We start from the raw sequence: 144,179 nt of genomic DNA on the forward strand, positions 1-144,179 counted from the left end.
TCGTTGCATACGACGGGACTATGTAGAGGCTAGTAGCCAATAGCTTTGGTCTCGTAATTGAATCTGAGCATGCGTGGCACTTTGTCCGTCGGAATTCTCTACAAACGATCGGAAAAAGTGCGATAGGATTTTGTTGTAGGAAAATTTTAGATCCTGCTCTTGAACTTTTTCTGTCTGAATTTCTGACGGAAAAAGTCCAAGAGCCCACACACGAGCGGATTTTCCAACAACTTAATCCGATCTGACTTTTTCCGTCGGAAAATCCGACAGTGTGTACAAGGCATTACTCTTCAATCTTAGTCAAGCACCTGGCTACACATTTATACCATTTTGATCACTTTTGCAAAGAAACTGATTAACATATAACATACTCCTCCTTAAAACCAGCCAAAACCACTTAAATAACCTCTAGACATTCTAAACTGTGAATTTCTGGAAGTCAGGCTTATTATTTAGCCATAACAAGCTCACTTAGAGAAAAATAACCCCTAGTTCCTCTTGATTGTTTCCACATAACAAACTACACTTTTCACATGTCTACACGCTCATGTTTATTAACTCTCCTACTGTGTTGGAGGAGCTCAAGGCATATTTGCCAACATTTAAAAAAATGCCCTGGGACACCTTTTTCTCAAGGGTGGCCCATCCATTAAGGACGCATGGGCACTGCGCCCCCCCGTCCCTCGCCACTGCCCCCCGTCCATCGCCGCATCCCCTATCCATGCATTCAGCCCCTTTCAGGACACCGGCGCATGAATTCCAAAGGGGAGGGGCTGTTTTTTTGAACCCCCGATTAGAGGCTCTAATAGGCTTCAATATAGGGTGGGCTGGGGTGGCAGAGAGTGAGTTCTCAGCCCACCCAGGTGTATTACAACAGCGAAATGAATATTCGCTGTTGTAACAGTGATCGTCCTCCAATCAGGAGGCAGGTTTTGACACTGGTCACCCCATTGGCTGAAAAGAAAGGCGATCCTATTGGACACCTAGGAGGAGGCAGGGAGGAGCTGGAAGCTGCCAGGAGAGGACTCTGCCCCCCCCCCCCCCCCCAAAAAAAAAAAGAAACACCAGCAGCCACTGCTTTTTCTGCTGTGCCATTGTAGACTGAGAATGTACTTTAATTAGGGGCAGTGTATTGAGTGTGTTGAGAGAGGCATATTAATGCAGTGCATTAATCAGGGCTATGTATGATACAGCACTGAGTATAGAGTGTAGTGGTCATTAATATTGTGCCCCTTAAGTAAAGTATTTAAAGGGTTGTAAACCCTCAAGGTTTTTCACCTTAATGCATTGTATGCATTAAGGTGACAAACCTTCTCTAGTGCAGCAGCCCCTTCAGAGCCCCCCTTTTACTTACCTAAATCTGGTCTTTCCAGCGATGAGAACGAGCCCAGCAGCTCCAGCAACTGTCTCGGGTCCTCAATGTATAGATTGATAGCAGCAGCAGCCATTGGCTCCCGCTGCTGTCAATCAAATCCAGTGACATGGGAGCCGGGGGCGGGGCCGCGTCCCACTGTCTGTGTCAATGGATGCAGCAGCAGGATTCGGGAGCATGCCTGCACAGGTGTCCATGGAATACGGGTCTCCGAGGAGGCACTCGATGCAGGGAGGAGCCAGACCACTTTTGCGATTCGGCATTGTGTCGCTTTAACTGACAGTTGCGCGGTCATGTGACGTGGCTCCCAAACAAAATTGACTTCCTTTTTTTCCCACAAATAGAGCTTGCTTTTGGTGGTATTTGATCCCCTCTGCGGTTTTTATTTTTTGCGCTATAAACAAAAAAAGAGCGACAATTTTGAAAAAGACACATTATTTTTTAAATTTTGCTATAATAAATATCCCCCAAAAAATATATAAAAAAAACATTTTTTCCCCCAGTTTAGGTTGATACATATTCTTCTACATATTTTTGGTAAAAAAAAACGCAATAAGCGATTATTGATTGGTTTTCGCAAAAATTATAGCGTTTACAAAATAGGGGATAGTTTTATGGCATTTTTATAATTTTTTTTTACTAGTAATGGCGGCGATCAGCGATTTTTATCATGACTGCGACATTATGGCAGACACATCAGACATTTTTGACATAGTTGGAACCATTGTCATTTATACATCAATCAGTGCTATACAAATGCACTGATTCCTGTGTAAATGACACTGGCAGTGAAGGGGTTAACCACTAGGTGGCAGTGTAGGGGTTAATTGTGTCCTAGGAGAGTGTTTCTAACTGTGGGGGACATGGCTGTCTATGACACGTTACTGATCTCTGCTCCGATCACACGGAGCAGAGATCAGTGACACTGTCACTAGGCAGAACGGGGAGATGCTTGTTTACCTTAGCATCTGCCCGTTCTTCCTCCCCGCGAGACAATCGCAGGTATCCCCGCGGCGATCGAGTCGGCGGGACCCACGATTGGACTCTCAGAGGTTCTGACCGGCACGTGCACGCACCGGCGTGCACGCAATGGCACGGCGGTAAATTTAAAGGGACGTACCTGTATGCCCATTTGCCTATCCGTGCCATTCTGCCGACGTACTTCGGCGTCTGCCGGTCAGCATGTGGTTAAAGTAGCTCCATCCTTAAGGGTCCTTTCACACGGGGCGGATCAGTTCTGATCCGCCCCGTGGATATCCGTTTTGCTCAGCTGGGATCACTCGGTCGATCCCCGCTGAGCAGGGAGATGACAGGTCTGTCTCTGCACACTGCACAGGGACAGACCTGTCACAGCGCCGCTCTCCCCTATGGGAGATCGGATGACGATGGACCACAGTGTCCGTCGTCACCCGATCCGATGACGGATGGAAAAATAGCTTTTTCCTCCGTCACACTTTTTTGGATCGGAGCGGGTCGGATGTCAGCGGACATGTTCCATAGAGCTCTATGGAGCACCCGTTCAGGTCCGCCTGAAAAACTGACAGGCGGGCCTGAACGGATCATCAGTGTGAAAGGGGCCTAAGGTGTTACTAAACCCACAACAGTAAATCAGTCTGTATTATGATGAACGCCGTTACATGATTGTATGATTTGGTTTTATTTTACCTTTTTTGAAAAATAAAAAACGTTTGTAAACAAAATAAAATCAGTATGAGAGGCCTGGCCCCAACCTATCTCTGCTCTCGTTTTCATAAACGAGCTCTTGTCGGATCACTCAGATCTACCGGTAGAAATCTCCTCTACATCTCAGTGCCCAAGAAGATCCGGCGTTGGGCCTTCTCCCACCAGGGTGCCGTACTATGGAATAGCCTCCCTGTCTAGTTCAAGGAGGCCCCCACTATTCCGGTCTTCCGCGGGCTACTGAAGACTTGGCTTTTCACGCAGGCTTTTCCTGTGTAGTCTCTCTCTTCTACCTTTCTGCCATTCTGTGCTGATTCTGGTCCCTGGGCCCTCTCTTCCCTGGAACTCTGCTATGCGCATTGGGACCCTTTTCGGTAAGACAGAGGACCACCAGTGCCTAGGTGTCTGTGTGGGTACACAGTGTGGATAGTGTGGATCAGGGGAAATTAGGAGGGCAGAACACACAGGGTGCAGAGGTCAGGAATGGGTAACATGCATAGTGTAGAAGGTCAGCAATATGTAATACACAGAGTGCAGGGGTCAGGAGTATGTAACGCACAGAGCTCAGGGGTAAAGCAAAAGTAATACACGGTGCAAGGTTGAGACAAATTCCCTCCCCAAGCAAAAAATGTCCCAAAACTAAAGTGCCAGTGTTTTTTTCCAACATCTGGGCCAGGGATTTAAATACAAAACTGCTGCCCTTTTTGTGATATATGAAAATGGAAAAACAGAAAATGGTAATTGCTTTCCATATATTATATTAACATTTATGGACTGTACTTAGGTTTAATCTCTGATGTTAATGTAGCGCCGACTCCTGAAGAGCACACGCTATGTGTTTTTGTCATTTAATATTCTTGGGACCGCAGTTTGGTTTTGGGTTCAATTACACTAAATTTTGGTCTCAGTACCAGTCTGGCTGGATTGCATTGTGCTCTGCTTGACCATAGGTGGCGCTGTCATCTCTGGCAAGTGCCAGAACGCAGTCCAGTTCTCTCTCTGAACCAGCCCAGTGGGAGTGTCACTCTTGCTGTGCATTCTGGGAGGGGGTACTTAAGGTGCTGACATCAGGTGCTTCGGGGGTTCCGGTCCAGAATTCCTTTCTGTCTGTTTGGTCCTGGTCCCCCTGACCAGCCCCCAGGGCTCTCGTGGCCTGGGGTGCAGAGACTTCAATTTACTTGAGCACTCTATGGGCTGTTAGGCCTATTGAGAGAAGGACTAACCCATAAGGGTGAGGATCCAGCTGTGAATGGCTATTCTCTGGATTTTCCTCATGTGAGAGACTCTTTTCTACTTGACTTAGTTCCAAGAGTACCTGGACTTTTTCTACCTAAACCCTCTAACCCTACTTTTAGAGACTGTGTTTCTCAAATAACAATTTTTATTTTTTCATGGTCGTAAAACAGAGATATCAGTGCAGGCATACAGCAAAAACAGCAAGGCTCCCAAAATCTGGAGGGCCCATTACAGGGATACAGCATATAGTAACTTGGTATAGGGCGGTATAGCAAAAACAGGCGGTTCGACCAGGGGGTGCAGAGCGGGACGAGAGACACAGAAAGTCAAGCGGCCGCACAATAAACCACGAAGCCGCCCAGGGTCTACTGCTCAGCTCGTATGCCACACGGGAAACAGGACAAAGACCATCAACAACATACACACAAAAGAAGAAAAAAAGAGACGGAGAAAAGAAGAAGAGAGTGAGACAAGGAAGAAGAAACGGAAAAAGAAAAGGAGCTAGAGCGCCAGCGGTCTACATCACCACATCCAAACCGGTTCGCCATCAATCCTCCAGCAGCCGCCATCTCCCCCAGACCAGGTCATGCTCCTCCAGCTTATCCCTCAGTCTGGCTGTCATCTTCTCCATTAGCTCAACATCTTTGATCCTGGTGTATAAAGCCTCCCTTGACGGGGGCACCGGGCATTTCCAGTTTAAGGCTATCAAGCAACGGGCCGCTGTTAGGACGTGCCCGAGGAGCTTCCGGCTAGGCCTGGCCAGTGTGGGCTGGGACAGGCCTAATAAAAACAATTTAGGGGAGTGGGGTACTGGGACGTCAAACAAGCGCTGGAGCAGCCTGCGGACCATTAGCCAGTACGGGGCGATCAAGGAACAGGCCCAGTAAATGTGGAACAGGGAGCCCCGCTCCTTCAGGCATCTCCAGCAGCGGTCCGAGGTGGAGGGGTATATTTTGTGGAGGATATCCGGGGTCTGATACCAGAAATAAATAATTTTGTAGGAGTTCTCCTTGTACAATGTGCACATAGAGGACTTGGCTGCCTGGCCCCACACCCCCTGCCAAGTCTCGAGGGAGAGCTCCTCACCCAACTCCCTCTCCCAGCGTCTCATATAGGAATGTTTACCCTTCGTTAGGAAATGATATGTGTTAACAATGCGATATATGTCCGAGATCAGGCCTCTGCGATGTCTGCCTTCCAGAATTATCTGTTCGAAAGGGGAGGGCGGGGAGAGACGCAGGCGAGGGGCTTTAGACTGCACAAAATGTCGAATTTGTAAATAGCTGTAGAACAATTCTTTGGGTAGGTCGTACTTGTCCTGGAGCTCCGAGAAGGACAAAAGCTGTCTTGTTCTGGGATCTACCAGGTGTCCTAAGTGGAACAGATCGCGCGAAGCCCAGGGCCAGGACATCTGATGGGTCAGGCCAGCCGGCAGGAGCGGATTATACAGGAAGGACGTCAGTGGGGAGAACTCCGAATGGAGACTGTGCTCGCGGGAGAGCTTCCGCCAGAGCAGACGGAGGTGAGCCATCGGCCCTAGAAGCCGACCCGAGACCATCTCAACACTCGCACCCCAGAGGAAACTGTTCGGATGTACCGGGGCCAACCAGATTCTTTCGATCTCTGACCACCTATTAAACGATCTCTGTGGGAACCAGGATGCTATGGCCCGCAGCTGAGTGGCCTGGTAATAACGAACCAAATCAGGAAACGCCAGGCCGCCGTCTGAACGTGCGGCCGTCATAACAGAACTCGGGACCCGATGTCTCCTGTAGTTCCAAACAAATTTCAGCAAGTCCCTCTGGAGTGCGCGTAACTGAGCATATGGAACCGGGATTGGCAGTGTCTGAAACAAGTAAAGAAGTTTGGGGAGGACCACCATCTTAATGGACGTAATCCGTCCCAGGAGAGAGATGTGGTGGGTCTTCCATTTACGGATCAGATCCCTAATCGTCCGAAAGAGGGGAGGGAAATTGGCTTGGTACAGGGTACGGAATGACGGTGTAAGGAGGACCCCCAAATATTTAAGGGAGGAGCTTTCCCATTTGTATGGGAACGCGGAGCGCAAATGGGTCGTCTCAGCCGTGACCATGTTTAGAGGGAGGGCCACCGATTTGGAAGAGTTAATTTTGTAGCCCGAGAGCCCTCCATAGCGGTCCAGCTCTGAGTGGAGATTGGGTAGTGAGATCCTAGGCTGAGTCAGGGTGAGGATAATATCATCCGCGAAAAGCGAAATCTTGAATTCTCTACCCCTGACCGGGATCCCACGGATATCAGGATTACTTCTAATGGCAGCCGCCAGAGGCTCCACGCACAAGGCAAAAAGAAGAGGAGAAAGCGGACATCCCTGGCGAGTGCCATTAGCAATGGAGAAGGTGGAGGATGTGGCGAAGGTGGTCCTAACTTGTGAGGAAGGTGTAGTGTAGAGGTGTTGTACCGCGCGCAGAAACGGGCCCCGAAAGCCCATACGGTGCAGCGTGGCCTCCATGAAGGGCCAACTGAGGCGGTCGAACGCCTTCTCGGCATCCAGGCTTAAGACCAAAGACGCCATGTCACCCCTGTTCGCCACGTCAATGAGGTCAATGACCTTCCTCGTGTTGTCCCCCGCCTGTCGCAGGGGGACAAAGCCCACCTGGTCCTTATGTATTAGGGAAGGGAGGATCGTATTTAAGCGGTTGGCAAGGAGCTTCGTGAAAATTTTAAGGTCAGCATTCAGCAGAGCTATAGGCCGGTAGCTAGCGCAAGAAGTCGGGTCTTTGTCAGGCTTAGGAATGAGGGAAATAAATGAGCCCAGCATGTCGGACGGGACCGGGGTTTGGCGGAGAAAGAAGTTGAACAGTTTGGTTAGATGCGGGCTCAGGAGGGGTAAGAACGTCTTGTAATACTCGTAGGGGAACCCGTCCGGTCCCGGGGACTTATGGGCTGGGAGAGCCTTCACAGTCTCGAGGAGCTCTTCCTCAGTAATAGAGGCGTTCAACTCCTGGAGGTCCGCGTCCCGCAGTCGGGGTAGCACAATGTCTTCCAAATACTGGGCAATACGGGCAGACAGGCCCGGGGTCGGGGGGTTGTGGGGGATGTCAGGCCTATTGTACAAGTCCGTGTAGAAGTCCGCGAACGCGTCCACTATCGCTTGGGGGTGGGTCAAAAGGTCTCCCCCCCTATTTTTAACTTGGGCCGGAGTGGAGGCCACTGTGCGGTCTGCCAACTTCCGAGCCAACAGTGACTGTGCTTTGTTTCCCTTGTCGTAGTAGAGTTGACGTAGGCGGACCAGTGCTTTCTCTACCGACCCCAACGCCAGGTCCCGAAGCGTCTGCCTGGCCTGGACAATTTGCTTAAGAGTGGATAGGGAGGGGGATGCCGCAAGACGGGCCTCTAAGGTCGCGAGTCGTTTCTCGGCCAGTAACCCAGCGGCCCGTGCGTCTCGCTTCAAGGCCGAGGACAGGGCAATACAACGCCCCCGGATGACCGCCTTGTGGGCAGCCCAGAGGGTAGTGAGGGAGATGTCTGGCGTAGCGTTCTCTACAAAGTAGTGCCGGAGCGAAACCTCCAGCTCCGCCTTTGCTGGGACATGCTGCAGGAGATAATTGTTCAGCCTCCAGGTACTGGGCTTACGGAGGGGGAGGTCCAAGTCTAGGGTCAGAGTTATGGGGGCGTGGTCAGACCAGGTGATGGGAAGTATATGTGCAGAGCGAGCCGCCCTAAGCGTCGCGTTGTTGACAAAAAAATAATCGATACGCGAGTGTGTGCTGTGGGGGGCCGAGTAAAAAGTGTATTGGCGGTCCTGTGGGTGCAAAGCACGCCAGGCGTCAAACAGTCCCCGCCTTCTGGTGATCTGGCGGAACAGCCTAGAGTCTCTGGAGGTCCTGGCCTGGGGTGCCCGAAGGTCTACAGCCAGGCGGTCACGGAGTGCGGATTGAGCAAGGTTGAAGTCCCCCCCTATCACCAGAAGTCCGGGGGGTGTCTTGAACAGGCGGGAAAGCACCCTGGACAGAAATTGGTGTTGACGGACATTAGGGGCATAGATGACGCAGAGGGTCAGGGCCTGTGTGCGCCATAGACCGCGGAGAATGATGTAGTGGCCTCGTGGGTCCAGGTATACGGAAGTGCAAGTAAAGGGGGTACCCTGTCGAAAAAGAATTGCGACTCCTGCCCTCTTCCGTGGGTTAAAAGCCTGATAGACCTGAGGGAAATATCTGGAGGCAAATGTAAAGGAGTCACCCCGGTCAAAATGTGTTTCTTGGACCAGCACTATATCCGCCCCTGCCTGCCGGAACTCCCTAAGCGCTAGGTGGCGTTTTTTGTTGGAGTTCAGGCCGTGTACATTAAGGGACAAAATCTTAGCCATGATCAAGTAAGGGTGGGGTACAGGGCATACTTAGCTTACTGAGATGGAGGCCTGGATGCCTCGGAAGGAGCGGCGACCACTGGAGGAGAGGCGGCGACCGGGAGAACCGCTGGCAGAGCGTCATAGGTAAGACCAGGGGGGGAGAAAGCCTAGAAAGAAGAGAAAGAAGAAAAACAGTAACAGAATACAAAAAAAAAGAGAACATTATCAAACAACAGGTCCGGGGGTCCTATAGGGACACCGGATCTGTACAGTTCCTTATCGACTCCCTGACCAAAAAATCCAGGAAAAAAGAACCCGGGTCAGGGAGGCACCAACAGTCCACACCACAGAAGGAACCAACTAGAGCAAAAACCACGGGGGGGGGGGGGCAGAAACCGTCCTGGAACTCAACCGGAATCAGCCCAGGGATAGAAAAATCAGGTGTAGCTTCGGCAATCGGGGGGAGGAGAGAGAAAAAAAAAAACAAAAAAAAAAAAAAGGGAACCCCCCTAATACGGGGGGGAAGCTAAAGCTGCCAAGGGGAGACGACCACTGGACTGGGCCCGTCCAAGTCACTGATGTAAAGGTGAGTTGCGAGCCGGCTCCGGTCCTCTGTGCCGCTTGGTGGAGGGAACTTTCTGCCAGATCACCGGCGGAGGTGGCGGGGAGGCAATTAGGTCCCAGTCGGGTAACGTGGGGACTGGCAGGCCCAGGGTGTCACAAAAGGGGGCCAGGTCCTCCGGGAATCGGAGGGATGCAGATTTCCCCTGGTTTCTGGCCGTAAGACAGAAGGGGAATCCCCAACGGTAAGGTATGTCCTGGTCCTGCAAGGCTCGAAGAAGGGGCATCAGCAACCGCCGTTTTTGAAGGGTTATCCAGGAGACATCCGGGTAGATCTGGATCGGAGCATTGTCGAACATAAGGTTGCGGATGGAGCGGGATTTACGCATGATGTCTTCCTTGAGGGGGAAAGAATGGATCCGGCAAATGACATCCCTCGGCTTGGAGGCAGGACCTTTGGGTCGGAGTGCGCGGTGGGCCCTGTCCATTTCTATGGGTTTGGCTGGGTCTTCCCCCAACATCCCGTTAAAGAGAGCTTGCAAGGAGGCCTGCAGATCCTCAGGGCCCTCGGCTTCGGGGAGGCCGCGGACGCGGATGTTGTTCCGCCGACCCCGGTTGTCGAGATCTTCCACATGGCGCTGCATATCACGTAGTAGGAGCCGGTGATCTGAGTTCTCCACCTGGGTGCGATGGACAGCCAGCTTTGTCTCCTGGATCTCCTCCTCAGCCATCTCGACCCGTTCCGCTAGGTGTTTGAGGCCGGCGTGCAGTGACTGGATTTCAGAGCGACAGGTAGCCTTCACATCTGCTACAAGTTGTTTAAAGTCTTCTTTTGTGGGGATGGCTGTCAAATAGGCATGCCAGGGGGGATAGTCACCGTCGTGATGCCTCGGCGGGGAAAGGGGTGGTGACGGGCGACGAGGGGAACCTCCCTGTCGCGGCCTTGCTGCCAAAGATGGGGGCCAGGACGGTGGGGGATCCAGATGGTCCGACCAGGACGTGGCATGGGGAGATCCGGATAAGGGGTCCTGACGGACTTCTAGCGGAAGTGGGGAGTGAGGACGGACCACCTGAGCATAGGTAGGGTGACTGGCTACTCGGGGTCGGGGCAGGCTGGCGTCCCTGGATCGAGGCAGTCTTTGGGCCTTGGGGGAAACGGGTGGCTGCTGCATAGGTGGGGCCCCCCCTTCAGCCAGGGGGGGTGCTGCGGCTCCAGCGGGACAGGAGGGGTCCTCCGTGGCCCCCAGCAGATAGGAAGAGATAGACCCCACTATGGCCGGGTCCGAGGCCGTCCGCAGCAAGCGGGGGAAGGCCTCAGAGCACTGAGTAGAGGAAGGGGGGGTCAGTGGGGCTGCAGCTCGCAGTCCCAGCACAGCAGAAGATGGGGTGGGAGAGGGGGAACCATCACTCACCCCTGGCTTTCCTCCAGCGTGCGGCGGCTCCTGTGGGGACCAGCGGCCATCCTGGGGGTCCGATCGGCTGCTCGCAGGCAGTGGAGGAGAGCGCCCATGCTGCGTCCCCGACGCCATCTTGAGGTCGCGGCCTACGCCGGATCGCGGCCTGTCCCCCTGCTCGGCCTGGGTGCTCCGGGATCCGCGGGGGGGGTCAGCGGTGTAGTGCGGGCTGGTCACGTCCCGGAGTGGGGCCGTATGGTGCTCCACGAAGAGGTCCCTCGGGTGCAGCGGGGGAGGAGGCGAGGCCGGACCCCTCCGCAGCGTGGCTGGGTCGGCCGGCGCCATCTTGCGGCCCCCGCTCGGCGATCCTCCCGGCTGAATAAAGAAGGCCTTCAGAGAGGCCGAGGAGCCCGGGGGCGGTTGGGACGACCCCCGGGCGGAAGAGGACCTGGTGGCCCGTGATCTCCCCATGGACAGCGGCGGAGAACCCCCGATATACGCCGATGTAGTGCTGGGCTGGAGGAGAGCTCTCACTCACAGCGTCCTTCCAGCTCGGCTTCCGGACACGCCCCCTAGAGACTGTGTTTCGTTTATTCTTCTTGCAAATAAAAATCCCTTAAGCGGATCTGGTGTCAGTCTCTGCAGTTCTTGGGCCATCTATCTCAGGAAACCCCTAGACATACACAAGGTCAAGAAGGTAACGGTGAGCCCAATTAAATCAGCCGCTCCTTCGGGGGTCAGTGCTACATTAATGTAGAGGTACCCCTGTAAGGGCTGTTGAGTGTTGTAATCTGTCACCCTGCCTAGCCAGGCACACAGTTCTCATTCACCTTCAAGCAAAAAAACAGTCCTTGAACTTTATATGTATTTTTATTGAGGTGAATAAACTTGGATGAGTATGGGATATTCATGAGATGCCCAATGCATTGCAGAAAATATATGGGACCAACTATATACACCTCCGGTATATACAACTCCAATCTTCAGCTCCAGCACATCACTTGCTTGCACTTCCCGGACCATCTAGCACTGATTTGTAGGCCTGACCATGTACTTGTATGAAAATGTATCCTGTTCTCCTTTGTATTACTTCCTTTGTGAAATCCCTGGGGTTTCTGTCAGTCCCTCTGCTTTCATATTAAAAACTTACCACACTAAGCAGGAGAGCACACCATGGTCAGTTCTCTAGCTGTTCTGAGAACTCAGTGTACTCTCTTCTAATGATCAGACTTGTCCTAACACACCCTTCCTGTACAGCCATTCACAGGGAAGATCAGTGTGCTGCTGCCCCCCCCCCCCCCCCCAGCTCTTATGCAGCTACGAATAGGGAGTATTTGACCGCTTATAAAAAAAAAAAAGGGGACAAAAAAGTATTTCAAATTTTTTTTTCGTATCTATTCACAGATGTTTTGCCTTTTATTTATATTTTAAACTGAATGGGTTGTTTTACAAGGTGATCGTTTACAATCACTTTAAAAAGTATGGGACATGTGCAGAGGCTTGCTGGGACCAGTGGTCCACTTTGGAGTGCCGTTTTGTCATGACACCCCAAGAACATGGACTTCTCCATTCAAGTCTTCCCATGTATGGACTTTTCCCAAAGATGCTTCACCTGTGCAGGTTACCTGGGGCAGCCACAGTTAGTTGTAGCTAGGAGAAATATGTTATTGCAAGTCATACATGTCATGCCAAGTTTCCCGTAAAAGTTGTTTCAACTGTTCAGAGCCTGGTCTGTAGATATTCAAGGGATGCATGTTGGGTTTTGGCGAATTCCAAAAAAAACTGGGTCTGTAAAACACTATGGGGTAAGTGTAACACCCTTACAAAAGGTTAACCTGCAAGGCTACGAAGAGAAGGAAGTTGTCATTGGTAACAGAAAGGAAGAACAGCTATCGAAAACCAGTCATTGGCGTGGTACCTGGTTAAGTGACAGGTCCTCCGGTAGCGAGGGGGTCGGTGCTCTGACTCCCTCCCTAGCTGTCCATCTCCACGTTCAACAGAAGCAGACTAGCGTTGAGGAGCACAAGCTATGGGAAGATGGAGTTAACGTAGGACATGGATTAAACCAACGCTATGTGTCCGGCAGGGTTTCATTCAGTTACTGGGAGTGAAGTAGCGGAGGTACGCTGGACTGGTGGAGTGGGCAATGGTTCTGCGTGTCTCTCCTAATGTAACACATAAATCAGTACAATTAGGGCTTTTTTTCAGCAGGAACTAGGGGGAACTCAGTTCCACCACTTCTGGCTCAGGTCTTCTGCTCCCTGCTCACCACTATCACTTGGTAACACTGAAGTCCAGCTTCTGGATTTACAAGCGATAGCTTATTTGCCAGTAGCTCCCACAGGTCAGATCTCCTGCGCAGATCCCATTGAGTGCTGGACATGGACAAGGGAGATAAAGAACAGGTGCTCAGGTTTCAATGCAGTCATGGGCAGGAGAGGGTGCATGGTAGGCTACACCCTCTGTGGTCTCCATTTTTTGTGACCAGTTGTTGATGCTCCTACTGCATGATCTCTCATGCAAGTGACTATAGTATAGTATGCTGGGAGGTACTACAGCCGGATAGGTGTTTCAGCTTAATATTGCAACAAAGGTAATACATGTGATAGATGGTGGAGCTTTTAAGGAGGGGGGAGAAGATGAGGGCAGTGGAGGGAGGGGGTTGTATGCAAAGGAAAGAGCTACTATTTGATGTGGCAGGTATGCGTGTGGCAGACATGGTTGAGTTCCTGCACCTATTCTCTGAGAAAAAAAGCCCTGAGTACAAGTGTGTAGTTACATGGGACAACATCTTATGAAGGAACTCCGTACACTACTACTGCACACAAGTGGCTCATCTTTGAGTTCGGGGACTGCCTAAATTTTGATTCTTCACATGACCACAGCCTCTGCCTGGTCCTACCCATTGGTGAGCACACTTTCAGGTGAGGTGTTATGTCACATGCAAGGGCTAGTGACTCTGTTCATTGCCTAGCGTAACCAAAAGAAACCACCCCGGGAGTAGTCCTCTTATGTGGCCCAGAACTTGGCATCCTCAAATTAATGGGAACTTGGGAAGCATGGAGGAAGTGTCACCTTCCTGCTACCCCTACAAGCTCACTAAATATTTTGTGCGGCCATTGGTAATGTCAGTGGCTACACTTGATCCCCCCTATAAAAATAAGTCGACCAACACTGGCCCCTGGATCTCACATTTCCTACCCACAGACTTTGACTGGCTCCTGGTAGAGTTATAAGGTTTTCCATTCATCTAATGGTTGGACCTGGAATTCCCCATCATGGTTCTGAGATACTCATCCTTCGCTTCTCCTCAAAATCCCTTCCCAATCTTCCTCTAGTTTAAAAGCTGGTTCCTTCAAACTGTCTTTGTCTGATTTTACATTCTATTCAACACTTTCATTCAGACACTGGGTTTGTTGGTGGTTAAGATTGTTGTGTAGCTAAACGCTAAATCAGTATTATGTATGCTATTGTAGTATCTTTGTATAAGATGACACTTGAACTTTTGACAAACACTTGTCTTTTGAATAAAATATTCTGAAACAAATATGTTGACCAACACTGACTTGGGCATAATTATTGGTGGTTGCTCTAGTTCAGTGATTCTCAACCAGGGTTCCATGGAACTCTATGGTTCCTCCAGAGGTTGCTAGGGGTTCCTTCAGCATTGGGAAATTTCTGCCTCTCAGATAAGTTCCCACTGACACCATTGATCTTCTTAGCTATCTGTAAAAAGGTAACTCTTCCCAATGACCACAAGTGTAAGGACCATTCTTCCCACTGACCATCACACTATTGTATCATGAGTTGTAGATTTCTAATTTTTAGCAGGGGTTCCCTGAGACCGACAAACTATTTCAAGGGTTCCTCTGTGTTGAAAAGGTTGAGAAAGACTGCTCTAGTTATATATATTGTGGGATTTTGTGTTTTGCAATGGTCTGATGGACATGGTGTTATATACTGTATGTGTAAACTTGTATAGTTCTCTTAAATGGTTATGGTATTAAATTACCTCTCGCTGATCATGAAGCAGTGCGGCTGTATTATTAAACTCTTTTTGTATTACTAAATGCTGTGCAAAATATTGTATGCTGAGAAACCAATACAAACTATTTATAAAAAAAAATCTTTTATTTTTTTTGGAGAAATACCAATTATTCTGACAGATTACCATTGATAAATAAAAGAAAATATGTAAATCTTGGGTGAGGGCAAGCATACTGGGATTTGTGGTTTTGTCTATAGCCAGCACACCATTGGCTACAAGCAGACTGAACCTATCCTTGAGAAAACAGTGATTTGTAATGGCCTGAGCATTTAAGTATCAAAGGTCATATTTACTCCGTATTTCCATCTCTGTCTCACACCCTGCACATGTCACAGCTTACATACTTCTTACACTAATCATACATTCACAAATGAAAAACTCATTTCTTAACCACTTGCTTACTGGGCACTTAAACCCCCCCTCCTATCCAGACCAATTTTCATCTTTCAGCGCTGATGCACTTTGAATGACAATTGCGCGGTCATACAATACTGTACCCAAATGAAATTTTTATAATTTTTTTCTCTCCCAAATAGAGCTTTCTTTACGGTGGTATTTGATCACCTGGGCGATTTTTATTTTTTGTTAAAAAAATGTAAAAATACTTCATTTTTATTTTGTTATAAAATTTTAAAACGGGTAATTTTTGTCCGTCATTGATGTACCCTGATGAGGCTGCACTGATGGGCACGATAGGTGGCAGTGATGGGCACTGATGGGTGGCAGTGATGGGCACTGATCGGTTACACTGATAGGCAGCACTTCTATGTGGCACTGATTGGCACCACTGGTGGGCATTGATAGGTGGCACTTGAGGGCACTTTCAGGGTGCAATTATGAGGCATAATTGCCTCTTCCGTTTTGGGACCGATGTCCCAAGGTAAGCCGGTGATCTGCTTCTTTTTTTTTTCTCCTCAGCTGTCAGCGTGATGAGGAAAAAAAAAGCAATCACCGAGCTTTTGTTTTGTTCATGTGATCAGCTATCGTTGGCTGACAGCTAATCACACGGTAAGGGGCTGGGACCGGCCCCTTACTCAGATCGGTGATCACCCGAGTCTCAGTGACTCAGTGATCACAGCGCGCGCAGGAAGTGGGCACAGGGGAGGCCGTCATATGGCTCACTGTGCCATCAATTGCCGCCACTGTGCCCATCAAATGCAGCCACAGTGCCCATCAATTGCTCCCACTGTGCGCATCAATTCTGAAAAAAAAAACATCAATTGCAGCCTCAGTGTGCCATCAATTGCTGCCACTATGCCCATCAATTGCTCCCACTGTGCCCCATCAAACGCAGCCACAGTGCCATATCAAATGCTGCCAGTGTGCCCCCCACCGGCCTGCCATCTGCACTTACCTGTCTCGGTGGGACAGCTCCTCGATATCTTCTCCCGTCCTCTCTTCCCACCCTCTGCTATGATTGGACACCTGGCGTCCAATCACAGCGCCTGTCATTTCAGCCAATCAGGTGACGGGAAACAGATCTGAGCACCTGATTGGCGGAGAGGCAATTTCGTTTTATGAAAGCGAATATTCATTTGCTTTTCTAACACAGCTGAGTGACCTATGAGCACCGAGCTTGACGCTCGCAGGTCCCCTTTTTTGATGCCTATTAGAGCCTATGACTCTAATAAGGTACTAAGGTGCTTCAAAACCACCCCCAGCCGATGTAATTCAGGCGCCCTGCACTCGAAAAGGGGCAGGGTACCTGAATAGGGGGTGGCAGCGGCGGCGATAGATTCATGCAATGCATGAATCTATTGGTGACCCTTATGGACACACTGCCACTGGTAGATTCCCTCATAATAACAGCAGCAAGTGGGTGAAGCTCATATAGAAATTCCACTGTCTGAGACCCTCAGATTTCTGTATCTGTGTTCCCAGCTCCGCCCACCTGCTGGTATGATTAGTGGGGAACCCCTTCTCCCTCCATAGTGTTGCAGAAGAAAGACCCATATAGCTTGGTGTAGAGACCTCACCACTGGGGCTTCCAAGAGGCATGAGAACAGCCATGACAATCAAACCTGACAACACATAGTCAAAAATTAAGCATTGGTTTTGGGTTAACAAACATAACTGATTGTTTAAAACATAATATTTAACTCAACATATGTAAAAAATTTTAACTAAAAAAAAAACGAATGTTAATGGGACCTAAATAAGTGCTTGCAGCTGCGACACCATTGAGAAAAAAGGAAGTCACTTTTTAGCCGTATGATCATGCAAAATTAACATTTTAAAGCACTCTCAAAGATTAATGCTCAAATATTTGCTTGTAAAAGGAACATGTAAATGGTTATTTTGAGACACAATTGCATTAATAAATGTTTACCTGTTTTCTTTCTGTGCACCTAGAAAGAATAACTTTTCAATAGCTTTGCAGTGAGTAAATGTGCAGTTTATCATGTGTTCATGTGTGTTAAGGGCAGCCCATGCACCAAAATGTACCAGAAAAAGTGCGTGCATTCTTTTTAGCAACGCAGTGGGTCACAAGTGCGCATTGTGGTTTGCTGCAATGGAAGTGGATTGGAAGTTGTGCTTTTGGGTGCCATTCAGAAAGCAGCACACCAGTATACATAGCGTGCACCCTAAGGTACTATTTAAAGTAATTTTGGCTTCACTAACAACTTCAATAAATTTTTTTGAATGGTGAAATTTCCTGAAATTTTCCCAATTTTGCTAAAATTTTGTGTAGCCAAGTCACTTTAGGCCTAATGGTGACCTCCAGAGTCAGGGACAGCTGACATCCTCCTGTGTAGAGTGGGTTACAAGGCATGGTGGGTGTAATGCAAGATGAAATGGTGGGCGCCAGACACTTTTTGGATGCAAAGAGATTTATTGTCTTATAAACAGAACTGTGGCAGAAAGGGTTAGGGCCAGGACACCCTTAGGTAGATGCAAGGTTAATTGGCAGATTCCGTGACTTCTATAGGCAGGCAGCCATACAGGGGAAGGCCTCCAGCCAGACACCACTTCTGTATAGGTAGGACGCTGTCTCCTATGGCAACAACCTTGTAAAAGTTACTAACTGTAATTGTATCCAACTATTTGCAACACAAACAGTTCTCAGCTTTTCCCACAATCACTGACTGTGGGTCTTCACTCAATGAGCTCAGAGTCTCTCTCACTAGGCATCAGACCCAATCGCCACTGGATCCCCTTGAGCTCTTCCACTTTTAGCACTCAGTATCTACCTCAAGCGTCACCCCCACTTCCCTGCTGGGTCCTTGGCTTGGCACTCACAGATACTCTTCAAGCGCCATCCCCGCTGACACGCGAGGTCCCTGGCTTGGCACTCACTGATGCTCCGTAAGCGTCACCTCGTGCTGTCCCACTGGGTCCCTGACTTGGCACTTGCTGACGTCTTCTCACTTCTTCACCGTCCCCGGCTGGTGAGAAGTCTGCTTTGGTACTGGCCTCAGTTTACTCACAGTGGTCTCTGGTAGCAAGGTGGATGGTCCCTTAGTGGCAACAGCTTCTCCTCTACCTCCAACCACAGCTCGATCCCCGGCCGGCAGAATCGTTACTTCTGGTTGGACTACAAAACTGCAGTCCCAACCCTATGCTGATCTCCTGCTTCTGGATAGGCCCTCAGACAGCCTAGCAGCCAGATGTCCCCGTGATAGACCTCAGGCTTATGACCTAGCAGCTAGCAGCCCAGGGCAGCATTATACACATCCACCCAGATACCCATCCAGGTAGCTCAGAACCCTGATCACCCAACTCCACCCAAATAAATAGGCTCTCCCAGCAGGCCAAGGGACCCAAGAAGATCCCTGTACATTGGCTTAGACATCCCATTCATTCCTAATTTGTCCTTGCTATGCCCTCGTCTTACATAATGTCACCAGATAACTGCCATCTAGGGACAGAAGAGAGAAGTGCAACAATTCCAGAATTAGGGGGAAATCAATTGATCTAATAATTGGCCAAGGCAACTATCACCTGGCAGCTAAATTTAATAGCAACCCTGCCTAAACTTCAGGGTGCTACATCTGCCAAACGGTGTCAAATGCCAAGTAAACATCTAATGCAAGGGTTTTCAAGACCTTTTGATTGTAAATTGTGCTATGTTTAGTAATAATAAACAGTCCCATAATAGACCGTAAAAACCAAAAAATGTAGCGCTTAAAATAAAAAACACCTCGTGGAGAGAAGTGTTATTATAACACACCAAAAATATAAATGTAATAGATAGCGTAGCCAAGCTACACTAAATGTGGAGTGAAATAATATTAAAACCAAGAATACCAATTTTGTTTTACACTTATCTGTGTTTTCAGACACTTTTTAACATTGGACTAAAGACAGTAAAGGGCAGCCACCACACTTGCACCCAATTAAGGGCAAAATGTAGGTGGCGCATAACAACCCTCTATTCCTGCATGGTTGCACCCCCTTTTTTAGGGCACTTATGCCGCATACACACGGTCGGAATTTCATTGGAAATGCGACTGTGTGTATGCTCCATCGGAATTTTGCTGGCCGAATTTCCACCAGCAAAGGTTTGAGAGCAGGTTCTCAATTTTACTGATGGAAAAAGTTTCTACCGGAAATTCCGATTGTGTGTATGCAATTCCGACATGCAAAACCTCACGCATGCTCAGATTCAACTACAAGACAGAATCTATTGGCTACTGGCTATTGAACTTTCTTTTTCTAGTCCAGTCATACGTGTTGTACGTCACCACGTTCTTGATGGTCAGAATTTGGTGTAACCGTGTTTTTTTCAAGACCGCTTGAGCGAAATTGCTACGAAATTCTGTCTGGAAAACCATCAGAGATTTTTCCGACCAAAATTTCCGATCGCGTGTACACGGCGTAAGAGTATAAAACCACAGATCCAGTCCTCTGACAGCCATTGGATTTACCAGCTGGAGGAAAATTTACATTTTATAGCAGCGAATGTTCAATCAATGGCTATACAATAGTCAATGGCTAATGTGTTGATTATTTATTTATTTTTAAAAGAATATATTTTCATTGCGTTATTATAGAAATAACTGATGGCCATCAAATCCAAAAGAGGCGCAACTAATAACAAATCATTATTGGGTTACGTAAATGTTAAAAAAAAAAAAAATGCTATGTGAGTAGAAAAAAATGTGGAAGAGGAAAAAGAAGGGCAAAAATTGTGCTGGAAAGAGAGTAGAGAAGGAAGATGGAGAGGAAGAAGATCTTGGTGTGGAGAGCTAGTACTAGGTGCCCAAAGGAACAGAAGACTCATATAAATTAAGGGTTGGATTACTTCCTACACATTAGAGTCATTTTTAACTATGATGATCCCATATAAACATTCTAGGTACTCCATGCAGTTATGTATATAGTGTAAAGCCGCATACACACGGTCGGAGAATCCGTCGGAATTCGTCTTATCGGACCGTGTCGTCAGATAATCCGACTGTGTGTGATATGCATCGGACTGATTCCGTCCGAATCTCCGTCGGACCCAATTTTCCAACATGTTGGAAATATTTCCCAACCAACTGGGCCAGTCGGACGTAATCCGATCATGTGTAGAGAATTTTGATCGGACCAAGTGCCACGCATGCTCAGATCAAATTCCTACATCAAAGCTATTGGCTACTAGCCTGAATGTAGTCCCATCGTAACGAAATTACGTCATCACGTTCTGAAAGATCGGATTTTTCGACAACTTAGTCCGACCGTGTGTATGCAACAGTTTCGGACACAATCCGTCGGACTAAATCTGACGGACAAAATCCGACGGATTTGGTTGGCAGAATCTCCGACCGTGTGTACAGGGGCTAACATTCATGGAATTGAACAGTCAACTCCTTCATAATTTGGGGATGGGTTATTTTAGAGACTCATGGTTTTGGTTTCAAATGATTTCCAATTTCTTGAAATCACTGGCCTGGCAGATAGTAAGAAAAAGTGAAGGAGAACGCTTTTGGCTGTAGAGATAAAATCTGGTAGTATAAAGAGGAGGAAATATCTGGGGACAATTAAATGTCTGAGCCTATCTCCAATTTATATGTGGCCAAGTCGCAAGACCAAAAAAGGTTGACTTAATGGGTAAGGGCAACATATACAAGACATAGCCCTGGTTTTCCACTCACGTTGCCAGTAACAGTCAAATGCTGATGGGGAGATATCCTGAATGTCATAGGCATACCCATATGGTTTACCAGATTATGTCTGGCCTGTTGCAGATATTAATTATACTAACACTATAAAAGTCAGAAGGGGACATCAAATCACCCATCAGCTGTGAGCCTGCACATATAGTAGCGCAGTATCAGAATCCACCCCCTCCCAGTAACTGTCACCAGACTGAAGGAGTGTATAGGGAGCCCAGACCTACTTGTGTGATATTCAAAGTTGCAATCCCACCCCCCTGGATAACTACAGCTTGGGTACTTCAGAAAGTTCCCAGGTATGGTTACTGAGGCACCTGTGTCAGGATTGTATAGCTTCTTTCTTGTCCTAAGGTTATAATACATGCCTTGTGTGCAGAAGTAAATTAATATAGAATGTCTATTTCCTGCAACTGCCAACACAATTTTTTTCCCCAACTTTTCACATAAAGAGGGTCGGGACTAGTATGGTGAAGTAGAGCCGCATTGAACTGGAGAATTTTATAATCCCTTTGAAACCATATAAAAGTTGGGACAAGTAATCCCTGCCTTGGACTGATGTTCATGCATAGTTCAATGAGTAGAATGGAAGTAGGAAGGGGAGACAGAATGTTGAGCGCTATAGGCCTGGAATAGTTGTGTCACCATATATAGTGTGGAATTCTGTAGATACATGAGCATATTATTTTCCTGGTATGCCCGCTTGTGAGCAGGGTGCAGCATAGTGTGGCAGGCAATAAACACACAGAGTCCAAGTTGTATAATAACTATATACCGTAGAAAGGTTCAACACAATCCAGCTAGGTCCAGCAAGTAGGCACGGCTGTCCAGAACCACCCACGAACTGCATTAGCAGTCTGAAGACTTGAAAGATGCCCACAGCATCTGCAAGAAGGAACAGAATGCAGCCTGGCCAGTCCACACCCAAAGGGGAGGCCTCCCGAAGCAAGGTAGATGCAGTCCCTGCACTGTCCCCACTCTTCCGGAAACCCCTCCCCCCCAACACCGAGCACTGTCCCTGTCAGAGGGGGACCCTGTCCTTACCATGACCACTCTCATAAACTCTGCCTGCCCCAAGATGGCCGCTGAAGTCTCATGGGATACAAGCACCCAATCAGACAGCTGCCTCCTTGTGACAGCAGGAAGTCATAGAGGAACAAAGTTCTTCCTGACTTCCTTCTTCTTCTGCATTGCCACTTTGGTTGAGCGCCACCTGCAGTAGGGAGTAGAGACTACAGCTGCCTACACGCTTATACATTAAAACCCTGTCAGTCATTCACAAAACACCTTTTGTGGTTTGGTGCTCAGGCCTGGGCAATAGCCTCACTGCAAGAAATGGAATGAGGTGGTACTGGTGAGCCAACAGACGGGTCCACTTATATTTCCCAGGAAAGGTGTCACAAAGTTGTTCGGTAATGACAGTAGAAACAGGGAGTAGCCCTGCATACAATAGACAGGCTCAAAGCTACACTGCTTGTGTCATTCTTTGCTTTGCCAGTCAGTATCAGCTCCTGAGCTATCACACAGGGTGGAGGCTCCATCCGATGTGTGCAATATACACAACACCTCCACCTGCTCTATATATACCTGCCGTGTGTATATATACACCCCTGCCATCTTACTATATCCTATGCAAACACTGCTGTTTCCTCAGAGACCTCTCCCTGAGCACACAGTGGGTGACCTGCCTGGATCTGATCTCTCCAGAAACGACAATGATCCTGGCATGGAGCAGGCCATGATTAGAGAAGGTTTAGGTGTCAGCACTGGGAGATCCTTGTATAATACACTTTCACCAGCTTTGTCTGAGAGGTCTAAATCTCTGGGAGGAGAGCTGCCATGTTCGATTTGAGATTAGGGACTGATTACCCAGCACTTATGATGAGCTGACAACAAGAAAGGAGGCCGAAACTGGTTCATGTGACCCTTCCACTGACGTCCGTTACTGCTAATCCTATAATAGCCTTGGATCTGTAAAGGATCTATTATTACATGACCCCTTATCCCATAACTATCACCTACTGTATACCACTGATCTGTTATTACATGACTGCTCATTGTAAAACTGTCATATATACTGTATGTATGTATATATATATATATATATATATATATATATATATATATATATATATATACACACACACACACACATATATATATATATATATATATATATACATACACACACACACACAAGACTGACTGTATAAATATTAAATGCACTGCAGCTAACTGAATAACCTGCCTGCCTGAAGTATATTAGAAAAAGTACGCCAGGAATGGCCTGCAGTTAATTATAGGCTTGGCTACACTGGATGCAGTGTATGTGTATATATATATATATATATATATATATATATATATACACACACACACATACCACTAAAATATTATTAAATGGCTTCTCATCCTATAATTGTCATGTATGTATATAACGGATTGGCTATCACATGACCCCTAATCATATAACCACTATAACTAGCACGTATGTTTAAATTATCTATCATCACATGACCCTCATCTTCAACTGTCCTGTATATATATCAATGATCTATTATAACCATAGGCGTGCACACAGGGTGTGCTGGCTGTGCTTGGGCACTTCCTAATCACCCCGTGTGCATTATCATTAGTGTATAATAAGGGGACAGAGGTTCCCTACCTGCGCAATATTATATACAAATTGTGATTAAGTAGCTGCCCGTTCAGAGGTTAATGAACCAATGGGATCAAAATTACTATGTATGCGGCAAACCGCGCAGTTCAGCACATACATTAGCGTCTGAGCCCCCTCCCAACACTTTCGGCTTCCTTCCTCTCCCTCCGGCTGCTGCAGACATATAGGGGGATCTACAGGATGGAGAGTGACAAAGGGCACCTTAACAATGCCATTTACTGGCCCCTTCCTTTTCTAAATTAGTGCAGTGAGTAATCAGTACAGATCACGCACTATGTTTATACATAACTGAAGCGTAGTAAGAGGTGTTTACTATGCTTCGGTTTATGAATGAACAGGAAGGCTGGGCGGAGCTCTCCTCAAAGCCCCCCCCCCACCCCAAAAGCATTGTGGGCAAAAAAAATTTTTTTGAAAGAACCTTTTTTAATTGAAACAAATAAAAAAAAGTAAAAATAATTAAAAATGTAAAGAATAAAAAAAAAAAAAAATTAAGGACTCATTCACACTGGTTCTCAGTGTGTGTGTATATATATATATATATATATATATATATATATATATATATATATATATATATACACACACACATACACATACACATACAGGCATACCCCACTTTTAAAGTGGTTGTAAACCCTTACAACACACTTTGACCTACAGGTAAGCCTAGATTAAGGCTTACCTGTAGGTCCAAGAAATATCTCCTAAACCTAAACGGTTTAGGAGATATTTGCCGAAAGACAGGCACCGCTGTCTACGGCGCATGCGCCGTAGACAGTGGCGCGCAGGCGCACTGAGCGCGGCACCGTCAACGCCGAATATGCCACGCGTGGCGGCTCCCATGCGCATGCGCGGGAGTGATGTCATTGCGACTTCGCCGAATGACAGCTGTGGGGCAGTGAGACCCACCGAGAAGATGGATGTGCCGGACTACAGGGGACAGCGGTGACTTCGCTGGCTCCTGTGTCAGGTAAGTGACACATAATGGACTACTATGTGATGCATAGTAGTCCATTATGCTTTACCTTTGCAGGGAATGAAAGAGGAAGTAAACTCATCTGGGTTTACTTCCTCTTTAAGTACACAATGGGGTTTATTTACTAAAGCTGGAAAGTGCAAAATCCAATTTTTTGCTATCACACCTGATGTACTGGTGGCCTATCTCATTTCTTGCGACCCGAACAAGCCAGGAAAGTACAAATACCCCCAAATTACCCCTTTTTTGGAAGTAGACATTCCAAGGTATTTAGTAAGATGCATAGTGAGGTTTTTGACGTTGTCATTTTTCCCCACAATTCTTTGCAAAATTAAGATTTTTTTTTTCCCACAAAATTATCATTGTAATAGGTTATTTCTCTTACATGGCATGTGTATACCACAAATAATGCTCCAAAATACATTCTGCTACTCCTCTTGAGTATTACGATACCACATGCGTCTGGCTAGCCACATAGAGAGGCCCAATATGCAGGGAGCACCATCAAAGTGTTTTAAGAGCATAAATTACACATCTAACTTGTTGACTACCTATTACACTTTTGAAGGCCCTGGAGCACCAGGACAATGACACGTGATACTGATGTGGCACTGATGACATGTGACATCAATGTGGCACTGATGACAGATGGCACTAATACGTGGCACTGACAGATGGCACTGATAAGTGGTACTGATGACACGTGACACTGATAACAGATGGTACGTGGCACTGATAGGTGGCACTGGGGACAGGTGGCACGTGTGTTTGTGTGTGTGGGCACTGTGTTTGTGTTCACTCTCATGCTGCAGCTGGAGGTCACCCTCCCTCCTCACTCGCAGTCTCTGTGTCAGGAGGGAGAGCTGGCAATGAGAGATGATCTCATATGTTTACATATGAGATCATCTTGCATTAGACATTCAGATCGAGTGCTAAATGACTGCTGTGATTGTCCAAGGGACACAGATTTCCCCCAATGTGCGCCCACAATGGCGTGCAGGGAGGATGTAAACAGGAGGACGTCCAGGTACGCCTCCCAGCAATTGAGCGCCGCGCTGTAGATGTCTTGTCTATAGTGCAGGCGCAAGGTGGTTAATAAGAAGTGGAAAATTTGGGGATCTCTTGATACCAAGCCAAGGTCAGGTAGATCAAGAAAGATTTCAGCCACAACTGCCACAGGAACTGTTCAGGATTCAAAGAAAAACCCACAGGTTACCTTAGGAGAAATACAGGCCGCTCTGAAAAAAGATGGTGTGGCTGTTTTTAAGGAGCACAATACTATGATACTTGAACAAAAAAGAGCTGCATGGTCAAGTTGCCAGAAAGAAGCCTTTACTGCACAAGTTCCACATAAAAGCCTGGTTACAATATGCCCAACAACAGCTTGACATGCCTCATTGGCTTTTTTGTGGCATTGGCACAGTAAAGGCTTCCTTCTGGCAGCTCAACCATGCAGCTCTTTTTTGTTCAAGTATCGTTGAATTGTGCTCCTTAAAACAATCTCACTGTCTTTTTTGGAGAGCAGCCTGTATTTTTCATGAGGTTACCTGTGGGTTTTTCTTTGTATCCTGAGCAATTCTTCCACCCAGGTGTGACTGGAATCTTTCTTGGTCTATCCGACATTGGCTTGGTATCAAAAGCCCCTAATTTTCCACTTCTTAAGTGATTAAACAGTACTGACTGACATATTCAATGCTTTGGATATCTTTTTATATCCTTTTCCATCTTTGTAAAGTTTCATTACAATGTTACGCAGGTCTTTTGACTGTTCTTTTCTACCTCCTCGTGGCTCATTGTCTAGCCTGATTAGTACATCCATGTGAGAGAAACTCATTGGATTATTTATACACAGACACCAATTGTGATTTAAAAAGCCACAAATGAAGGCAAACTTTTAAGCACAACTGTATATATAACCAATCTATTATTACCTGATCGCCAAACTAGAACTCATGTATCTATAAATTATCTATTATCACATGACCCCTCATCCTATAACTGTCATGTATATATCACCAATCTGTTATCACCTGATTGCCATACTAGAACTCATGTATCTATAAATGATCTATTATCACAAGACCTATTATCCTATAACTGTCATGTACGGTATATATCACTGATCTATTATAATATGCCTCCTTCACCTACAGATATCACTGATTTATTATACAGTGGTGTGAAAAAGTGTTTGCCCCCTTCATCATTTCCTGTTCCTTTGCATGTTTGTCACACTTAAGTGTTTCGGAACATCAAACCAATTTAAACAATAGTCAAGGACAACACAAGTAAACACAAAATGCAATTTGTAAATGAAGGTGTTTATTATTAAAGGTGAAAAAAAATCCAAACCATCATGCCCTGTGTGAAAAAGTGATTGCCCCCCTTGTTAAAACATACTATAACTGTGGTTGTCCACACCTGAGTTCAGTTTCTCTAGCCACACCCAGGCCTGATTATTGCCACACCTGTTCACAATCAAGGCATCACTTAAATAGGAGCTGCTTGACACAGTAAGGTCCACCAGAAGATCCTTAAAAGCTACACATCATGCCGAGACCCAAAGAAATTCAGGAACAATTGAGAAAGAAAGTAATTGAGATCTATCAGTCTGGAAAGGGTTATAAAGCCATTTCCAAAGCTTTGGGAATCCAGCGAACCACAGTGAGAGCCATTATCCACAAATGGCGAAGACATGGAACAGTGGTGAACCTTCCCAGGAGTGGCCGGCCGCCCAAAATTACCCCAAGAGCGCAGCGACGACTCATCCAAGAGGTCACAAAAGACCCCACAACAACGTCCAAGGAACTGCAGGCCTCACTTGCCTCAGTTAAGGTCAGCGTTCATGCCTCCACCATCAGGAAAAGACTGGGCAAAAATGGCCTGCATGGCAGAGTTCCAAGGAGAAAACCACTGCTGAGCAAAAAGAACATCAAAGCTCGTCTCAATTTCTCCACAACACATCTTGATGATCCCCAAGACTTTTGGGACAACATTCTGTGGACCGATGAGACAAAAGTGGAACTCTTTGGAAGGTGTGTGTCCAAGTATATCTGGCGTAGAAGGAACACTGCATTTCATAAAAAGAACATTATACCAACAGTAAAATATGGTGGTGGTAGTGTGATGGTCTGGGGCTGTTTTGCTGCTTCAGGACCTGGAAGACTTGCCGTGATAAAAGGAACTATGAATTCTGCTGTCTACCAAGAGATCCTGAAGGAGAATGTCCGACCATCTGTTCGTGTACTCAAGCTGAAACGAACTTGGGTTCTGCAGCAGGACAATGATCCTAAACACACCAGCAAGTCCACCACCGAATGGCTGAAGAAAAACAAAATGAAGACTTTGGAGTGGCCTAGCCAAAGTCCTGACCTGAATCCTATTGAGATGTTGTGGTATGACCTTAAAAAGGCCGTTCATGCTCGAAAACCCTCTAATGTAACTGAATTAGGACAATTCTGCAAAGATGAGTGGGCCAGAATTCCTCCAGGACGCTGTAAAAGCCTCATTGCACGTTATCGCAAACGCTTGGTTGCAGTTGTTGCTGCTAAGGGTGGCCCAACCAGTTATTAGGTTTAGGGGGCAATCACTTTTTCACACAGGGCCATGATGGTTTGGATTTTTTTTCACCTTTAATAATAAACACCTTCATTTACAAATTGCATTTTGTGTTTACTTGTGTTGTCCTTGACTATTGTTTAAATTGGTTTGATGTTCTGAAACACTTAAGTGTGACAAACATGCAAAGGAACAGGAAATGAGGAAGGGGGCAAACACTTTTTCACACCACTGTAATAGGCCTCCTCATCCTATAATTGTCTTGGGTGTGAATATATATATATATATATATATATATATATATATATATATATATATATAAAACATATACATACATACATACACACACACACACACACACACACACACACACAGTGGGGCAAAAAAGTATTTAGTCAGCCACCAATTGTGTAAGTTCTCTCACTTAAAAAGAAGAGAGAGGCCTGTAATTGTCGTCATAGGTATACCTCAACTATGAGGCCGCGTACACACGCGGGGACTGTTCGCCCAACTTTGTCCGTCAAACAGTTTCGGCAAACACTCCGCTCAAAATTAGCATGGACGGACATGGCCACACACGACGAACGAACAGTTTGCTGAAACCGTGCGCAATGACGTGAACGGCACGTACGACGGGACGAAAAATACGACGTCCTATACACTGCATTATAACTTTCGGCGTGTAAATCCTTTCTGAGCATGCGCGGAACTTAGTTTGTCGAACAAGCCTACACACGAGGGAACTGTTCGCTGAAACAAAGTTTCAGCGGACAGTTTTTCGGAAATTCCGAAAAACCTTGTTCAGCGGACTGTTCGCTGAAACTGTCCGCTGAAAGCCCACACACGGGCGGACTGTCCGCCGAAACACTGTTCAGCGGACAAAGTTGGCCGAACAGTCCCCGAGTGTGTACGCGGCCTTAGAGACAAAATGTGGAAACAAATCCAGACAATCACATTGTCTGATTTTTGAAAGAATTTATTTGCAAATTATGGTGGAAAAGAAGTATTTGGTCACCTACAAACAAGCAAGATTTCTGGCTCTTACAGACCTGTGTCTTCTTTAATGCCACATACACACAACCAGACTTTGACAGCAAAGGTCAGACAGAGCGAATCCGTCTGACAATTCGATTGTGTGTGGGCTCTATCGGACCTTTGCTGGCCAAAAATCTGACAGACTTTAGAAATAAAACATGTTTAAAAAAATTTTGCCGGAACTCCGGCGGACACAGTTCCTATCGAGAAATCCGCTCGTGTGTATGTTAGTCCGACGGATGAAAACCGACGCTAGAGCAGCCATTGGCTACTGGCTATGAACTTCCTTATTCTAGTCCGGTCATACGTCATCAGGTTTGAATCCATCGGACTTTGGTGTGATTGTCGGTGGCCAAGTCCGTTCATTCGGAACCCCGCCGAAAGTCAGTCGGGAAGACCGTCGGACCTAGTCCGTCGAAAAGTCTGGTCGCGTGTACACGGCATCAGAGGCTCCTCTGTCCTCCACTCATTACCTGTATTATTGGCACCTGTTAGAACTTGTTATCAGTATAAAAGACACCTGTCCACAACCTCAAACAGTCACAATCCAAACTCCACTATGGTGAAGACCAAAGAGCTGTCGAAGGACACCAGAAGAAAAATTGTAGACCTGCATTAGGCTGGGAAGACTGAATCTGCAATAGGCAAGCAGCTTGGTGTGAAGAAATCAACTGTGGGAGCAATAATTAGAAAAGACATACAAGACCACTGATAATCTCCCTCGATCTGGGGCTCCACGCCAGATCTCACCCCGTGGGGTCAAAATGATCACAATAACGGTGAGCAAAAAATCCCAGAACCACACAGGGGGACCTAGTGAATGACCTGCAGAGAGCTGGTCAAACGTAACAAAGGCTACCATCAGTAACAAACTACACCGCCAGGGACTCAGATCCTGCAGTGCCAGATGTGTCCCCCTGCTTAAGCCAGTACATGTCTGGGTCTGTCTGAGGTTTGCTAGAGAACATTTGGATGATCCAGAAGAGGACTGGGAGAAGGTGATATGGTCAGATGAAACCAAAGTAGAACTGATTGGTAGAAACACAACTCGTCGTGTTTGGAGGAGAGAGAATGCTGAGTTGCAACCAAAGAACACCATACCTACTGTGAAGCATGGGGGTGGCAATATCATGCTTTGGGGCTGTTTCTCTGCAAAGGGAACTGATCCGTGTACATGAAAGAATGAATGGGACCATGTATCATGAGATTTTGAGTGCAAACCTCCTCCCATCAGCAAGGGCATTGAAGATGAAACGTGGCTGGGTCTTTCTGCATGACAATGATCCCAAACATACCGCCCGGGCAACGAAGGAATGGCTTTGTAAGAAGCATTTCAAGATTCTGGAGTGGCCTAGCCAGTCTCCAGATCTCAACCCCATAGTAAACCTTTGGAGGGAGTTGAAAGTCTGTGTTGCCCAGCGACAGCCCCAAAACATCACTGCTCTAGAGGAGATCTGCATGGAGGAATGGGCCAACATACCAGCAACAGTGTGTGACAACCTTGTGAAGACTTACAGAAAACGTTTGACCTCTGTCATTGCCAACAAAGGATATGTAACAAAGTATTGAGATGAACTTTTAATATTGACCAAATACTTATTTTCCACCATAATTTGCAAATACATTTTCAAAAATCAGACAATGTGATTGTCTGGATTTGTTTCCACATTTTGTCTCTCATAGTTAAGATATACCTATGATGACAATTACAGGCGCCTCTCATCTTTTTAGGTAGGAGAACTTACACAATTGCTGGCTGACTAAATACTTTTTTGCCCCACTGTGTGTGTGTGTGTATATATATATATATATATATATATATATATATATATAATCACTGATTATTACATGACTGTTATTCCTGTAACTGTAATTTCCTAAACCTTTACTGATATTGGGACGGTTCACACCAGAATGCAGTGCTAAAAAGGCACCTTCTGTGCGCGTTTCCTACTCCGCACTTAAAACAGGTGCCACTAATATTAACTGCACCTCAAACACAGATCACAAAAGCAGAGCATTTTTTTAAAAGTAGTGCATTCATTATTTTCTCCATATTTCAGCGAGATTTCAGCTCATTTAAATGAATAGGATGCATAACTGCACCTCGCGGGAAAGCACAAGAATCACAAAGGGACGCGCACTGTGTTCCTGCATGATCCCGGTGTGAACCTACCTGATCTGTTACATGACTGTCCTGTATATATCACTTATCTATTATTTCATAACCCCTTATCCTAGAATTATTCTACTACTATACTGTTCTCTATACATTACTAATCTATTATGACATTACTCCCATAATATAATGGTTATGTATTTACAACTGAGCTATTATCATATGACCCCCTCATCCTATAACTGTCCTGTATACAGTATTTCACTGACCTATTATTACATGAACCCTCATCCTATAACTAACCTATTATTACATATCCCCTCATCCTACAACTGATCTATATATAATCACTGAACTATTATATATGATCTCCATACTATACCTGTCATGTATGAATCAATGATCTATTATCACATGACCCCCTCATCCTATAACAGTCTTGTGTATATTACATGACTATTATTCCTGTAACTATCCTCTATTTATAACATGTCATCCTGTAATTGTCATGTACTGTATATACTACTGATCTTTTATTACATGCCTCTCCCCCATCCTATACGTGTCATGTAAAAATACCTGACCTATTACACATCCCCTCATCCTATAACCTGTCTGTATTGATCGCATAAACCCCGCCCAATCCTATAACTGTCCTGCATATACAGTATCAGTGATCTATCATTACATAACCTCTAATCCTAGAACGGTCATTATAATATATATTTCACTAATTTATTATTACAGAACCGATTAGTCCTATAATTGCCCTGTATCTACTCAAATACAAAATGGATATGTTTGTAACTTTTCCTTTGCATGACAGTGTATAATAATATAACACACATTGGTTGTATAGATTTTCCAAAACGACACAATTAATTTTCCATAATTTATTACAAAGACAATTAATTGGTTACAAAAGCTTGATTGGCAGATTAGATACTGATCAGGTGACGTACGAGTTGAGGGCCAGTGTCCAAGCGCTGTCAGGTTGATGTCAGAGCATTTGTAGGGTGGAAGATATAGCAGGGTGGCAGTTCTTGTAGTGAATGTGAGGGGAGAGGGAGGGAAAGGTCCAAATATCATAAGTTCTGTACCAGCAGTCCTCATCTTGACCTCTCCCCTAGTTGTCATCTGCAGGATTGGGGTTACCAGACTCCCAGCTCTGGATAAGAGAGCTGCGCTGTCTCCGTGTACGTGGACTGTCCAAAGCCTGACGGGAGAAATACAAATCCGACATAAAAAGTGCATTAAAACAATGCTGACACCTCCACATCACACATGTAAGATCATTTGAAGGGCTGGTCCATCTCATAGAAATGTTCAGCATTTGGTAATTAACTGTTTACATCACTCTGGCAGGGTCTTTGTGTTAGTGGCCCCAGCTATGCGCCATCAATCTCTACCTTTATTTTACTACTATAATACTTATAATTTTACTACTGACCTATGCACTGTCCATTACATAACATTGACTTCTGCACTCTGCATTATATTCTACTGACAGTCCACTCTTGCTTTACATACTGCTGAGCCCTGCACTCTGCACTCTGTTACATACTGTACAGACCTCTGCACTGTACGTTACATACTGTACAGACCTCTGCACTCTGTTACATACTGTACAGACCTCTGCACTCTCCGTTACATACTACTGACATAATGGTCTCTACCCTCTGCATTTCTTACTCCTGAAGTCTCAACTCTGCATTACATACCCCTAACCTCTGCACTCACGTTGTTACATACTACTGACAATGAACTTTTGCGTTACATAATACGAAGTCCTGCGTTACATACTACTGGTATACAAGAAAGGTGTGCTGTCTCTTTAAATGCAATCAAAATGTACATACACACACACACTAATTATATATATATATATATATATATATATATATATATATATATATATGTACACACACACACACACATATACATACACATACATACATACACACACACACACTGGGACAAATTCATCCGGAGCCCAGGGCAAACATGCCAAACTGCGCCCCCCCGCCCCCAAGGTGTATGAGCATTATGTGTCATCAAACCCCCCCCCCCCCCAAAACTGAGCACTCCTCCCAGTGCAAATCTGTTCCCCTGCTGAAATCCCCCCTCCCAGCACAAATCTTACCCCCAATCCCCCAATTCAAGTGCCCCCCCCCCAAAAAAAATTACTCCTCCTAGCACAAATTATCTACCCTTAAATTTGCCCCTCCCAATAACCCCTCTGCACATCCCCCTTCCAGCACAAAGCACCTCAATCATCCCTCCTAGCACAAATTTTCTTCCCCCCCATCCCTTCTCCCCCTAAATTTTAGCATACTCCCCAAATTTCCCCTCCTAGAACAATACTTACTCCCTGCTACCCCCAAATCCCCCTTTCCAACACAACTTCCCTCCCCCAATTTCCTTGTGGTGCCCCCCCCCACCTCACATGATACCACAGTGCCCTATATATATATATATATACACACACACACACACACACACACACAAGTGCTACATTGTTTATTTGTGTAATCCTTTTAAAGTTTATAAAGTATATTGCACATGTTATGAGCGCTGTCTTCCCCTATTGAAAGTCATTTGTTTTGATGATAATCTTTACAATGTATTTGCTCGAAACATTTTTAAATAGAAGCTATCTGGGTTAGTTTTTCCACATTTTATAAGTGCGGAAATTGAAAGGTTTTTATGAGTTCCTAGATGGGTTTCACCTGCAATAAAATACTCCAACCAAACCACTTTCTTACTGCAGTGAGATCAGTTACATATGAACTCTGGATTCTACGGGTTATTGAACTTTGCTGTTGTAGTGACCTGGCAACCCTTTCTGCATTACCTGATCTTGCTGGCCGTTTATGGTCATGCTTTTGTTCGGAGGCCAGTTCACCTCCAGCTTTCCCCAGTTTGGACGCTCTAAATATGACATAAAAAAAAAAAAAGCAGTCAGCATTTTATTTTTACTGAGATTAAATATGAAACCATTTAAAGCAACCCATTTCATAATTCTACTGAGCACTGGTTCTCCAATCATCTGAAAGGAGGACGGTCTATGTCAGACAGTCAGATTCTCCTTTTTATTGAGTTATATACACTAACGGTTGGTGGTTTTGGAGGGCGAGTTTAGACCATGTAGACAACTTTACTGCACATCCCTCATATTCTTTTGGTAAAACTTTGAATCATGAGACAGCAGATGTTGGTGCTGGTATCCTGGCACTGGTATTCTTTCGTGCCGGAAGATTTAGCCTGCAAATAATGGGTTACATTCACAAGGAGGGTTGGTATTAGGGTTGTTTGAAGGGTTGGTGTAAGCCCCGGTTCACATATATGCATTGCGGGAAACTCAGTAAACCCTGAGCATTTCCTGCACTGCATTGAAATCGCATTCCATTCATGTGATCTGCCACTGGTGTCAATGTTGAATTAATCAGAGAGAGTAACGTCACCAGCACACCAAGAGCTCTAAAATGGGTCCAAAGCTTTAATAAATGATCACAGTTACAGCAGATAGCAATGTTTCAGAGCAACACAGGACCCCTTCCTCAGGCATGTGACCTCCTTGGTGTTTGGGTTTTTATAGAGGGTTGGCGTTTGGGGGTTTTTTTTGGAGGGTTGGCATTTTTTTATGGAGGGTTGGCGTTTGGGTTTTTTTATGGAGGGTGCAGGACCCCTTCATCAGGCATGTGACCTCCTTGTTGTTTTTTTTTTTTTTATGGAGGGTTGGTGTTTGTTTTTGTTTTTTATGGAGGATGCAGGACCCCTTCATCAGGCATGTGACCTCCTTGGTGTTTGGGTTCTTTATGGAGGGTTAGTGGTTAGGTTACAGTAAGCGTTGTAGTTACAAGGAGGGTTAGAGTGAGGGTTACAAAAAGGGTTAGTGTTAGGACTTTATAGAGGGTTGGTGTTAGGGATACAGTAAAGCTGGCCATACACTGATAGAATTTCACACTAACGTTTATACGAAAAATCTCATCAGAACATTCAAGGCATTGACGAATGTCATTCAAAAGAACTTCAAAATTGTGTCTGCTTTTAGCATTTAGTGTCAGAATTAATAGCATTTCCCAAACAAAAACCACGTCGTTCTTTGTTAAAATTTCATGCATTAATGAACAATTTTCCATCAAGACTGAACAAGTGTTGATTTGACACCGCTAACTATTAAAAAATGCAACAAACATTCTGAAGTTCTGAAACTCTGGGAGCTTAAAGTGCGTCACCTTGTAGGAATGGTGTGATCATATGACCAAGACCTGGTTGTTAGCCACACTTTACACTGGAATGCATTAAAGCTTTACATACATACATATACATACACACACACATACATACACTATATATCACTAATTTATAATTACAGAACCGATTAGTCCTATAATTGTGTATGTTTGTGTGTGTGTATGTATTATATGTATTTTATATATATATATATATATATATATATATATATATATATATAGATATATACACATATACATACACAGGGACTTGCAGATAGCAAGGACATGTACACCCCCACATTATATAATCTGATCTAAAGCAAGAAATCATGCAAGATAAACTTTAAAAGATGGGAATTCGAGTTCACAGTTTTCTACAGAATTTGGAAAATCTCCCTGTGCCATAACGGCCATCACAAACTGCCTAGACCAGTCTTTCTCAAATCTTTTACCCCAGAGGAACCATTGAAATCATTTTCAGATGACAGGGAACCCCTGGTAGGATTAATCCATCAGGGGTCAATAAGAAAATGCCCCTTACATTAGTATTGGTTGTAAATGCCCCCCTTACAGTGATGGTCAGACCACCCGAACGGTGTCATACTACTGGCTCTGCCAAGTGGAGATGGACCTGGAAATATGAAGGCACCATCAGATGGGAGGTCAATTAGCCACAGCTCAAGGCACCCCTAGCAATCTGTGGACAAAACCCTTGAGTTCCATAGAACCTTGGTTGAGATTGGCTGGTCTAGGCACTTGTTATGGCAAGGTACTGAGTCTGACCCAAAGTGTATCAATCATTGCAAACAATGCTCGTAATAGAGGCATCTATGGGCAACTTTAGAGTCCGTGTATGATTCTGTATCTACAGTTTGATCTACTTCTAAAATTTTGAGAGGGGGGTTTGAAAATAAAAAACTCAGGGCTCTGTCCTGAGGCTTCAATGAGCTGCATGATACATAACTGTCCTTTAAAAATCAGGTTGGGGCAATTCCAGTGGCCATATACTGGTCCGTGCCAGGTGTGCCAAGAAAATCTAGGCAGAATGGAGGGCTAAAAAGCAACGTGCCAATCAATGAAAACTTGGAAAGGAAGCTGCTGTATCTAGCTGGTAAACCAAAGAATGTACAACAGGTATGGAACACTAAAGAAGGTGAACAGAGACTTTGGGCAGCAGTCATGTTTACAGATTACTCCCTTATTTATTGTACAAATAGCAGGGAGGGATACTGTTTTGATATGTACAGCTTGCCCCAAGCAATTTACTAGTTATCAAACAGCAATCATCATATGCAAAACAGAAATGGAAGGCGCGCACACCTAGTGCATTACCAAAGATAATTTAATAATAAGGCATTTTTATATAAAAGTGGGTACTCACAAAATGCAACTGACAAAAGGCCATAAACACCGTGCATGGACATGCACAGAACACGGGGTACAGCTAACGTGTTTCGGGGGAGCACCCCCTTCCTCAGAACTAGGCTAGCCATTAGCGCTGGAAGTGACTGTTTTTAGCAATCATCATATATTACATTACGGATGTGGGGACTGGGAGTGGCAAACAGAAACCGAAAATCTCTGACACGATCTTCATACTAAAAGCATAATATGCTCCATATTATGGGGGGCATTCCAGATTTTAAGGCTCAATTGCAGAGGTCTTCAAACTTTCTAAAGGGCCAGTTTACTGTCCTTCAGATTGTAGGGGGACCGGTCTGTGGTTAGTGGGAGTAAACAATGCCCTTTCCTTGGTATTGGGGGGGGGGGGCAGTTTGTGTCAGTGGGAGGGATAATGCCCCATTTTTGTTGTCAGTGGAAGGAATTATCCCCCACTGTTGGCGTCAGTGGAAGGAACAGTGCCCCATTGTTGGTGTCAGTGGTAGTATAGAGGAATATTGCCTCCAGGGTCGAATAAAGGCAAACAAAGGGCAACATCCAGCCCCAAGGCCACAGTTTGGAGACCACTGCTCTATTGGATGGAAATTCACAAGTGGGTAGAATTTCATGCAAATGTTGGGCAGAGGTTAATTGACATCTATTTGTCTGAACTTGAATGCTTAGCTTAGGTTGGGTAAATTTTATGAACACATAGAAGCCCTGTGTCTTGCAGGATGGGCTCCCTTGGACATGGAAGTTGATAGTTTTAGATCAATTCAGGGGCCACAAGGGAAACACACTTTGGCATCACAAATTATGTAATTGAATCCTCAACAGCTAGAGCCTTATTGGCCAAGAGAGGTTCCCACACTAGGCTGTCGAATGGCAGGTCAGGCTTAGCTCTGAGGTGGTACGGGTTTCGCTCAGAGTCGGAACAAAGTCAAGATTCCCTCTATAGCAAAGAGGTGCATGGGAATTCTTTTGAGGATTGACAAACACCACACTTGCTCATAAGCACCATACGTTGCCTGTGCAGTTAAAGTCGGCACTCAAAGAAAAACTTTAAAAATATTCAAATGTCATTAAAAAGCATTAAATGCATTTTTAATTGCAACTGACATACTGTATACACAGATCAGCCATGACATTATGACCAACCACCATAACCCATCAAGACATGACCTCTGAAGGTACGCTGTGGTATCTGGCACCAAGCCGCCAGTAGCAGATCCTTTAAGCCCTGTAAATCGTGAGGTGGGGCCTCTATTGATCGGACATGTTTTCCTAGTAAATCCCACACATGCTAGATTGGTTTGAGATCTGGAGAATTTAGAGGGCAAGTCAACACCTTGATCTCTTTGCTGCGTTCCTCAAACCATTCTTGAATTCATCACACCAGGCCACCTTCTTGTATACCCACACATACCCTATATATATACCCACATGACCTTCTATGAAGAAGGGTTAAGGATTCGAAAGAATGAAATTGTCAGCCTTGGACAAGGATCAAGATGGGTTCCAGCACCAAGCAGATGGTCGGTGAATCGATGAGATTTCTCCGTTTTTTTTAAAGCGAGAAATATAATCTTTTCATGATGACAGACAATAAGAAACCATCTTTCTGGCAGCTCACAGAAGTTAGCACACCAATATCCAATTGGCAATTATGGATTAGTATACCGCCTTACACATTGCACAGTAGGGAAGGTTCACTAACATTCCTGTGAACAGTAGCACAGGCTTCCTTTGATCCCTTGCTGGATAAATATTATTATATCGCCATTCATTATTACAAAAGATACCATGAAATAACATGCAACAAGCCATGAGTCATAGCAATCACACAACAGTAGATAAGGCTCCACTGCCTCCACTAAGCAGTATCTGTATCTTCAGCTGTACATTTCCCCAATTCTTATGATGAACATTGTGGTCCCTTTATAATATTCTTCATTAGGGCAATAAATGTCTTTTTTTTTCACTCTCCTGCGGACTGAATGGCTGAAATTCAAGCTGTCTATGCTTGCCTTCACATCAGCAGGCTCCCCTTCCTACTGCTGATCTCCTAATCTTACTGATAAGGTCTGTCTGACTGAACACAATAGACTCTGGACAGTCTTTGCAAATGTCATGCACAGGGCCATCTTTAATATTGATTGGACCCTGGGCAAAAAATTTCTTGCCCCCCCCCATGCAATTTCACTCTCCACCTGCTCTGAGACATACAATAAATAGCAGCTAGACTTAAAATCAGTTTACTGTATCAGATCAGGCAGCAATTGCAATTAGTTGCCAGAGGTTACAGCATATCATTACTGCTTAATGACTGGTTGCTAGAGGTTGCAGCACACATTACAGCTCACTGATTAGTTACTAGAGGTTACAGCAAATGATTTCTGCTTGTTAATTGGTTGCTAGAGATTACTGTACAGTAATACTGCTCACTGAATGGTTGCTGGAGGTTACAGCACATCATCTCCTTACTGCAGGGGAGCATGATCTACATATGAATGCCACCTTTATTTACATATCAATGCTGCCGGACACAGCTATTTACTTAGTAATGCCGCCGTTTACATATGATTGCCAGTTATTTACACGTAAACACAGGGTCTGCAGGTGAGTCATCTGTACACAACAATAGGGCAGAGCTGGGCAGCATTAGTAGCAGCACTTCACACGGAAATCGGGACACAGCACAGGACTAAAACTTCAAAAGGGCAAGAGAAATTAAACTGGGAGAGTTGGCAAGCATGGGGCAGCTGCCCTGGGCCCTGTCATTGTTGTAAGGCCCAAAGCAGCTGCCCCATGCTTGCCAACTCTCCCAAACTATGGTCCATGGGCCAGATCCATTCCGCTGCAAGATTTTATCTGGCCCTCTTATTTAAAGCTGGCCAAAGATTGATTGTTTTTGTTCAATAAGCCAGGAGGCTGATTAAAAAAACAAATGGATTCCCCAATCCACACAATTGAGGTGAATAGGAGGGATCCTCCCCACTGTGCTATTGCATGCGGACAGCGGAGACTCCCCCTCTTTCATAATACACTGACCAGTGCTGCAGCCAGGGCCAGCCCTACCATGGGTACTAGTTGGTCCACTGGACCCAGGCAGCACTTTGAGAGGGGCAGTAAACTGAACCACGGCTGCCTCTTCTCTTCTATTTACCCAGCAAATTGACGACCAAGATTTCTTTTCCAGCAGTCATGACAACAACTGCCCCTCGGGCCACTCCGCCTGCCCCTATACTACCCTAGCCTGGCCCTATACTGTCCTCATCTGTCTATCTACTACCCTAGCCTGTCTGTCTATCTACTACCCTAGCCTGTCTGTCTATCTACTACCCTGGCCTGTCTGTCTATCTACTACCCTGGCCTGTCTGTCTAGCCTGTCTGTCCATCTACTACCTTAGCCTGTCTGTCTATCTACTACCTTAGCCTGTCTGTCTATCTACTACCTTAGCCTGTCTGTCTATCTACTACCTTAGCCTGTCTATCTACTACCTTAGCCTGTCTATATACTACCTTAGCCTGTCTATATACTACTGTAGCCCGCCCCTATACTGCCCTAGCCCGCCCTTGGAATTGAACATAATGGTATGTCATAAAAGTTTGCATAAAAACAAGGTGCTGTTGCATGCAAATCTGACTTCCTGATACATTTAATTTTCGTTTTAATTATCATGATATAAAATAATGTATGTGGGGGCATTTTGGTGATTTTTTTTTTGTTGGGGGGGGGGGGGGGCAGCATTTCATTCTTGGACCCATTCAGCACAATGTCTTGGGCCAGCCCTGGCTGCAGCTGATGATCAAATTAAAACTTTCCAACATGCCATTCATCGGAATGTCTCTCCATCCTGAAACGATCCCCCGCAGCAGCCAGGGACTAGGGGTGCACACAGGAAGGCCTTGGCAGCAGAATGAAGGGGAACTTAAACAGGAGGGGCAGCTACTGGAACTGATCCCTTGTAGTTCCCCCTGCAGCAGCTAAAAGCGGCAGGAGGTAGAGGAGAAGAAGCCGTCTTTCAGCTGCTGCAGAAAGGAATTACAGAGGATCAGTTCCAGTAAAGGCCGCCTCTGCAGCCTTCTCCTTTCTTGTGCTTCTCAGCTGCCTGAGCCCCCCTGTTAAACTGATGGGACCAAGGTTCTGTACAGGGGGACTGGTGGTTCCACCTTATCAGTGACCCTGGCCAGCTTAAGAAAGGATCTAGTCGGATGGAGACCCTGATATGGAGGGGGGGGGGGGGGGACCCTGATGAGGACTCTCATAACAGGGAATATGATGTAAGCAGAAAATTCTGATGTGAGGAGGACTTGATGGGGAGTCTGATTAAAGATGGCTCCGATAGAACTTCAGTAAAACAAAGCCTCTCTATTGTTCTAAATCATATCATGCTGATCAAAAAAAAAAAACATTCTAAGTACAGCGCCTTGAAAAAGTATTCATACTCATACTTGACATTTTCCACATTTTGTCGTGTTAAAATACAATTCGGTTTCTGGTTGTATTTGTATTTTATGTGATAGACCAACACAAAGCGGTACATAATTGGGAAGTAAAAGGAAAATGATAAATGGTTTTAACATTTTTTACAAATAAATATGTGAAAAGTGTGGTGTACATTTGTATTCAGCCCCCTTTACTCCGATACCCCTAATTAAAATCTAGTGGAGCCAATTGCCTTCAGAAGTCACCTAATTAGTAAATAGAGTCCACCTGTGTGTAATTTAATCCAAACCAGCTGTTCCAGGGTTGCCAACCTCCCGCAGCATTTTTTTACTGACAAAACATGGAGAATTTACTTGCAGAGCACATTTTTTACTGACAACCTGAGAAATTACAGAACTATTGAAAACTAACACAGTGAAGATTTGAACAGTATAAACATGATATGGAAACACTGACAATACCTATAACAAAGACATTTGCTTGATTTACACGTGAAAAGTCAACGCTGCATTAAAATTGTCAGCCCCTGATATTTACTGGCAGTTGTAAAAAAAAATCATTGATTTTTACAAACCGTCAGTAAATTTACTGGCGGTTGGCAACACTGAGCTGTTCTGTCAAGCCCTCATCCGAAAATGTAAATCCATCATCCGAAAATGGAAACAGTATGGCACAACGGCAAACCTACCATCCACCTAAACTGACAGGCCGGGCAAGGAGAGCATTAATCAGAGAAGCAGCCAAGAGGCCCATGGTAACTCTGGAAGAGCTGCAGAGATTAACAGCTCAGGTGGGAGAATCTGTCCACAGAACAACTATAAGGCCCCTTTCACACTGACGTTCCGTTCAGGCCCGCCTGTCAGTTTTTCAGGCGGACCTGAACGGATGCTCCATAGAGCTCTATGGAGCGTCGGATGTCAGCGGTGACATGTCCATTGACATCCGACCCGCTCCGATCCGAAAAAGTGTAACGGAGGAAAAACCTATTATTCCATCCGTCTGCGGATCGGATCGGGTGACGACGGGCACTGCGGTCCGTCGTCATCCGATCTCCCATAGGGGAGAGCGGCGCTGTGACAGGTCTGTCCCTGCGCAGTGTGCAGAGACGGACCTGTCATTTCCCTGCTCAGCGGGGATCGACGGAGTGATCCCCGCTGAGCAAACGGATATCCACGGGGCGGATCAGAACTGATCCACCCCGTGTGAAAGGACCCTTAGTCGTGCACTCCACAAATCTGGCCTTTATGGAAGAGCAGCAAGAAAGAAAGCCATAAGAAGTCCAGTTTGCAGTTTGTCAGAAGCCATGTGGGGGACACAGCAAACATGTGGAAGAAGGTGCTCTGGTCAGATAGGACCAAAATTTAACTTTTTGGCCTAATAGCAAAACACTATGTGTGGCAGGAAACTACCCTGTTTCCCTGAAAATAAGACTTGGGTGATTTTCGGTGATGGCTGCAACATAAGCCCTATCCCCCAAATAAGCCCTACGCTATTTCCCCGAAAATAAGACCTACCCTGAAAATAATACCTACAAGGACTTTAACTACAGCTTATTTGTGGGGTAGGGCTTGTATTGCAGCCATTACTGACAGTCACAAACAGGGTAACACTGCACATCACCCTGAACACACCATCCTCACTGTGAAACACAGTGGTGGCAGCATCATATTGTGGGGATACTTTTCTTCAGCAAGGACAGGGAAGCTGGTCAGAGTTGATGGGAAGGTGGATGGAGCCAAATACAGGGCAATCTTAGAAGAAAACCTGTTAGAGTCTGCAAAAGACTTGGGGCAGAAGTTCATTTTCCAGCAGGACACCGACCCTAAACATACAGTCAGAGCTACAATGGAATGGTTTACTTTAGAGCAAAGCATATTTATGTGTTAGAATGGCCCAAGTCCAGACCTAAATCCAATTGAGAATCTGTGGCAAGACTTGAAAATTGCTGTTCACAGACGCTCTCCATCCAATCTGACAGAGCTTCGGCTATTTTGCAAAGAAGAATCGGCAAAATGTTCATTCTCTAGATGTGCAAAGCTGGTAGAAACATATTCAAAAAAGACTTGAGGTTGTATTTACTGCTAAAGGTGGTTCTACAAAGTATTGGCTGAATACAAATGTACCCCACACTTTTCACATATTTATTTGTAAAGAATGTTGAAAACCATTTATCATTTTCCTTCAACTTCACAATTATGTGCCACTTTGTGTTGGTCTATCACATAAAATCCCAATAAAATACATTTATGTTTTTTGTTGTAACATGACAAAATGTGGAAAATTTCAAAAGGGTATAAATACTTTTTTCAAGGCACCGTAAAACATATTCATTTAAATTCTTCATTTTAACAGTTTTTTTCTTCGGCTTACGAATATTTGTAAAATATACAATGCGGCCCTCGTATGGAAAAGTTTGCCGACCCTGCAGGTAACACAGCTCTGACACACACGCCAAAACACAAGGCAACGCACTACCATGCATTGTGGTGCACTGCATGAAAAAATAAATAAATAAATAAATAAATACTGGGTGTTCATTTTTTTAGTCCTTTTGGCGTTTGTTGGCAATGCGTATTATGGCACGACTTCACCCGCTAAAGCACATGCGGTAATGCAATGCACAGGAATAGACGAGGGTGATTGCCCCCTTGAAGCTAGACTCAAAATTTTTCTTTTACATTTGGATAGCATTGATAAAATCTATCAGATTATTCCTATATGTATCTCCACTGGGGAAAATCCCCCTTACTTCCTGATTAACGCATGTCAGACAGAACGAGAAGTGGCAAAAAAAAATTGCCCACTTCCTGTCTGGTTCAGACAGAACAGGAGGTGAAGTGAACTTCCTCCCCCCCCAGTTAGGTCAGAGGCAGCCATAAAAATAAATTTGGGATAGGAAATGTTCACAGTTTCTACCAGGATTTAATCACCGTCTGTGTTCTCATAGGGATATCTTCCTTCACTTCCTTTCCAGCTGAAGGAGGTCAAACAGAACAGGAAGAAGAGAAATCTCCTCTATGTCTTTTCCCGTTATGGAGATTTCCCTTTCTTTCTTACTTTTAAAAGTAAAGGAAATTCTCTGATAGACAGTTGTCACCCGAACGAGTGTCCTCATTGGAAGGAGAGAAATAGAGAGTGTCAATCTCCTCAGTGGGGACACAGACCGCAGTAAAAACCTGAAAGGTCCCTCTGGTCCTCAGCTTCTATTCCAGAACATCTCCTCAACCAAAGACAAGGTTGGGGTTCTGCAGTAGCATGGAAGTTCTGCCAGGATTTGAGTTCTGCCAGTATGCAATTAAAGGGACCTGACTTATGTTTTTTATTACTGCTTTTTTCATATCTCTACTTTTTGCATTCAAAATGTCTAACTCCGGGCAAAATATTTTTTTTTTAGCTTTGCACAAAGCCGAGAAAAGTTAAAACTTTGCCAGACTTTTATTGTTGTCTTTTTCCCTAATGGAGAAATGTTCCCTCACTTCCAGGGGCGGACTGACAACTCATGGGGCCCCCGGGCAATAGGAGATTATGGGGCCCCCCGGTCAATAGGAGAAGATTATGGGGCCCCCGGTCAATAGGAGAAGATTATGGGGCCCCCCGGTCAATAGGAGAAGATTATGGGGCCCCCCGGTCAATAGGAGAAGATTATGGGGCCCCCCGGTCAATAGGAGAAGATTATGGGGCCCCCGGGCAATAGGAGAAGATTATGGGGCCCCCGAGAAATAGGAGAAGATTATGGGGCCCCCGGTCAATAGGAGAAAATTATCAGGCCCCTGGGAAATAGGAGAAGATTATGGGGCCCCCAGGCAATAGGAGATTATGGGGCCACAGAGTACACACACACACACACACTGAAAAAGGTACTGGAGAGGCGGGGCAGCTATATGGGATTTTTTTTTAAAAAACACATATTTTTACATACTGCCCCTGGTTTTATTGAGGCTGGCAACCCTAATTGGGCCCCTTAGTGGCATGGGGCCCTCAGGCCCCCCGGTCAATAGGAGAAGATTATGGGGCCCCCCGGTCAATAGGAGAAGATTATGGGGCCCCCCGGTCAATAGGAGAAGATTATGGGGCCCCCGGGCAATAGGAGAAGATTATGGGGCCCCCGAGAAATAGGAGAAGATTATGGGGCCCCCGGTCAATAGGAGAAAATTATCGGGCCCCTGGGAAATAGGAGAAGATTATGGGGCCCCCCAGGCAATAGGAGATTATGGGGCCACAGAGTACACACACACACACACACACTCACACTGAAAAGGTACTGGAGAGGCGGGGCAGCTATATGGGATTTTTTTTAAAAAAACACATATTTTTACATACTGCCCCTGGTTTTATTGAGGCTGGCAACCCTAATGGGGCCCCTTAGTGGCATGGGGCCCTCAGGCCTGTCCTGGAGTTACCAATAAAGGAAAAAGAAAAACACGAAAAGCAATAACATTGTCAGAAGTGCTAACCCTTTCCTGAATTACAAATAAGGTGTCTGTTTTTATCTGCATTCCGATAAATGAGATTTCCTAGGACGTGAGGGGAAATCTCCCAAGTAAGGACAAAGACCTGAAAAAAAAAAAAAAAAAAAAGGAAACCAGAACAAAGGCTCTTACCCTTTCCTATTGTATCCAAAAAAAATTAAAATTTTTGGCTTTGGCACCATTTTTTATTTACGTCAAAATGATAAATGTCATGCTCTCACCTGGCTGGTACACTCCACTTTGGATGTCACTTCTGTCATCAGATGTTATCTGCAGATTCTCCTCTGTGCCGTTATCTTTCCCATAGATACTTGTTCTCTGTCTCCGTAATTCCTTCTCTCGCTCCCGAACTTCTTCTATTTCTTTCTCCAGTAAAGAGCGTGGGCTGGGTGAACGGAGCAACTGAAAGGGGCTGCCAGGAGCAACAACAGGGGACTCAGAGTTAGGGACAGGAGAGTTTCCTGAGCTTGGACGAGTAAAACGAAGATCTGCAGGGGTGGAGCGTCGAGACTCTGCAGGGGAGGTTCTTCGTAGATCTGCAGGGGCGGCATTATAGCCATTGCTAGGAGTAGGCCTCTGGAGTATAGAGGCATGCTCTATGATTATGATGTTGCTTCCATTAGCCTCAGCATATGATGGGCCTTTCTTAACTTCTGCAGCAGGAGCCGCTGAAAACACATGATTGGATGGTGCAGGAACTTCCACTAGAACTTCAATGGAATCAGACTTCTGAATTTCACTTTGCCATCTTCTTAAAGGAACATCTGAAGACTCTGAAAAACAAAATGAAGTAACTTCTTAGAGGACAAATAAATCAAGATATGCCTTAAAAGGAAAGTGCTTTATCCATAGAGGTCAAAGCAGCAGGTTCACTAAAACGCAAACCTCCCTAGCATCACATGCTCACCCTCACTTTACTCCCTGTTGCCAAAATAATGGAAAGAGTGTACAGTAATATCTTGAGTTCCTGTAGTTGAAGTTTACACAGGACTGAGGACTTTCATCTACCCCATGTTACAATGCTAAACTAATCAACAGGCATCAGTGCTGTCACATGGCCCGTCCATACTTGGTAGTGCTGGGTATTATCTTTTCTCCTGGTGGCTGAAAGGAGCAATGGGGGAGTAAAGGAAAGGTAAATGCTTCTGGGGGGGAAGCAAGTGCTGCTGGGGGGGGGGGGGGGGGGAGTAAGTGCTGCTGGGGAGAAGAAAATGTAAGTTTCCTTAAAGGAAACATGGGAAAAGCAACATGCCCACTTAAATGCCAGCCACCCCAGCAGCACCTATTCACCCTTACATTGCCTCCCTGCCCTCCACTGCTCTGTTCAGCCACAAGTATGGAAAGGAGTGCCTGTGTAACCTCTTGAGTTGCTGTATTTGCAGTTTAAATAGGGCTGAGGACTCTCACCTTCCCCATATGACAAGGCTGGACCAATCAACAGGCATCCATGCTGTCACAAGCTCCTCCATACTTAGCAGTACTGGGTATTAGCTTTCCTCCTGGTGGCCAAGAGGAGCAATAGGGGAGCGAAAGAAAAGGTAAGTGCTGCTGGGGGAGAAGTTAACGAGAACCTGTTGTTTTACCCAGTATATTGGGCATAGGCAGTTTGGGTTTAAAGTAAATGTGCCAACCATTTTAAACTTTTTTTTTAATTATTTATTTCTCCAACAAACTTACAGTCCAAGAAAGACAGGATAGAATAGCACTCAGAAGTTTGCATATCTTGGCATTTTTCAAAAAGGTGAAACTACATACATAGTAAATAGCTACAAAAAAAGCCACCAAGTACATGGAAATGCGAGTCCGATAATGACAAAAAAAAAAACTCCTAAACTTCTAGATCTCCTCTGACCAAAGTATAGAGGCTCCCTGGCTGTATTGCTCAATTTTCTATGCAAGTCTGAGGAGATGGAAAGGGGGGGGGGGGGGGGGGCTGAAAGAAGGAGTAGCTAGGATTCAACTGGGTAATAGAACTGGAAAAGTGCCAGTCAAAACAGTAGGGTTACCGTGAATTCTGAACTGTAAGGACAGGGAACAGGGGGCTAAGTGGGTAATGACTTTGGGAAATCGTACACCTCCCCAAAAAGGAGGGAGAAAGAGCGCAAAGTGGACAATTCAACCCGTGAACAAGCAGGCTTATGGATGTAAAAGTCCCACTAACAATAGGTACCAAAAGTTGACTATTTGCCAGAAAACCCTCTGATGATGATCATTTACTTGGAGGCCTTCAAGGAAATTTGATGCAATGGCAATTTTTGTACATATTCAAAACCTGAAGGCTTCATAGCCATGAACAATGCCTCTAACTCGGTGGTCAGCGGGAAGAAATAAACAATTACCTAGTGCCTGTGGTCAGTAGAAGGAGGAATAGTGCCCCATACATGTTAGTGGGAGAAATGGTGTCCCATTATTGGTGTCAATGGAAAAAATGGTGCCCCATTGTTGGCGTTAGTGGGAGAAATAGGGCCCTATTGTTGGTGGAGTGAAAGAAACAGCACCCCATTGTTGGTGTTAGTAGGACAAATAGGGCCCTATTGTTGGTGGCAGTGGAAGGAACAGCATCCCATTGTTGGTGTTAGTGGGAGAAATAGGGCACTATTGTTGGTGGCAGTGGAAGGAACAGCACCTCATTGTTGGTGTTAGTAGGAGAAATAGGGCCCTATTGTTGGTGGCAGTGGAAGGAACAGCATCCCATTGTTGGTGTTAGTGGGAGAAATAGGGCCCTATTGTTGGTGGCAGTGGAAGGAACAGCACCCCATTGTTGGTGTTAGTAGGAGAAATAGGGCCCTATTGTTGGTGGCAGTGGAAGGAACAGCATCCCATTGTTGGTGTTAGTAGGAGAAATAGGGCCCTATTGTTGGTGGCAGTGGAAGGAACAGCACCCTATTGTTGGTGTTAGTAGGAGAAATAGGGCCCTATTGTTGGTGGCAGTGGAAGTAACAGCATCCCATTGTTGGTGTTAGTGGGAGAAATAGGGCCCTATTGTTGGTGGCAGTGGAAGGAACAGCACCCCATTGTTGGTGTTAGTAGGAGAAATAGGGCCCTATTGTTGGTGGCAGTGGAAGGAACAGCATCCCATTGTTGGTGTTAGTGGGAGAAATAGGGCCCTATTGTTGGTGGCAGTGGAAGGAACAGCATCCCATTGTTGGTGTTAGTGGGAGAAATAGGGCCCTATTGTTGGTGGCAGTGGAAGGAACAGCACCCCATTGTTGGTGTTAGTAGGATAAATAGCATCCCATAATTGCTGTCAATGGGAAAAAAAAAGTGCCTTGGATCAGTGACCCAAGGTCCAGATAAAGGCAAGCAAAGGGCAACACCTGGCTCACTGGCCACAGTTTGGAGACCCCTGGTATATAAGAGGACACAATAGAGGTTATTTACTAAAAGCAAAGGAAAATAAAAAACAGCACTTTAGCTTGCATGTGATTGGATGATAAAATCAGCAGAGCTTCCCCTCAGATTTACAGCGACTGCACTTCCAAGTGCACTTGCAGTGCAGAGTGGATTTGCATTTAGTAAATTAACCCCAGAGCTTTCCATGCCCCCAGTTACACAGACCATGAATAACTTCTACCCATGTTGATAAGCCTTGTTTTCTTGTGTTTGAAATATACTGTGAATGGATGTCAAATGCTGGTCAGAAAAATCCAATTGACTTTAATTGAGCAGCACACATGGCAATTTAGAGGCCACGTTAGACCTGTTTTGCATTGAGCTGAACTACTTTGGACGCAGCATGTCCTATTAATGTTTGGCAAGCAAAGCAGGTTGAACGTTGCCTTTTCTTGTCAAGCCCGGCATTTGCAATTTGATCATTTTGATATCTTGAATAGCAAACACAGAATTTCCAAAGAAAGACCATCAACATGATACTGGATTTTCAAAAAGAAGTGTGTGATCATTTAGAGTCATGGAATTTAGTGTGGTCAAATGGTGAATTTTGTATAGAGGTCTAGACATCAGACCAATAAGAGGGACCACTAAGGAGGAAAGAGGAGCAGAGGAATTTGGTTCCAAAAAAAAAAGGGGCATTTTATAGAATAGTTACTTGCTGGGATTTCCCATTTTCGCTGTACAATTGGCCAGGGTTGGTGAAAGGTCATATATAATAAGGTGGATTTATATGCCCTCTAATGACTACTCACCTGTCAGAATACCCGTACTACTCCAACAACACCATCCATCTTCCCATCCTGTCATTACAATGATCTGTACTCTATTATACATCCTGCTGACAATGGTTGGGATACATTTTGACCTTCACGTGCAAAGCTGATTTTCTGGAAAAGCAGCAGGGTGGCATTTTTTACTCCTACCCCCTACTTTATCGTGTATCTCTGTAAGTCATTGTAGGCCAACTGTTCTTTTGTTTAGGTAAGCTGGCCAAACACGTAACGATCCCTCTGGGCTGAATGAGATAAATTCATACATTCCACTTATTAACACTAAACAGCACAGATGGAGGATACCCCTGCTGCCTGGGTATTATGACAGCCGGAATTTACAGTAGTTGTCGGCAGGGTCACCCCAGCTTAATTTTCAGCTGATTCATAGAAATTGGCTAAAATTTGAGTCGTGTATGGCCAGCTTTAGCCTTGAAGTCCCACTTAAGACTCATTAGGATTTGCAGCAACCTTTCCATTGTGGATTACTTTTCCGAGAGCATTTTATAGGCGGTGAGACGCCTGCATGCATTGGATGCTATTACAGGGAGGTTGCTGCATTGCCTCATATACTTAAATGGGTGGCATTCAGTGGCGGCATCTCTAACTGAATGTGACAATGTGGTTTGACTTTTTGTCGTGGCATGTGTACACCCCCAAGCGGCTTAACGGTCTGCTTTTACTGCCCCCTGGCTGTCCATGTGAACAAGTCCATTACTAAAACAACTATTTTAGGAATTCAAAAATACATTTAAAGAATATGTAAACCCAACATTCCACATTCCTCATATGTGACTGCTGTACCGTGTATTTTTATGAGAAAGTGTCCTGTTCTATTTGTATTGCTTCCTTTGTGTGAAGTCCCTGGTGTTCCTGACAGTTTTTCTGCTTTACTCTTAAAACCTGACCACACTAAGCAGGAGAACACACCGTGATTAGTTTTCTGGCTGTGCTGGCCACAAAACGGACTATGGTGTGTTCTACTGCTAAGGCTTGATTCACACTAGCGCGTTTTTTGATGCATTTTGCATTTTTCAGAAATGCAAGGAAATTTTTTAACATGGGTTCCTATGGAACATGTTCACATCAATGCATTTTTGTGCCTCTGCGTTTTTGGAAAGGGTCGGGGACTTTTTTTCATGCAAAATGCAGCGTTTTGCATGTAATAGAAGTCAATGGACCTGCATCAAAAACAAGTACTGCTTTTTTACCGCGTTTTTGTCACGATTTGATTTTTTTTTTTCACTGTATATATCTGGTTGCTAAGCAACCACAGTGTAAAAAAAATTAAAAAAAATAAAAACGCAAAACGCTGCAAAATCGCGGTAAAAACGCGTGTCCAAAAACGCGACAAGCACCACAAAAAGCACTGCAAAAACGCTCAAAAGCAACATGCACAGATGTGAATCGAGCCTTAGTGTTGCTTTCCTCCAATGATCAGACTTGTCCTGACTTCTGACACACACACACACACACACACACACACACACACACACACACCCTGCACAGCCAATTACGGGGAAGATCAGTGTACTGCTGTTTCTCTTTATCTCTCGCTAAATATAAATATGTGTGTGTGTGTGTGTGTGTGTGTGTGTGTGTGTGTGTGTGTGTGTGTGTACACACATACATAATCTCACAAAAGTGAGTACACCCCTCATATTTTTGGAAATATTTTATTATATCTTTTCATGTGACAACTCTGAAGAAATGACACTTTGCTACAATGTAAAGTAGTGAGTGTACAGCTTGTATAACAGTGTAAATTTGCTGTCCACTCAAAATAACTCAACACAGCCATTAATGTCTAAACCACTGGCAACAAAAGGAGTACACCCCTAAGTGAAAATGTCCAAATTGGGCCCAAAGTGTCAATATTTTGTGTGGCCACCATTATTTTCCAGCACTTCCTTAACCCTCTTGGGCATGGAGTTCACCAGAGCTTCACAGGTCGCCATTGGAGTCCTCTTCCACTCCTCCATGACAACATCACAGAGCTGACCTAGAGACCTTGCGCTCCTCCACCTTTTGAGGATGCCCCACAGATGCTCAATAGGGTTTAGGTCTGGAGACATGCTTGGCCAATCCATCACCTTTACCCTTTTTCAGATATATAATATAATAGTCGTCTTGGAGGTGGGTTTAGGGTTGTTATCAGGTTGGAATACTGTCCTGTGGCCCAGTCTCTGCTTCAGTATGTCACAGGACATGTTGGCATTCACGATTCCCTCAATGAACTGTAGCTCCCCAGTGCTGGCAGCACTCATGCAGCCCCAGAAAATGACACTCCCAGTCCCACCACCATGCTTGACTGTAGGCAAGACACACTTGTCTTTGTATTCCTCACCTGGTTGCCGCCACACACGCTTGTCACCATCTGAACCAAATAAGTTTATCTTGGTCTCATCAGACCAAAGGACATGGTTCCAATAATCCATGTCCTTAGTCTGCTTGTCTTCAGCAAAATGCAGGCTTTCTTGTGCATCATCTTTAGTAGAGGCTTCCTTCTGGGACGACAGCCATGCAGACCAATTTGATGCAGTGTGCGGCGTATGGTCTGAGCACTGACAGGCTGACCCCCCACCCCTCCAACCTCTGCAGTAATACTGGCAGCACTCATAAGTCTATTTCCCAAAGACAAGTGAGCGTGATAACACCAAATTTAACACACCTGCTCCCAGGGCTCAAGTCCTGCGGGAACGCATGGGAACGTAGTTCCTGTACTTTTTCCACAACAGGAACTCAGTTCCCGTTAGCAGCCGTGTCCTGCATATGCCTGAGTAACTGGTTGCTAGGCTGAGCAGCGGCTCCGAGAGAGAGCAGCCAGCCACAGACACCACACCAGACAGAGCCACACTTACTGCTGGTCAGGATCCAGCCTGTGCCCACTGCCCTGTCAGTGCCAGACAGTCCTGAGGCCGCCGCCGACTACTCCCGCAGCCAATGTAGCACATTGCCAGTAGTGCAGCCCAACTCTGAGCTGCCAGACTTCTCCAGTTCAACTTCTCTCCTGAGCTGGGACTCCGAGTCCTCCCGCCCACAAGGTCCACCGCGAGTTTGGGCCCACCAGAGTCATTGACAAACTTCCAGGTTAGTGTGTTATACACACTTTGTTAGTTACAGTGAGCATGCTCCCCCTCCATTCTGCTGCTGTGTCCCCCACTCTCCCTCCGTTATGCTGCTGTGTCCCCCACTCCCCCTCGGTTCTGCTGCTGTGTCCCCCACTCCCCCTCGGTTCTGCTGCTGTGTCCCCCACTCCCCCTCGGTTCTGCTGCTGTGTCCCCCACTCCCCCTCGGTTCTGCTGCTGTGTCCCCCACTCCCCCTCGGTTCTGCTGCTGTGTCCCCCACTCCCCCTCCATTCTGCTGCTGTGTCTCCCACTCTCCCTCCGTTCTGCTCCTGTCCCCCTCCAGTTTTCCTGTCCCCCTCTGTTCTGCTACTGTCCCCCTCCAGTTTTCCTGTCCCCCTCTGTTCTGCTACTGTCCCCCTCCAGTTTTCCTCCATGTCCCCCTCCGTTCTTGTGGTGATTATTCTGTTAGTTTGACAAGTTAACTTATTTTGTTTTTGTAAACTGCCACTTTACAATAAACGTTGCACTGTATTTTCTGTGAAATATATATGCATGTGAGCGTATAATTTTTTATTTTTTTGTGGGGGGAGTGGATCTTGGGTGGGAGTTCCCACACTTTTTTCCCCAGGACTTGATCCCTGCCTGCTCCTCATTCACACCTGAGACCTTGTAACACTAATGAGTCACATGACACCGGGGAGGGAAAATAGATAATTGGGCCCAATTTGGACATTTGTACTCACTTTTGTTGGCAGCGGTTTAGACAATGGCTGTGTGTTGAGTTATTTTGAGGGGACAGCAAATTTACACTGTTATACAAGCTGTACACTCGCTACTTTACATTGCTACAATGTACAAAGTGTCATTTCTTCAGAGTTGTCACATGAAAAGATATAATAAAATATTCACAAAAATGAGGCGTGTACCTTTTAAACATACAAAAAAAAAATTGCCCACGGGACTTTTACGAGGCACACCCACAAATTTGTAAAAAAATAAATAAAAAAATGTATCTTTATTATTTGAACATACCACAGAAATTACACACATTTAAAATTGTTAATATCACATATGTACATGACTAACCATCATTACATAAAACATGACATCACTAAAGTACTTATGTACTATTTCTCTACACGTTTCGCCAGACAGCACTAGCTTCCTCAGGTAAAGTACATTTAAGTGTCTTAAATTAGAGACAAGATTTCTTAGAGAAAGAAAAAATTAAGTCATCAGCTACAAATGCTGTAGCTGCTGAATGAAGATTAGGACACTTCCCCGTTCAGGAATCCAGTGGTGTATTTACCCGAGCCGATTTTTCATTTGACCATCGGGCAGTGGCGTTGCTAGGGGGTGGCTTCTGGGGCCCAGAGTCTCTGCAGGGGTCTCAAGGGGAGGAGAGGTTCTCTGGGGACCCTGATGTAAGGGGCAGGCGCTCTCGGGACCCTGATTTTAAGGGGCAGGCGCTCTCGGGACCCTGATTTTAAGGGGCAGGCGCTCTCGGGACCCTGATTTTAAGGGGCAGGCGCTCTCGGGACCCTGATTTTAAGGGGCAGGCGCTCTCGGGACCCTGATTTTAAGGGGCAGGCTCTCTCGGGACCCTGATTTTTAAGGGGCAGGCGCTCTCGGGACCCTAATGTAAGTGGGGGCTCTCTGGGGACCCTGGTGCAAGGGGAGGCTCTCTGGGGACCCTGGTGCAAGGGGAGGCTCTCTGGGGACCCTGGTGCAAGGGGAGGCTCTCTGGGGACCCTGGTGTAAGAGGGGCTCTCTGGGGACCCTGGTGTAAGAGGGGCTCTCTGGGGACCCTGGTGTAAGAGGGGCTCTCTGGGGACCCTGGTGTAAGAGGGGCTCTCTGGGGACCCTGGTGTAAGAGGGGCTCTCTGGGGACCCTGGTGTAAGAGGGGCTCTCTGGGGATATATACACACACACACACATATTACTGTATATAAATGTATATGCCCGCCCAAGCGTATGACTTTCTTTACCTCTTTACCATGGTTTTATGGGCACTAGCCCCAGGTCTTTTGTAGACCTAGCAATGCCCCTGCTATCGGGTACTGCCGCTGCCATCTCCACTAAGGGAAACCGGCTGTGAAGCTGCCCTAATGTGCATGCGTGAATCGCACTGCGCTCTGTGAATTGGCTGTCTGCGTGGAGCCGAGGAGGAGGGAGGAGACGAACTTCTGGCTGTGTTCGCTGCAGTGGGAGCGGGTACCTGTCAAAACCAGGTACCTACTCCCCCTCCACCCCAAAAAGTGGTAACAGTTGATTTGAAATGGGGGGGGGGGGGTGTTGGGGCTCCGTTTTAAGTCTTTATGAGATCTTGGTTGTAATAAAAATGACAGTTTGTACAAAACTGTATATAAAAACATTGAGATTTTGGAGACATTACGCTATCCCATAGTGTCTCCAAAAAGGTATTTTTATGCTATGTTGTCATTAAAACTAAGATATTAGTAATCACTTTAAAGCGTGAGTTCGGCCGTTTTTTTTTTTTTTTTTTTTAAAAGCCAGCAGCTACAAATACTGCAGCTGCTGACTTTTAAAATAAGGACACTTACCCGCCCAGCGCGCCCGCGATGTCGGCACCCGAAGCCGATCTCTCGATCGTCTCTCGGGTGCTGCCGCCGCCATCTTGGGTATGTGAATCAGGAAGTGGAGCCTTGCAGCTTCACTTCCCGGTTCCCTGCTGCGCATGCGTGAATCGTGCTGCGCAATAAGGATGGTCCCCACTGTCTCTGGGATCCGTGCGTTTCCCAGCAGACAGCGGTGGACCCGCAGGAAGTGGCGTAAATATCTGCAGATTCTGCGGATATTTATGCCGAAAGTGGGTACAAATACCTGTACTGTACAGGTATCTGCACCCCCCTCCCCCCTGAAAGGTGTGGCGCCGGAGGAGGGGAGGGTTCCAATGAGCGGAAGTTCCACTTTAGGGTGGAGCCCCGCTTTAACTTTTGGCATGTTGGCAATTTTTGCCATTTTGGATTCCAACAGTATCTCCATTGGCTGTCTGGACTCCTCGAAGCATTAAATATGAATTATGGATTTCTGTTGAGGTTTTTATTGTGGTCTGTGCCTCCATGAGAGCGATTCCACTCACTTCCTGTCTAGATGATGGGCGTCAGACAGAATAAGAAGAGAAGGAAAATCTCACCTATGAGAACATACACAGCATTTATCATTCTAGGTCTCTTCCACTAAGCCTAATTTTATTTGAAAAGTGAGAACTTAATTGGCTTGGTGCTTTTGGAGAAGGAAGCGGATAATCTGATTGGCCACACTGCTGTTTTAGACAGTCCCTTTGTGTCATTGATGACTACGGCCGGCCATACACGGTTCAAATCTTAGCCGTTTCAGCAGGAAACCAGCCAAGATTTGAACCGTTAATGGGCAGAGTGAATGTACCAATTTGATCGATCAACTTGGGTACAATCAGCCTGCCAGATTCTTTCGTGATTATCGCTAGCGGCTGCTATAGCTGCTAGCTACAATCACAGTCTTCTCCTGGCGTAGATGGCTTCCCCTGCCTGTCGGGAAAAGACAATGGTCCAGAAGGAGGGATTCCCCTGTCAGCACTGTCTGTGTTGATGGAGGGGGGGGGTTAGAAAATTTCTTTCCTGCAACCCTGCAGGAAAAAAAAAACAAAATTGTTCCGTGTATGGCCAGCCTTAGCGTCACCATTCTTCAATACATTAGTGTAGCCTGACTACTGAAAATTGATATGATTCATTTTTGTATATAAACCCCTCCATTCACTAATACTGGCCATACACCCTTCGATAAATGATTGATCTCAATCGGATTTTAACTCATACCTTTGATATAATCACAACTTGCAAATGCAAGTATCTCTGTTTCCATTATGTAATCTCATTTTCTGGTTGATCGAATTACAATCGTATTCACGAACAACGTATCTCAGTGCTGCAGATTGATGGAAAACGATTAATAATTTTCCAACCTGGCCGATCGACTCAGTTTGATTGAATCTGATCAAAATTGAGTCTAAATTGGAACTGATGGCTATTCAAATTGTTTGCAGGTTCGATCACATTGATGGAATGGCACATCGATTGGATAAAAATAAAAATGGAGGCATATTTTATCAACATTAATCTGGACTTATACTATGTACAAAGTCTGCAGTGATAATACGATGGACATCCCTGTATTAGAGAAGCTCAGCTGAACTACACTTGGAAACTAGACTGCCCCAGAGGCAAATATTTCCAGGGACGGACACTAAAAAGTCAGCGTATAGGGCTTGGCAGCCAGCCGGCTTTCACTTTCCTTTACCAGGGTTAAGTCAACACTTATTTACATGGATTTGCCGCTAAATTTACTAAGGAAACCAATGCAAACATGGGAGTGACTGTCCAGGGAGAGTCAGAGAGGAACAGAGCTGCCGGTACTGTCTGGGTGCCAGCATTGTATGACTATTGCCAGGGACACCATATTCAATAAGGCACTGCCAAGAGAAAAGCAGGGCAAAGTGCTGCAAATTAACTTCTTTCACCACAGAGGTGGATTCTGATTGGTTACTACTTTATTTAATCAAGTAGCCCATATGCAATAATATTCATCACTAAATGGTAATTTTTCCCATGTCTCCACTCTAAATTTATCCGAAAGGTGTTCTATCGGGTTGAGGTCAGGACTCTGTGCAGGCCAGTCAAGTTCTTTCACCCCACACTCGCTCATCCATGTCTTTATGGACCTTGCTTTGTGCACGGGTCCAAATCATTTTATGGGGGGGGGGGTGGCGTTTATGGTGTGGGGTTGTTTTTCAGGAGTTGAGCTTGGCCCCTTAATTCCAATGAAGGGAACTCTTAAGGTGTCAGAATACCAAAACATTTTGGACAATTTTTTTGCTCCCAACTTTGTGGGAACAGTTTGGGGATGGCCCCTTCCTGTTCCAAAATGACTGAGCACCAGTGCACAAAGCAAGGTCCATAAAGACAAGGATGAGTGAGTTTGGGGTGGAGGAACTTGACTGCACAGAGACCTGACCTAAACCCGATATAACACCTTTGGGATGAATTAGAGCGGAGACTGCAAGCCAGGCTGTTTCATCCAACATCAGTGCCCGACCTCACAAATGCGCTTCTGGAAGAATGGTCAACCATTCCCATAGACACACTCCTAGGCCGCACAGACAGCCTTCCCAGAAGAGTTGAGGCTGTTATAGCTGCAAAGGGTGAGCCAACTCAATACTGAACCCTACGGATTAAGACTGGGATGCCATTAAAGTTCATGTGCGTGTAAAGGCAGGTGTCACAATACTTTTGACAATATCGTGTATACTCATCTCTCCAGTAGCATGTGTCTTTTACCTTCCCTCCATCCCAGTGTTCTTCAAAGTCTTCGGTATCTGACACCTCTGGTAGTGTTGGGTGCCTATATCCACCCCCACCTACAATGGCCCCATCATTCAACGCCCATGTAAATACAGGACACAGCTGTTATGTAGGGTTCAGAGACTGCTGAATAAGAAAGAGCTCATCCATTGCAGGGACTTGGTTTTGGCCTTTTATTTACAGACTGGACCGTGTCACTTTAAATCATATTCGATTTCCATCCCCTGGATGATCTAGAAAAGCCATTCTCAACCAGGGTTCCATGAAACTCTAGGGTTCCTCCAGAGGTAGGTGGAGGTTCCTTGAACTATGGCTGCTTGGTCTCCCATTTTAAGATGCCTGTTTAGTTCTGGGGCCAATGCCCCTTGGAAAAATCAGAAGCATGACACCAATGATCTTCTTGCAAACTGTGAAGTGTAGTGGGTGTGTAAACATTTATTAAAGGAAGACAATTAGCAACTCATACAGTAAGATAAATTATGCCTATCATGGTTCTCAATAAGATTCCCAACTGGGGAGGACACCAAGGACACCGTCGCGGTGGATAGACTGGATGGCACCTGCAATAGCTAAAAGACAGCAAGGGGGCACCGATCTAAGTGCAGCAAGGTAGAGAGGTGGATACGGCACACAATTGGCAAGTCACAGTGTGTGGATGATCTTGTGTTTATGCACTTTGCTCTTTTTGTCCGTTTACCGCTTATAGATCTGTTCAGACTCTCCGAAGTGCTGCGCTAAGTGTGCTGGATTGGATTAGTCAATGGTTCCTAAAGCCATAGGATTCATCCTGAGGATGTGGACCACACTGTACTTTCCATCAATGTAGTTTGTCTCAGCCCAAGCTACACCCATTGGGCCAGATTGACAATTTTTTTTTTTTTAAATGAGCGCCATTCTGACCACCAATGTAAGGGGGGATATTTTCCACCGATCCCATAGGTTTTTTTTTTTTTTAATCAGGGGTTCCCCTAGACCAGGCTTTTTCAACCTTTTACCCCAGAGGAACCCTTGAAAAAAAAATTCAGATCTTGGGGAATCCTCTATAAAACCAATTTATTGGGGGGTCAGTGCAAAAAAAAAAATGCCCCTTACATTGCTGACCAGTGTGAAGTATACCCCTTTCGCCCTTGTACACACGGTCCGTCGTAATGTGTCCTATCGGACCGTGTTGTCGGATAATCCGGCTGTGTGTGGTATGCATCGGACTGATTCCGTCGGAATCTCCGTCGGACCCAATTTTCCAACTTGTTGGAAATATTTCCCGACCAACTGGGCCGATCGGACATACTCCGATCATGTGTAGAGAATTTTGATCGGACCAAGTGCCACACATGCTCAGATCAAATTCCTACATCAAAGCTATTGGCTACTAGCCTGAATGTAGTCCCATCGTAACGAAATTACGTCGTTCTGAAAGATCGGATTTTTCAACAACTTTGTCCGACCGTGTGTATGCAACAGTTTCGGACAAGATCCGACGGGCAAAATCCGACGGGCAAAATCCGACGGGCAAAATCCGACGGGCAAAATCCGACGGATTTGGTTGTCGAAATCTCCGACTGTGTGTACAGGGGCTTATAGTGGTGGTCAGAATGTCACCTTAACAGACAGCTAAAAAGATCACTGGTGTCACGTAGCTGGTTCTGCTAAGTGTCATTGGCCCCAGAAGTTTGCAGACACCATCAAGTGATAGGTCATTCCTCAAGGAACCCCTAACAATCTCTGAAGAAAGCATGATTTATCTGGGATAAACATTTTGGGAAAGCCCGATTTAGAGGTTCTGCAAAGGCCCTATAAACCATAAAGGAGGGCTTGGTAGAGGATGTAAAAGCGGTACTTGCAGTTTTTAGGCCGGATTTACACAGATTGATGGGTTACTACAGGTGTAATGGTCATCAATGTATGTTGAACACACATGATGAGCAGATGTTGTGGGGGTGCTCTTGCCTAAAATGCGTACTCATGAAGTATGCCGTGTACCTTACCTTTCAAAGCATGCATCAGAAAAGAGGAAGTATCAGGTGCGTTTTGTCGCACATAGACTTTGAGAAAACAAGGCCACAGGTACAACAACAAAAAAAAAATGCATCAAGCTACACACGGAATAACCCTCTTGATTAGGTATGAAAGGGCCTAGAATTGTTATTTTCAACCAGGGTTGTGGGGAACCCTAGGGTTCCTTCAAAGGCTATCCAAACAAGAGGTAAAGGTGCTACCACCCCAAAATTCCATATAAATAGAATGAGACACAGACACCTGTGCCTGAATCTGAATTTGTTAGTTCAGTGAAGTGAGAGTCTGGCACCAAAGCATTATGAATTTAAAGGAATCATTTTATTTCTCCATCAAGACATAAAAAGGAATCAAATCACTGTAAGCCCTTGTACACACGGTCGGAGATTCCGACGGAATGTGTCCGATCGGACCGTATTGTCGGATAATCCGACTGTGTGTGGTTTCCGTCGGATATCCCACGGACCAAGTTTTCCAACTTGTCTATAAAATTTTCCCACAACATGCTCCAATTGGACATACTCCGATCATGTGTAGCTTACTCCGACGGGCAAAGTGCCATGCATGCTCAGATCTAATTCCTAGACCAAAGCTATTGGCTACTAGCCTGAACGTAGTCCCATCGTAACGAAATAACGTCATCACGTTATGTACAATCGCATTTTCCGACAACTTTGTCCGACTGTGTGTATGCAACAGTTTCAGACAAAATCCAACGGATTTGGTTGTCAGAATGTCCGACCGTGTGTACAAGGGCTAAAAGGTTGACAGGTTTCAGCCCTTTGTAGAATAAGGCCTCTACAAGAGGCTGAAATGTGTCAATCTTTTACAAGGAATCAATTCCTTTTTTGTCTTAATGGATAATTGATTCCTTGTAAATGGAATCAATTCCTTTTTTGTCTTAATGGATAATTGATTCCTTTCAATTCAAGATCTGGTCCTGAACTCTCACTTCTTCCTTTAAAGGTGTACTATGGGGTTCCTTGAGCTCTGGCTGATTGACCTCCTATTTTTATGGTGGATGCATAGTTCCAAGGCCACTTGGCAGAGTCAGCCTTGTGATTGTTTTAGCGATCTGTTAAGCCGGCCATAGACGGAGGGACTTTGGTTGCAGGAAAAAATAAAAAATATCACTTGATTCCCTCATCAACACAGACAGCGTTAACACCTGCGGAGATATTGTGTTCTCCCAATAGGGGGGCGGGGGGGGGGGAAGCCACCCCCGCCGGGAAAACACAGCGATTATTGCTAGCGGCTTTAAATGTACCGGCAGGTTGATTGTACCCAAATTGATTGATCGATCGACTTGGGTACATTTAGCCTTCCCATATATGGTTCGAATCTCATCAGGTTCCTGCTGAACCAGCCAAGATTTGAACTGTCTATGGATGGCTTTAAGGTGGCATTCTGGTCAACAGTGTTGGGGGGGGGACTTTCCTCCTACCGACCACCAGGAAGATTAACATCACTATTGGAAAGGGGAGTCGCGATAGGCATCTTCACACAAAGAAATGAACATGTTTTTGCCAGAATATCCTATTATGCCACTATTTCATTTCTTGCCTAAAGTCCATAAAGGGTTTAATCTCTTAACAGGCAGACCCATAGTGGCAGGTATAGGTTCTTTGAACAAACAAATAGGTCAATGGATTGACCATCAATTACAGCCACTTGTCATGGGTCTTCCTGGTTATTTAAGGGACACTAAGCAATTGCCAATCCAATTAAATAAGTTCAAATGGAGACATGGGTATAGCTGGGTGGCATGCATTCCTCACTCACTAGGACTACAGGCAGTCTTTTTTTCTGTCCAAATTCAGTGGATACTCCCAGGCACATCAGAATTCATTCTTCTCAGCCTGGAATATCTTCTCACACAATTTTTTCATATTCAATGCGGATTACTACCTACAGACATGTGGGGCCTCTATGGGAGCCCGCTTTTCCCCGTCCCTGGCCAATCTATACATGGGATGATGGGAGAAGTCCCGCATCTTTGCATGTGATAGTCCCCTTCGAGAAAATACACTATTTTATGGTCGCTACATAGATGACCTGATATTTATAGTTCCAGAAGAAGCTGATAGTTTGGAAGAGTTGTTGGCTTATCTAAATGACAATGACCTTAATTTGAAGTTTACAGGACACAAAAGTCCAACTTCAATTGATTTTTTGGATGTCACTGTGAAGGGGGTGGGAGATAAAATTATCACCAGCCTTTTCAGAAAAGTTACAGCAGGGGATGCACTTTTATGAGCAGACGCCAACCATTCAAAACATACCCTGCGGGGGGATACCAGTGCGCCAATTTTTGCGTCTCAAACAAATTTTCAGTAATGATAAAGAATATACACAGAATAAAAAAATCATGTTTTCTTGTTTCAAGGAAAGGGGTTATTCTGACTCCATACTAAACAGAGCGATTAATATCGCTAACAAAACGCCAAGAGAGAAAAATTGTTGCAAGAAAACCCCTGATAGGAAGAAGATCAATAGGGGAAATAGTTATCTGCCTCCACACCGATTTTCTTTACTCCGTTTAGTACGGAATTTTATAAAATCAGGAACATTGTCTCTAAACACTGATGCCGCATACACACGAGCGGATTTTCCATCAGAAAAATCTTGGATGGTTTTTCGGATGGAATTCCGCTCAAGCTTGGCTTGCATACACACGGTCACACAAAAGTTTGCTATACTTTGACCGTCAAGAACGCGGTGACGTACAACACTACGACGAGCCGAGAAAATTAAGTTCAATGCTTCCGAGCATGCGTCAAATTGTTTCCGAGCATGCGTAGAAATTTTGCGCGTCGGACGATTGGAATTTCCGATCAGAATTTTTTCTGACCGAAAAATTGAGAACCTGCTTTCAATCTTTTGCTGGCTGGAATTCGGCCAGCAAAAGTCAGATGGAGCATACACACGGAATTTCTGACCAAAAGCTCTCATAAGTCTTTTGCTGGCCGAATTTCCGATCGTGTGTAGGTGGCATTACAGGTATTATTCAATGATATGATTTATGCAAAGATTCTTGCTGATGGGGTTAAGACTGTTTCGCAGTGCTCCTACATTAGGAGGCACTCTTATCACCAAGCCTGTATACCAGTGAGTGCCCTAGTAGACATTGGTTGCAATTAAACCACTTCAGCCCCGGGAAAAGATTTTACCCCCTTCCTGACCAGAGCACTTTTTGCGATTTAGCACTGCGTCGCTATAACTGACAATTGCGCGGTCTTGCAATGTTGCACTCAAACAAACTTCCCACAAATAGAGCTTTCTTTTGGTGGTATTTGATCGCCTCTGCAGTTTTTATTTTCTGTGCTGTAAACAAAAAAACAGCGCCAATTTTGAAAAAAAAGCAACATTTTTTACTATAATAAATACCTCCCAAAAATATATATATATAATTTTTCCCCCCTTAGTTTAGGCCGATATGTATTCTTCTAAAAAATTTTTTTTTACCAAAATCACAACACGCGTTTATTGATTGGTTTTCACAAAAGTTATAGCGTCTACAAAATAGGGGATAGTTTTATGGCATTTTTATTATTAATTTTTTTTTTTTGTAATAATGGTGGCGAGCTGCGATTTTTATTGGGACTGTGACATTATGGTGACACATCGGCCATTTTTGACACTATTTTGGGACCATTCTCATTTATACAGCGATCGGTGCTATAAAAATGCAGATTACTGTGTAAATTACACTGACAGTGAAGGGGTTAACCACTAGGGGGTGATGAAGGGGTTAAGTGTGTCCTAGGGACAACACTGTTTCTTAAAGGGGATATACCTGTGCACCTTTTTGCTCACCAGTGCCATTCTGCCAACGTAAATCTGCGTGCGCTGGTTGGCCAGCAGTTAAAGGCAGATTTGGATGTGGACACAATGGTTGTCCTTGTTGCCCCAATATTCTCAGAGGTGACACGGTTCAAACGACCGCTATTAAGAAACAGTCTAACATCACCACATTTGTGAATTGTAATGCCCAGTACACACGATCGGAAATTTCCGCCAGCAAAAGTCCGATGTGAGCTTTTGGTCAGAAAATGAGACCATGTGTATGCTCCATCTGACTTTTTGGCGGAATTTCGGCCAGCAAAAGATTGAGAGCATGTTCTCTATTTTTCGGTCGGAAAAAATTCCGATCGGAAATTCCAATCGTCCAATTCCTATGCATGCTCTGAAACAATTCAACACATGCGCGGAAGCATTGAACTTAATTTTCTCCGCTCTTCGTAGTGTTGTACGTCACCACGTTCTTGACGGTTGAAAGTTCAGCAAACTTTTGTGTGACCGTGTGTATGCAAGACAAGCTTGAGCGGAATTCAGCTGATCTACATTGTAACATGCCAATCATGTCATATACAATATGTTGGACGCACTACACGCAGATTGCATGATCGCTTGTACGATCAATTGTATGACATTCAGAAAGGCCATAATGCCAATGTAGCCAATCATTGGAATTTGGTACACCAGAAAAACACTAGTGCCCTGTACACACGGTCGGACTTTCCAACAGAAAATGTGCGATCGGATCTTTTTGGCGGAAAATCCGATCAGGTGTGGGCTCGAGCTTGATCTAAAAATTTTCCGGCAAAATCCGATCTTTTAAATTCCAATCGTGTGTAGACAATTCCGACAGACAAAGTGCCACGCATGCTCAGAATAAATTACGAGACAAAAGCTATTGGCTACTGACTGGTTTATAGTCCCGTTGTACGTGTTCTATGTCACCGCGTTCTGAACGATCGGATTTTCCGACAACTTTGTGCGACAGTGTGTATGCAAGACAAGTTTGGCCCAAAAATCTGATGGATTTTGTCATTGGAATGTCCGACCATGTGTACAGGGCATTAGAGTTTAGTGATCCAGGTTGTTGAGAAGGTATCTTTGCCAGTCAGAGGAGGGGACAACATTTAGAATATTATGTAAAAGAGAGGTATATTGGATCTTCTTTTTTAACACTAGAAAACTGGCGGGGAATGAATCATGAATGAGATATTTCCCATTTTTATGAGTAATAATGGGTATACTTCCTAGACTCTAATGTAATTTTCCTCAAATGCAAATATGGAGGCCTTTAATTATCTACAATAGCCGTATGTTGGAGAGCTGTATGCTGTCAGCCAATGACATCCGACTGAAAGACATCCAAACAGTCGGCATAGGGTTATATAGAACGTCTATTAACCAGTTCCCAACCGGCGCACGCCTATGTACGTCGGCAGAATGGCACGGGCAGGCATATTGGCGTACAGGTATGTCCATTTTTATATGCCGCCCTGCCATTGCGTGTGCACCACCGGCGGCGCACTCTCGTGCCGGTCGGGACCTGCAGACTCAATCACCGCGGGGATACCCGCGATCGTCTCACGGGGGGGCTGAACGGGGAGATGCTGTTATAAACAGCATCTCCCCGTTCTGCCTAGCAACAAGTGACGCTGACCTCTGCTCCATGTGATTGGAGCAGAGATCAGTGTTCACTAACACAAAGCCCAGCCCCCCACAGATAGCAACACGCCCCTAGGAACACTTAACCCATACACTGCCACCCCCTGGTTAACCCCTTCATTGCCAGTGTCATTTACACAGGAATCACTGCATTTGTATAGCACTGATTGCTGTATAAATGACAATGGTCCCAAAAATGTGTCACAAATGTCCGATATGTCTGCCATAATGCTGCAGTCATAATAAAAAAATAAAAAAAAATAAAATAAAAAAAAAATAATAAATCGCTGATCGCCGCCATTACTAGTAAAACAAAAAAAAATTATTAATGAAAAATGCCATAAAACTATCCCCTATTTTGTAAATGCTATAACTTTTGCGCAAACCAAAAATATGTAGAAGAATACATATCAGCCTAAACAGAGAAAAAAAAAAAATGTATACATTTTTGGGGGATATTTATTATAACAAAAAGTAAAACATAATGCGTTTTTTTCAAAATTGTCGCTCTATTTTTGTTTATAGCGCAAAATATAAAAACTGCAGGGGTGATCAAATACCACCAAAAGACAGCTCTATTTGGGGGGGGGGGGAAAGGGACATCAATTTTGTTTGGGAGCCACGTCGCACGACCGCGCAATTGTCAGTTAAAGCGACACAGTGCCGAATCTCAAAAAGTGGTCTGGTCTTAAGCCAGCAAAATGGTCCGGCCTGTAAGTGGTTAAGCAACCCTTTCATATTCATTTTGAGATGGAACAGACAGATAAGCTGTTCCCAAAAGATTAGATCGAATGTTTCTATACCTATGTCTTTGACAGTTTCTTCCTGACATAATTACGTCTATCTGCTTCCTTGTATGTATTCATTCTTTCTAGAGTTTATGTTGCAATATGATGTGATTGATAGGCGATCTCGATATCTGCAGGAGGTATATTGCATATATCTACCTAATTGATTGAATCATAACCACAAACATGTTGTTTGCGGCTGAAAGTTTGGTCTGCATGCAATGATCTGGTCTTTTTGTCATTGGGTTATTAGCAGTGTTTTTATGCTGTGCTGTGTGATGGGAATCCTGATTGCCTGTGGGGGTTTTCGGACAGAATTTGGGTTTACCTACCCGTGCATGCGCAAGAGCAATATTTATATATATTTTTCTTCTTCTTCTTCTTCTACTGTATAATAATATGTTTACATGAGAATTCTAATGCTAGGCGTGCACGGGTGCTTCTGCCTGGAAACTTGACAGGCATTTTTATCAAAAGTACATATATGCACGCATATTTTTATGGAAAGTATTTTTTTTTTTTAAACAATTTTTTTGTTTTTAGAAGACTTTGAGTGGGATATTTTCCACCTGTTTAGGTGGTTTAAATTAGGTCAAGCATGCATCACCTTTAATTTTTTTGGTCTTTATTTATATATCTTTTATGGTTTTGGCTTGTTTGCCTTTATTTTTGTCTGAATAGTTAACCTTGTGATCATGTGAGAGGGAGGGTCAGCTGACCCACCTTTACATCGACTGAGAGCATCGTGTCACCTGTAGTGGGTGTGCACCATGCCTAATTACACCAATTTACGGTTTTGTTTGCTTGCATATGTCTTTGTCATTATTTTAAAATGTAGCTATGAATAAGCACCTGTTATAACGGTGTGAAACGCGTCAGTGGTTTTATCCTTGCTGCATGGATTTATTAAAGAAATAAAGAAATCGTTTTCATTGGAGTATGGCCATCCGTTCTTTTTTGTTCAATTTTTACCAACCACCAATGTAAGGGCCATTTTTCCCCACTGACCCACAATGAATTGCTTTCAGGTTCCCCAATACCTGAAAATGATGCAAGGAGTATTGACTTAATTTGCTATAAACACATAACAGATAAATGATCTGAAGCCGGAGTATTATGCCGCGTACACACGATCGGAAATTCAGCCAGCAAAAGACTGATGAGAGCTTTTCATCGGAAAATGTGACCGTGTGTACTTTCCATTGGAATTTTGCTGGCTGAATTTCTGCCGCCAAAAGATTGAGAGCATGTTCGTAATTTTTCCGACGGAAAAAGTTTTGATCGGAAATCCCAATCACCTGTAGCAATTCCGACGCACAAAATTCCTACGCATGCTTGGAAACAATTCGACGCATGCTTGGAAGCATTGAACTTCATTTTTCTGGCACGTCACCGCGTTCTTGATGGTCGAAAGTTCAGCAAACGTTTGTGTGACCGTGTGTATGCAAGGCAAGCTTGAGCGGAATTCCGTCGGAAAAACTATCATAGCTTTTTCCGATTAGAATTCCGATCGTGCGTATGCGGCATTAGAATTTTTTTTTTTCAGAAGGCATTCAGCAATGTCCCAGTATTCTGCTCATGGCAGGTTTCTTTAACCACTTCCCGATTAGTGATGGCCGAACGGTTCGCCCGGCGGTCGTTTCGCGGCGAATTTCGGCTGTTCACGATTCGCCCGATCGGCGGACTATTGCCGCCGTTCGCCCGGCGGACTTCCGTGTTTACTGTGTAAAAGAACTTTGACCTATGATGACACATCCATCATGGGGTAAAGGACAGCCAATTGAGACATTACAGCACATGGACACTTGGACATTCCCCCTAACTTATAAATTCACCCGATCCGGCGGCCATTTTACATTCTTTCTTCTGTCACTATAGGGAGAGGCTGCTGTGTGGAGCAGGGAGAGATTGCAGTGATCGAAATCGCTAGCTATTTGGTACACAAAAGTTCTTTTCAGGATTGGTATAGGTGTTAGGTGTAGTTCAGGATATAGGTTTGAGGCAGTGCAGTGCTAGTGATTGTTGCAGCAGCCTGAGTGTCTTTTGTCAGTTTAGAGAAAGGGACAGGACGGTGTGTCTGCTGCAGGGACAGTCAGTTTAATCATTAGCTGTTACTATCAGGTCCACAAAAGTGCTATTCCAGTAACCAGTTATTGTTCCAGCTGCCTCTGTTTTGTCAGTTTATATAGGGAGAGGCAGGAAGCTGTGTGTGAGGCAGTGAGGGTCAGTTTAATCAGTAGCTGTTACTATATTATGTCCACAAAGGTTCTTTTCAGGACTGGTATCAGTGGTATGGTAAATAGGCTTGTACACGTATAATATTCTTACTTCCAAATATAGAAAGAATATTATACTTGACTGCTGCCCTTCTGCTGCAGTCTGCTAATCAGTCGCAACCTACTTGTTCCACAAAGGTCCTTATAAGGACTGGTAAGGTCTAGGGTGCTACAGTACATAGGGTTGAGTGAGGTACAGTGCTATTCTATAAGGACTGGTATAGATCCACAATACATAGGGTTGAGGTGCACTGCTGCTGAGTCTGACTGCTGCCCTATACTGCAGCAGTCCTTTATCAGTATAGGGACTGAGGTACAGTCTGCTAATCATTCACAACCTACTTGTTCCACAAAGGTCCTTATAAGGACTGGTAATGTCTAGGGTGCTACAGTACATAGGGTTGAGTGAGGTACAGTCTGCTATTCTGTAAGGACTGGTATAGGTCCACAATACATAGGGTTGAGGTGCACTACTGCTGACCGCTGCCCTATACTGCAGCAGTCCTTTGTCAGTATAGGGACTGACGTACAGTCTGCTAATCAGTCACACACAACCTACTTGTTCCACAAAGGTCCTTATAAGGACTGGTAACCTGGTGTAGGGTGCTACAGTACATAGGGTTGAGTGAGGTACAGTCTGCTATTCCTTAAGGACTGGTATAGGTCCACAATATATAGGGTTGAGGTGCACTACTGCCCTATACTGCAGCAGTCCTTTATCAGTATAGGGACTGAGGTACAGTCTGCTAATCATTCACAACCTACTAGTTCCACAAAGGTCCTTATAAGGACTGGTAAGGTATAGTGTACTACAGTATATAGGGTTGAGTGAGGTACAGTCTGCTAATCACAACCTAAAAAGCACACCGTACTATATGCCTGTACCCTCCTGTTTGAAGAGGTTGAGCGGTGTCATATTTTTGGGGCCCAGCAGCAAGTTGCTGGTATCAGTGCTGCTGTTAGTGCTCTCTATCTCGGTGCAGGTGTCAGTGCACTCTATCACGGTGCAGGTGTCATTGATCATCTCCTGCACCCTCTTCTTTGCCTACCCTGACCTTCCCTCGCCTCCATTGTCTCAAGAGTCCTGAATTGTCAGAATTTCACATATAAAAAAAGAATGCTTGTAGTTGTCGATCCCAGATTCACCTCATACATGTGTTATGTCATTGGCCATGTGGTGGGACTATGTGTGCACAGCTAGTAATTATTTTGTGGCTGCAAATATGACATGTAGGTTTGTAAAGTTCACCATCCCTGTGCTATGCTGACTTCCTCATGGGGCTGCTTATTATGAGGGGCTCCCACCATCCCTGTGCTGTGCTGACTTCCTCCTGGGGCTGTACCTCTGCTGTGCATATTATGAGGGGCTCCCACCATCCCTGGGCTGTGCTGACTTCCTCCTGGGGCTGTACCTCTGCTGTGCATATTATGAGGGGCTCCCACCATCCCTGTGCTATGCTCATTATGAGGGGCTCTCACCATCCCTGTGCTGTGCTGACTTCCTCCTGGGTCTGCTTATTATGAGGGGCTCCCACCATCCCTGTGCTATGCTGACATCCTCCTGGGGCTGCTTATTATGAGGGGCTCCCACCATCCCTGTGCTATGCTGACATCCTCCTGGGGCTGCTTATTATGAGGGGCTCCCACCATCCATGTGCTATGCTGACATCCTCCTGGGGCTGCTTATTATGAGGGGCTCCCACCATCCCTGTGCTATGCTGACTTCCTCCTGGGGCTGTACCTCTGCTGTGCATATTATGAGGGGCTCTCACCATCCCTGTGCTGTGCTGACTTCCTACTGGGGCTGCTTATTATGAGGGGCTCCCACCATCCCTGTACTGTGCCGACTTCCTCCTGGGGCTGCTTATTATGAGGGGCTCCCACCATCCCTGTGCCGACTTCCTCCTGGGGCTGCTTATTATGAGGGGCTCCCACCATCCCTGTGCTATGCTTATTATGAGGGGCTCCCACCATCCCTGTGCTGTGCCGACTTCCTCCTGGGGCTGCTTATTATGAGGGGCTCCCACCATCCCTGTGCTGTGCTGACTTCCTCCTGGGGCTGCTTATTACGAGGGGCTCCCACCATCCCTGTGCTATGCTGACATCCTCCTGGTGATGCTCATTATGAGGGGCTCCCACCATCCCTGTGCTATGCTCATTATGAGGGGCTCTCACCATCCCTGTGCTGTGCTGACTTCCTACTGGGGCTGCTTATTATGAGGGGCTCCCACCATCCCTGTACTGTGCCGACTTCCTCCTGGGGCTGCTTATTATGAGGGGCTCCCACCATCTCTGTGCCGACTTCCTCCTGGGGCTGCTTATTATGAGGGGCTCCCACCATCCCTGTGCTATGCTTATTATGAGGGGCTCCCACCATCCCTGTGCTGTGCTGACTTCCTCCTGGGGCTGCTTATTATGAGGGGCTCCCATTATCCCTGTGCTGTGCTGACTTCCTCCTGGGGCTGCTTATTACGAGGGGCTCCCACCATCCCTGTGCTATGCTGACATCCTCCTGGTGATGCTCATTATGAGGGGCTCCCACCATCCCTGTGCTATGCTGACTTCCTCCTGGGGCTGCTTACGGTGCAGGTGTCAATGCTGTATATCACGGTGCTGCTGTCAGTGCTGTATATCACGGTGCTGGTGTTTGTGCTTTATGTCACGCTTCTGATGTCAGTGCTCTCTATCACGGTGCAGGTGTCATTGCTGTATGTCACGCTGCTGATGTCAGTGCTGTATATCACGGTGCTGGTGTTAGTGCTTTATGTCACGCTGCTGATGTCAGTGCTCGCTATCACGGTGCTGGTGTCAGATCACTCTATCACGGTGCAGGTGTAATTGCTGTATGTTACGCTGCTGGTGATCATCTCCTGCACCCTCTTATTTGCCTACCCTGACCTTCCCTCTCCTCCATTGCCTTCATGCGCTCCACAGTCCTGAATTGTCACAACAATTTCCCATATAAAAAAAGAATGCTTGTAGTTGTCGATCCCAGATTCACCTCATACATGTGTTATGTCATTGGCCATGTGGTGGGACTATGTTTGCACAGCTATTAATTATTTTGTGGCTGCAAATTTGACCTGTAGGTTTGCAAAGTTCGCCTCCCATTGAAATTCGTGAAACGTCCCGTCGGAAGTTCGCCCATCACTATTCCCGATCGCCTCGCGCAGTTATACTGCGGCAGAAGGGCACATACAGGCAGAATCACGTACCAGTACATTGCCCTTTAAGAGGCGGGTTGCGTGCACAGGAGCTTCGTGAGCACGATCGCGGGTCTCGCAAACTCGATGTCCGCAGGGATACCCACGATCTTCTCATGGAGAGGAAGAACAGGGGAAATGCTAATGTAAACAAGCATTCCCCCGTTCTGCCTAGTGACAGTGTCAGTGATCACTGCTCCCTGTAATCGGGAGCGGTGATCAGTGTTGTGCCACATGTAGCCCCCCTCCCAGCCACAGGTAGAATTACTCCCTAGGACTCACTTAACCCCTACAGCACCACCTAGTGGTCAACTCCTTCACTGCCAGTCACATTTACACAGTAATCAATGCATTTTTAATTGCACTGATCGCTGTATAAATGTGAATGGTCCCAAAACCGCACCAAAAGTGTCCAATCTGTCCGCCATAATGTCGTAGTCATGATAAAAATCACTGTTCGCGGCCATTACTAATATAAAGAAATTATTAATATAAATGCCATAAAACTATCCCCTATTTTGTAAACAATATAACTTTTGCGCAAACCAATCAACCGCTTATTGTGATTTTTTTTTTAAATAAAAATATGTAGAAGAATACGTATCGGCCTAAACTGAGGAAAACAATGCTTTTTTTTTATATATATTTTTGGGGGATATTTATTATAGCAAAAAGTAAAAAATAATAATTTTTTTTCAAAATTGTGGTTATTTTTTTGTTTATATCACAAAAAATAAAAACCGCAGAGGTGATCAAATACCACCAAAAGAAAGCTCTATTTGTGGGGAAAAAAGGACATCAATTTTGTTTGGAAGTCATGTCGCACGTCCACGCAATTGTCAGTTAAAGCGACGCAGTGCCGAACCGCAAAAAACTTTCTGGTCTTTGGCCAGCCAAATGGTCCGGGGCTTAAGTGGTTAAAGACCTACCCTGGCAATGATGGTAACAGATATGCGAGTCTACAGTTAGCAGTGGTGCTCCAGAACAGAATTGTAATAGAGAACTAGAAAACTAGGTCAGCGAGTGTCTAGCTAGTAAAGCCAGGATCAAAATGTCCTGCAATGGCAGCTCCTAAATTTCTATCCTCACAGGTTACCTTAAAAGTGGACCTAATATTAGATATATTTATACATGTTATGTATATGCATGCAAGTAGTGTGTAAATGTATCATGTATTTATTACCTCTGATAGAGTTTACAGTGCTGCCACTGACAACGTCTCCATCTACTTTTCTATCTAGAAGGGCACTGCCATCTTTGTTCAGATATCATCAATAAGTGGGCAGCATCTACTTCCTGAACTGGGATACCAGCTCAAGGATGACCCGACCATAGAAATCCTGGTGCCTGTGCAGTTTTGCCTGTGTTCACAAATTTCTGACTAATATTAGCACCCTGATCACTGAGGAAGTGGAGACTGAGAAAATGCTTCCTCCTGCCTGCAGCAGACTGATGACATCATCTCAGCCTAGGTAAAGCCACTAGGCTGGCACACAAGGATTGCTTTGTAATGATAAAAGGTGGATCTTTTTTTTAAAATGCGTAGCATTAGAGTATAATGTGACATGTTAGGACTGGATTCATGCATACTTGCAAAGTTACTATATCATAATATTACATGACCTTATCTTAAAGGGAAACTATAGTCCTTTTTCATGCTTTTTAGATATACATGTAAAAGGGATCAAATTTGTGTAAATAATTTTATCAGTGTGTGTTAATAGATTAAAAAAACTTTGTATCTATGTACAGTATATAATTGCATAGGTATTAGGAGGCAGACAGTTTTGCTCCCCTCATTTGCATTTCCTCAGTGTAATTATCCTCGGGTAATAAACCTAAGGTAGGTAGGGGGTTGTCTTCACTGGAAGAAGAAAAGGCAGTTTTTGCCTTTTGCCCCCCCCCCACAAAAAATGCATCAACGCGAGGCAGCCTTACAACTTTCCAAACCCAAGAGCGCTCACATGGTAAAAACCTGGGCTATAACACTTAAAAAAGGGGTGAAGCATTTTCAAAGAGTTTGCAAGCGTTCGATATGAAAGCTAATGGAGACAATTCCTATTAGATACATATATACTGTACAACCCCTGTGTACATGGGGAGGGAGGTCGGCATAGTTATAAAATACAAATTTGCTAGGTGCTCTAAAGGAAGACAGGGAAGGTAGGTGACTGTTATGAAAAGGGGTAATGCTGGTGCTCTCAGGTAGGCACAGGAGGTAGTTGACAGCTATAACAAGACAGAAAAGACAGGTATTTAAAAAAGATAAGGTAGGTAGGTATCCCCAGGTAGAAAGGCATGGTAGATGACAGATATAAAGCACAGGTTATGTTGCTAACCCCCCAGGAAGACAGGCAAGGTAGGTGACAATTATAGGTCAAGGGTGAAGTTGTTGTAAACAGTAGAGGTAAGTGACAGATATAAATCACAGGTGAAGTTGGTGTTCTGAGGTAGACAAAGGACATAGGTGACAGTTATAAAACACAGGTGAGGTTGGTGTCCCTTAGGTAGACAGGGGAGGTAGGTGACAAACATAAAACGCAAGTGAGGCTGGTGTCCCCAGGTAGACAGGCAAGGTAGGGGCCAGTTATAAAGCACAAGTAAGGTTGGTGGTTCCTTTAGGAAGACAGTGGACGTAGGTGACAGTTATAAAGCACAGGTTGGTGTCCCCAGGTAGACAGGCAAGGTAGGGGCCAGTTATAAAAGCACAAGTAAGGTTGGTGGTTCCTTTAGGAAGACAGAGAATGTAGGTGACAGTTATAAAGCACAGGTTGGTGTCCCCAGGTAGACAGGCAAGGTAGGTGACAGATATAAAGCACAGGTGAAGTTCGTGCCCTCAGGTAAACAGAGGATGTAGGGGACAGGTCTAAAGCAAAGGTGAAGTTGGTGTCCCCAGGTAGACAGAAAATGCAGGTAACAGATATAAATGACAGGTGAAGTTGGTGTCCTGAGGTAGACATAGGACATAGGTGACAGTTATAAAGCACAGGTGAGGTTGGTGTCTATAGGTAGACAGGCAAGGTAGGTGACAGATATAAAGCACAGGTGAAGTTGGTGTCCCCAGGTAAACAGAGGATGCAGGGGACAGTTCTAAAGCACAGGTAAGGTTGATGTCCCATTGGTATACAAGGGAGATAGGTGACCAACATAAAAAACACAGGTGAGGTTGGTGTCCCTAGGTAGACAGGCAAGGTAGGGCACAGTTATAAAGCACGAGTAAGCTTGGTGTTCCCTTGATAGGGTAGATGGTTGAAAGCCATTAAACACAGGTAAGGTTGTTGTCCCCGGGTAAAAAGACAAGGTAAAATGACAGATAAATAGCACAGGTGAGGTTGGTGCCCTCAAGTAGACAGAGAAGATAGGTGACAGTTATAAACCAAGGGTAAAGTTTGTGTCCACAAGTGAACAGAGGGGGTAGGTGAGAGTTATACAGCACAGGTGAGGTTGGTGTCCCCAATATGTAGAGAAGGTACAGTAGGTGACAGTTATAAAGCACAGGTGAGGTTGGCGTTTCCAGATACTGTAGATAATCAAGGATGCTGACAGATATAAAGCACATCAGGTAGGTGCCCCCCAGCTAGATTGAAGCAGGCGACCAGCACGGGTGTATATATGGGTATCTTCAGGTAGGTGGGGGGGGGGGGGGGGAAGAAGTGCCAGGGAACACACCTCAGCCTATCATCTAGTAATTAAGTACGGATGTCAAACTGGTCAGGAGAGAAAAACGGGTGTTCTGCTGAATTTAGTACAGGACGTGCTGGTCAGGTACGAAGAATGGTGGGTGGAAACAATGAATTACAGGAAAGGAATGGAGAAGCCCGCAGACAAAGAGGACCTGTCATTTGTCCATGTGACACCACTGAGACCAGGGATCACTGGCATCAACAGCTACAGTGAGGTTTAGGAGAATAAACTGGCCACAAATAGGGGGCACTTTATTGTGGCTGATGGCAAATGTGCCCATCTTCATTGTAAAGGCAGTAAACGTTCTTCCACGCTGAAAGGCACCATAGTGGCTTAGTGGTTAGAATTCTTGCCTTGCAGAACTGGGGTCATGGGTTTAATCCACAGCAGGAACACTAGCTGCATGGAGTATTGGTGGGTTTTCTTTCCGACAGCCAAAAAACATACTGGTAGCTTTTCCATAAATTATTTCGGGGGCCAGTATGACTGTGGAAAGGGTGTTAGATTGCTAGCTCCTTTAGGCTGGGACTGATGAGAAGGATTCAGGATTCTATATGCATAATGTCAAATTCACAGAAGTAAAAATATTTTACTTTTTGATGCAATTTTTTTCCAAGTGGATATTAAAGGTTTATTACACATACACAATTGAATGTAGGAGACATAAGTGTATAGATGGGTGGTAGGTGGACAAGATAGGGAACACCTATATATAAAATGTACCTACCTGTGTTCATGCTTTCAAATATCATTTTCCTCTCCTGCAGCTCCTGTTGGGGTCCACGGTCATACGTGCCCATCACTTTGCCTTGCTCCACCAGGTCTTGCTCTCTTTGGGTCTCCAGCTGGATCTCTCTTTGCATCTGGGCCCCCGCCAACTGGCGCTCTTTACCCGGCAACGCCACCGGCTCCATCACCATCGTCTTCCTGCGCACCTCTACCAGCTCTGACTCCCCAATGTGCATGCTGATGCCCCTTTCCTGGCGCAGCGTCATCTCTCTTTCCATGGTCAGGCGGATCTCTCTTTCTATGGGGGTCTCAGGGGTCAGGGTGACCCCATCTTCTACCATCTCCCTGTCCTTCATGGCTGGTGCACCTGGACACGGTTCCTTCTCAGACACTGTCCCTTGCTGTGTGTCTCTCTGCTCAGCTGTGTCTGCCCTCACCTCACTGCCAGTGCAAATAAGAGGCGGCCACTCCTTCTCCCGGCATGCTGCTGGGTGTCCTGGATCTGCTGTCCCCTCCCTGCTGGGGACAGTCACCAGATCAGGTGTCACTTCCCCATGTGCTTCCTCACCTGAGGCCTTTACCTCTATAGCTGCTTCCACTTCATCAGCTGTTTCCTGCTCTGTAAGACTGGCGGTGACCCCTTCTAGTCCTACCTGTTGTCTACCTGTCTGTGTCACCTCCCCCCCCTCACATACCTCCTGTACAGTTATGTCATAAGACACCTGAGCCTGTACGCCTGTCCCCGGCACAGCTGCACCTGTCTCCTCTAATGTCACCTGTTCACGGTCAGGGATTGTTGTCCTGCCTGCACAGGAATGTCCCCCCTCCTCTGTCATCTCACTGCTGGAATCTGTACATTCTTTGAATACCGGTGCCTGATCGTCAGTCGGTGCTTCACCTGCATTGGTGTCTTGTGCTGTCACCTCTGTCACTATGTTTTTTACCAGGGTGTCTATCCATGCCTCGTCTGCTTTAGTTACCGGTGTGCTTACACTTTCATACATGCCAGTACCTGTCCCCTCTGCAGGATAGGAGCTCACATCCTCTTCTGTTGTCACTTGTAGACCTAGCTCTTGGCTTCCTGACTTATTGGTCACCTGACTTGTTTCTTCTGATACCTGCAAAGAAGTCTCCCCTACTGACTCCCTTTCTGCCTCTTTAACAGTGGTCGTCATTACTGGTACATACACAGCGGTCTCTTCTTCTGGTACCTGTGCAGTGCCCTCTGCCGACGGCACTTGCACAGCAGGTTCTCCTTCTGACACCTGCACAGTGGTCTCTTCTGCTGGAATCTGCACAGTGGTCTCCTCTCCTGACACCTGTGTAGTGGTCTCCCCTCCTGACACTTGCACACTGGTCTCCCCTCCTGGTACCCGCACAAGCGTCTCCCCTCCTGACACTTGTACAGTGGTCTCCCCTCCTGACACTTGCACAGTGGTCTCCCCTCCTGACACTTGCACAGTGGTCTCCCCTCCTGGCACCTGCGTCTCCTCTCCTGGCACCTGCACAATGATCTCCCCTCCTGGCACCTGCGTCTCCCCTCCTGGCACCTGCACAAGGGTCTCCCCTCCTGGCACCTGCGTCTCCCCTCCTGGCACCTGCACAAGGGTCTCTTCTCCTGGCACCTGCACAAGCGTCTCCGCTCCTGGCACCTGCACAAGCGTCTCCCCTCCTGGCACCTGCACAAGTGTCTCCCCTCCTGGCACCTGCACAAGCGTCTCCCCTCCTGGCACCTGCACAGGGGTCTCTGTCCCTTCTGACTCAGCGGCCTTTTCTATGGCTGCACTCGCCTCTCCCGTTCTGTTTACATCCGTCCCATCTCCCTCTATTTGCACCTCTTTTTCTCCAGCCTCCAGTAACACTGAATCCAACTGCTCAATAGTCTCTGAGAGCTCTCTGTCAGCCCTTTCATTCTCTTCTTCTTCTCTGCTCTTCTCCTGGCTCTCCTGGCCCTGACTGGTTGTTTCTTGCCCGGCCTTGCCTAAAGCTGCCCCAACTGTCCCCCATTCTGGTCCCTGTCCCTCTGCAGCAAGCTCTGATATGGTTGCATGTGTCTGTGGTTCCCCCTTGTGTTCATTCTCGGGTATTGCACAGCCACTTGTGTTTTTTCGCTCAGCAGCCATTAGAAATCTCAAAAAAAAATCTGTAACAAAGAAAATAGAACCTTTATTAAAGGTTTCATTTTAGTGCATAGTAAGTTTGATTGATTATCAATGAAAAGGAACCAATAGAATATTTGCATTGGGCTCGAATTTTGAGCTTTTGCATTTAAAAGTTGTTTTTGCTTTGATTTTTACATTTTACTTGCTTGCTGTTTCATATTTTCATAATTAGCCACCCCCCAAACTGCCATTCAGGGACACCCCCCCCCAGCATGCACTGGTCATGTGACATCACTGGGTGGCACCGACCCTTGCCTATTTAAGAAATTTCACTTGGCTTACAATGCAGATGGTGGGTGGTAGGGCTTAAGAGCAGAGCTGGGTTTATAGGCAACTTTAGTGCCTTCGATAGAACAAGCATTTGTTTCATGTATGTTAGCCTAACATTGTAGCTGCAGGTGGCCACTTAGATTCAAAGAATGTAATTGTTTTTCAGTGCTAGGCTGACAACATAATTAAACAAACACTCTTTATATCTAAGACACTAAAGTTGCATATAAAAAAAAAAAAAAAAAAAGAAAACACACTTTATACTACAAAAGGTCCACTGTCCATTACACTAACCCTTACATTGATCTACCCGATTCCTACACTTACCCTTACACTGACCTACCTGATTCCTACTCTGGCCTATCCGATTCCTACACTGACCACTACACTGATCTCAATGATAAATTAATGTTGTCAGTCTAAACATACATTGAGAAGGAATAAATAATAAGTTGCCAACACTAAAGGTATATTTAACATCCCTCTAAATAGCCATATAAGAAAAAAGGCAGTGCACTAGTACCTAACACTTAAAAATACACACAAATATAAAGCCATATAAAAGTCCAAATAAGTTAGTACACAATAGAACCACAGAGCCCAGACAGCAGCACAAGTATCCATGTGGGTGTAGGAAAATCTGGTATCCTTAATGGGTGACAGCGCCCTCCACCACCATAAGAAATGCTTATTCACATCCAGAAAGGTGGACCCCTGAATCAACAGAAGGTCAAAAGCACTTGTCCCACCTTGAGGAATATATGAATGCCAGCAGGGGGTCTTGATACTCGCATATATTCCAGAGCATGCGGGTAAACAAAGTATACTAAGTGCTCTCCGTTTGCTAAAAAAATATTAGTTTATTAAAACAAATACATACTCACATGAAATCCTCTTGATTTAAAAGTGTATAGTAATACAGTGCTGACTGCGGGTCAGCACAGCAGGATGGCAGTGGTTGACATCATCCAGGTTAGCTCTGCCCTCCACTACACTGACCTACCTATCCACTACACTGACCACTATACTGTCCACTTCACTGACCTACCTGTCCACTACACTGACCACTATACTGTCCACTTCACTGACCTACCTGTCCACTACACTGACCACTATACTGTCCACTACATTGACCACTATACTGTCCACTACACTGACCTACCTGTCCACTACACTGACCTACCTGTCCACTACACTGACCACTATACTGCCCACTACATTGACCTTCCTGTCCACTACACTGACCTACCTATCCACTACACTGACCACTATACTGTCCACTTCACTGACCTACCTGTCCACTACATTGACCACTATACTGTCCTTTACATTGACCTTCCTGTCCACTACACTGACCTACCTGTCCACTACACTGACCACTACACTGACCTTCCTGTCCACTACACTGACCTACTTGTCCACTACACTGACCACTATACTGTCCACTTCACTGACCTACCTGTCCACTACATTGACCACTATACTGTCCACTACACTGACCTACCTGTCCACTACACTGACCACTATACTGCCCACTACATTGACCTTCCTGTCCACTACACTGACCTACCTGTCCACTACACTGACCACTATACTGTCCACTACACTGACCTACCTGTCCACTACACTGACCACTATACTGTCCACTTCACTGACCTACCTGTCCACTACACTGACCACTACACTGACCTACCTGTCCACTACACTGACCTACCTGTCCACTACACTGACCTACCTGTCCACTACACTGACCTACCTGTCCACTACACTGACCTTCCTGTCAACTACACTGACCACTACACTGACCACTATACTGTCCACTACACTAGCCTACTTGTCCACTACATTGACCACTATACTGTCCACTACATTGACCTTCCTGTCCACTACATTGACCACTACACTGACCTACCTGTCCACTACACTGTCCATTATACTGACCTACCTGTCCACTACACTGACCACTATACTGTCCACTTCACTGACCACTATACTGTCCACTTCACTGACCTACCTGTCCACTACACTGTCCACTTCACTGACCTACCTGTCCACTACACTGACCACTATGCTGTCCACTACACTAGCCTACCTGTCAACTACACTGACCACTATGCTGTCCACTACACTAACCTACTACACTGACCTACCTGTCCACTACACTAGCCTACTTGTTCACTACATTGACCACTATACTGTCCACTACATTGACCTTCCTGTCCACTACACTGTCCATTATACTGACCTACCTGTCCACTACACTGACCACTATACTGTCCACTTCACTGACCTACCTGTCCACTACACTGACCACTATGCTGTCCACTACACTGACCTTCCTGTCCACTACACTAACCACTACACTTACCTACCTGTCCACTACACTGACCTACCTGTCCACTACACTGACCACTACACTGACCTACCTGTCCACTACACTGGCCTACCTGTCCACTACACTGGCCTACCTGTCCACTACACTGACCACTATACTGTCCACTACACTGACCACTATATTGTCCACTACACTGACCACTATATTGTCCACTACACTGACTTTCCTGTCCACTATATTGTCCACTACACTGACCTTCCTATCCACTACACTGACCTTCCTGTCCACTACACTGACCACTATACTGTCCACTTCACTGACCTACCTGTCCACTACATTGACCACTATACTGTCCTTTACATTGACCTTCCTGTCCACTACACTGACCACTACACTGACCTTCCTGTCCACTACACTGACCTACTTGTCCACTACACTGACCACTATACTGTCCACTTCACTGACCTACCTGTCCACTACATTGACCACTATACTGTCCACTACACTGACCTACCTGTCCACTACACTGACCTACCTGTCCACTACACTGACCACTATACTGCCCACTACATTGACCTTCCTGTCCACTACACTGACCTACCTGTCCACTACACTGACCACTATACTGTCCACTACACTGACCTACCCGTCCACTACACTGACCACTATACTGTCCACTTCACTGACCTACCTGTCCACTACATTGACCACTATACCGTCCACTACATTGACCTTCCTGTCCACTACATTGACCACTACACTGACCTACCTGTCCACTACACTGTCCATTATACTGGCCTTCCTGTCAACTACACTGACCACTACACTGACCACTATACTGTCCACTACACTAGCCTACTTGTCCACTACATTGACCACTATACTGTCCACTACATTGACCTTCCTGTCCACTACATTGACCACTACACTGACCTACCTGTCCACTACACTGTCCATTATACTGACCTACCTGTCCACTACACTGACCACTATACTGTCCACTTCACTGACCTACCTGTCCACTACACTGACCACTATACTGTCCACTTCACTGACCTACCTGTCCACTACACTGTCCACTTCACTGACCTACCTGTCCACTACACTGACCACTATGCTGTCCACTACACTAGCCTACCTGTCAACTACACTGACCACTATGCTGTCCACTACACTAGCCTACTACACTGACCTACCTGTCCACTACACTAGCCTACTTGTTCACTACATTGACCACTATACTGTCCACTACATTGACCTTCCTGTCCACTACACTGTCCATTATACTGACCTACCTGTCCACTACACTGACCACTATACTGTCCACTTCACTGACCTACCTGTCCACTACACTGACCACTATGCTGTCCACTACACTGACCTTCCTGTCCACTACACTAACCACTACACTTACCTACCTGTCCACTACACTGACCTACCTGTCCACTACACTGACCACTACACTGACCTACCTGTCCACTACACTGGCCTACCTGTCCACTACACTGGCCTACCTGTCCACTACACTGACCACTATACTGTCCACTACACTGACCACTATATTGTCCACTACACTGACCACTATATTGTCCACTACACTGACTTTCCTGTCCACTATATTGTCCACTACACTGACCTTCCTATCCACTACACTGACCTTCCTGTCCACTACACTGACCACTATACTGTCCACTTCACTGACCTACCTGTCCACTACACTGACCACTATGCTGTCCTTTACATTGACCTTCCTGTCCACTACACTGACCTACCTGTCCACTACACTGACCACTACACTGACCTTCCTGTCCACTACACTGACCTACTTGTCCACTACACTGACCACTATACTGTCCACTTCACTGACCTACCTGTCCACTACATTGACCACTATACTGTCCACTACACTGACCTACCTGTCCACTACACTGACCTACCTGTCCACTACACTGACCACTATACTGCCCACTACATTGACCTTCCTGTCCACTACACTGACCTACCTGTCCACTACACTGACCACTATACTGTCCACTACACTGACCTACCCGTCCACTACACTGACCACTATACTGTCCACTTCACTGACCTACCTGTCCACTACATTGACCACTATACCGTCCACTACATTGACCTTCCTGTCCACTACATTGACCACTACACTGACCTACCTGTCCATTATACTGACCTTCCTGTCAACTACACTGACCACTACACTGACCACTATACTGTCCACTACACTAGCCTACTTGTCCACTACATTGACCACTATACTGTCCACTACATTGACCACTACACTGACCTACCTGTCCACTACACTGTCCATTATACTGACCTACCTGTCCACTACACTGACCACTATACTGTCCACTTCACTGACCTACCTGTCCACTACACTGACCACTATACTGTCCACTTCACTGACCTACCTGTCCACTACACTGTCCACTTCACTGACCTACCTGTCCACTACACTGACCACTATGCTGTCCACTACACTAGCCTACCTGTCAACTACACTGACCACTATGCTGTCCACTACACTAGCCTACTACACTGACCTACCTGTCCACTACACTAGCCTACTTGTTCACTACATTGACCACTATACTGTCCACTACATTGACCTTCCTGTCCACTACACTGTCCATTATACTGACCTACCTGTCCACTACACTGACCACTATACTGTCCACTTCACTGACCTACCTGTCCACTACACTGACCACTATGCTGTCCACTACACTGACCTTCCTGTCCACTACACTAACCACTACACTTACCTACCTGTCCACTACACTGACCTACCTGTCCACTACACTGACCACTACACTGACCTACCTGTCCACTACACTGGCCTACCTGTCCACTACACTGACCACTATACTGTCCACTACACTGACCACTATACTGTTCACTACACTGACTTTCCTGTCCACTATATTGTCCACTACACTGACCTTCCTATCCACTACACTGACCTTCCTGTCCACTACACTGACCACTAAACTGTCCACTACACTGACCACTACACTGAGCCCCCTGACCATTATAACCTACCTGACCTTTATCCTGACCCACCTGACCACTACACTGACCTACCTGACCACTACACTCCTTCCTGCACTACTCACACTACTGACTACTCCCCCATACAAACATAAGGTAGATCGGTGGATTTCAATCACCACTCCAGGCCAGGACTCCATGAAGATCATCCATAGTCAGATGACTGCTATCCCCGCAGGCCGGGAACTCTGCCAGCAGCCACCGTATGCTCGCCTGCACCGAGCACCGCCCCTCCCACTCACACATGGGCTGCCTGCGGTGGGCGGTGGAGCGCACCTGAGGAATCATGGGGGACAGTGCAGGCTGGACCACTGGAGTCCCTGGCAGGGGAGATCCGGGTGCTGAGGAGTCTGCCTCATTCGAGGTGTAGGGTGATTATAGGGGCTGGAGCCTGGAAGAAGTCACTTGGGCTGCCCACCGCCACGCTACACCACTGGGCTGGCCCGGCTGAATGACATCATCGACATTCTGCAATCAATAAAAATCGCGAATGACTGCATCAGTTTAATTCCGGGACACTGTATTGTCCCGGAATAAAAGTGCCCGGGACCGACCTGCCAATTGCGGGAATGTCCCGGGCAATCCGGGACACGTGGGCACCCTACCGTACACATGATCAGATTTTCTGCTGATTTTTGTCTTCAGATTTACCAAAACCATGCAGTGCAAGTGCCTGCCTGATTGCATACACATTGAAACTCCTAAGGTTTGACCTCATATTATATGGTTTTGTTAAATCTGAAGGGGAAAAAAAAAAATCAGCAGAAAATCTGAAAGTGGTATGGGGCTTTAATGGCTTATGTGGTTAGCACCTCTGCATGACAGCGCTAGGATTGGTGGTTCAAATCCCAACCATGACACTACCTGCATAGAGTTTGCATGTTCTCCCTATGCCTGCATGGGTTTCCTTTCACACTCTAAAGACATGCTGGAAGTTTGGTGGGCTCCCGACTAAGGGCCCTTTGACACTGATCTATTTTGTTAGAAATATATAGGTAGAAATATGTATTCCTTTTAATCCAATGGAATTATTCAGGCCAGTGTGCTGCGATGCATTTTTAAAAATCTTGCATCTTTGGTGTATTCTTCAAAAAAGTGCACCAAAAACGCATCCACCATTGATTACTATAAAAGCACACCCGGGGTGCATTTTTTTGTCTTGTGTCAAAGTTTGAGCCCTGGTTCATTTCACATTGGAGTGATTTGGCATGCACCACAAATATGCATGTGTAGGAATGATGTCTCCTATGGCAACAGTCTTTAACAGTTTCTAACACAAAATGTAACAGTTCCTTCACTTCCACAACAACCACTTCTTGTAGTTCTTCAGCCCACTGAGCTCCCAGTCTCTCTCACTAGACTATATTCACTGGAGCTGAATTACGTGAGCTCCTCCAATCTTCACTGTAGTATCTTCAAATGTCACCCCTATTTCTCTGTTGGGTCCCTAACTTGGCACTCCAGGTACTTCTCAAGTTTCACCCCACTGTCCTGCTTGGTCCCTTGCTTGACGCACCAGGCTGCTCTGCAAGCGTCACCTCCACTGGCTGGGTCCTTCCTTGGCTTGATAACCGCTGAAGTTTGCCAATTCTTCACCGTCCCCAGTTGGTGAGAATACTGCTCTGGTACTTGCTTCAGCTACTCACAGTGGTCCCTGGTAATAAGGTGGATGGTACCTTAGTGGCGACAGCTTCTCCTCTACCTCTGACCACGACAGGTTCTCTGGCCGGCAGAACCGTAGCTTCTAGATGGACTGCAAGCCGCAATCTAAACCCTACGCTGCTCTCTGGCTTCTGGATAGGCCCTCGGGCAGCCTAGCAGCCAGATGTGCCTGGGATAGGCCCAAACTCTGGTCTAGCAGCCTGGGCAATACAACACACGTCCACCCAGGCAGCCGTCCAGGTGGCACCGAACAGTGATCGCCTTACTCCACCCAAATATATAGGTTCCTTACCCATTGGCTGAGACACCCCCATATACCCATCATCTGACCTTGCAGTGCCCTTGTCTTATGTCAAAAAGGATGCAGCACTAATAAAACTATATATATATATATATATATATATATATATATATATATATATATATATATACACATACACACACATACACACACACACACATATACATATACATACAAAGACCGCCACAACAGTCTCGCCCAGACTAGGGAAGTATGGTTTCCCTTGAGGAATATCCGGATCGCCCACTGATTACTACTACTGGGTACTGCTGTCTCCTCCGCTGTGCTTGTGGCGGTAGGCAGAGGAGACTCACTTTTATGATTTTCTCTCCCTATATATAAAATTTTCACATTTATATATTTATGAGTTTTATTAGCGCTGCATCCTTTTTGACTTAACACTGTATTTGGAGTTTTCGTACTGGACTTTTTGATGTCAACTTGTGAAAATGATAAATAAATTAGCAGCTATCTAATATTCAACATTAATAATTTTTTCTTCGTTGTAGCGCAGCGTTAGCCTTATGCCCTGTATACATGGTCAGAAATTCCGACTACAAAACCCGTCTTTTTTCAGACGGATTTTGTCCGAAACTGGTGTTGCATACACACAGTCAGACAAAGTTGTCGGAAAATCCGATAGTTCGGAATGTGGTGACGTTCGTTGCGACAACAGGACTACGTAGAGGCTAGTAGCCAATAGCTTTGGTCTCGTAATTTTATCTGAGCATACGTGGCACTTTGTCCGTCGGAATTCTCTACAAATGATCGGAAAAAGTCAGATCGGATTTTTTTGCAGAAATGCAGGGAAATTTTTTAACATGGGTTCCTATGGAACATGTTCACGTCAATGCATTTTTGTGCCTCTGCGTTTTTGGAAAAAATTAGGGACTTTTTTTTCCATGCAAAATGCAGCATTTTGGTCAATGGACCTGCATCAAAAACGCAAGTACCGCATTTTTACCACGATTTGCATTTTTTTCACTGTATATAGCTGGTTGCTAAGCAACCACGGCGTAAAAAAAAAAAAAAAAAACCCCCGCGAAATCGCGGTAAAAACGCGTGTCCAAAAAAGCAAAAACAAACACCGCAAAAACGCTCAAAAGCAACATGTATAGATGTGAATGGAGCCTTCTTAGAGTGAAATAAATTGAGCCTCAACAATTAGCCAAGGTAGCTATACCTGGCAGGTAAATTTAGCAGCAATCCTGCTTGAACACCAGGGTGCTACACCAACGATGGGGCACAATTCCTCCCAATGACGGGGCACAATTTCTCTTACTGACACCAAAGATGGGACAATGTTTACTCCCACGGTTCCTGGGACATTTTCTACTCCCAATGGCCACAGTCCGGCCCCCCCTAAAATCTGAAGGACAGTAAACTGGCCCTTTGTGTAAAAAGTTAGGGGACCCCTGTACTAGAGAGTGATGTGAATACACTAAAGGGCATACTTAAAAAGTAGTGAATCTACACTGCGGGTAAATCTTCCAGGTGCATGCATCTTAAAATGACAGTGATTAACTCATCACCAGTGAATGACCGATGAAAATCACATTCACTGATTTCTAATTATGCTGGAGATTCTGTTTATGTAATGTAGATTTTCTGCAATTGGACTCCCCCTGCTGTCGCCTTCTATTGCTGTCAGTAGGTATCAGTGACATTTAGGTCAGTGACCTTCTACAAAATCTACAGGTCATCAGGGGCCTCTACAGACCTTTATGTAGTTGTGACAACATAGGTGCCAAAGACCGAGACCATTGGCCTAACTGGCTGATCATGGTTGGATTCCAAAGCTGTAGTACATGGATGGGCTGTCTACAGTCCCAGTAGACACTACCCGACTAATTTCGGAGAGGGAATCTATCAATGTTGCTTTGCTGAGCCACATCTATTGAGGACTTTAGATAGGCTGGCTCTGGGACTGTTTGAGGATAGCATAAATGTGGCCACGGTTGGTGTTCATATTCATGCTACAGTCGTTCTTTGGAACAATTTAGCTTTAACGTTTCCACTTCTGCTTTTTTGGCTGCATTTTTGGGGAAACCCAAACACTACAGAAACAACAAGGTGAACTCTCTGCCATTGTTTTTATTAGTAGAACATGCAAACCAGATGCAAAATGCACTGAAACTGCGAGCAGTTAAATAAAGTGCAATGGGGAAAACAGCCTTTAGTACTCACCCATTGTCCAAACAGCTTGATAAAGGGGGAGATTTGTTCAAACTAGAGAGTGCATCTGGTGTAGCCCTGCATAGAGCCAATCAGCTTCCAGGTTTTTCTGTCAAAGCTTAATTGAACAAGCTGAAGTTAGAAGCTGATTGGGTACCATGCACAGCTGTACCTGATTTTTGCACTCTCCAGTTTTAGAAAACCAATCCCAAAGTTTAGAATTATGGCAAAAAGGTCAGAAGCACATGCAAGATAAATGCACCTAAAAGCAAACTGTATATGATAATCTACACAATGTGATGCATTTAAAAAATAATTTTACAATAAGATCCTGCCAATGAATGGCACAGACTCCAACATGGGCATAAGTAATAATGAAAGTAATAAGGGAGTGCAAATACTATATCGTCAGGGCAAACCTCCACACTGCAAAGTAGCAAAGAGTTTACATACAGATGAAGTCTGGGTTTTCTGTAAGAGAGGTGCTCCCTGCATTTTTTAGTTTTTTTTTGCACCCCAGTTGGCTTTCTTCTGTACACAGGGTTGTGTGTGGGAGTTTGATAGACTTATGCCGCGTACACATGAGCGGATTGTATGGCGTACTTAGTCCGTCATACAATCCGACGGACAATCCGTCGTAGTTTCCACTGAACGGACTTGACCACACACGGATGCACAAACAGTCCGTCGAAAGCTGGTGCAATGACGTGTACAGGACGTACAACGGGACTAGAAATAGGAAGTCCAAGACACAGCAAAGCACCCTTCCGCCGTGTAAATCTTTTCTGGGCATGTGCCATTCTTAGTCCGTCGAACTAGCATACTGACGACCGTATTGTCCGCTGAAACCAAAGTACGACAGACAGATTTTCGGAAAAAACTAAATTCTTAGTACTCCAGACTGCACGCTGAAAAAGTCCGCTGAAGCCCACACACGAGCGGATTGTCCGCTGAAATGTGTTTCAACGGACTAAGTACGTCAAACAGTTCGACCGTGTGTACGCGGCATTAGAAGCAAGGGGATTCCTCAAAGCTGAGTGGTTTGGGGCTGCATACAGGACAGGGTCTACATTTACACAGGGTGGTGGAGGTCAGCATATTAGGAGGGTTCCATCTGAACACAGGGTTGAAATAACAGCTGAGAATACTACACCTAGGGAGGTGTGGTGCAGAGGGATGGGAGTCCTTCACATCTGGGTCCTGAGAGGGTCTATAAGCAGAGTAATGGGGTGCAGATAGATTTGAGTCTTTCACAGAAGTGGTGTACTGGGAGGAGGTTTGTACACAGGGAGGTGCAATGCAGAGGGATCAGAGTCCTTCACTCTTGGGGAGAAACCTTCTGCACACAGAAGTGGAGGTCTGGGTGTGCTAGGAAGAGGTCTGTATGTGAGGTGCAGAGGGACTGAAGTCCTGCACACAGAAGTGGAGGTCTACGTTTACTACGAAGAGGTCCGTACATAGAGTGATGGGGTTCAGAAGAATTGGAGTCCTTCATCCTTGGGCAGGAAGCTTCTACACACAGAAGTGGAGGTCTGGGTGTACTAGGAAGATGCCAGTACACAGGGTGGTGGGATGCAAGGGGATTGTAGTCCTGCACCCTTTAGGAGGAACCTAAAGTGAAGTGGGAGTCCAGGTTTACTCTGAAAGTTTTGCACATTGTAGAAGAATAGAATGTGATGGGTTGTGTGGAGTATTTTAGGGTCCTAGCAAAATTTGGATCTAAAAGATATAATGATATCTTACCTCTTCTCTTACAATTCCTCTCTAGAATTCAGGTGCCTGTCAAACAGGATAAAACCAACAATAAAAGCTTGGCAGAAGAAAGAGATCAATGCCTATAGAGATGAGCTATGCAGACACTGAACATACAGTTTGGTACAATGACCGAGTTACAGAGTGAATGGAAGTACTTATTAACCAGCTGACCCTGAAACAAACTTTTACTGGTGCCGAGTGACCTAATGATCAGTGGCTTGCCAAGCAATATGGAAATTCAGTTTGCTGACTGGGATCCCAGCTAGAACATGCTGGGATTTGTGGTTCTACCAAAATAAGCCAACTCTAATAGCTAGAAGGACACAGTTTTGCTACTGCCCTGTAAGAGAAGCCAAGGTTGGAGACACTCAAGACCATTGTATTAGACAGTAATTAGGCAAAACACAGACTGCAGATAAAGGTACATTTTTTTCATAATGTTTCAGAGTTTTCACAGCTGCTATCTAGGGGTTGCTAGAGAGCTGTGTTATATGAGAGTGCATTAATGAACATACAACTTCCTCTATGCCGAGGGTCTGCAACTAGTGGATAGCAGTCTGGGCTTGCTGACCCGCCATCCCAGAGCATCAACCGAGTGCAATGCAAAGAGACTTGTTGTGACGTTGGAGCTGTAGTAGGGAGCAAGAGCTGCATAAGCCGTTGCCTCCTGTCCCATACGGAGTGTTACCAACTGCACTTCACATCTTATACCGGCTAGCGATTTCCAGAGTGGTGCCAGCAGCAGGAAAGAAGAGATTTTCAGGTCAGTGTGAAGCAATACACTGGGCATAATAGTATAAGGCTGCTTTCACACTGATGTTCTGCGGTTTACCCACACTGCAGGTGCAGTGCAATCTACCTGTAGCTTTCCCATGGGTTTTCTGCTTTTAGCCATAGATTTCAATTATATTCTGCGTGTTTGGTGCACTTTCTGAATGCAGGAGTTTTGATGGGCTTTCAGAAAGTGCACCACACCTGCAGTATACAATAGAAGTCTATGGCAAAGCGCAGCTAACCCAGGAAAGTTCCATAATATGCATTGTGCTGCACCTGCGGTTCAGGTAAAACGCAGTATATCAGTGTGAAAGCAGCCTTATAGGGGGCTCAGAATGCTAGGGGTTCATTTACATTTGTAGTTTGGCAGGGGTAGTAAAACCTCATAGTTAAGACTAGGGATGAGCTCTGGCGTGTTCACACACTCCATGTGCAGATCCCGCCAGGAGGTCTGCGCTGCGCTAATCACAGGCAGTGAGACATTTCCCGATCACACATCGGGAAAATGTCTCACTGCCTGTGATTAGCGCAACGCCATGCGGACTTCCTGGCGGGCTCTGCATGTGGAGTGTGGGAACATGCCCGAGCTCATCCTTAGTTAAGACTTGTTTTTACCACCCCTGCCGGAAACGCACCCCTTCAGCTGCAGTAGCCAGGGATGTACAAGTCGCAGCTGCAGCAATAGTTATACAACCTGTCATGGTTGGTGGGTGTAGCACCTGCCAAGCATGACCCATTCAAGTGATTGAGGCCACACTGCAAATGGCCTCCAACCTTGTGCAGTACAATAAACAAGGGGTTAAGGTGGCTTCATGACCACCTGCTTTAACCCCTTGGACCCCGCAGAAGCATGCAGTTGTGGGGCGCTTGCAGAATGGCCCCATTTAATTGAATGGGTTGCGTTTGGCAGGTGGTAGCACGCATCAAAAGCAACAGGGGCTTTAATTCCTGCTGCGGAATGTGTACACCTTTGGCTGCTGCTTCAGCAGATAAAGTGAGTGAGGATTGGGAGCAGTAAATCCGTGACTCAACCACAGGGTTTTACCCCCCCCCCCCCAAAATAAAAAATGACGCATGAATGAGCCATAAGGATGCAGCTGTGGAATGCAACTAAGGGCTCATTCACAAGTGCAGCCGCAACTGCTGCTTCTCTGAAAAATGATCCGTGTGTTTGACAGGTAGTGAGGAGGCGAAATGTTGCCTCCTCATCACCTGATTTAAACCCATAATAGCCATGCAATGCACATCATTGTGACACGGTAGTATGCAAATTAAAAGGTTTAAATCAGGTGTGAGGAGGCAACACTGTGCCCGGTGATAATTTACTTCTCCCATCTTGTTCAGGTACAACAACCTCGATAAGGTTGGTTGCGTACCCCTGCTCTATGCACACGGTCAACAAGAGGAATGGCATTATAATTCAGACAGCCCAATTTTTTTCAGATTTGATCATCTGGCTAGTCGGTAAATACTGGACAACTACGGCCAGATTTGCAGTAAGTCATGCATAAACCCCGGCAGATATTATTGTACAAATTATCATACAAATTACTTTTTTGTCCCAACTGCCTGATGAAAATAATTTGGTCAAGAGAGCTTATTACAGCCCATACAAAAGCTTACTAATATCATATTGTTAGCATGTTTATGAGTGTTCTGAGTGTTGTGGCTCACCTGCCCACCTGTCACCCTTCCCAGCCCCGCATTTAATCCTTGGTCATGCCAAGGCAATGAACAGTCCATGTGCTTGGTTTTGTTTATTTTATTCAGGGAATTTAACGTGGATGGGGTAAAGGAATTATGAGATGTACATCAATCGTTTGGTGGATTGTATATCAATTGGGCCAACTATGTACACTTTTCTATACAAGTTACTACTTCAGTCTCCTCCACCACTTTCCTTGCTTGCAGACTATTCCTCTTCCATCCTCTTGCACAACTCTTAATCCTCAGGACCAGCTAGCACATGTAAGGTTAGGCCTGCCACTGGCTCAGAAACTGCCCTTAGCAGGCAGGGACCATGGGTTCCTATAGTGTAGCAAAAACATAGAAAGTCTCCAGTGCTAGCTATCCTACATATGGACTACTGCTCCCAGTCAGCCCTCTTCAGGTCCTGCCAGCCCTCCTGGCTGCAGCTGCCCAACTCCACTGCTTGTGACATCACAGTCCTCTCCACTGGCTCTGCACCCATCAAAGATTGCATGCTCCCAGTCCTCTCAGGTATGCCTCCCCAGTCCTCCCGACTGTGCATGTCACTCACCAGCCCTCCTGGCTGCCACCGGTGGTTCCCTCCTGAAGACTTACCTGGCAGTACTAGCTTCTGCTGCCCTCTCGCTCCTCTGCCTCCTGTCCAGAACCTTCACGTTGTCTTGAGAGGCTCTGTCCTGCACCCAATCTCCAGGCCTAAGCCCCCCCCCCCCAAGACTGGGGAGCTCCTTCAAAGGCCCCTACAGTTTAGTACTCCATCTTCAGTTCTTCCACCCGACAACTCCTCCCCAGCTGGGCTGACCCTGGGTATTTAAGGAGGCCTGTCCCCTGCCAATCCAGGGTGGGGATTGGTCAGGGCTCCTTAGAACACCCCAGGCAGCTTCACCTCTCCTCACCTGCTAGAATCCTCCTAGAAGAAAGAGGGAGGTCTCAGTGACGCTGCCAGTGAGTGACCAGCTGCTGCTCTGAGCCACTCTCAGCCCACACAAAATAAACAAGCCTGCCTAAATGTACCTACTTTACAGAACAAAAATCCTATTCTAGCACCTACCTAAGTAGAGGGTGCTACATTTAGAATACCCTGCTATTGCAAATAACAATACTGTGTATGACCACCTGAAAGTGGCCTATATATAGGATGAAATAGGACAGTGATATGGAGCTTATGGAGTCTTTCTGTATGTAAATGGTAAATTAGACTATCATTGTTAGTCATCAGGTAGGTTGGAACTTTTCATTGAATATTGTTGTCACTGCTGAGAAATATATATATATATTCCAGTACTGCATTGTGCAGCAATTATAAGGAATTGGTCACCGTGCACCAAATATTAGATATGAATGATGACTGAATGACAAATCTTCAGAGAATCTGATTGTTTCTGAGTGATCAGATCCCTCCATATTTGATCAGATCTCCTTTACGGTACTAGGGGGCTGGATATTTTCTCAAATGGTATAGGAAGCTCTTGAGACCATGGGGGTTATTTACGAAAGGCAAAGCCACTTTGCACTACAAGTGCACTTGAAATTGCAAGTTGAAGTACAGTTATTGTAAATCTAAGGGGTAGATCTGAAATGAGGGGAAGCTCTGCTGATTTTATCATCCAATCATGTGCAAGCTAAAATGCGTTTTTATTTTCCTTGCATGTTCCCCTGGGATCTACGGCGACTGCACTTCTAAGTGCACTTTCAGTGCAATTTCAAGTGCACTTTGCACTTGTAGATTGCACTTGTGGTTAGAGTTGCCACTGCATCCCTTTAAACCCAAACACCTTTGAATTACACGGGTTCTGAGGCAAATTAAATGCAGATAAGGCACCAAGTGAGTTTAATTACCACCTTAATCAGCCACAGAACCTGTGTAATCAGGGCCGCTGATAGGCCAGTACATCTGGCCCTGCTGTACCGGGCCTGACCAGCAGGGGGGCCCGGGCAACCTAACTGCCAAAAATTGTATGTATTAAAAAAAAAAAAAAGTTCCTCCTCCAGCACACCGCCACCCGTCCCACAACTAACCCGTGCGCAAGCCCCCCCCCCCGTCGGTACAGTTTTTATTTTTTTCCAGTATGTTTTCTACGATTGCGGCTGCCTGTAGTGGGGGGGACTCTTTCTTCTTTTTCGGGCGCGGAGGAATACATCTTCTGCACCCGCTTCGCACAACGCACAGCATTAACATAGAAAGGTTATGCTGCGGAGTGATATGCCCGATCCTCTCTCTCTCTCTCTCTACACATGACTAACCAGAAGCAGAGAGAGCAGGGGCCGGGCGATCGAGGTGAGAAGTTGGGGACAAGGTGAGGTGTCTGTGTATTCTTGATCTTGAGGCATAAAAGATAAAATAATTGTTTTGTCGATGTGGTAAAAAGTAAAAAGCAACAAATAAAAAGTGCCATCCGCCCCCAGCAGTGCCATCCGCCCCCAGCAGTGCCATCTGCCCCAGTGCCACCTGCCCCAGTGCCATCTGCCCCAGTGCCATCTGCCCCAGTGCCATCCACCCCAGTGCTACCTGCCCCCAGTGCCATCCACCCCAGTGCTACCTGCCCCCAGTGCCACCTGTCGTCAGTGCCACCTGCCCCCAGTGCCACCTGTCGTCAGTGCCACCTGTCGTCAGTGTCACGTGTCATCAGTGCCACATAGTGCCATCTGTCATCAGTGCCACGTATCAGTGCCATTTGTCATCAGTGCCACCTGTCAGTGTCACGTGCCATCTGTTGTCAGTGTCACGTGTCATCAATGCCACTTATCAGTGCCATCTGTCATCAGTGTCACGTGTCATCGGTGCCATGTATTAGTGCCATCTGTCATCGGTGGCACGTATTAGTGCCACGTATTAGTGCCATCTGTCATCAGTGCCACGTGTCTTCAGTACCACGTATTAGTGCCACGTGTCATCAGTGCCACGTATAAGTGCCACGTGTCATCAGTGCCACATATTAGTGCCATCTGTCATCAGTGCCACCTGTCATCAGTGCCACGTATAAGTGTCATCATTGCCACGTATCAGTGCCATCTGTCATCAGTGTCACGTGTCATTGTCCTGGTGCTTCAAAAGTGTAATAAGTAGTCAACAAGTTACATGTGTAATTTATGTTCCTAGAACACATGATGGCGCTACCTGCATGTTGGGCCTCTCTATGTGGCCAGGCTGTGAAAAAGTCCCACACATGTGCTATTGTAATACTCAGGAGGAGTAGCAGAATTTTTTGGGGGGTGTCATTTGTGGTATACACATGCCATGTGAGAGAAATAACCTATTACAATGACAATTTTGTGGAGAAAAAAAAAAATGAAAAATCTTAATTTTGCAAAGAATTGTGGGAAAAATATGACATCAAAAAACTCACTATGCCTCTTACTAAATACCTTGGAATGTCTACTTTCCAAAAAGGGGTCATTTGGGGGGTATTTGTACTTTCCTGACTTGTTCGGGTCACAAGAAGCGAGATAGGCCACCAGTACATCAGATGTGATCAATTTTGTGCGATTCGCACCACACCTTGTAGACTCTCTAACTTTCACAAAGACCAAATAATATCCACTAATTTGGGTTATTTTTACCAAAGATATGTAGCAGTATAAATTGTGGCCAAAATTTATGAAGAAAAATTAATAATTTGCATAATTCTGTCACAGAAACAAAGAAATATGCGTTTTTTTTCTAAATTTTCGGTCTTTTTTCATTTATAGCGCAAAAAATAAAAACCCCAGAGGTGATCAAATACCACCAAAAGAAATCTCTATTTGTGGGAAAAAAAGGACAAAAAATTCATTTGGGTACAGTGTTGCATGACTGAGTAATTGTCATTCAAAGTGTGAGAGAACCGAAAGCTGAAAATTGGTCTGGGCAGGAAGGGTGTTTAAGTGCCCAGTAAGCAAGTGGTTAATGAATTCTAGCACATGTAAACACAAAAGAATACCCTTTTTTTTTTTTTGTTAAATATAAAAGATGTTGCACCGAGTAAATAGATACCAAACATACCATGCTTTAAAACGATGCCCACCTGTGGAATGGCAGAACACTACGGTAAATTTATATTATCCATAGACGGCGCTTTAAAAGCCTTTAGGCTGGGTCCACACCGCTGCGGCAGCGAGAACCGGATGTGATTCGCACCGCACTGCAGTTTCAGTGTTTCAAGGCGGGGTCTGGGGAGGGGCAATGGGTGGGGCCAGGGGTGGGGCTGGAGGAGGGACTAGGGGCGGGGCCAGGGTGGAGCTGAAGGGGGGCCCCGTCAGGTAGGCTGTACGGGGCCCCATGATTTCTATCAGCGGCCCTGTGTGTAATTAATGTGTGTTTGGGGTTAAAGTGATGAGGTGGCAAACATACTTGTAGTGTAAAGTGGATTTGCCTTTCATAAATAACCTCCCATATACTAGCCTTTGGGTTGGTGTATTAACCACTTGAGACCCGCGCTATAGCCGAATGACGGCTACAGCGCGGATCTCCTTTGCCGGGACTACGTCTATTGACGTAGTCCCGTGCACGAGCGGCCTGCGCGCCCCCTGAGGGGCGCGCGCGGCGCGCTCTGTGATCGGCGAGTCTATGAGACTCGCCTGATCACCGAACCGAGCAAGGGGTCAATCCCGACCCCTTATCACGTGATCAGCTGTCAGCCAATGACAGCTGATCATGTGATATAACGGAGCCGGTAATCGGCTATTATTCCTCCTCGCGCTGACAGCGAGAGGAGAAAAAAAAAGAGCCGATCACCGGCGTCCGTGATCAGGACATCAGTCCTGATCACGGCCAGCCCTGCCAGTGCCCACCTGCCCCCTCATCACTAAACATAATAAAAAAATAAGTGCCCCCCGTCAGTGCCACCCAGCAGTGCCCACAGTGCCACTCAGCAGTGCCCACAATCTGCCTCAACAAAGGTGCTGCACCCCAGTGCCACATATCCGTGCCCATCAGTGTCATCTACCAGTGCCCAGCAGTGCCGCCCATCAGTGCCCAGCAGTGCCACCTATCAGAGCCACCTATCAGTGCCACCTATCAGTGCCCATCAGTCCCATCTATCAGTGGTACCTATCAGTGCCCCTTAGTGCCACCCATCCGTGCCACCCATCCGTGCCATCTTATCTTTGCCCATCAGTGCCGCCTTATCTGTGCCCATCGGTGCCGCCTTATCTGTGCCTATTAGTGCCGCCTTAACTATGCCTATCAGTGCCCACCAATGCAGCCTATCAGTGCCCACCAATGCAGCCTATTAGTGCCCACCAGTGCAGCCTATCAGTGCCGCCTCATCAGCGCACTTCAATGAAGGAGAAAAATGACCTGTTTGCAAAATTTTATAACAAACTATTAAACATGATTTTTTTTTTTTTGCATCTTTTTTTGTTTGTTTAGCAAAAAATAAAACTCCCAGCTGTAATTAAATACCACCAAAAGAAAGCTCTATTTGTGGGAAAAAAATGATAAAAATTTCATTCGGGTACAGTGTTGTATGCCCGCGCAATTGTCATTCAAAGTGCATCAGCGCTGAAAGCTGAAAATTGGTCTGGGACCCAGTGGGGTTTAAGTGCCCAGTAAGCAAGTGGTTAAAGCTCATGGTTGACACATGGTGGTCATTTGCTGTGTTGGCTATGCTGGCTCTATTAGAAAGGGTTGTAAGGGCCTGGGCTTGCACGGGAAGCGTTTGGTGCTATAGGTAACCTGCAAGGGTATTGGCTGTTGGCAAGCAGAGTTTGCCCTAAAGAAGTTAGGTGGACAGATGAGTGAACTCCAGATGGGGCTCCCCTAGTAATCTTGTTGGCTTGAGTACAGAGTGCATTTAAAGCTTGTGATGAGTGTAGTGCTGTGCCACACTCTAGGCAGAAGCTGATTTGTTACAGTGGCGTGGGTACAGAGACCCTACAGCTACTGTACTGAGTGGTAAGTATTGAGTGAAGTGAGTGGTGAGTTGTGGGAATTGGCAGACCTGGAAGTAGGAGTAGGATTGTTTAGGGTTCCATTTTGGAATGGGGACATAAATGGTTCTGGGCTGCATTATTTCTCCCACCAAGGACTATGGACTACTGCCTGTGCCTAAGCTTTGGCCTGTTTAACAATCATTGGACATGGAGCAGCCACTGGTTGAGTTAAGCACTCTATGGCAGCTTGTAAAGGAATGGGCTGTTGAAGCCAGCAACCAAGCAATATATATATTACCCCTCTATACAACATGGTCAAATAACAAACGATAGCAGCTCACAGATAAACATTCAATATAGTCAGAGCGTAAAGGGAAATCACATTTCAACATTCTGGAAGTCTAGGCAGCCCCAACATGGAACATTTTTTAACCTTGCTCCAAGAATAAACTATCGTTCAATGACCTTCCATACACTGTGTCCTTATGTAACCAACTGCTCCCATAGCAATGGCTTAAAACACTTATCCACCCTTCTACAGTATATAGCAGGGATATGTAATTAGCAGACCTCCATCTGTTGCAGAACTACAAGTCCCATGAGGCATAGCAAGACTCCGATAGCAGCAAGCATGACACCCAGAGGCAGAGGCATGATGGGACTTGTAGTTTTGCAACAGCTGGAGGTCCGCTAATTGCATATCCCTGGTATATAGTAAGATCTTTCAATTCTATTGAGTTTACATCAAACCGCTGTAACGCCAATAACTACAACACTACATCCTGAGCTTAATTGACGAGTTTAAATTCCACACTGTTCATTGCACCAAATATTCCCGCTGTCACCTTCACACATCATATTCTCAGTACAGCACCAATGCTCCCTACTATACTTTTACTATATTATTACTTCCCTATACTGTTATTACTGTTAGTGCTCTCCACATGCTCTCTCTGCTCTATTTAGCTCCTTTACACTATTATTACTGTCACATTTCAGCACATTCTCAGTACCCCATCACTGCTCCCCACACTCCCAGTACCCCATCACTGCTCCCCACTGTCTCAGTACCCCATCACTGCTCCCCACTGTCTCAGTACCCCATCACTGCTCCCCACTGTCTCAGTACCCCATCACTGCTCCCCACTGTCTCAGTACCCCATCACTGCTCCCCACTGTCTCAGTACCCCATCACTACTCCCACACTCTGAATAACCCATCACTGCTCCCCAATGTCTCAGTACCCCATCACTGCTCCCTATACTCTCAGTACCCCATCACTGCTCCCTATACTCTCAGTACCCCATCACTGCTCCCTATACTCTCAGTACCCCATCACTGCTCCCCACGTTCTCAGTACCCCATCACTGCTCCCCACGTTCTCAGTACCCCATCACTGCTCCCCACGTTCTCAGTACCCCATCACTGCTCCCCACGTTCTCAGTACTCCATCCCTGCTCCCCACTGTCTCAGTACTCTAGGCTACATGCACACTGGCTTAAAAAAAAAATCACTGCTTCTACAGGAGTTTTGTATTCTGCCTGTAGAAGAAGCTCAATGTTATCCTATGTGTCCATGCACATTAGGAGGATTACAGGCATATTTTGAGCTCAACGTTTAGAGGAAGGAAAAAAAACCTTCTGGTTCGTATTTCTGATTGGAGCTTTCTGGCAGAAAAACTGTAAAACCTTCCTAAACTTTGTACAAAAAAATGCTCTATTTGAGTGTTTTTTACTGCCAAAAGAACATACTTTTTTTTTAGCCCAGTGTGTATGGAGCCTTACTGATCCCCATGCTCTCAGTACTCTATCACCGCTCCCTATGCTCTCAGTACTCTATTACTGCTCCCCACTGTCCAAGTACTTTCTAACTGTTTCCCCACAAGTCTTAGCTGGTGACGCTTTTACAATGGTCTATACACCGAGTAATGACAAGACCCACCATTCGCCCCGTATTCTGCACTCTGCCTCTCTTTAGCATTCCTTATGAAGCTCATTACCTGCCAACACTCAGAGAACTCAGTGCTCTTACCTGTCTACCTGTTCTCTCCTTCTCGCTCTCTGCTTCACCTTGACTTGTCCTGTGTCACTCTGAGGCACAATGAGCTGATTGTGTCATTAGGTGACTGGTTGTGACTGCCTGGTACCGAGGACACAGAAGGGCGGCACAAGAATGCATATCACCCAAAATCGCAGCCATGCAGTTATGTACATATAATACCTTACCTACCTTAACCATCACTTACCTTTACCTCATTCATATTACATGTACTATTTCTTTCTAATAAACTCAGGTAGTAAACATAAATATGCAGCCTTGTCTTTTGTAAAAGGCTTCTACGGTGCAAGGCTTGGAGACCACTTTTTGTCTTGTTTCAGGCCGGGTTCACACTGGTGCCACACGACACTTGTCCTACTTTGGATTCGACTTTGCCCTGCATCTTGAAGTCAGAGATGCGTCCGTCTTCAATGAACGGGGATCCGACTTGGATCCCCGCCAATGCCAGGCACTGTGTTTTGGTATGAACTGGAGGGGGAACTCCACACTAAATTTTAAATTAAAAACTGGCATGGGTTCCCCCTCCAAGAGTCCTTCGGTCTGGTATGGATTTTAAGGGGAACCCCCTACACCTAAAAAACTGTGCGGGGGTATCCCCAAAATCCATACCAGACCCTTAACCTTTATCCGAGAGCTCGGCCAGTTAGGAAAGGGGGTGGGGACGAGCGAGCAAAGTTAGCAAAGCCCAGAAATCAGAATAGGGAAGGGAAGATATCACTGCTCCAGGAGGACAAACAAGTAGTAAACCTCTTCACCAGTTTAGAAGCCATAGGTGCTGGCAATTGCTAGTAACAGTAAATAGGAAATGGTTCTGGACAGCCGTACTTTGAAGCAGACAGGGGATCTGAAGCAGACAGGGGAGCTGACGCGTTTCGCACTAACAGTAGTCCTTACTCATAGCTGACAATCTCAAACAAAAGATTGAATAAATACTTTTTCTTGTTGAAACCCATGTGACTAGATAATAAGTTAATAAATTGATAAATTGAGTAATTAATTCATGTGTGAATAAAATACATTGCAATTAGCCACCAAGGGCTACAACAAGTACTGTGAACAATCTTTGCCTCTGAGTGTAATTAAATGATAATGAAAATGGAAATAAAAAAATAATAAAGTGAAGAAATGGTAATAAAATAAAGTGAAATGAAGTGCTGAAGAACAAATATGTGTACAAAAATATCAGTGGGAGTGAAAATGTGTGTGTATGTATAATATATATATATATATATATATATATATATATATATATATATATATATATATATATATATATATAATGAAAATGTGAAGAAAAGGCATACGATGCCCGTGAAAAAAAAAAATTTATATAAAAAATGTGTGTGTGTGTGTGTACAAACATGTATATAAAAGTGAATCAAATAATAATGTGAAAACATGAATCAGTTTAAATAGATAAACTGATGATGTATGGATCAGAATGAATTCAGAGTGCGGCTGTCCAGAACCACTTCCTATTTATGGGGAAGTGGATACTTTGGGGCAGGGGGACACCCTGCGGCCCCCCACCCCAGAGCACCTTGTCCTCATGTTGATGAGGACAAGGGCCTCATCCTGACAACCCTGGCTGGCCCCCAGATCCCAGCCCCCCACCCTATGTGAATGAGTATGGGGTACATCGCACCCCTACCCATTCACCTGGGGGGAAAAAAGTGTCAATAAAAAAAAAAACACATGTAGCGTTGACATCTTTGCCTATTGATGTGATTAAGCATGCTTTAATGTAAGGTATATGGACATTACTGTGGTTTCGTACCAGAGCCATCCAGTGACCAGATATGGGTAACTCACCTGTCTATTATTTCCTCGGAAACAATCTAAAGACTTGTACAGGAAGTGACTGTTTTGTTTGGATTCTGGAGATTGACCTTGTTACCCAGGAGTCCGTGTGACCTACCCATGACCCGTGCGGCCATTTTAGGTCTCTTGGGACCATGCTACCTGCCTGTGCAGATCTGTGGAGAGGTTTCCTGAGAGACAGTGGCCGAGAGCTAGCGCAGAGCACAAGCCTGTTTTTTTTTTTTTTTGACCTGACGGAGCCTGAAAGACGGTAGCCAGATTGAGAAGGTCCAAAGACACTCAGCGGAGAATCAGAGAACCGGATCGATTCAGCGGAGCAGTACAGAGCATCTGGTCCAGCTGACGGAAAGGCAAGCTACAGTCACCGGACCCAAAGTGATCACGCGGAACTCTGATCCAGTTGGTGAGTGGATTGCGGCCCAACGTTTGTTAACTTTTGCATGCAGTTAGACTCACATACAGGCCTCGTGGGAACCTGCAGTTCCACGGAGGTGTAGCAGAGCAACTGACACTGAGCAGGCTTGAGGCCTATCTACTTTGGGGCCTCAGCATTTGTAAATAAGTTACTGGAGTTAAACCAGGAGCATTTCAGCTTAATCCTCCATGAACTTTGGGATTACAAATATAAAGAAGTGGCTTTAGCTAGCGAAGAAAAGAAGACCCCGGATTGAAGTACTTAAAGGCTTCACGTATAGCCTTTAAAGCAGGGGGAGCTCCCAGGTTAATATACATACATATTTTATATTGTGTTATATTGAAATATATTGTGCTGTCGTCCTATGTTGGGATGACAGCACAATAACTGTAACCACCTGTCTAAATATTTTACAGTATGTGTGGCGTATTGTTTTTCCCCACCAGGAGGAGCCAGTAGATCCTGAGGGTATATACAGGTACTCTTGCATTGCTTTATATTGTACTGTATTACATTGCACCACAGTTGTGCCAAGGGGATTGAGTCAAGTTAGTGGGGTTTCTACGTAAAGTGCAGGCCCAATTCAAACCAGCAGCTCCTTCGGGGGTCAGTGCTACACACACAAGACTGGTTTTTAAAGTAATTTATTAGGCAGCTCCTTTTCCAACTTGAGGGGTCTCTTCCAACTTCTCCATTCTCTCCGGCCTCTTCTCCCGGTCCCCGGTTGTTCTCCCACTCTCTGGGGTCTTCTGCCGGGCTCTTCCGCTATCTTCTGCTCTTTTGCCTGCTCTTTTGCTAGCATTGGCCCGGTCTTCTCTGACTTCTTTCCTCCGGTCTTCCCCACCCCCTTTCCTGACTGGCCGGGCTGCGTGCTCGGATAAGGGTCTGGTATGGATTTTGGGGGGACCCCATGCCGTTTTTTTCAGCATAGGGGGTTCCCCTTATAATCCATATTAGACCGAAGGGCCTGGTATGCTCTTGGGGGGGAAATCCATGCTGGTTTTTTATTTAAAATTTGGCGTGGTGTTCCCGCTCAAGATCATCAGAGCACAAGTCGCATGCCAAAGTCAGATCAGGCAAGACGCGATTTGACTTTGATCCTACTTCAATGATATTCTATGGGCTGAAGTAGGATCAAAGTCGGACCAAAGTAGCGCAGGGAGCATTTTCAAAGTCGGACCGATTTGTGTTGGACCAGTTAAGACGGCTCCCATAGGGAAACGTTGATTTTCACACGCAATGCGACATGAGCTCCTAATGTCGGAGCGTTTGTCGCACCGGTGTGAACCTGGCCTCAGGCTTATTAGGCGTCCTCATTGGGGAGAATGTTTCATCTGGCCCACTTTGCTGTGATCTGACTATTTTACCTGAATCATGGCCACTGATTAATAGAAGCATATTGAAATATTTGTTCTTATTTATTATTTATCATTGGTGTTCTATTTCAAATGCCGCGTTATTCATTGACATACCTTCTAATGCCACGTACACACAATCGCACATTCCGACAACAAAATCCATGGGATTTTTTCCAACGGATGTTGGCTCAAACTTTTCTTGCAAATACACGGTCACACAATGTTGTCGGAAATTCCAAACGTCAAGAACGCAGTGACGTACAACACGTATGACGAGCCAAAAAAAAAAAAAAGTTCAATAGCCAGCTCTTCTGCTTAATTCCGCGCATGCATGACACTTTGTGCGTCGGAATTGTGTACACACGATCGGAAATTTATGCAAACGGATTTTGTTGTCGGAAAATTTGAAAACCAGACGGAAATTCTGATGGAAAATGTCCGATGGAGCCTACACACAGTCGGAATTTCTGACAAAAAGCTCCCACGACCGTGTGTACGGGGCATTAGACTCAGTCTGTCTGGACAGTATGGCCACCTACTGACTGGTACCATTCACAGGCAGCTTAATTCTTCAATAGGACACAGGAGTTGAATCCAAAGTAATTTTAATTTGGCTAATTGCAGCAAAGAGTATGTCTTTTTCTAGTTGATTAACGTGTAAGATGCCAATAAGGGGAATTTTCTAAGACTTGAGCAGACAAAATCTGGAGCAGTTGTGCATGGCAACCAATCAGCTTCTATCTTCCATTTTCAAGGCTTAACTGAACAAACTGAAGATAGAAATTGATTGGTTACTTAGCACAACTACATCAGAATCTGCGTGCTTTTGTTTTAGTAAATCCCCCTTAAAGACTTTCGTATACTCTGTGTGTGCAAAGTAGTAACTCTGACGGGGGGAACATGGAGAAATGCGGAGGATTTTTTGCTTGGACTGAACTAACTAGCACTTAAAAGGAGAGGAGATACCAAATTGCATATATAAGCAAATTGTAGTAGCTCAAAACCACCACTAGATGTGCTAGGGCAGGAAATATAAACTGCTAGAAGACTGTGCATCCCAATAAAGCTCAAATGGGACAGTTGCATACTTGCTTGCCTCATCCAGATCAGAGAAGCTAACGTGTACAAAAAATGCACTTCTTCTTAACAGTTAAGGGTACAATGCATTTTCAGTAAATGCATATGAGTTACTATTGTAGTGTTTAACATAAATTAAGATGACGTTCAAGTTCAAAACCACCTTGGGTTTTAGGTAAATCTCCGGGTTTCTGGAAATTCTGAATTTTTGGCCAAAAATTTGCATCCAAACCCATGGTGCACTCAGTGCTTGCCCTTAGTCAGATAAGTCTCAAACAGCCAATAATTTTGTGGAATGGAAAAACCATCTCTTTTACTTCAAGACGGTGGACTTCCAGCAGCCATTTGTTGGGGTGTGTGTTAAGCTGGCCATAGATGGTTCCTTCATCCAGGATTCCCTCCCCCACTGGGACATTGTATTCTGACAGAGGGGCTAGTATACACACAGTGGTTGGGGGTTGGAGTCGCGTTTTTACTGCCCCCCCAGCTGCTCAACAGCCCTATGTTCCACCTCCTTAGTTCTGGGTGGAGCTAATATGCAGCAGTGTCAGTAGCTTTTTATTATTTTTTGTTTTTTAAAATGCTTTCTTTTTTGGAGGTTGGGGGGGGGTGTACAGTGTCAGTGTTTTCTTACATTTTTTTTTTTTTTTTACAAAAATAGATATCACCCCTTTAAGACAGGGAAAGGGACTGAGGATAGAGATTCCCCAATCCCTTTCTCAGCAGCCTCAGCTGCACTGAAGATGAATGGAGAAGAAACAACGGCTCCTCTCCATTCATAAACGGAAGCATCGCAAACACAGTTTACGATGCACAGTTTAGGAGATATTTACTGTATCTGCATGTACCGACCTCAACGCTACATGCACACTAAAGAAACAGCTTGTCGTTTCTTCAGCTGCTGTGCTGGGACCGGTGGCTCCTGCACGCATGCGCAGAAGTGATGTCATTGCGGCTCTGGCCAATCGCAGCACCGGAGCCCGCAAACCCAGAAATAACTCCAGAAAGACACGCCGCTGGTCACAGCAGTATACGGGAACTGCTGCACCAGCTTCGATCTAAGGTAAGTGTTTCATAATGAGCTAGTATGCAATGCATACTAGCTCATTATGCCTTTTGTCTTGGCTTGCAGGTGTTTTTTTTTAAAAGGTTTACAACTACTTTAAATGTATAATAGGCCATCCTGATTAGCAGTTATGGTATATACAGCAATATTGCCTTAGATATTCATTCATTTATTGTCTGTATCTATGTGTATTGCTATTTTAGATCTGTGATTCCAAGTTGTTATTTCTTTGCCTCAGGGGATCTTTTCAACTGAGTTTTAGCTGTTTACCCAGGGCTTGGTTGACTAATACCCTGTTACACAAATCTCCCTTTGAACGAGTAAATTTAGAGAGAGCTAATCAACCTGCATTGAGTCTGTGTATTATTTAAAGGTATATATAGCATGTCTGAACCTAGAGTGTCAGGAGGGCTGGAACTTTTACAGGGTCAAAGTGGCACAGATGAACATGCAATTCTAAGCAATCCCGAAGGGGGCAGTGCTACAGCTGCAGACAGGAAGCCCTATTAAAAGCAATGGGTGCTTGACAGCACCTACAGCTAGGTATTCATAGCCATTTGCATGTAACCGCTTATGCATCGATTACCTGTCAATGATTGGCCCTGGATGCAGAGAGTCTGCAGTTAATCGCAAACAGCCCCATGCACAAGTGTGAGTAAGGCCATATAGTGACCTCTTTCTGCCAGCTGAAAAACACAAGGTGCCAACATGTTTCTTTTGCTTTGCAGCCCTGGGCCTGTAAGTCAACAAAGGGATCTTTGTGTTTGTATCACTTGGTATCACACAGGTATTGGGGCACTTAAGTCGGCCATAAACGGTTCAAAACTTGGCAGGTTCAGAAGGAACCGATGGGGATTGGAACCATGTATGGACAGGTGTAATGTACCAAGTTGATCAATCAACTGGGGTACAACCAGCCTGCCTGATTTCTAATGCATTTATCGCTAGTGGCTGGTAATCTCCTGCTATGCGAATTGGATGCGACGAAACTTACATCCAATTCGCAATAGTGTGAACCCAGCCTAATGCTGGCCATACACTACAGACAGGTTGGACGGGAAACACATTAACCTTTCAATTTATCGTTCTCTTCGGCAAAAAATTTCCAAACTTGTCCTTTTTTTTTTTTTGACTCAAAAATGTTCAAAGGATTATCGATTTTTGTACCCATTAACTGGCCGAATAAACTAACGAACGGCCTAATGACCGAATTTTGGCCTGATTTTTGGTAAAGTGTATGGCCAGCATAACTCTCAAACTTAAAAAGTGATCAAGTGAAAATCTTCCATAAGTAAGCCTGCCCCATTAGAACACATTGAATGGAATGAACTCTCTCCACAAAAAATAGGAAGTACACAGGAAGTAAACACTTATTTTTACATCAGAAAACACTTCTATTGGCCAGAAATGAAATCGCAGCTGTGCCCTATCTCCTCATAAATTGACATTAGAATCACACCTGGCAAGAAGAAATCACACTGCGAATTCTAGAAATCACACTGCAAATTGGCACAGCAAAACACATGCAATTCACACTGCAGCAGTGTGAGGCTGGGTTCACAATAGTGCGATGTGCGGCATCGCATGTGATCCGCACCGCACTCTGGTGCAAATCACATGCGATGTCTGTTTGATGCAAATTCAGCCATTACAGATTGTATGGCTGGATTCGCATTGCATTCGGACCAAAGTCACGCAGGACCCTTTTTTTGGTCCGCACCAGAATCGGATCATATGGGCGTCTACACCCATGCATTCCGATTCATGTCCAAATTGACAGTTCGCACTGCGATATGTGAACTGATCAGTAACTTTCTATTGACACTCTCAGCGGTTTGCATAGGGCAGTGTGAACTGCCTGCGAGTCAGGTGCGATGCAGGAACCGGTGCTGGCAGGGCTTCCCGCATCGCATTATTGTGAACCAAGCCTGAACTGGGACTAAAACAAAATGATTTGGTTTTCCGGTGGTGACAGGTTCTCTTTAAATATCTTCAATTCTGATAATCTCCTTGAAGTTTCACCTGAAAGTTGTTAAACCTCTTTTACATAAACCAGTTTGTATTGAGACACTCTGGGCAGAGCTGGTAAGTAGGCAAAATAGCATTCTGAGATTTCCCTTGCAACGCTCTGTTGGATTTGCTGGCGAGTAATTTGATCCAAGCAGCCGGTAACGCAATACCTGGATTGTGCAAGAATGACATCACATACAGGGAGTATGATCGCCAGAAAGAAGAGCTCTCTATGGTAGGAGCTGGAAGAATGGGGCTCATTAAGCTGTTGCCACTCAGGGAACACATATGCGTGGTGGTAAAAGGGTGGGGCTGTAACGCCCACACGCCACATATATACATCAAAGGGCGGCAGATGTTTATCGCTGCAAGCTTCTACAGCAAAGTGAGCTCTAAGTCCCTAATAATGATTGGTAGCCAGCAGGACCATCTCCATGTAACCACCCAGACAGCCAAACAGCCAATCACAGTAGTAACATGATAGCCAATCCTCCCCCCCAGGATTTAACCCCCCCTTCCTCCTGACAAGGCCATTTTTTGCGATACAGCACTGTGTTACTTTAACTGACAATGAACTGACAGTTGTGCAACGCTGTACCCCAAAAAAATTTATTTCTTTCCCCACAAATAGAGCTTTCTTTTGGTAGTATTTAATCACCACTGGGTTATTTATTTTTTTTGCGCTATAAATGAAAAAAGACTAAAAATGTTAAAAAAATAAAAAGCGCCCCTACCTTCAATACATCAAGTTTTCAAAACTGTTCCACGCAAGGTAACCATACTCGGTCAAACTTTGGCGGGCACCCTCTAACTAGGTAGGTCAGTTTATATAGGGGGAGGACAGCATTAACCCTGCATCCCACGACTCCACCGTGGGGGGCGAAGACGATATCCAGTGCCGAAGGATTTCCCTCCTGGCGTAAAACGCCAGGAATGAAAGCAACAGCTTACTGTACCGTGATCGCTGCTCATCATCCTGAATCCCTAGAAGGGCAAACTCGGGTGTCATAGGCACATCTAACTGCAACCGATTGTTAATACATTCAAAAACGGCCCGCCAGAACCTTACAATACGGGGGCATTCCCAAAACATATGTAGGAAAGTACCGTTAGGGTAGTGACACCTGGGACACTCCGGGGTCCTATGGGGATAGATTCTGTGCAGCCTCTGCGGCGTAAAGTACACTCGATGCAAGAATTTCGTATGGATCAGCCGGTCTCTAGAGGAGATCAGCAACCGGGACCCATCCTCAAAGCACTCCTCCCAAGCTTGCCTGTCCAAACTGGGGATGTCCGCATGCCACTTGTCCCAGAGGGTGTTCATCCTAGGAGAGTCAGAGCGCAACAGGACCTGGTACAGTGTGGTAAGAGTCTTTTTAAGGGATTCTTGCGCCAGGGTGTCCTCAACTGGGTCTGCCCGCAGCACAATAGGTCTAGGAAACTGAACCCTGGCCGCATGCCTCAGCTGATAGTATCTGAAAAGCATAGACCCAGGAAGCCCCGATCTCTCCACCAGATTTCTAAAGGGAAGCAAGGATCCCTCGTTATAGACATCCCGAAGGGTCCGAATGCTGTAGCGGGCCCACAACTGCGGGTCCGGTATCGTCTGGAAGTGGGGGATACCTTGGTTGCCCCACAACGGGACAAAGGGCGAATACTGGTCCTCCCGAAGGAATCGCTTTCTGGCCACCGCCCATACCCGTAAGGTTGTTCTGGTAGGGGACGGAAGAGACCAATACGCCCTGGGACCCCTGTACACCAGATTCCCGAGCTCTCGTAAGGAACCAAGAGCCGCCGCCTCCAGGCCCACCGCCGCATTGGTCCTAGATTGCTCAAACCACCATCTCACCGAAACTAAGATCGCCGCCCAATAGTAGATTTGTAGATTCGGCATAGCCAGTCCCCCACACCGAACTGGCAGCTGCAGGGTAGTTCTGGCTAGTCTAGGGGATTGGCCACTCCACAGAAAAGTGCTCATGTGTCCCTCCAGCTCTCTAAAAAAGGAACCAGGGAGCCACACCGGGCAATTGCGGAACAGATACAGAAACCGCGGGAGGAACATCATCTTGAGGATGTTAATCCGTCCCAATAGGGATAGAGGTAACTCTCTCCATCTAGCGCAATGTTCCCTAAGTTTCCCCACCAGGGGCTGAAGATTGAGACCATGGAATGCCCGAAGCTCCCTCGTGATCACCACCCCCAGATATCTAAACTCCTCCACCCAAATCAAAGGGGTCGGTGACTGTGACGCACGCGCCTGAGGATCTAACGGGAAGAGGACAGATTTAGTCCAGTTAATTTGGATTCCAGAGTATTTGCCAAATACAGTGAAGATGTTTAGAGCTGCCTGCAATGAGGCCCCTGCGTCTTGTAGATATAGCAGGGCATCATCCGCATACAGCGAGATTTTCTCCTCCAGAGGGCCCACCCGAAGCCCCTTCACCTCAGCCAACCCCCTAATCAGAATCGCCAATGGCTCAAGGGATAATGCGAAAAGGCTGGGCGACAACGGGCACCCTTGCCTGGTGCCCCTCTGGAGGAGAAAAAACTCGGAAAGGGTGTCATTAGTGCGGATTCAGGCCCTGGGGCTACATATAACATTCGCAGCCATCCTTAAAATCTAGGGCCCACCCTAAACCTACGGAGCACCTCCCAGAGATAGACCCATTCCACAGAGTCAAAAGCCTTCTCTGCGTCCAGAGAGGCTATGACTCTAGTGCCAATGTTGTCATGAGGCATATCCAAATTAAGAAATAGTCTACGAATGTTGATGTCGGTGCCCTTCCCTAGCATGAACCCCGTCTGGTCCTGGTGAACCAGGTCCTCAAGCACCTGCATCCACCGGCGTGTCAAGACCTTCGCTAATAACTTAGAGTCTGCATTAAGCAGTGAAATAGGCCGATAAGCGGCACAATCTTCAGGGTCCTTGCCCGGTTTGGGCACCAGCACCACCACCGCCTCAGTCATAGAGTCTGGGAGGGAACCCGAGTCAGCAAATTGGGAAAAAAGTAGAGCTGCCACGACGCGTCGACGTAGTCGACTAAGAAAATACGTCGACGTGCGTGCAGGGCGTCGATGCGTCACAGTGGGGGCAGTGCTTAGCATTTACCGCTCCCCTCCTTGCCGCCATCTCCCTCTCTTCTCCCCCTCCTTGCCGCCGTCCCCCTCTCTTCTCCCCCTCCGTGCCGCCGTCCCTAGGGGTGCAACGGATCGTCACCGATCCGTGCGCACATGCCGCGATCTGCGGAGCGCTCCGCGGTCTCGGCCTTAGGAGAGGCCGCGGCTTCGGCCTAGCTCCGAAGCAGCGGCCATCTTTCTACACCCAGGCGTTTACAATGTGATTGCTCCGATGGAGCGATCACTTGTAAACAAACAGGCGTCATGACATAACGCCGGTTTCTCTCTCCCCTCTCTGTACGGATCTGTGCAGTGGAGGGGAGAGGTTGGATGGATGCAGCCATCCCGCCCTACCATGCCATGCTCTACTCTGATCTACCATGCCATGCTCTACTCTACTCTGCCCTGCCCTACCATGCTATGCTCTACTCTACTCTGCCCTGCCCTGCCATGCTATACTCTGCCCTGCCCTGCCATGCTATACTCTGCCCTGCCATGACATGCTATACTCTGCCCTGCCATGACATGCTGTACTCTGCCCTGCCATGCCATGCTGTACTCTGCCCTGCCATGCCATGCTGTACTCTGCCCTGCCATGCCATGCTATACTCTGCCCTGCCATACCCTGCCCTGCCATACCCTGCCCTGCCCTACCCTGCCCTACCCTGCCCTGCCATACCCTGCCCTGCCATACCCTGCCCTGCCATGCCCTGCCATACCCTGCCCTGCTCTGCCATGCCCTGCCCTGCCATACCCTGCCATGCCCTGCCCTGCCATGCCCTACCCTGCCCTACCCCGCCCTGCCATGCCATACCCTGCCCTGCCATACCCTGCCCTGCCATACCCTGCCCTGCCATACCCTGCCCTATACCCTACCCTGCCCTGCCATACCCTACCCTGCCCTGCCATACTCTACCCTGCCATACTCTACCCTGCCATACTCTACCCTGCCATGCTCTACCCTGCCATGCCATGCTCTACCCTGCCCTGCCATGCCATGCCCTGCCCTGCCATGCTCTGCCATGCCATGCCCTGCCCTGCCCTGCTATGCCCTGCAATACTATACTATACTCTGCCCTGCCCTGCAATACTATACTATACTCTGCCCTGCAATACTATACTATACTCTGCCCTGCCCTGCAATACTATACTATACTATGCTATGCTATACTCTGCCCTGCAATGCCCTGCCCTGCAATGCCATGCCCGCCAATACTCTGCCATGCCCTGCCCTGTAATGCTCTGCCCTACAATGCTCTGCCCTGCAATGCCCTGCCCTGCAATGCCCTGCAATACTCTGCCCTGCCCTGCAATGCCCTGCCCTGCAATGCCCGCCAATACTCTGCCCTGCCCTGCAATGCCCTGCCCTGCAATGCCCGCCAATACTCTGCCCTGCCCTGCCCTGCCCTGCAATGCAATGCCCGCCAATACTCTGCCCTGCAATGCAATGCCCGCCAATACTCTGCCATACAATACTCTCAAGGTTATCCAAAGGATGAATTAGCTAATCAAAAATAAAAAACACTAGATTCATTAAAAAATTAAAAATAAAAAAAATAATCGGATAGTCGTTGACTAATCGAAGAAATAATCGATAGATTAGTCGACAGACAAATTAATCGTTAGTTGCAGCTCTAGAAAAAAGGGAGACCAGCCTCGGGGCTAGTAACTCCTGGTGCGTTGAATAGAGTTCGATTGGGAGACCATCAGGTCCCGGGGCCTTGCCAGCCTGCATACAACCCATGGCTACCTGTATCTCCTCAAGAGAGATATCTCGATCTAGGTCCTCCCGCTGAGCCGAGCCCAGACATGGGAAATCCACCCCATCCAGGAACCCAGCTAATTCCCCCTCAGTATAAGCAGCTCTGGAAGAGTAAAGCTCCCGATAATACTGTAGAAATCTGGTGTTGATCGCTTCAGGGGTAGTCAGGGGGAAGCCATCAGTGTCTCTCAGCTTCCCGATGTGGGTCATAGCGCATTGTCCCCTGGCCAACCAGGCCAGAAGCCTCCCATTTTTATCCCCGAATTCGAACACCCTCTGGGCACTGGACAACATGGACTTCTTGGTCAGATCAATCCTAAGCAGCGATAACTCCCGAAGGGTACCCTGCCATGAGGTATAATTAGTAGGGTTCGGGCTGGTGACAAACCTCCTCTCCTGTGCCTGCGCTTGATCCTCTAATTGCCGCAGAGTCTGCACATACTCCCTCTTCCGTTTACTGATCCTTCTCATATACTCGCCCCTGATCCAAGCCTTGAAGGCATCCCAGGTACACAAGGGGTCAGCGGAACCAGAAGTCACACAACGCCTCTGGCATCTCGTCCCGGATTCCCACCTCTGCAATCCAGTACTTCGATAGTCTCCACAACTTCGGACCCGCCGCCCCCCCCCCAACCGACACCAGCAAGGGAGCATGATCCGATATGCCCTGGGAGAGGATCTCAGCCGAGACCACCTCCCGAAGCATACCAGAGGACGCAAAAGCCATGTCCAACTGGGACAATGTCCGATACGTGGCGGACAGGCAGGTAAACTGTGCGTCAGAGGGGTGGAAGTGCCGCCACAGGTCAGTTAAGCCAAATGCAGAGGCCTAGCTTGACAACTCGACACTGGACAGGGACGGAGCCTATCCAAGGCATTTGACATGACTAGATTAAAATCCCCAACCAATAGCACCCACTCCACCCCCAGCTGAACCACCGTCCGCATTAAACTGTAGAGCAGAGCAGTATCCGCAGGGGGGGGGGGGGGGTAAATATATGCCTACAATAACATAGGGGATGCTGGAAATCAGCGCATGGATCAAAACATAGCGCCCCTCCGGATCTGTTTTGATCAGCATGAGCCGAAAATCCAGCGACTTGTGCACCAGCACACTAACCCCCCTGGCATAGCTAGAGTAGGAGGCGTGATAGTGTGCTCCTACCCAGGCCCGCTTCAATCCCAAGATCCTGGAACCAATAAGATGTGTTTCTTCAAAAATACATAACTTGTGAGTATACCTGTGCACATATTTAAACACCAGGGACCGTTTCATGGCAGAGTTGAGGCCACGGACATTCCAAGAAAGAACCGTAAAATCAACCATGATCTCCGTTCCACCATAAAAACAGGATCCCTACATAGGTGTACCAACTCCACCCAATCTCCGACACACAGGACCCCAACCGCTCCAGCCTCCCCAGGCTTCCCATGCACCAGTGGCCCGGTCCCTGCGCTCCATAGGATGAGCAGCTTGCATATATAAGCAGCACATGTCTTCCCAAACCAACCAATGCAACCAAGAAAAAATTAATAAACCACAAAACAAGGAACCCATGGGTCGCAACAGGCGCCCCTCCCCACGCACCTCCCAACAGTGGAGGGCGCATATACCCCCCAAAAACAGATATGAACAAAGTTCAGATGGGGAAAATGGCAGTGGATTCGCAACCACTCGGGGTTGCTCCGATAATCTAAACCGCAGAACAGTGGGGTAAAAAAAGAAGCAACAGTCAATGTCTCTGCCCTGAGATGCTGGGTTACGGACAAAAATAAAAACATAGAAACTAATAAAAATAACAGAAAAATCGTTATGCAAGAAAAAGTCCAGGGAAACACACAGAAGGATCACAGTGGCTCCGGGGGGAAGAGTTTCAGGCAAATAGCATAAGGAGTGTTGCAACGGCCAGAGCAGCACTCCAAAAGAGCTGCAACCGCTAGGCCATATTACTAGACTGGTAAGGGAGGAAGGGCAAGGCATCTATCGGTACTGATCGGGGAAAAAGTTAGAGTCAAAACGTCCTTACCAGATAGTCCCATACTCCAACCCCAAGCCAACACACACAGAAAAGAAGGCACCTCCCAGCAGTAGATCCACAGCTCATCCGCGGGGTAGTGTTTCCAACCAGGCGCTAGCATCCTTAGGGCTGGTGAAGATCCGCACAGTCTCACCATCAACCACTCGCAGCTTGGCTGGGAACAGGATACTGTAGCGAATTTTCTTGACCCATAGAGCGGCCTTGACCGCATCAAACGACCTACGCTGCCGCTGCATCTCTAGGGTATAGTCGGGGAACAGCATGAGTTTAACATTACGGTAAGGAATGTCTCCTGCTACCCTGGCTGCACGGAGAAGTTCATCCCGGTCACGGAACTTCAGCAGCCGGAGGATCAGCGTGCACGGAGGCGCGCCCTCCGGACCAGGCCTCGGTGGAACGCGATGCGCCCTCTCCACCGTACAGTATGAGGACAACTGGGCGGCAGGTAGAATCGTCCGCAACAGGTCCTCCGTAAAGACGGTGGGATTCCTGCCTTCCACCCCCTCCGGGAGTCCGACTATACGGAGGTTGTTTCGTCGGCTTCTGTTCTCGGGGTCCTTCGCTCGGTATTCCAGCGCCCGGACCTTCGTCTGGAGCGCTCGTATGGAGGCTGCATGGCTGGTCACCGCGTCCTCTGCATCTCCAATCCGCTGCTCCGCCGCCGAAATCCGAGAACGGATTTTGTCAATATCTTGACGCAGCAGCCCGACATCCAGCTGCGCGGCCTCAATTTTGTTAGTAAGGGCTGCCTGGCACGCCGTAATAGCCGCCATCACCTCCGGGATCCCAGGCGGGGCATCCTCCACACGGTCCGTTTGCGACGCCATATTGCTGAGGCACACTGAGGTAGGCCGCTGGACAGGGTCTTCCAAAGTCTCCGTGGGCGATAGGAATTTCAGCTTCTTGGCCCGTCTGGGACCCCCCGAGCTTCTAGAAGGCAAACACGTGTTTCTGATGCAGTTGTCACAGATATCGGATAACCGAGTGGATTATCCTCCAGCAGAGCTCAAACAGCACGTCTGCTCAGTCCACCATCCCGGCCACACCCCCCACAATTCTTTTCTAATGAAGATTTTTTATTTTTTTTTATTTTTTTTCACAAACTTGTCATAAGTTATTTCTCACACACAGCATATGCATACCACAAATTATACACTAAAATACATTCTACTACACCTTCTGAGTATGGGAATACCACATGTGTGAGACTTTTGCACAGCCTGGCCACATACAGAGGCCCAACATGCAGGGAGCACCATCAGGTGTTCTAGGGACATAAATTACACATTTAATTTCTTGACTACCTCTTACACTTTTGAAGGCCCTGGAGCACCAGGACAATGGAAACGCCCAAAAATTTACCCAATTTTGGAAAGTAAACACCCCAACGTATAATCTTTGAGGCATAATGAGTCTTTTGAACATGTAATTTTTTCCCACAAGTTTTTGTAAAATGTGGAAAGAAAATTAAAACGCATTTTCTTATTTATTTATTTTTTACACAAAGTTGTCCATTTGAAAGATATTTCTAACACATAGCATGTACATAGCAAAAATGACACCCCAAACTACATTCTGTTACTTCTCCTGAGTATGGCAATACCACATGTGTGAGACTTTTCCACAGCCTGGCCACATACAGAGGCCCAACGTTCATGGAGCACCATCAGGTGTTCTAGGGACATACATTTCAAATCTAATTTGACTACCCATTACACTTTTGTGAGGCACTGATGGGCACTGTAGTGGCATGGACTAGCACTGATGTGGCACTGATGAGAAGTGATGTGGCATGGATGAGAACTGAGGTGGCACAGATGAGAACTGACGTAGCATGGATGTGGCATGAATGAGTACTGATGTGGCATGGATGTGGCACAAATGAGCACTGATGTGGCATGGATGTGGCACGGATGATCACTGATGTGGCATGAATGTGCCCCATCATTGGTGTCAGTGGGGGGGGGGTATTGCCCCACAATTGGTGTCAGTGGGAGGAATATTGCCCCATAATTGGTGTCAGTGGGAGGAATAGTGCCTTATCATTGGTGTCAGTGTCATGACTCCATTTACATTAAGGTCAAGGATAAAAAAAAGTCTCTGTATATTCTCTGTAAAGTTTTAAATACAAATCTGTATTTAATTTATTCATATGTCTATCCATACAGCACTACAATTGCTATATTGATTCAAAGCTCCTGATGAAACTCTTTTTTGAGTGAAACATGTCGAGCATCGTTTTAAACTATACTGATTGAGTTTGAAAGAAATTCTTCAAAATCATCGTGTATTGGATGGATTTCTACACATGTTGTTTTGTATTATATTTTGATTATTTTCTCTTTGTAATAAATTTTGTGATTTTTAATTAATGGGCCATTGTTGTTTTATCCCTATGGGTCCTCTCTGACATTATATAATATTTATACCCTTAAAAGTCCTGTGAGGTTGGTTACCTCTCCCCCTGCTCCATATTTGTCTATTTAATTTGGGATGTGGTATCGTTTGATTTGGTGGCTCCACCTTGGTCTGCTATATTTTACATGAAGGTCAGGTTTACATGAAGGTAAAAGGAGGGGGTGGGGGTACTGATAGAAGGGGGAACCTTTATATCAGTGCCCCCTTACCTTACTGTATTCACTCCCCTTACATTAGGGCCCCCCCCCCCAGAATGGCCTTGTAATGCTGTCACTGACCTCCTCTCAGGTGCACTGTGCAGGGCTCAGCCAGACGGTTCTCTCTGGGCTCCAGTTTGGTGGTTCTGGTTTCATCCTATGGTCTCTTCTCCACAGTCCACACATGTCTGACTCCTCCCGTGACCCCATTCCTGGCAGCGCTCCCACTCTTGACTCTTCTGTAGGCTCCCCCAGAGACTGTACACAACACAAGAGATGGTCAGAGACTGCAGACATAATGCAAAAGATAGTCAGAGACTGCGGACATGACTCAAGAGATGGTCAGAGACTGCAGACATGATACAAGAGATGATCAGGGACTGCGTACATGATACAAGAGATGGTCAGAGACTGCAGACATGATTCATCAGTTGGTCAGAGACTGCCGACATGATACAAGAGATGGTCAGAGACTGCAGATAGGATACAGGAGATGGTCAGAGACTGCAGATAGGATACAGGAGATGGTCAGAGACTGCAGATAGGATACAGGAGATGGTCAGAGACTGCAGACATGATACAAGAGATGGTCAGTGACTGCGGACATGATACAAGAGATGGTCAGAGACTGCAGACATGATACAAGAGGTGGTCAGAGACTGCAGACATGATACAAGACGTGGTCAGAGACTGCAGACATGATACAGGAAGTGGTCAGAGACTGCAGACATGACACATGAGATGGTCAAAGACTGCAGACATGATACAAGAGACGCTGGATCAGTAAGCTATATTCACTATAAGATATAGCGTGCCTGGTCAGATAGACACAGCTCCCAACTGTCCTTGATTTGGAACAATGTCTTTCTGTCCCTCTTTTCTCCTCATTTGTCCCTCATCTTGGTCTGATCTGTATAGTTGTATATTAAATGCACTTTTTATCTTTCAAACCGTGTTTCACAGTGTTAAACCTTTCATTCAATCGTTGCTGCATTTGTAAATTCCATAAGCTAATATAATGTGATAGTAGTGGTAAAAAAAGCACTTGTGGGTTTAACCAATCCATTTTTTTCTTGCACAATTCTCCTTTAATAGGGCGTGGCAAGGGGTGTGTCCTATGCCTACATACTTTTGCTGATAGATGTCCCTTCGTTCCCATCTCAGAAAATTGGGAGGTATGAGATAGAGGAGGAGGAAGCAGCACTGGATCAGTAAGCTATATACAGTATAAGATATAGTGTGCCTGGTCAGACAGAGAAGGAAGCAGCACTGGATCAGTAAGGTTACAGGGTGCCTTGTCAGACAGAGGAGGAGGAGGCAGTACTAGAAAAGGAAATAGTATAGAAGGTTACAATGTGTACTTGGTCAGAGAGAAAGAGGAAGCAGTGTGGTAATCCTGCAGACTCTGATGTAAAGGGGAATGCGGGGAACTCTGCCCCTTCACTCTGCACCCCCCCCGTGTTCTCTGTATCCTTCACTCCCCCCCCCCCCAGTGATGTCCTCTGTCCCCTTCACTCCCCCCCCCAGAAATGTCCTCTTTCCCTTTCACTCCCCCCAGTAATGTCCTCTATCCCCTTCACTCCCCCCCCCGTAATGTACTCTGCCCCCCCCAGTAATGTCCTCTGTCCCCTTCACCCCCCCCAGAAATGTCCTCTGTCCCCTTCACTCCCCCCCAGTAATGTCCTCTATCCCCTTCACCCCCCCCCACCCCCAGTAATGTCCTCTCTCCCTTTCACTCCCCCCCCAGTAATGTCCCCTGTCCCCTTCACCCCCCCAGCAATGTCCTCTGTCCCCTTCACTCCCCCCCCCCAGTAATGTCCTCTGTCCCCTTCACTCCCCCCCCAGAAATGTCCTCTGTCCCCTTCACTCCCCCCCAGTAATGTCCTCTATCCCCTTCACTCCCCCCCAATAATGTCCTCTGTCCCCTTCACTCCCCTCCAGTAATGTCCTCTGTCCCCTTCACTCCCCCCAGCAATGCCCTCTGGCCCCTTCACTCCCCCCCAGTAATGTTCTCTGTCCTCTTCACTCCCCCCCCCCCCGTAATGTTCTCTGTCCCCTTCACTCCCCCCTAGTAACATCCTCTGCCCCCCTCCCAGTTATGTCCTTTGCCCCCTTCACCCCCCAATAATGTCCTTTGCCCCCTTCACTCCCCAATAATGTCCTCTGCCCCCCTTCGCCCCCTCAGTAATGTCCTCTGCCCCCTTCACCCCCCCCCCCCAGTAATGTCCTCTGTCCCCTTCGCCCCCCCCAGTAACATCCTCTGCCCCCCTCCACTCTCCCTCCCAGTTATGTCCTTTGCCCCCTTCACCCCCCAGTAATGTCCTCTGCCCCCCCCTTCACCTCCCCCCTAGTAATGTCCTTTGCCCCCTTCACCTCCCCTCCAGTAATGTCCTCTTCCCCCTTCACCCCCCCCCCCCCGCAGTAATTTCCAGTTGCTGGAAGAGTGGGGGCTGGTGAGATCTCAACTGACCTGTCAGCGAGGTGGTGAGCTGTCAGCGGTGTGGTGCTGTTCCTTCGTTGACCATGAGGTGGCTGCGGTGGCCCCTTGGAGCGGAGGCTAGGTGGTATCTGTAGTAGTGGAGATATGTGTGGCAGCGGGGTGAAGGAGGAGGAATTGGGAAGGAGAGTGGAATGGGACACATCTGTGACATCACACACCAGGCATGCCGATTCTACAAGGTTTGCCATTACACCGGGACACTCACAGCCGGTGTTTGGGACTCAGGAGTCGTAGTTTCCTCCTGCGCTGCTCAGTTCTCTTCAGTCTCCACACACCGCCACCAGGACCACCAGGAACTTGAGCGTGGTCCGGACTACAACTCCCGGAATGCAGCGCAGCAGACTGCCCTCCCCGCCCCTGTTCAAAGGCCAGTCCTGTAAAGGGAACTGCGTTCCTGCTATGGAAAAAGTAGAGGAACGCCGTTCCCATGCGTTCCCGCAGGACTCGAGCCCTGCTTCCACCCATAGCTCTTAAAGGCACATTTTTTTCAAAGTCATTTTTTCAAATGACAAAATGTGAAAAAAAATGTATTGCATTTTAGTCCAAATATGAGATCTGAGGACTTTTTGACCCCAGATCTCATATTTAAGAGGTCCTGCCATGCTTTTTTCTATTACAAGGGGTGTTTACATTCCTTGTAATAGGAATAAAAGTGACCCATTTTTTTTTTTTTTTTTTAAACAGTGAAAAAAATAATAAAATGAAGTAAAATAAATAAAAACATTTTTTTTTTAAAGCGCCCCGTTCCGACGAGCTCGCGCGCAGAAGTGAACGCATATGTGAGTAGCGCTTGCATATGAAAACGGCAGTCAAACCACACATGTGAGGTTTTGCCGCATTCGTTAGAGCGAGAGCAATAATTTTAGCCCTAGACCTATGGCTATGGAGATTTTTAAGGGTAAAAGTTTGACGCCATTCCACAAGCGGGCGCAAATTTGAAGCATGATATGTTGGGTATCAATTTACGTGGCGTAACATTATCTTTCACAATATAAAAAAAAACATTGAGCTAACTTTACTGCTGTCTTATTTTTTTATTCAAAAAAGTGATTTTTTTTTTTAAAAAGTGCGCTTGTAAGACCGCTGCATACGGTGTCAAAAAAGTATTGCAATCACCGCCATTTTATATTCTAGGGTGTTAGAAAAAAAAACAATATATAATGTTAGGGGTTCTAAGTAATTTTCTAGAAAAAAATTTTTTTAAACTTGTAAACACCAAAATCTCAAAACGAGGCTAGTCTACACTAAACCTTTTTCTGACATTTGTTATTTTCAAGTTAAAATAATTTTTTTTTGCTAGAAAATTACTTAGAACTCCTAAACATTATATATATTTTTTTAGTAGAGACCCTAGAGAATAAAATGGTGGTTGTTGCAATATTTTATGTCACACTGTATTTGCGCAGCAGGTCTTTCAAATTAAATTTTTTGGGGAAAAAATTACTTTAACCAATTCCTGACCGGCACATGACGATGTACATCAGCAGAATGGCACGGGCAGGCAAACTGGCGTACAGGGATGTCCAGTTGAGTCTGGTCGCGGGTCCCGTGGACATGATCGCCGGGGGGATAACCACGACCGTCTCACGGGGAAGGAGAATAGGGAGATGCCGTTGTAAACAGCATCTCCCCATTCTGCCTAGCAACAAGTGACACTGATCTCTGCTTCCTGTGATTGGAGCAGAGATCAGTGTTCACTAGCACACAGCCCAGCCCCCCACAGTTAGTAACACGCCCCTAGGACACACTTAACTCCTACACTGCCACCCCCTGGTTAACCCCTTCACTGCCAGTGTCATTTACACAGGAATCAGTGTATTTGAATAACACTGATCGCTATATAAATGACAATGGTCCCAACAATGTGTCAAAAATGTCTGATGTGTCCGCCATAATGTCGCATAATGTCGCAGTCACAATAAAAATCGCTGATCGCTGCCATTACTAGTAAAAAAAAAAAAATATTAATAAAAACGCCATATAATTATCCCCTATGAATTTTGCGCAAACCAATCAATGATTTGAGTATTTTTATTTCGTTTTCCACATTTACAAAAAACAGTAAAAAATATTTCTTATACATACTATTACAAATCACTTTGTTTAGCATTCATGTTATTTCCACATTATCAACATTCATAAAAAAATAAGGGATAAGAAAGTTCACATTGGGTACCCGACCGGATCGATCCTTAATAAAAAAATAAAAAAAATAAAAAAAAAAAAAAAGGGGAAGAGCTTTCTTCACCCTAGTGATCCCAGTTATCCTCTTGTGATCTTATCTTACCCTTACTATTTCCTCTCCCCCGTGACTCCTTTTCTTAATTTCAATATGTGATATATATATATAAGGTCGAGATTCCTCTCCGTTTATCCCCACTCCCTCCTTCCATGAATTTATATAAGTGTTAAAGAGAGAAAAAAAAAAAAAAAGGGGAGGGAAAAAAAAATCCCCCCTCCCCCCCTCCATGTGCCCCCCCGTGCCCCCCTCCCCCTGCCACCAATTCCCCCCCCCCCCTGAAAAAAATAAAATAAAAAAAAACACAAAAAAAAAAAGCAAACCAATCAATGATCGCTTATTGCCATTTTTTTTTTTTAACCAAAAATATGTAGAAGAATACGTATCGGCCTAAACTGAGGGGAAAAAAATGTTTTTTTTATATATTTTTGGGGAATATTTATTATAGCAAAAAGTAAAAAATAATGTGTTTTTTTCAAAATTTACGCTCTTTTTTTGTTTATAGCGCAAAAAATAAAAACGGCAGGGGTGATCAAATACCACCAAATGAAAGCTCTATTTGTGGGAAAAAAAGGCCATCAATTTTGTTTGGGAGCCACGTCGCACGACCGTGCAATTGTCAGTTAAAGCAACGCAGTGCCGAATCGCAAAAAGTGGTCTAGTCATTGGCCTGCAAAATGGTCCGGTCTGAAAGTGGTTAATGAATTAAAAAAAAAAAAACGAAAAATAAAAAACTAACCAGTAAAGTTGGCCCAATTTTTTTTTGTATAATGTGAAAGATTTTACGTTGTGAGAATCGTGATCTTTTTATTTTAAGCAAAAAAATTGTGATTCTCATTTAGGCCTGAATCGTGCAGCTCTACTCTGCAGTAAAAAAGTTGAGAAAAGGCTGTTCTAGCAGGTAAGAACTAAACCTGTGTGTACTCAGATTGTCCAGCAGAGGGCACATTTGTATTGCCTAATAGAATGCAGCCTTTACAATTGACTCAGTTATAGCAGTTTAGTATACAGTAATGTATTATGTTTATTAATATTGTGCAGAAATATTACGCAGTGAGCATATAGATCATCTGACATCGCCAACTCCCCTGAAAGCCTGCAATATAATGTCTGTACTGCAATTGTACAGACCCAGGCTAGGTACAATTAGTCTAACCAAAGAAAATTTGTCCAAAAGAGGTCGTTGCTCATCCATCCAGCATGGAGACACCATAAGGCAGGAAGTACGTTACTGGCAGGATCACCAGGTGAAAATAAAGGAAGAAAGCCTAAGATAAAATAATGCAACTGCCACATTTAAGGATTAGTAAGCAGCAATATTACATTTTTATTTTTAGGTTTAATGCTGCTTTAAACTAATCTTATGTAATCCGAAAAGAATATTACATGCCACCTTCTGTGAAACATATAAACAACACAACACATAGCACATGAAAACATTTTTGTATCCAAATCACTATTATGTCTCTCTTTAAATCCTATATGTTCAACTAACCTCTGTTATTATTACTAAGGGGTCTATTTATAAAACATTTGTTGGACAAACTTCACACACCTTTGTGTAGGCTGCACAAATTTCTGTTAGCCCTTGTACACACGGTCGGACTTTCCGACGGAAAATGTCCGATCGGACCGCGTTGTCAGATAATCCGACCGTGTGTGGGCTTCATCTGACTTTTTCCGTCGGAATGTCCGACCAACAAAGTTTGAGAGCTGGATATAAAAAATTTGCGACAACACTTTGTCTGATCATTTGTAGAGAATTCTGATCGGACAAAGTGCCACGCATGCTCAGATCAAATTCCTAGACCAAAGCTATTGGCTACTAGCCTGAACGTAGTCCCGTCGTAAATAAATAACGTCATCACGTTACGAACGATCGGATTTTCCGAAAACTTTGTCCGACTGTGTGTATGCAATACCAGTTTCGGACAAAATCCATTGGAAACGTTGTGTACGGGGGCTAATAGATTAATTTCCACAATCATTAGCTCCATCTAGTGGCTATAAATGCAGTATATTTTCTCACTGGGGAGAGAAAACTATACTGCATTGTGGTCGCTAGATGGCCCTGAGGATTGTTGAATTAAAGCGGAGGTTCACACAAAAATGTAACCTTTTCGGAAACCCTCTCCCGGTCACATTTGGAACCTTTCATGGGGGGGGGGTGCAGATACCTGTCTAAGCCCTTGTACACACGGTCGGACATTCCGACAACAAAATCCGTCGGATTTTGTCCAAAACTTGTGTTGCATACACACTGTCGGACAAAGTTGTCGGAAAATCCGTTCGCACGTAGCGTGATGACGTTATTTCGTTAGGACGGGACTACGTTCAGGCTAATAGCCAATAGCTTTGGTCTCGTAATTTGAGCTGAGCATGCGTGGCACTTTGTCCGATCGGAATTCTCTACACTCAATCGGACAAAGTCCGATCGGATCATGTTGTCAGAAAGTTTTACAGCCCAGCTCTAAAACTTTGTTGGTCGGATATTCCGACGGAAATAGTCCGATGGAGCCCACACACAGTCAGATTATCTGACAACACAGTCCAATCGGACATTTTCCGTCGGAATGTCCGACCGTGTGTACAAGGGCTAAGACAGGTATTTGCACCCACTTCAGGGCATAGACTCCCAAGGGAGTCTATGCCTCTTCCTGTCCCGCCGCGCTGTCTGCTGGGACACACACAGGTCCCAGAGACAGCACGGACCATTCTCATTACACTGCGCGACTCGCGCATGCGCACTAGGGAACCGGGAAGTGAAGCCGCAAAGCTTCATTTCCATATTCCCATACCGAAGATGGCGGCGGACGTGTCCGAGGACCGAAGGACGGTTCGGCCTCAGGTGCCGACATCGCTGGACCCTGTGACAGGTGACTGTCCTTATTTTAAAAGTCAGCAGCTGCAGTATTTGTAGCTGCTGACTTTTAATTATTTTTTTAAGGGGGACTCCTCTTTAACCACTTGCCGACCAGCGCACGACGATGTACGTCGACAGAATGGCACAGGCACGCAAATGGGCGTACATGTACGTCCCTTTAAATTTGCCGCCCTGCCATCGGGAGCGTGCCACCGGCGGCGCTCTCCTGCGCTGGTCGGGACCCCCGTGAGTCCGGTCGCCGGACCCGCGGACTCTCACGGAGCGGCCGAATGAAGAAATGCCTTTGTAAACAGTATTTCTCCATTCTGCCTAGCAACTAGTGACGCTGATCTCTGCTCCATGTGATTGGAGCAGAGATCAGTGTTCACTAAATGAAAGCCCAACCCCCCCACAGTTAGTAACACACCCCTAGGAACACTTAACCCCTACACTGCCACCCACTGGTTAACCCCTTCACTGCCAGTGTCATTTACACAGGAATCACTGCATTTATATAGCACTGATTTCTGTATAAATGACAATGGTCCCAAAAATGTGTCAAAAATGTCCGATGGGTCCCCCACAATGTCGCAGTCACAATAAAAATCGCTGATCGCCGCCATTACTAGTAAAAAAAAATTATAAAAAATTATTAATAAAAATGCTATAAAACTATCCCTATTTTGTAAACGCTATAACTTTTGCGCAAACCAATCAATAATCGCTTATTGCGATTTTTTTTTTTACCAAAAATATGTAGAAGAATACGTATCGGCCTAAACTGAGGGAAAAAAATGTTTTTTTATATATTTTTGGGGGATATTTATTATAACAAAAAGTAAAAAATAATGTGTTTTTTTCAAAATTGTCACTCTATTTTTGTTTATAGCGCAAAAAATAAAAACCGCAGGGGTGATCAAATACCACCAAAAGAAAGCTCTATTTGTGGGAAAAAAAGGACGTCAATTTTGTTTGGGAGCCACGTCGCACGACCGCGCAATTGTCAGTTAAAGCGACGCAGTGCCGAATCGCAAAAAGTGGTCTGGTCTTTGACCAGCAAAATGGTCCGGTCTGAAAGTGGTTAATAAGCAGTACCTTTGTCCAATAATTTTTTTTTAATAATAGACTGCTCATTGTCAAATGTGTAATGCCGTGTACACACGGCCGGACTTTTCGTCGGACTGAACTCCGAAGGACTTTTTCCTGTGAAACGGATTTGTCTACACACAATCACACCAAAGTCCAATGGATTCGACTGTGATGACGTACGACCGGACTAGAATAAGGAAGTTCATAGCCAGTAGCCAATAGCTGCCCTAGTGATGGTTTTCATCCGTCGGACTAGCATACAGACAAACTGATTTTTCGACCGGCCTCGAGTCCATCTGAAAGATTTGAAACATGTTGTAAATCTAAAGTCCGTCTGATTTTTCCACATCAAAGGTCTGATGAAGCCCACCTCCGTCGGTCGAATTGTCTGATGGATTTGTTCCGTCGGACCTTTGCTGTCGAAAATTCAGGCCGTGTGTACATGGCATTAAAGTCTTTTATATCCAAAACTACTATGTTTACGTCCTTTGTGTTCTATAAATTGTGACGTTACTAAGTATCGTTTGAAACTTTCCTGTGTGACGGAACACATTAGAGGGGGTGTCTGAGCATGCACCAAAGAGACCACCGTAGGCTGAGGAGCAGTGCTAGAGTCGTCTGCACCCCCCCTCCAATAACCAGTGGGCCAGGGTTGTGGGTAAGAGGCCTTTGTGCTCATTAACATGTGCAGAAGGTACTTTGCCAGGAAGGCCCCCCTATTGCAAAGAACCCCCCCCCCCCCAAGGACATGTGCCCTGGCATGGTTCAAGAGGAGAAGGGTCACACTCTCACCCCCCTTCATTTCCTGGCCTGCCAGGTTGCATGCTTGAAAAAGAGTCTGGGTTTGAGGGGGGCCCACACTTCTTTTTCTTATGTTTTTCATATGGGTCTGGTGTTACTTTTTTTGTTGGGCGGGGTTTTGTTGGGAATAGCGCTCACGTGTCCAGATCATGGTGAGCCGGAAGCTTACACACAGGACTCCATTCTCTCCTTTGGCTCCTGTAGCTGCACAGGTACCCTGATCCCTTGCTATTCCTACTCCTCACCACCAGATTCCTGTCGCTCCCCAACAACCGGGGATGCCAAATGGCAGGTTGTCAGCACCCAAAAAGCCACCAGTGATTCAGCGGAAGCATTTGGGAAGGGTACCCAAGTAACTCTTGTGCCCGCAGGTATGGCGCCTTCTGCTGCCCCCTCTGCCACAGTCTCCCCAGATCTGTCAGCTTGGAGATGATGTAGATGGAGATGGCAGCAATTACTTTAGCCTTTGGTGTGGAGAGGGGGGTTGTAAAGAGATGAGAGCTATGAAGAGTGCGGTGGGGGGGGGGAGTGTAGAGGTGGGAGCCATAATGAGATAAAGAGTGGGTGGGGGGGCTTGTGTAGAGAATGAAGAGTGAGGAGGGGTGGTTTGTAAAGGGGTGAGAGCTAAGAAGAGTGTGGAGGGGGGATTTGTGAAGAGTGTAAAGAGTGGGGGAGTTTTTTTTTGAAGAAGTGAGAACTATGAAGAGTGTGTGAGGTTGTGAAGAAGTGAGAACTATGAAGAGTGTGTGAGGTTGTGAAGAAGTGAGAACTAAGAAGAGTGTGAAGAGTGTAGGGAAGAGTTTTGCAGAGGTAAGAACTAAGAAGAGTGTTTGGGGGGGGGGGGGGGTTTGAAGAGGTCAGAACTATGAACAGTAGCTGGGGTTGTGAAGAGGTGAGAACTTTGCAGAGTGTGTAGGGTGGTGAAGAAAAAATGGGGGGGGAATTTGTGAAGAGTGGGGGAGGGTAATTGTGAAGAGGTGGGAGCTATGAAGAGTGAGGGGGGAGGAAAGAAGAGGTGAGAGCTATGAAAAGTGGGGGGTTGAAGAGGTAAGAACTTTGAAGAGTAGGGGGGTTATGAAGAGGTGAGTGCTGTGAAGAGTGTGTGTGTGTGTGTGTGTGTGTGTGTGTGTGGGGGGGGGGTTGGGAATAGGGGAATTTGGGGGATTTGTGAAGGGTCGGGGAGTTTATAGATGAAGGGGTGGGACAAATGTAGATGGGGGGCTGATTTTAGTCTTGCCCAAGGCAGCACAAAACTAAATGACACCACTGTATATGGGAGGGGTGGGGGGAGCCTTATGCCATTTTTTTCACACCTGCATCTTTACCCCTTTGACTCCTGTGCACTGACATCTGGGTTGTATCCTGGTTATCCATGTCTGTTGCTTTCCCTGTCCTCTGGCTGGTATCCTAGTTTTCTGTGTTGGCTGCCTGCCCTGACCTCTGACTTGCATTCTGATTATCCATGTCCACAGCCAGCCCTGACCTGTGGTCGGTATCATCCTAGTGACTTATTGTGCTCCACTGTTATCTTCAGTTCACTCATCTGCTCCAGACTCACTTCATGGTGCCTTCCTGGCTCATGTTTTTTATGGTGCTTAGAGGGATCCTAGGGGTTGCTACCTTGAGACAGCACACAGCTAAGTCCACACCGTCAAGAACACTGGCTGGCCCTTAAGCTTGCCATACATTAGTAGAATTATGTTCAAAAAACTTTAATTTTAAGAGCATTCGTTCAGCTTTCCAATACTTAATGGGGTCAAGCCAATGTTTGTTTTCATCCACAGTCATGAGAAAACTTGACGGAGCAGGATGGAAACTTTAATGGTTTTCATTTCGTAACTCCAGAATATTAAAAAGACAACTTTTGTTTTTTTTTAAGTACTTTCAACCGACATTCAGCAAGTCATCAAATGTACTGCAGGATTTTCGTACAAATGTTCAAACAAACATTTGTTCGAAAAATCTTCTAGAGTATCATCAGCTTTAGACGTCATTCCTGCGGGTTCCTGGGATGCCGCGTTACCTGCGGTCACATGGGACCATCCTCGTACTTTGGCAAGTCCTAATCCAACTCCCAGGACTAATGTGTTTGAAGAGTAGATAATGAAATGCATGCCATGATTGCTTGCTGTAGGCAATACCGGTAGTTTTTCTTTCACCTTTCGTATACATCAATCCTCTGGTAAAGAAGTTCTGTCAGCATATTGGAACAATCTTTAAACTTGTTGGCTTATTTATTAACCAGTCCGTCAGTATGATATTATATCACATGACTGGAAAGTTAAAATAGTACTGACCCCTAACAACGAACAGAGGTTATGCAAAATTTAACCATAACAGGGAAAGACTATATTCTAGGAAAGGTACTATTTGCTTCAAATGAATGAGATTACAGCCTATCCATTCACTAGAGATCAGTGACATCACCGAGATCCTCCATAGTCATAGAATGCAGTCTGTCCAATCACTAGAGACCAGTGACCTCATCAAGACCCTTTGTGTTCATAGGAATGAAGCCCATCCATTCAATAGAGACCAGTGAAATCACCAAGACTCCTCATTTTCATGAGAATGCAGCCTATCCATCCACTAGAACACAGCCTATCCATTCAATTGAGACCAGTGACATTAATAAGACTCTTCATATTAATGAGAATGCAGTCTATCCATTATTTAAAGACCAGTGACATCATTGACACCCTTCATATTCATGAGAACGTAACCTGTGACATCATCAAGTCCCTTCATATGCATAGGAACACAAACACGATAATGCAGTCTATCCATCCACTAGAGACCAATGACATCACTAAAACAGTTCGAATCCATGAGAACACGACCTGTACATCCACTAGAGACCAGTGACATCACCAAGACTCTTCAAATACATGAGAACACAGCCTATTCATCCACTGGAACACAGACTATCCATTCACCAGAAACCAGTGACATCACTGAGACTTTCATATTCATGAGAATGCAGCCTATCCATTCTCTAGAGTCCAGTGACACCATTAAGACCCTTCACATTCATGAGAACTCAACCCATGCATTCCCTGGAGATCAGTGACTTCACTGAGACCTTCATATTCTTGAGAACCCAGCCTATCCATTCATTACAGAGCAGTGACATCACTGAGACCTTTATATTCATAAGCACACAGCCTATCCATTCACTAGAGAATGGTGACATCACTGAGACCTTCATATTTATGAGAACACAGCCTATCCATTCACTAGAGACCAGTGACATCACTGAGACCTTCATATTTATGAGAGCACAGCCTATCCATTCACTAGAGACATCACTGAAATCCTTCATATTCATGAGCACACAACCTATTCATTTACTAGAGACCAGTTAACGTCACTGAGACCTTCATATTCATGAGAGCACAGCCTATCCATTCACTAGAGACCAGTGACATCAACAAGACTCTTAATATTCATGTGAACGCAGCCTATCCATTCACTAGAGAATGGGGACATCACTGAGACCTTCATATTCATGACAACACCGCCTATCCACTCCCTAGAGACCAGTGACATCACTGAGACTTTCATATTCATAATAACACAGCCTATCCATTCACTAGAGACCAGTGACATCACTGAGACCTTCATATTCAGGAGAACACAGCCTACCCATTCGCTAGAGGCAAGTGACATCACTGAGACCTTCAACACAGCTTATCCATCCCCCTAGAGACCAATGGAATCACAGCCTAGTCATCCACCAGAGACCAGTGACATCACAGAAATGGCAAAACAGCCTATCCATCCGCTAGAGACCAGTGACATCACAGAGACCTTCATATTCAGAAGAACACAGCCTATCCATTTACTAGAGACAAGTGACATCACTGAGACCTTCATATTCACCTTCAACACAGCCTATCCATCCCCTAGAGACCAATGAAATCACAGCCTAGTCATCCACCAGAGTCCAGTGACATCACAGAGACCTTCATATTCATGAGCACACAGCCTATCCATTCACTAGAGACCAGTGACATCACTGAGACCTTCATATTCATGAGAACACAGCCTATCCATTCACTAGAGAGCAGTGACATCAACTAGACTCTTCATATTCGTGAGAAAGCAGCCTTTCTATTCACTAGAGACCAGTGACATTCCTTAGGTATGACTTATATTAGTGATGTCACTTTTTTAACCAAAGCACAGCCACATATGACAAAAACGACATAATAAGTTGTCAAGGGTCTCTCAAAAATATAAACTGACACAGTAACATTGATCACCTGTACAGATATGTAAACTATGTGACATGTCCCATACTATGACAAAACTAGGAGTGTCTGGGTCTTTGTGTGTTTCCTACAATGCACTTCTGTGCAAGGTAATTTTCTGTGTTATTTGAAATGTTTACCCAGAGAGAGGAAGTAATGAGGGTTATATGGGTAAAAATTTGCAAGTTAAATATATGCATACAGCGCTTTTCTATATAACCCCTCAAAAGCAAAGTGCACAAATCACAAATTTATAATATCTAGCATGCAAAAATCACAATATATGAATCTGATATACAAAATCATAACTAAATATCAATACAAATGAAAGTGCAACTACCATGAAGAATAAATACAGTCCAGTGTCCATTAATAATATAAAATTCATTGATCCCCATTTAAAATGCTCTTGAAAAAGTGTGCCAGAAGACAGCAATCCATCAACACAATGGGGCACTTCCTCCAAAGGTGCTCTCTTATGTGTCCATCAACTGTCAAATCAAATCTCCATATGAAGATAAACTTGCCGAATCCAACTGACCCATTTAAATAATAAAACAGGTCAACCAGTGCTTGCTCTTATACCCTTTGGAAATTATCCCTTTTTTTTTCTCCTTCCAGGGTCTCATCACCTTCATGGATTAAAAGCAGAGGAAGATCCGAATTGTGTAAATTCCTTCATGAAAGCAATAAAAAAAATACTTGGCGCTGTGCAATAGATGCTTAATCCTTTTAGAATCAGACAACACAAGCCGTTTGCATGCGTGATGACATCACATGATGCATACTTTGGAGAGAATTAGTGTCTGTTCCTTAGTCCAGTGTCGTATAGTGAGCTCGCAACTTCCTGTTTGAGCTGACAACATTGTGCCTCTGCGAAACTGAAATTCCAAGCAGTGTTGTCAGTAAATGTGCCCGGGACAGATCCATTCAGCGCCCAGGGCAAGAATGTGGAGCTACGTCCCCTTCCCCTCGCTGCTAATACATGACGTAGAATGGGTGTACCTCATTGTTCCCCTTCTCTGCCCCCTTGATCAGGCTTGCATGGAGTGTGCACTGCACATGCATGTCTAATTGCTTTCTTCCTAGCAGCTAGAAGATAGTTTCGCATGCACAGTGTATTTTTCATGTCAGTTGTGGGTGGATGGGGTGGAGAGTAGGCATGTCAGAGCGCGGTGTAACAGTGATAGCTATCAGAGCAGACATGAAACCATGGCCCGCTGACCATCAGCCACTGATTTAGCCTGGGGCACCGATCTAGCTACTGCTCTTATGGTAGCTTTCCCTCCTGCCCACCCCTTGTCCCAGCCCTGGTCATCCCTGTCCAATTCTCCTTTGCTGGATAGAACACACCCCTCCTCATCGTCATATCATAAGGGGGTGGGGATCTGTAGTCCAGAAGGGCAGACCTTTGGAATAATTCACAACACTGTTGACAGAAAGAGCAATACTATGGAAAGGCTTTTTTTAGGCCCCATTGAAAACCAATGTTGTAATAAAATACAAAAAGTTTGTTATACAATTGCGTAAAAAACAAATGTGTCTGTTAAAATTCATACAATACGCATATACATAATCACATATACAGAAGAAAAGAGAATCTCTATCCATCAAAGGGACATGAATGACAAAAGGGACACCAACGTGTTTCAACTTTCAAAGTCTTCTTCAGGTTTTTTTTTAAACAAACAATGAGATGGATAGATTCTGCAAAGTAAATAACAGCCGATTAAAATGAAACCAAAAAACAAGAAATACATATTGGACAAAATGACATTCTGGGATACAAAATAACTCACAATGTGCTAAATGGAGACCAGATATATACAGACACCCTGGGGACATCCCCAGGCGACTCAGCGGCCATAGGATAGTTCAAGGGACAAGGGTCAAAAATTATACATACATGTAAAAACCACAAAACGAAGAAAAGGCACAACATATTTAACATGATACCAAGATAAGTTTGTAGAGTATATGAAACTGGATATAACCAGTCCCACAGAACAGTGCTTAACGTGGTCACAGGTGGACATATACAAAATGGAGTCAAGTATTGTTGAGTCAATACATCTGTATTTGGATCGATATCCCAGTAGGGACATACTTCACATGGTTGTCAGGTAAACTTACTTGATAGGTCGAAACAAACCACAGAAGTCCAAAGGTATGGGGAACCAATTTAAAGAGGACCTGCAACTTTAAGGGAAAAGCAGGCACCCATAAGTGACTCAACTTTTTTTTGTTTTGTTTTTTTTGCTCAGACATACACTTTTTTTTTTTTCACAAGAAAAGACATACACTTTAAATATAATTCAAAATTTGTAAGTGACAATTTGCACCAGTACATGTATGTTCTTGATTAAGAGTGCAGCATTAGAGGGTTGACAGCAACTGAGGAATGTGTCATTTGCATGGCTTCTTTGTAAGCCGTTATCACACAATCACAGCTGTGCTTGTAGTTGTGTCACATTTTTGAAGAAAGGCAGCTGGAAGTTCCTGAGAATGGAAAGTCGGGTTATCTTATGACATCCCAATGCCTGCAGGGCTTACTTCTGGTAAAGGTGAACCACCACGCCCATCTAGCTGGAAGGATCCTGTCTTGACTTGTGCCGGGGGCACGGGAAGAATCCACCTTGGATGGTGCTGGCTGATGCTTGCATGCAGTATGCAGTCTAGGAATCTGACTTCCTTTTTGTCTCCTTACAGGCACAAATCCAATTACCTTCCAAGAAAATTAAATTCCTTTAAGAGCCCATTCACACTTGTGCACTTAAGCTGCATGCAGTTCAATGTATGTTTTTCTTTCCTTCAATACATTTTTATTATTTTGTATTACAAGCCGAATGATATGTGGTAGATCATAAAACTTACAGAAGTCATCGTGACACTGGAGAATAACATAAGAAGGCATTTCACATATAAATGGACCGGGGCATTGAATTAGATGATGATATAAAAGAGTTAATACACAAAAACGTGGTGTGCCTCATGCTTCGGAGGGTAACAAATAAGGGAAGTTATGTTGCGGGACTGTAACCATATAAAAAGGGTAATAAGTATCACCAATGGTGTATAAGACCACCCCTTACTTTCATAAAAGGCAAACAAGAAAAATGGGAAGGGGGAAGCCAGGGTCAGGAGATAAAGAGGAAAGGGAGATAGGGAACTCACAAGAAAGGAAGGTAAGACGTGTGGGAGGTAAAGAAGGAGGACATGGGGAAAAAGATGACTCCAACACCCAGGCACCGTCATGCCTCTACGCTCTTACAAAAACAGCGATTCTGGGTCAAAAAAAGGTAGCACATAGGACTCAATCCACGGTTCCCAATATTCTAAGAAATGTATGCCTCATTTCCACTGAGCGGATCGGTTCGGTACGGTTCGGTACGGTACACTATTTTGAGTGTTTCCATTATGAAAGCGGCACATACACCCGAACCAAACCGCACGATTCAGGGTCCTGCTTCAGATGTGGGGCCATAGAAAATGGTCCGGTAGGGTTAGGGCGGAGCTACGATACATTCCACTGATTGGCGGACAGAAAAACCTCTGCCAATTGGTGTGAGGCCACGTTTGGCATTTTTTCTAAACCCCGTATGGGCCCTGGTGGTCCGACTTGCAGTAGAAACGCTCACCTGAATAGGCCCGACCATTCTAACCCTTCCAAACTGTACCGACCCAAACCTATCCACTCAGTGGAAACGAGGCATTATCTTAGTTATAATTTTGGCAGGCTGCCATATTTTCAAAGGTCATCATTCAATCGGGTTTTATAGGCATATGCTAAGAATCTTTTCTCTGCAGTGAGGCTGCATGTAACTAGCCCCAATTGAGTGTTCATGCATTCTTTGGGCTGCCTAAGCAGGAGAGCGTCATAAGATTTTCGCAAAAGGATTTACTCATGACTGTGTTCAACATTTGGTAGACTGTAATCCAAAACCTATGCGCTTTTGGGTAGTCCCACCATATGTGTCTGGAGGATCCATCCACCTAGCAATTGCAAAAGCATTGTGGGGACTGAGTTGGAATCTCTTATGAAAAACTCAGGGGAACAAAATACCAGAGCAGATGTGCCTTGTAGTTTGCTTCCTCAACCAGCACATTAGAGGAGCTTTTGGCCACATAGGACTCCATCGTAGCCCAGTCTTCCTCCAGGTTGCAATTTTCCAAGTCGGTATCCCATTTGCAGGAGGGGAGGGCGGTTGCTGTAGATGAGGAAAGCAAGGAATACTCCAGTGATATAAGGCCAGGGCCATCCAGGCTGTTCAAGAATGCACTCTCGAAAGCGGTCAGAGAGGAGAAATCATTGGCTTACTGAATACGTAACTCCAAAAAAATGTTTGATTTGGATATACAGGAAAATGGCTCTAGCATCCAGCTTATAGTTATTTTTGAGGATTTCAAAAGGAAGAATATCAAAATCCAGTAAGGATTGAGTAACCAGGTATAGCCTACTATAGAGCCATTTATGGAACGCAGAAAGCACAGAGTAGATTGTTTTTGGAGATACAGTAGGAAATCTATTGCAATCTATATGCAAAGGTAGGCCTCTAAGGAGACCCACAAAGAAACTCTCCTAAGGGATTACCAGAGTGCAAGCTGTGTAGTTTGTTCCGCCAGATTGTAGCGTTGCAGGAGAGGCAGGCCGGGCCACCCGAGAGTTTACACTTACATAGAATGGCTTTTGCGACATGGGGAAAAGTACTCTTCCAAACAAATAGAAGAATGCTCTGTTAGAGGGTATGCAAACTATAAGGGCTGGCCTTGCAAAATACAAAAATTTAGGGAGCAGCGTCATCTTCACAGCTGTAATACTACAGATTCATGAGTTGATGCTTCTCCTAGAAGGTAGGAAGTGAGGTCAAGTAATTAAACAGTTTAGGATAGTTCACATGGTAGAGAGCGTTGCAGGTTGGAGTACGGTGAACTTCCAGGTAGGGAAAGGTGGAAGAGGTCCAGGAGAAACCAAGTGAGCTCCGAAGCATCTCTACCATTGCTGTAGGCAAGGAGAAACCTTCTACTTGGCTTTGTTGGTGTACAACCCTGATATGAGACATGTGGTTTGGGGAGAGAGTTCATGGATATTGTCAGCATTAATAAGGTATGGTTTGGGAAAAGACAGCGTTTGTGATGATATGCTGCTACCTCAATCCCTGTCACATCCAAAAGAAGCCTAATAGCTTGGGCTAATGGTTCAATCAGAACAAACAAGAACAGCGAAAGGGGGCATCCCTATCTCCTGCCCCTAGTGACTGTGAAATAGAAGCCTGAGTATTTATTGTGTGCTGTGGAGGAGCTATAAAGCTGCAATCCAAGTAAGAATATTAGAACCAAAGCCCCAGCGCTGCAAAACAAAGTGCTAGTAGGAAATTCACAGAATACACGTTTGTGAATGAAGGCTGGAAAACAACAACACCAAGACTGCAGTCCTATATCCAGAGTGGGTCGGGGTACAGTGACAGCTGCACTATTGGGCATAAAGATAAGCACTGATTTTTAAAGTACAATACAGTGATCCAATATTTGATTTCACTTACCAAAATCTCTGTGTCCGGAGTTGGGAGGAGTGGATTCAGTGCGCGTTAAACCTCTACCCATCCCAGAACACAAATGTGTGTTGGCAAAATAGTAGGCCTTCAACACCCACATGCCGTACATATGCATACCTGGGCACCCAATTTACTGTGCACAGAGACCCCTACCCTGCTAATGATCAATAGCTGGCAGGAATGGCTCCTGATCATGTGACCACTGTGACAGCCAATCAAAGTGGTCATGATATTTTCCCCCTTCCGGCATTCAGAACTTTTTAAAGGGATGCCGGTTGAGATAGGTTTCATTTATGGATCCAGTCTACCTTTTTCCAGTTCAACAATAGTTCACAATCCCGTCCGCTCCCCATCCTAGAAATGGAATCAATAAGTTAATATCGCTAGCATCTAGCCAACTGTTGCTTTGTTTGTTCCCCACACTTCAGTTTGTTTGGAATGAACAATACACATTAGTTGCAGTCATGTACACTGCTCTATGTATACTACACATCCCATAGTCCATAGTCCATCTCTGGAGAAAGCAAAATTTCAGGACCATGGAAAATAAACATAGCCACCCTCTAACAGGAAGTCACGTCACAGAAGCAGAAAATAAAAAATGAGTTTGGGGATTTGGAGGAGGTTGAGAGCAATGGAAGTTAATTTTTAGAGTTAAGAATACATACTGTATTTAATCAGGGGAAAATCGCGAGTGCGTGTTATACGCCGATCCCCAGCCGTTGTGAGCCTCTGGGCGGCTTTCAGCTGCCTTCGGCTCTTCTCGGCAGCTTTCGTCCACTCTCGCCAGCCTTCGGCTGTTCTCGGCAGAAGGCAGCCGAAAACTTCTGAGAATGGCTGAAGGCGGCCGAAAGCCGCAGAGAACTACCGTGCACCGCCGAGATACACAGGACATGCGGCTCTGCATCTCTGTATTTTTAAAAGGAAAGGCTGCAAATGACACTGACAAGTGTGCAACGATGGGCAAGGCTGCAAATGGTGGACAAGGCTGCATGACAAAGCTGCAAATTACACTGCATTGATGGGCATTTAAATGTAAGTTTTTTTTCCTTAAACTTCCCTTCTAAACTTGGGGTGCATGTTATACGCCAATAAATACGATACATTTTTTTTAAACCAGAATTTAGTGTTACTGTAACATGCATAGCGGTGCAGCGGAAAAAATATATTTTTTTGGTCCTTAAGGTTTTACCTTTTTAATATTTGAAGAATGAACAAAAAAAACTCTTGACAATCTTACCCTTGTGTCATGGTTATGCAGTGATCTTCCTGTGTTTGCTTACCTTCCCTCATGTCTTCAGACTAAGAAGCCAGCCACTTCCACCTGGTGGTTTTTATAACCTCTCCTCTAAGCATGGCTCCACCCCAGGCCCTATCAGTGAGCCCTATATTAACCTGTGCACTGCAGGCCTCAGTGCTGATCAACCATTGTGTATTCTTTGTGTGTTAGCTTCCGCTTGCCTGCCGTATGCTCTGCTACTGGTTTCCGTTACCGACTTTGGCGTGTCTTGACTATCCTTGTTTGCCTGTGATCCTGACCTTTTGGCGTGTACCCGACTATTCTTGTCTGCTTGTGGCCCCGACCTTGGCTTTGTCCCTCATCCCTATCCTCCTGTTGCCTACTGTGGGTGTGAGCTGGGGGACCCTGGGGGTCGCGACCTGGAGCCAGTTGCAGCCAAGTCCATCCTCACCACTGGAGGCTCTGGTGAACACCTGCTGGCTCTTAGACTCCGCGCCCCAGGGAATCTCACGCTCTATCCCCAGTGGGATCTGTCCCCCGTCTGCAGCAGTCAGCCGTAGGGTCCACAACCTTGCGGTGCACTCCGGATCCCTACAGTGTGCACCTGTCACCTCGCCTCAAGGTGTCCTGACACCTTGGGAGCACTCAGCCAGATGAAATGGAGGAAGGGGTGCTTCATCTTCAATGGAATTTATTTGAAAAAGTAAGAAGGGGCTTTTTTATGGTGCCACAAACAAAGAAATAGTTATAAAATCATCTTTATTTTAATCCAAAATTTTTAAAGAAACAAAGGGCCAGCAGTTGCTGCTTGCATTTCATAAAAAAATTTCATACATATGCAAGATACACATAAATAGCTGCTGTATCAATCACAATGCTTGTTGCTCAACATGTTTCGCTTTTCTGCTTCTTCAGGAGCTATAAAAGCATATGTAGCATATGTTTATGTTGTAATCAATCGAATAGGTAAAAAGGGTAAAGTTAATATAAGGAGGAGTGCCAACACCAAAGGCGGCAATAGATCGCAGGGAGAGCAGGCCAGGGCCAGTGTAGCTTAAACTGGTATGAGATATTCTTCCCACAGGGCATAAAAAAAGAACAAGAAAATATCCTTCGATAGCCATCCAAAGGTGACCAGAATAATTGTCATAAAGCAATAATAGGTAAGAAGATAGTCCCATTGTCCCATTAATTGCAACCGTGAGAACACCACAGCCTCCTCCAGCTCCAAGCAGGCACTACCTTTCTCATTTTTAATGCCCTGCGGGAAGAATATCTCATCCCAATTTAAGCTACACTGGCCCTGGTGTGCTCTCCCTGCGATCTATTGCTGCTGTTGGTGTTGGCACTCCTCCTTATAATCATTTTAGAACTTCCATCAGTACCTATTAGATTGATTACAACATATACATATGCTACATACGCTTTAAAGCTCCTGAAGAAGTAGAAAAGCGAAACACGTCAAGCAGCTAGCATTGTGATTGATACAGTAGCTATTTATGTCTTGCATATGTATGATATTCTTTTATGAAATGCAGGCAGCAACTGCTGGCCCTTTGTTTCATTCAAAATTTTGGATTCAAATAAAAATGTTTTTATAACACCTGGTAACCTGGGGTAACCTAAGCAATGAAGTGACACAGGTTGTTCCCCATGGAGAATGTTGGGTGTGATCACAATGGGCAGACACATACCATAGTATGTGCAGATTGGGATTTTTAATGGGTGTAATACTGCTATGAGGGTGTTTATTTATAGCCGCGAGCAGGGCCGGACTTACCATTGGGCTTGACTGGGCTCAAGCCCATGGGCCCCGCCCAATAGGGGACCCCGCGGGCCCCGCCTGTTTACGTTTTAAATACTGTATCTTCTTTACGTTTTAAACACTAGGTGTCCACGCTATAGCCGAAAGACAGCTGCAGCGCGGACTCCAATTGCCGGAAGGGCGTCCCTAGACATCCTCCTGTTTACTTGCACAATGCGCGCTGCTGTGAGCGCACATCTGGGAAGTTCAGTGTTTGCTGTGTTCCTTGGACACAGCCAATCACAGATCATGCTAAATGGCCAATCACAGCAGCCATTTAGCACTTGATCGCAGTATCCCCTGGGAGATGATCTCATATGTAGACATATGAGATCATCTCTCATCGCTGGCTCTCCATCCTCACACAGAGACAGCGGCTGAAGCGTCAAGGTAAAAAAAAAGAAGGGGAAAATAAAGTGCTCACAGTAGCACCTGTCCCCAGTGCCACCTGTCCCCAGTGCCATCTGTCCCCAGTGCACCTGTCAGTGCCATCTGTCCCCAGTGCCATGTATAATTGCCATCTGTCATCAGTGCCACATATAAGTGCCATCTGTCATCAGTGTCACGTGTCATCAGTGCCACCTATTAGTGTCATCTGTCAGTGTCACTTATTAGTGCCATCTGTCATCAGTGCCACGTATTAGTGTCATCTTTCATCAGTGCCACGTATTAGTGCCACGTGTCATCAGTTCCACATGTCAGTGCCACATATTGGTGCCATCTGTCATCAGTGTCACGTGTCATCAGTGCCACGTATTAGTGCCATCTGTCATCAGTGCCACATCATTTTTATTCTCAGTTTATCCTGAATTGTGTAGCTCTAATACATAACTTGTGTATGTATCATTTTGTTCTATTTAAAGTAATGTCTAGAAGGTAGGGCCCGAAAGTGACTCAAACCCAGGGGCCCCCACCACCCTAAGTCCTGCCCTGGCCGCAAGTGATACAACTTGTGGCTATGGAGCAATGTGTGGGTATCGCTGACACTAGGGAACCTAGACAACATACCCCTGGTGCTCAAACCTAGCAACACCCATGGCAGAAGATATTTCTAGGTACAATGTAGTGTTGATCCAGGGATTTTTCATGACTATCAAGGTTCTCAGTACCCCTGCTGGTCAGACACTAATGGCTGCATCTCCTGCCCATTAGGGGTTTGTCCAATGAGACCCCTGACCTATAACGGGTGGCTCAGTGCTCTATGAAACAGGATCTTCAGAGAAGAACAGATGAGGGAAAAAGCCTATCCCAAGAATCTATTCCACCAGGACCCAATGTCTGCTCTGGCTAAGCCCTGTAGATGGTGATAAATATATGATGAGAGGTGCCAGCTGAGTGCTCCATTTAAGAACGTGTAATATACTGAAAATGTCATATCTATATACAGTAGGCTATATATATAGTGTATATCTAATCTCTATATAAGTAATATACTGTATATGTCATGTTTATATACATATTATACTGTATATGTCATGTTTATATACATATTATACTGTAATATCATGTCAATATATGTAATATACTGAATATCTCACTGTATATAAATGATATCCTTTAATGTCACGCCGATGTATGTGATTTACTGTATACTGTATGTCGTGTCTATGTATGCGATATACTGTATATGTCATATACCGGTATATGATATTTCATGCGCATGTTTATCTATTAGTATTGGATTTTTAAAATGTTACTAATATTGATGATTTCTTTGGCTATAGTTCAGTGGGATTGACATTTTCTGATCACCGTGTCTGAAGAATTGGACTTTGATTTGTGAACATGTAATACATACATCTACCATCTGGAGGAAACCCCCTCTTTACTGTCCATGTATACAAGCCAATAAATCGGCTATATTCACCATATCTCTTATGAACTTTGAATAGTAAATAAGTGTTGAAGGCGTTCCTAACGTACAGTATCACACCCCTCACATTTTTTTGCAAATATTTTATTCTATCTTTTCATGTGACAACACTGAAGAAATGACACTTTGCTGCAGTGTAATGTAGTGAGTGTACAGATTGTATAACAGTGTACATTTATTGTCCCCTCAAAATACCTCAACACACAGCCGTTAATGTCTAAACCACCGGCAACAAAAGTGAGTACACCCCTTAAATGAAAATGTCCAAATTGGGCCATTTTCCCTCCCCGGTGTCATGTGACTCATTAGTGTTACAGGGTCTCAGGTGTGAATGGGGAGCAGGTGTGTTAAATTTGGTGTTATCACTTTTACTCTCTCATATTGGTCACTGGAAGTTCAACATGGCACCTCATGGCAAAGAACTCTCAGAGGATCTGAAAAAAAGAATTGTTGCTCTACATAAAGATGGCCTAGGCTATAAGAAGATTGCCAAGACCCTGAAACTGAGCTGCAGCATGGTGACCAAGACCATACAGCGGTTTAACAGGACACATTCCACTCAGAACAGACCTCGCCATGGTCAACCAAAGAAGTTGAGTGCACATGCTCAGTGTCATATCCAGAGGTTGTCTTTGGGAAATAGACATATGAGTGCTGCCAGCATTGCTGCAGAGGTTGAAGGGGTGGGGGGGTCAGCCTGTCAGTGCTCAGACCATACACCGCACACTGCATCAAATTGTTCTGTATGGCTGTTGTCCCAGAAGGAAGCCTCTTCTAAAGATGATGCACAAGAAAGCCTGCAAACAGTTTGCTAGACAAGCAGACTAAGGAAATGGATTACTGGAACCATGTCCTTTGGTCTGATGAGACCAAGATAAACTTATTTGGTTCAGATGGTGTCAAGCGTGGGTCGCGCAAACCAGGTGGGGAGTACAAAGACAAGTGTGTCTTGCCTACAGTCAAGGTGATGAGGGTAAAGGTGATGGACTGGCCAAGCATGTCTCCAGACCTAAACCCTATTGATCATCTGTGCGGAAGGTGGAGGAGCGCAAGGTCTCTAACATCCGCCAGCTCTGTGAGGTCATCATGGAGGAGTGGAAGAGAACTCCAGTGGCATATTTACAAAAATGTGAGGGGTGTACTCACTTTTGTGAGATATTGTATGTGACCTAAAACGACAATCTTTTTGACCCATGCATTCTAGTTTTGATGTATTACATATTTTTATGTGTGATATGATTTGTTTCTTTATTGTAAATAAAATGTCGAAAATGACCTTTTAACAGATTGAATAAATGTATACAAAGTCATTTTTAATGCAATATATTCTTAGGGCTCATTTACACTTTACTCTTGTAAAGACCACGTAACGTTGGGGTGCTGATTGTTTTTAACACCCCTGCATTGTAGCTAAGGTGAAGCACCCATGTTGTAGCTCGCCACAATGCATGGCAGAATATGGTAGCGTGCTGTGATGCTTTCAACGAAAAAAAAAAAGAAAGGGGTCATGTAAAATGTTTGCCATTATGGTGCATCAGCTGGCATTCATTTCCAAAGGCTTTCTTCGGGTACGCACACACTGAACACGGGTTTGAAAAATCCTGGTTCAGTTGAACTCGCATGATTTCAAAACCCGTATTTCAGTGCGAGTTCGGGGAGCGATTTGAAAGACATCTGTGCAGGTTCATGCACGGATATCTATTGAAATCGCCCCTAAAGTCGCTAAAAGTATTGCAGGAATTACTTTTGGAAATCAGTGCGGCGCCGTAAAGTCAGCATTGCACCAGTTGAGACAGTGCTGTTGCCGGAAACAGGCTGCGATTTTGCATGCGATTTGACATGTCAAATCATGGCGATGTGAACAAGGGCTCAATGCAACACATGATAACACACATATGTTAACCACTTGCCAAACGTTGCAAGCCGATATACGTCGGCACAATGGCAGCGGTGGGCAAATGGGAGTACCTGTACGTCCCCTGTAATTGGCGGGGCTAGTGGGCATGCGCGCCCCCCCCATTTGACCATGCCAGCGGGACTCGCAGACTCAATGTCCGCTGGTGTCCAGGCGATCGTGTCATGGAGCCTCAGAACGAGGAGATGCCTATGTAAAACAAGACATTTCCCCGTTCTGCCTTGTGACATGACTGCGATCACTGCTCCCTGTCATCGGTAGCAGTGATCACTGTCATATGAG

General features: G+C 45.6%; 1 protein-coding gene and 1 long non-coding RNA gene across 4 annotated transcripts; one reads left to right on the forward strand and one right to left on the reverse strand.

Moving 5' to 3' along the window:
- Positions 1-31,962: 31,962 nt before the first annotated feature.
- MISP3 (MISP family member 3) lies at positions 31,963-100,561 on the reverse strand. 3 transcript variants are annotated; one of them, XM_077470436.1, is made up of 6 exons: positions 100,462-100,546; positions 90,085-90,120; positions 76,366-78,510; positions 45,843-46,394; positions 33,939-34,015; positions 31,963-32,300 (listed from the first exon to the last, which is right to left on the reverse strand). In XM_077470436.1, exons 3-6 carry the CDS (start codon positions 78,488-78,490, stop codon positions 32,211-32,213), a joined length of 2,844 nt encoding a protein of 947 aa, XP_077326562.1. In that variant the 5' UTR covers positions 78,491-78,510; positions 90,085-90,120; positions 100,462-100,546; the 3' UTR covers positions 31,963-32,210. The 3 variants fall into 3 exon arrangements, with proteins under 3 accessions (XP_077326562.1, XP_077326563.1, XP_077326561.1); XM_077470437.1 differs by lacking the exon at positions 90,085-90,120 and having other exon boundaries at positions 100,462-100,561; XM_077470435.1 differs by lacking the exon at positions 100,462-100,546 and having other exon boundaries at positions 90,085-90,222.
- Positions 100,562-123,348: 22,787 nt separating this feature from the next.
- LOC143963753 (uncharacterized) lies at positions 123,349-133,035 on the forward strand. Its single transcript, XR_013271034.1, has 2 exons — positions 123,349-123,408; positions 132,135-133,035. It is a non-coding gene; the product is annotated as an uncharacterized LOC143963753 (long non-coding RNA).
- Positions 133,036-144,179: the final 11,144 nt, after the last annotated feature.

Source organism: Lithobates pipiens, unplaced genomic scaffold (genome assembly GCF_037356315.1).
Source record: "Lithobates pipiens isolate NorthernLeopardFrog02 unplaced genomic scaffold, aLitPip1_a1.2 Scaffold_8, whole genome shotgun sequence".
In the NCBI taxonomy this organism is placed as follows: domain Eukaryota; kingdom Metazoa; phylum Chordata; class Amphibia; order Anura; family Ranidae; genus Lithobates; species Lithobates pipiens.

What these genes read in the sequence shown, in the direction of transcription:
- MISP3 (XM_077470437.1), bottom strand. Translation starts at nt 78,490, where the DNA reads ATGGCTGCTGAGCGAAAAAACACAAGTGGCTGTGCAATACCCGAGAAT. An exon ending in ATTTGAAAGCATGAACACAG is followed by an intron (nt 46,395 to 76,365) that starts GTAGGTACATTT and finishes TTTGTTTTTCAG; the next exon opens with AGTCTTCAGATGTTCCTTTA. An exon ending in TAAACGGCCAGCAAGATCAG is followed by an intron (nt 32,301 to 33,938) that starts GTAATGCAGAAA and finishes TTCTCCCGTCAG; the next exon opens with GCTTTGGACAGTCCACGTAC.